Source organism: Saccoglossus kowalevskii, chromosome 10 (genome assembly GCF_978046115.1).
Source record: "Saccoglossus kowalevskii chromosome 10, keSacKowa6.1, whole genome shotgun sequence".
NCBI classification, from domain to species: Eukaryota; Metazoa; Hemichordata; class Enteropneusta; family Harrimaniidae; genus Saccoglossus; species Saccoglossus kowalevskii.
In genome coordinates this window covers 29,857,848-29,981,969 of record NC_140650.1, presented here as the reverse complement: position 1 = coordinate 29,981,969, position 124,122 = coordinate 29,857,848, and the positions used below count along the sequence as shown (strand labels likewise).

The following is a 124,122-nucleotide window of genomic DNA, read 5'->3' as shown; positions in this document are numbered from 1 at the left end:
TGCAGTACACACGTCTCAGTGAGTGCACACAGATTTCATTGATAACTTTACACTACAACTAGATAACAGTTTGCAGTAAACACATCTTGGTGAGTGCACATAGATTTCATTGATAACTCTACACTACAACTTGATAACAGTTTGCAGTACACACATCTCAGTTAGTGCACACAGATTTCATTGATAACTCTACACTACAACTAGATAACAGTTTGCAGTACACACATGTCAGTGATTGCACATAGATTTCATTGATAACTCTACACTACAACTAGATAACCATTTGCAGTACACATATCTTGGTGAGTGCACATAGATTTTATTGATAACTCTACACTACAACTAGATAACAGTTTGCAGTACACACATGTCAGTGATTGCACATAGATTTCATTGATAACTCTACACTACAACTAGATAACAGTTTGCAGTAAACACATCTTGGTGAGTGCACATAGATTTTATTGATAACTCTACACTACAACTAGATAACCAAGAAGTGATAAAAAGTAATCTTAAACATTACTGGAATACTATAGGACAAATGAATAAAGCATTACATGAAGAAGAAAATAAAAAAGATTTCCATAAGGAAATATTAGAGAAATTGAAATTAATTAGGAGAAATGAAATAAACAGCAATAATGATGATAATAATAATATCAGACAAATTCACACAATTACAATAAACCAAGATGATGTCAGAAATGCGATAACATTTTGCAAATCTGGAAAAGCGTGTGGCCCGGATGACATAGTCAATGAATTTATCATGAATGGTGGTGAATCGCTTGTTCAGTCTTTGACAATTCTATTTCAATCATGTTTGAATAATAAGAAAATCCCAGACGAATGGAAACAAGGAGTTGTAAAACCAATCCATAAAAAAGGTGATAAAAAAGATCTAAATAATTATAGAGGCATTACTCTGAACTCAACAGTATCAAAAGTTTATGCTAAAATAATTGAAACTAAATTAAAACAATTTGTGGAAGATAATAACATATTAGGTGAGATTCAGGGTGGATTTAGAAAGGACAGACGCTGTGAAGACAATATCTTTACACTCAAAGGTATTGTGTCTCAGCGAAAATCTCAAAACAATTCTACATATGTTGCTTTCCTAGATTTTTCTAAAGCTTTTGATCGAGTTTGGAGAGATGGACTTCGGGTTTCACTGTGGAATGCAGGAATTAGAGGAACATTGTGGAATATAATTAATGATATGTATGAAAATGTTTTTAACAAAGTTAACTTTAACGACATAGAAACAGATTATTTTGAAACTACAGAAGGGGTCAAACAAGGATGTGTGTTAAGTCCTTTACTATTTTCAATTTACATAAATGAATTTGCAAAAATGCTGCAGGATTCAAAATTAGGGGTAGAAATAGGTAAAAAAATAATTCCTGGACTATTTTGGGCAGATGATGTTGTCCTCATCGCAAATAATGCAGATGAATTACAAAATATGTTAGACATAGCAGCAAAATTTGCAGACAATTGGAAATTAAGTTACAACAGCAACAAATCCCAAGTAATGTATTTTGGCAAAAAATTGCATAGAAAAGGCACACTCTGGAAATTAGGAAATCTGTTACTAGAAGAGACTAACACATATAAATACTTGGGAACAGTTATTTCTAAAACTATAAAGGACCATGCACAATTTACTGAAATTTACAAGAAGGGGATGAAATTAATAGCATATTGTAAAGCCATCATCAATCAACACAATAGTTACAACAGGTTTGAGTATGGTGATGTATTGTGGAAGAGTAAAATTTTACCATCTATTAGCTATGGATGTGGTGTATGGTTTTTAGAAAATAACGATGATAGGAAAAAGTTAAAAAGTCTGCAATATCAGTTTGGCAAATTCCTTTTTAAAGTCAACAGAAATGTTGCTTGCTCTGCTGTATTAGGGGATTTAGGATGGGCTGATTTGAGCTACACCCTTGATACTTTTCGAATTAAATATTTGAACAGATTACAAGAAATGAATAACACCAGATGGACCAAAATTGTTTTCACAGAATTGCACAAGTCGTATGTAAACAACCGTAAGCTTACTTGGAATTGGCCAACATATGTGCACAAAGTACTTGAAACTAACGGATTAGACCATGTCTATGGGTTAAACATACCTAACAATATAAACTGGCTCAAAAGCTTTTATAAAATAAGTGAACAAAATGAAGTAAAAACGTTTGCAGATCAAATATCTAATATGAAATCACTGGAACATTACAGTTGGGTTAAAAGAAATAAGGAAAAAGAAAACTATATAAATGATCCCCTTGATCATCATGGCATATCACTGTATTTTAAAGTCAGATCTAACTCACTGGATTTAGAGGGTAATAAAATAACATGGGACAAATATAAAGGGAATGGAATGTGCAAGCTATGTAATGACGACAAAGAAGATATTTATCATTTTCTATTTTTATGCAAAGCAACTTATCATTTAAGACACAAATTTTATGGAGATTTCATGTACAAAGTTCAAAACCTTGAAGTAGACCCAACACTTATTAATAACTTTCTTTCTGGAGGAATTAATTTTAAGTTTAATGTACTTTTTAGCGACATATTGTGGAAAGTCAACAATAATTTGGGGAATATTGTATCCAAGGAAGTTAGAGTATTTATTACTCAATTGTATAAGTATAGAAAAGAAAGTTTGAATTTAATGTGATTTTTCTTCTTTCCTTTTTCAAATATGTATGATTTGGTTGTTTTCTTCTCTTTGTTTGCCGCTCCAAAGGCTAATAAAATATTATTATTATTATTATTATTATTATAACAGTTTGCAGTACACACATCTTGGTGAGTGCAAACAGATTTCATTGATAACTCTACACTCTATTTGTTTCTCTACTAGGTGTAAGTCATACTCTTGCAGATGGATCCTGGTCCTACACACTAGCAGCTGAAGTAGGATTATTATCACATAATATTGTGATAGAAGGTGCAGATAACCCAGCTGGTACTCTATCGGATGAGTCATTTGGTTGTCGGGTTTTCATTGGGAGGTTTATACAAGAAGGTGTGAATTATGTGGGTAAGTTGAATAACCATAAAATTATATGCAAGTTGTTTTTAGTTTCTGTCAATCCAAAAGTCCAACATGGGAATTTATGTTGTGGGTTGAGTCCATCAGTCTGTCCATTCGTGCATGCATTCATGGGTTCATTGTCATTTTCCGGAACATGACTGAACTATTTTTGTTCAAAGTTGGTGAAAAGACAAGTCATAGAAACATATGTACATGGATTTGTGACCTTTGAGTGACTGGTGGGTTTTTTTTGCCCTAAAATCACCCAGAATTAATTAACATTTGAATATGTCATCAACAATGTTTTTATTCAAACTTGGTATTAACATATATTTCATGGTGTTTAACAGTTTCATCGCTAGGCGATCATTTAGTTTGTTCTGTTCGCTTATATAAACTTTTACAATTTTATTTAAATTTGGTACCACCACCACACAACACGCATTGAATTCATGTTAATTCAGAAACAATGATTTTTTAATATGCTAAGCATATTTTATTACAATCCTGCCTAAATTGAATCGATTCATTATGGTGTAATAGATTATTATTATTACTATTATCATATGAAACACAACGTGGTCCAGTGGCTTCTAGATGAAACAATATTTTTCTGATTTGAACGAAATCACTCACATTCTCAGACTGACTATACCTGTTTAAATATCTGATTTAATAGTGCTGATAGTGTCTTATCATTATCATCTTTGTAGGGAATGGCAGAATTGAAAATGTGGAATTTAAGAATTGTGGTCAAGAAGGTTGGCCTGATTACTCTGATCCAAGGTATGCCTTGGCATTCCGAGATGTTGGTGATATAATCCAGAATTCATCCTACATTCGAGGCAATAGTTTCCATCATGGTTTCAATACTGGTATTGGTGTGTATACAACGAATGGACTGAATATAGAAAACAATGTCATACACCATACTGTTGGTGCAGGTAGATATGCTGTTTTGTTTTGCCTCAGTTTACACCAGTTTTCTTTTTCTTCTTCATCCCATCAACAAGCTAATAGCTATGAATATATGACTGTTATTGTAGGTATCATCGTTGCTGGCAGTGAGAATCGCTTAGAACATAATTTGGTAACTTTAACAATATTTCCTGGTACATATCAAGATAGATTTGAGCCTGTGAATCTTATATGGATGGGTGGTATTGAAGTAAACAAGGCAATGAGGGTAGTCATGAAAAACAACGCTGTTGGTGGCTCAGAGCGAATTGGATTCAAAATTTCTGGTGAGCCATGCTACTCTGAACCAGATCCTGAAAACAAATGGGAAGGCAATGTAGCGCATACAACTCTACATGGTATCCATATGTACTACAGTGATGGCCTGACGGGATGTTCCAAGATCTCCAACTTCCTTGTCTATCGAAGCTATGACTTTGGAGTTTGGTTTCATCCTCAGTGCAGTGTTATGATGTCTAATTTAGTGCTTGTTGATAACTACGCAAGTGTCATGCCAATGGTCTATGCACCACATGCACTCAGTCACCAGACTTCTGATAAATTTGTCAGTATTGATAATTCTTTGTTTGTTGGTACAAGTCCAAGCTTTGATTGCAGTACTGCTCAGGTATGTAACTGTGGACCTTCGATTTCCAGTCATCTGTATGGGGAAACAAGAATTCTCTTATTCATATCTCAATAACAAAATGTCATTCTTTCTTTTTGCCTTGACATACCAATACTGTCTGTCTGAAGATATTTCACATTCTTTGGAGGATCGCATTTACAACTCAAAAACCATGTGTGAAGACCTACATTATACGTCTTGATCTTCATTACCATTTGACAAAATATGGCTGACTATCAGCCATTTTGATCTTAAAATTTGTTAAATTCTGACTCCTTACACGTATCTGGAACTGTTTCTCAAGTCATATTTATAATCATTGAGCACACAAGGTATATATGAGGACCAAAATCTGTACTTTACACCACATTAATGTGTCGGCGCATATCCCAAAATAAACATTGTGCGCCCCCTAGTTGCACCATATCCTACCCCCTTCACTTATGCCCCATTCAGGGGCCATCCAGCAACAAACTATAAACAATATTTCATTTTTACAGCCCACTAGTTGGGTTATCATTCTGCTTGGTCAACCATTATGTGGTTGGAACAATGTTTCGTGATCTCTTCTTTTGTAACTCATCATGCGAGTTCATGAAGTTCAGATAGCGACTCAATCTGATTCCACAGATGCACATCTTTGCACTTGTCTAGTATTTTACACTGAATCCACTGTTTTAATTTCATTCAAACGATTCAAAAATGTTCAGCGAAAATAAAAACACACACACACAATTGGAATTCGCACGGCTTCATACCCATTACTATTTAGTAATTGGGACTAATGGATTGACCTATGTGCATCTGTGCATGCATCCGTGCATGCATCCAGACCTAAATCTAAGACATGCCTGGACTGATTACAATCAAACTTCACACATACAGCATACATAATATTATGCATATGCACATCTATTTGTTTCACGATCTCATTGGCCATTTTTTGCTGAAAAATCATTAAAATCAAGCATTTCTGGCATTCCAGAACCGTATCTCGGACGTTTACATAGCAGCATGAAAACAGTAATACATATATTTAAATTACATTCATCATTTCTTTTCTATATTGCCATAAATCAGTAACATATTTCCTAATTAAAGCTGATGAGGTATTTCCCACATTTTCATTTATGTTCCATAGTGTATCACCAAAAAGGAAATTGAATCTATAATTCAACCCCCCTGAAAGAAAACTATTCATTAGTGATGAAGATTCAACATTGTTTCTCAGTGAGGTTTCTAATGCTAAATAAAATTCCTTTCTAAAATGATTTGATGACGTACAAAGATAAAGAAAGTGGTAAATGTCTTCTTTGCCCTGATTGCAGACTCCACAAATTCCATTACCCCTGTAATTTTTCCATCCCATTTTGTTACCTTCAAGATCTAAAGAGTTTGACCTAGTTTTAAAGACAAGGGAGATACCATGATGATCATAAGGATCCATTATGTAATTTTCTTTTTTAATGTTTCTTTTAATCCAACAGTAGTGTTTTAATGATTTCATCTTTTCTAAATTTTGTGTAAACATGTTTATTTCATTTTCTTTACTGATTTTGATAAAACTTCTTATCCATTTTGGATTTGGGGGTACCGGTATTTCATTTCCATAGATATGATCCATGTCACTAGAATGTTTTCTACATATTTAGGCCAATTCCAAGCCAGTTTAACTTTGTTTTTATACTGAGTATTCATTTCTTTAAAAACTATTTTAGTCCATCTATTGTTTTTCATTTTCTGAAGTCTATCCAGGTATTGAATCCGCACTTTATCTTGGATGTAATTCAAGTCTTCCCATCCTAAGTCCCCCAACACTGCAGGTCCTGCCACATTTCTGTTTACTTTGAATAAAAATTTCCCAAATTGGTACTGAATACTTTGTAATTTCTTTTTAAACTCTCTGCTATCCTGAAACCATATTCCACACCCATAATTCATTGATGGCATGATTATGCTATGCCATAACACATCACCATACTCAAATCGATTAAAACTGTTGTGTTGGTTATTTATTGATTTGCCATATGCTAAGACTGTCATTCCTTTTTTATAAACTTCAGTAAATTGTGTATGATCATTCAATGTTTTTGATATGGTTATGCCTAAATATTTGTACGTTTTACTTTCTTTTAATGTCAAGTTTCCTAGTTTCAAAATTGTGTCCTTTTTGTGGAGTTTCTTGCCAAAATACATTATCTGTGACTTGGATTGGTTATAACTGAGTTTCCATTTACTAGCGAACTGAGCTGCTATATCAAGCATACTTTGAAGTTCACTTGCATCATTTGCTATTAAAGCTACATCATCTGCCCAAAAAAGTCCTGGAATTATTTGTGTTCCTTTCCTCACCCCTAGTTTTGATTCAAATAACATTTTTGCAAATTCATTTATATAAATTGAGAAGAGTAGGGGGCTTAAAACGCATCCTTGTTTTACACCTTCACTGGTTTCAAAGTATTCAGTCTCAATATCATTAAAATTGACCTTATTAAAAACATTCTCATACATGTCATCTATAATATTCCATAATTGTCCTTGTATTCCTGCTTTCCACAAGGATACTCGCAAACCATCCCTCCAAACTCTATCAAACGCTTTTGAGAAATCAAGAAATGCTACATAAGTAGATTTCTTACTCGATTTCCTTAAGGACGCTATACCTTTGAGTGTAAACACATGATTCTCACATCTCCTATCTTCCCTAAAACCTCCTTGAATTTCTCCCAGAATGTTATTTTCTTCAACAAATTTTCTTAACTTTGTTTCAATAATCTTACTGTAAATTTTTGAAACACAGGAATTTAGAGTGATACCTCTGTAGTTGTTGAGGTCTTTTGTATCACCCTTTTTGTGGATTGGTTTTACAACACCCTCTTTCCAGGCATCAGGAATTTTGCTTTCTCTTAGAAAGGACTTAAAAAGTAACGTTAATGTCTGGGTTATTGTATCGCCACCATTCCTAATAAATTCATTGACGATGTCATCAGGACCACAAGCTTTTCCAGATTTGGTCGATTGTATTGCTTTTAGAACATCGTCTTTTGTTATATCTATAGTATTAATTACTGGAGAGTTTGTATCAATCTCCTTTTTAAAAATATTATTTCTTATTAAATATAGTTCCTCACATATTTGATCATGAAAGTTTGTCACATTATTAATTTCCCTATTCATCTTCCCTAAAGTATTCCAGTAATGTTTCAAGTTCTTCTTAATGCAGCACTCGGATACAACTGTTGAGACGCATTCAATTTAAAAGACTACTGAACTACTAGTCTAAGAGTAAACATGAAAAAAACAGCTCCTTAGCGCAAGCATAATTGTGAAATTTATTTGTTTTTACAAATATGAAAAAAAAATATTTTGAAAAAGCTTGAACCCAGAATGGGGCGCAGTATGAATTTTTTTGATGGTGCAGAATGAGGCGCACAGAATGATGGCACAACTAGGGAGCACACAATGCTTATTTTGAAAAATATGGCAGCGCAAAGAATCGATTTCGTTCTCCTAACACACCTCCTGTCATGTACGTTGTGATTTCTGCCCAGTGCTCTGAATGTCAAAGTGAAGAAATTTGATGAATGCCTTGATGAATGCCATCTTCGGTACATATATTGGTCATTATGGGACCTTGAATAATGTCATTTTGTTTATCTGATCAGATTCAAAATGGGGGACTAGAGACTATTTTGGTTTAACAAGTGCTATTTAGTAGCTACCTCTTTGACATGCCCTGACCAATCATGTTCAAACTTTATATTTATATACACATATGCACATGGGTTCATTTGACAATTTGAATCAAGATGGTCTAATGCCGGCCATTTTAATATAAAACATGCCCACCATTCTAGAATCAGATCTTAGTCATGTATGGACGGATTTCGCTCAAACTTGTTACATACATAAGACATTATAGAACCTTGATGAATGCCTCTTCTTTTTTAGATAGGATTCAAAATGGCCAACCAATGGCCATTTTGTTCTAATGAATACAGTTCTTGAGCCATATCTCTAACATTTCCTGAGCATTCATTTTCACTTCACATTAAAATTGACATTGAGGTGATGCATTGAGATTGACTACCTGTAATACCAAACGGGAAATGTGCATTGTCAATGCTTGTTTATTTATCGGCTGACAATATGTTATTCACAACATTTTCATCTGTTGAACAGTTGGTATAAGAGTTACTATACCATAATCATGCTTAATCTGCATGTAATATTTTGTTATCACCAGTCAAACTCAGATGCTGTACGACAATCCTCCAAACAACGTGCACCAAGAACTCCCTCTGGTGGCAAATCTGGTTTCACCTGGGCTTCGTTCACCTCAACCACTTCAGGTGCACCATTTTTCCGATTCCATGGTTTCCACGGATATCCTGCAATTAGTGGCAAGACAATAATAACAGGTGTGTGTCGTGTTGTATGTTTTGATAATTATAATCGTTGTAATATTTGTTGTGAAAGTCGTGTGTTTCAAACCTCTTGCAACTTCAGAATATTCTTGCACTCTTTTGTCTTTCAGACGTCACATTCTCCAACTTCGGTAGTGCTTGTGGAACAACAGATGTTGCTATTATCACAAATCCTGCCAATGTTGATGCTATGCATCCAATCTTTATGACAGGAGCAAACTTTGTGGATGTCCTACCCACATCAAAAGTTTTTATACATTGGCCATCTTTAGCGTAAGTTTATTTCTATGAATTATAGTTATATGTGGTGTATTTCCTGGTATTTCATCATTCTGTGGTGCAATTTCAAGGAATGACTGCAACAACACTTTTACCGTACTTGACAGCGTTAGCGCCCATGCCCTGGCAAGCGTCCACCCCCCACTTTTGCGCAATTTTTAGTCCCCGTTCGGACGCAGTCCGAAAACGGGGACTTATGTTTTGCCCTGTGTGCGTCCGTCCGTCCGTGCGTCCGTCCGTGATCACCTGTATCTCGAACATGCATGGACCGATTAAGTTCAAACTTCACTCATACATCACACATTATATGGGACATATGCACATGCATTTTTTTCATGATCCGATTAACGATAGCCGAATAGCGGCCATTTTAAGGCCGAAAATGCATCAAAATCGCACATTTTCACCATTCCGGACCCGGATCTCAGTTATGCATGGACGGATTTTGTTCAAATTTGGTACATACATTAAACATAATAGGACCTTGATGCACGACATTTTTTTTTTTGGATCGGGTTCGAAATGGCCGACTGGCGGCCATTTTGTTTTAAAGAATTCAGTTCTGGATCCGTATCTGAGACATGCTTGGATTGATCGAGTTCAAACTTCACACACACAAGGTACATCATGTCACAAATATGTATGTGCATTTGTTTCATGATCTCATTAACGATAGCCAAATGGCGGCCGCTTTAAGGCCGAAAATGCATTGAAATCGCACATTTTCACCATTCTGGACCCGGATCTCAGTTATGCATGGATGGATTTTGTTCAAATTTGGTACATACATTAAACATAATAGGACCTTGATGCACATCTTTTATTTTTTTTCGGATCAAGTTCGAAATGGCCGACTGGCGGCCATTTTGTTAAAGAATTCAGTTCTGGATCCGTATCCAAGACATGTCTGGATTGATCAAGTTCAAACTTCACACACACATGGTACATCATGTCACAAATAGATATGTGCATTTGTTTCATGATCTGCTTAACAATAGCGGAATGATGGCCATTTTAAGGCCGAAAATGCATCAAAATCACGTATTTTCACAATTCCAGAACCGGATCTCAGTCATGCATGGATGGATTTTGTTCAGATTTAGCACAATGTGTTGTACATATGCAGGTGCATTTCGGTCATGATCTGCTTTGAATGTATATGTCACTCAAATATGAACGGAACGGGGACGTGTCATTGACAATGACTTGTTATATTTGGGGTCACATTCGGCAAAGCGCCCACCCCTTCAAAATGCAACTAATTTAAAACTTGGTCTTGCGTGACGAATCTTGGTAATCGTTTTTATATGATACAGCGTTGATATCGTCCGCTGTGAACATGTTGTGAATGCGTAGAACACGGTAACCGTGCATAAACTACGCTTCGACAACAACCTGTTAATACAAGTGAAATGCGATAAATATTTCATGCCATATTCAGTTTACCTCTCAAAAATGACTACCGTAGTTTTTTTGAAAAACCATGTTGTTTATTCGCTGAAATCAATTCCAACAGATCTTACTTCGACATCGATAATTCACTTGCGCATTGCATTACCAGAAAGTCTTCGGGAATTTCCGAAGAATTGTGTCAGTACAACACAGCATTCTGATTGGTTAATAACCAACTTGACCCATTAGGTTAAAGAACGCTGCTGCAAGTCAAATGTGCAAATGCATCATGGCGGAAAGTGATTTTCATCGAGAGTTTGCGTACAATCCAACACCTTCGTCAGTGGAGATAATATGACAATTTTGACTTTGACTGTGTTCCAACAGACTCAAATGTTTTTAATTTCGTAAATTGTGGTGGTACGTTATTAATATTGTAATAAAATGTGCATATTTTTTGTGATCATTTCTGTTTTTTCTTCATTGTGAAAATCAATGACGACTCAACTAATTTCGTAATTTGATTTTCCCTCAAAGACGTAATCTGTCACTTGATGAATCAAAATTTTCATTTGCACTCTTTTTCGAGGAGGGTGCTCGGGTAAGCGCCCACCCCCATGGTATTTTGGCTTTTTATGTATGTACACGTAGCAAGTAATCATTGCGAAGTAACATGATTATAATTGGGAAAGAACATAATACTCAAGGTATATTCATGCATAGAGATAAGGTTTACCCCATTTTGTCTCTATAATTTCAAATATTGATATTGGTATAGAGAATCGCATCCCCATAATTTCAAACTATGTGGAACAACATAAGAGTCAGGTTTAAATCACGCTAGATTACTAAAGATTTGTGTTGTAAACTGTGATAGTATATGGTGTAGCAAGCTATAATTGGCTTACACAGTATGTTTAAAACTATGTGTAGAGAAAGGTGTTGATCTGGCATAGTGATGTTTAAGCTAAATAGTTCATTGCTAAATAGCACACTTTATTAATATCATGTTTGATCTCTTTGATTTCAGTTTTGTAAATCCAGCAGATTGTGTGGACATGGATTGTGATGGAAAGAAGAAAGCCATTATCAAAGATCTTGATGGTGGATTGTTGGGGACACCAGGAACAGTGATACCAAAGTCTGAATATGAATGGGATGGTGATAGGAGACATGGAGTTGGTGATTACCGTATTCCAGTAACTCTACTGGCAAACCCAGATGGAAGTCGTAAGAACATCAATGATGTAGCACCAAAAAAAGGTTTGTCCATGCAGATAACATAATAAAATGTCAACTAATAACTTATATTAACCAGTAATTTAAAAATTATGCATATATAAACTCAGTATAAAACTGTCTATTTTTGATGAATGAAAGTTTAGAAATCCTTAATTTATGAAATTAACACTAATATGAAACACAGCTGTTGCATACGTGGAATCAAGAATGATTTTTTTTTAGTGCTTATCATATTGAGGATATGCAATTGTCTTTAATTCAGGTATTATAAGGAATGATGAGTGTGTCTTTCATGATGACTGGCACGCCTATGAGTGTCATGATTTAAACTACATTATGATGGTAATTGAGAGTATGGATGAAGATACCAAAACACGACGTGTATCACCAATTGGTCTTGTAGCTGATGGTTACATGGATTTAATTAATGGACCCATGGATAATGGTTGGTGTCTTGGGTATACGTGTCAAGAACGTATTAGCACCTTCTATACTATTGTTTCCAGTGGAAAGATTTATGACATGGCATTCACTGGCACCAATCCTCAAAACCTTCGTTTTCACCTCCTCAATGCTGATGATGATGAAACTGTGCGAATTGATATGTGGGGAGCAAATTCACAACGTTTAGATGTTTACCGCAATGATGCATATATTGCACCAACAAATGCTCAGTTGTCTGGTTCAAGCTTCACCTGGCTCCCTAGGAATCCTTCTCTTCCTGATGACCAGTATCTCCCAACAATAGGTGGTTCAAGTGGACAAAACTTCCATGACAATGAGGTTCAAACTCTGTATATTCTGATTCGTGGATCTGATGTAATTGAAGTTCGCATTAGTCCTGTAATAATTGTTGCATTCGGTGTTGATCCTGTCCATATTGATGACTTCTTCGAGATTAACTTGATTTCAAACCTCGCTAACCTGTTTGGTATTAGCACAGATCAAATCCGGGTAGTTGACATTGTCAGAGAGAGCAAGAGACGTAGAAGAGCTGTAGATCCTGCAACTGTGACAGTGGAAATTGGTGATCCTCCAACACCAACTATTGATTCATTGGCAGTTAATGGCACTGATAATTCTACATTTTATGCCAGTGAGTACTGAATTTCATTGTATTATCGCTCTTTATCATGTGTATATTGTCATCATATCTTCAATTTTGAATGCAGAGGTGGGTGTCTGCTCAACATTATCACTTTAAACACGGACTTGCATGTTGGGGTTTGTTCATATGTGAATGTGTCCAGAAAAGCATAATGTATGTCAATTTGGCTTTGTTGACCTTTGACCAACTAGTGGCAATTTTTGTTCTAAAAAGCAACATTGGAACATGTCATCAGCCTTCCTTGGGACGATTTCATTTTCAAACTAGCCTTGGTACATTAATAAATAATTTTGTGTTCTCAAATTTTTTTTTTAGCCAATACAAACTGTAGATGACATACAAACAGAGCTGTGAGCTAAATTCATTTCTCTACGATGTGTATTACCAACATTAAAGCACATTGGCTGACTGTATCAACTTTTTTGTACAACAAATTTTGGTGATTCAGCAATTATAATTGCATACAAGTTTTTAACAATAGCTAAAAAGCATCGCTGAATCATCAACAGCAAAATTTAGCATCTTCCATTTCCATATTTTAGGTAACTTGTTGCTATGGTAATCATCTAGTTATTTATGATATTAAAGGTCATATAGATACTGTGCGATTTGTATTATGTACATCACATAAAATTATTTTATTGAACTCTAGAACAATTCTGTGGAGAAAAAAAATACTTGATCGGCCACAAAATGTCCCTGCATATTTGACATTTATGTACGATAGTATTTAACATCTATGTATGATAGTATTTAACATCTATGTATGATAGTATTTAACATCCGTGTATGATAGTATTTAACATCCGTGTACGATAGTATTTAACATCCGTGTACGATAGTATTTAACATCCGTGTACGATAGTATTTGACATCCGTGTACGATAGTATTTGACATCTATGTATAATAGTATTTAACATCCGTGTATGATAGTATTTAACATCCGTGTACGATAGTATTTAACATCCGTGTACGATAGTATTTAACATCCGTGTACGATAGTATTTAACATCCGTGTACGATAGTATTTAACATCCGTGTACGATAGTATTTAACATCCGTGTACGATAGTATTTAACATCCGTGTACGATAGTATTTAACATCCGTGTACGATAGTATTTGACATCCGTGTACGATAGTATTTGACATCTATGTATGATAGTATTTGACATCTGTTTATGATAGTATTTGACATCTTTGTATAATAGTATTTGACATCTATGTATGATAGTATTTGACATCCGTGTATGATAGTATTTGACATCTATGTATAATAGTATTTAACATCCGTGTACGATAGTATTTGACATCCGTGTACGATAGTATTTGACATCTATGTATGATAGTATTTGACATCTGTTTATGATAGTATTTGACATCTTTGTATAATAGTATTTGACATCTATGTATGATAGTATTTAACATCCGTGTATGATAGTATTTGACATCTATGTATAATAGTATTTAACATCCGAGTACAATAGTATTTGACATCTATGTATAATAGTATTTAACATCTATGTATAATAGTATTTGACATCTATGTATGATAGTATTTGACATCTGTTTATGATAGTATTTGACATCTGTTTATGATAGTATTTGACATCTGTTTATGATAGTATTTGACATCTGTTTATGATAGCATTTGACATCTGTTTATAATAGCATTTGACATCTGTTTATGATAGTATTTGACATCTGTTTATGATAGCATTTGACATCTGTGTATGATAGCATTTGACATTTATGTATGATAGTAGCCTGTAGAGTTGTACATTAATAGTTATTGACTGGCCAACAACATTTGAGCCTTATTGCCCTTAATGTCAGTAAAATCAGCTATCTACGATACGATCAATATTGTTAGTAACATTTATGTTTGTTCCCTTGTCAACAGAATTGGCTGTCTATGATACAATGTAGCTTCTTGCCAAATAATTACAATTATGCTGAGTCTCGTGCCAGACATCACAATCAGTATATGCTGGTGGTCTGTTACAGTATGAGTAGGGGATAGAATCTCTGATTTGTATTTGGTCCAACTATAAATTCACATATTTTCTATTTATCAGATTCCAATTATACTGGTCTCAATGATAGTTTATCATTTGAGGAATTAGAAGAGATAGCATCTTACCTTGTAAATGAAGGTCAGAGTGGTGGATTGGATGATGCATTGGGTGTAGAAGTATTAACATTATCAGTCACTGATCCAGTAGCACCCGCAGTAGATTCAACTGGTGGTGTGAGAGCAACAAATGAAACTGGTGGGCCAGCTGATGGAGATGTCAGGTATTTTTCTTATTGTTCAGTCTGCAACAAAACACTTGGAAAATTAATCTGCGTAATGATAGGCACACAATTCAAGCTGATAGAAATAACTTATCTATTGTTTGTAGGTATGATGAATTGGTTGAAGAAACTGATGATGAGCTAGCTCTGATATATCAAATTCCTAAACGATTAAATATTTACCATGAAATCTCAGGAGCATATGAAGGAGCGATATTTCAACAGCAACCAGTCATTGATGCTCTTGATGCTCTGGTAACTACAGATTTTTTTCTCAAAATATTTGATATCATTTATTGATGTATTTTAAAAGATAAATAAAGACAGTGAATATTACTATATTATTGTTTTGTTAAAAGAATGAATTCTAAAGTTGGACAAATTATTGTGACAGGGCTCAGATTGTGTACTAGTATGTATGAAATGCATTTATCTTTCGCTTTTCTGTTCATTCAGGGTGACCATGTAAACAACCTTGGTCATAGTTCATCACCATGGCAACTGAGTGTATCACTTACACCTAACACAGGCAATGCCAGAGCACAGTTGCTAGGTAACACCAGTGTGGTATTCGTTAATGGATATGCTAATTTCACCAATTTAGCCATCACACATGCTGGAGATTACATCCTAGACTTCGTCATCACTGTCCCAGAAAACACAACATTAGGTGTTGTTTCCATTTCATTCACTGTATCCAATCGTCCATACTCTCTGGGTGTTGTAGCTGTTCCTGATTCTGCTTATGAAGGCGAGTTATTCACACCACAGCCTATCATTGAAATTGTTGATACCATTCTAGGTGAAACTGCAGAAAATATCTCATGGAAGGTATGTGCTCAACTGGAATCTTATATTATATATAAAATATTTTAATATTTAGTTTCATGACGAGTCCATTCTTGTTTAAGCAAATATGTAAACCATCGTTCAGTCTGGTATACCAATTGATATTTCACATGCACATAACATGTAATAGTGTATTCATATATAAGTGCTAGTTTAGAATAAAAGTATGTTTTCTCTTCTGATTTTGATCAATGTTCAGTGGTTTCATTAAGAATCAGCCGCCGGCCATATGGCCAGCTACAAGCCCAAATTGGCCATCTACTTTCTGGCCCCGACCGCCTATGACGAAATTTACTTAAAGCCTACACAAAAATTCTGCACTCATTACATAAATCCATGTTTTTAAAAAAAAATTATGGAAATGTGTGTGAGTGAAATATGACATCACTTTGTTTTATGTTCATTTTAGGGTCACACATGGACATCACACATCGAGTTGTTTATGCCTTCATTGTATCTGGGTAACCTTCAAGGCAACCAGACTGCCCCTGTCCAAGCAGACACCTCACAGACTGCATACTCTGATTTATACATTGATACATATGGCAAGGACTATCTCCTTGAAGTGACAGTTACATCCAGTCCAGCTGACTATGAACTAACAGTGGTATTGTCAAACTTTGATGTGATTGATCCTAATGCATCTATCCCGTCTGGCTCCACAAAGAGTGTGACGTTGACATTTGATGAGGATTACAACAGTGTAGTTTCTGGTTTAGAAACTTACTTTGCTATAATGTTTGTCAACCATATGAATGCAAGATATACCCATTTGACAGTGAGCAATGTCCAGCTTTCAGAAGGTATGTACATTTTGTATGCTTGATATGAATGCAAGATATACAAATGTGACTGTTAGCAATGTCCAGCTGTCTGAAGGTATGTATGCTTGATATGAATGCAAGATATACAAATATGACTGTCGGCAATGTCCAGCTTTCTGAAGGTACAGTACAGTTCTCGCGAAAGCTTTGGCTTTTGTGGCATCATTGTCGCATACGCATGGCTTCATTGTCGCCTCAGCATCGCATCAGCTTCGCGTCATTAAAAATTGAAGCTGTGTTCGCCTCTCTTATTTTGTGGCATCATCGTGGCCTCAGCTTCGCAGTCTCATGGCATCAACATGGCATCAGCTTCAAAGTATTGTGACATGATTATGACCTCATTATTTTCACATGGAAAGGCAGTAGAGAAAAACACGTGTACAGAAGTTCGATATGTAATCGATTTGAAATTGAAAGCGGAATAAAATAATATGACCAAGAGTAAAATGACATTTTAAAAAGATATCTTGTTTAATTATTTAATGTTGTGAGTATTGGGTATTAAAAACTATGTGAAGTACATTGCGATCTGCAAGGTGACGAGTGTCATATTGACTGCAAGGAAAAACGTGATAAATTTAAATCACACGATGCAATTGTCGTTCGGAAACAACACAATTTGCTATACGAAATGAAACTGTTCTTGTTATAAAATTACCTTATTTTCATTCATTATATTTGCTGGTAAGAGAACAGATTCAGATTCCTCATTTTGGTGGTATTTTTCTGTGTTTCGTTTAGTTTTAGCCGAGTCCGATTCCATGCCCGGACTACTAATACATGCAAAATACGCGAACACCACCTGGTGCGTCGGCGTTGTCGCCTGCCATCTTGATACAAAGTTCCAAAACAAGTGCATACATTTCCAACTATGATTGGATGGTTGTGGTGGCGTCGGTCTGGTAAAATTTTACATCCAATTTTCAAAATTAAGTCACGATCAGTGACCTGAGCCTGATCTATACGTACTTTAAAAGTATTCTCACAAAAAAATATTTTCGAATAAAAACGAGCCACAGGCCTGGTAAAAAATCGAATAGCACTTGACATGCAGAAATAATTTATTGGGCTCCAGAAAAAAAGTGTTCATTTAGTTGTAGCCGTAAATATTTGGTGACCAGTCGATGAACAATTTGAAACTCATTATACACACAGAAGTCCTTCGATACTGAATATCATCGACCCCAATCTGGTTTACCTTATTTCCCAACTTGCAAAACTGATTTGTATCTCAGCCCAGTTTTTCTTTTTTTTTTGAACTGAGGTCAAATCCCAGTCGTTTGTCAAAATATACCGATGTTTTTCAGTGAATGACTGTGAAGCCTGTCACAGCACAGTGAATCGACGCCGGGGATTGGACAGTACGACGACCCTTCAATTAGCGTCAAATATGCTTTGTTACAACATCATTGATTTGCTGAAAGTCACCTGATCGGAGCACGACCTGGGTCACAGAACCATATTTGTCCGTATTATCAACGGGACTTTGCGAGAGAACCACACCCACATTTTCAACCATTTTTAGCGCGAAAGTTGCCAACAAATGTCGAAAAACTTTTTATGGATTTGAATAAAATAAAGCTAGCGATTGGTAAGGCTGGTTAATAATATATCCCCCGATGCTCTTCAAATTTTTTTAATTTTATTTCAAGGCGAGAAATGGATAATTGAAGTTCCATCGATTTCAAGGCGACTGTTTCACCGCGACAACTCTACGCTGTGTTGTAGTTTCACGAGGTAAAAAAATATATATAATAAATAGTACTTGTTTAATTATTTGGTTTTACAGCCCGCAAATTACGGGACATGATCCCCATGAATTACGATAAATAAATGCTGATTGTGTTGAATAATGGACGTCGGGACCGTTTGGAGAAGCCAACGGGCATCGACATTCCAAACAAATTATTGGGACACGGTCGGTAGACATTTCAGACAAATGAAATTATTAACGAAAGACAAGATTTTTCCATATATTTACGAACATACTGTCACACCAAATATATGCAAAATTGACAAATACACAAAGAGATATTAGGTTTTATTTTAGCCTTAGAAATATTTTCTTTTACTCAGTCCATGCGTGGGTGTTCTATTTAGCTTCATGGTCCTTCGGCTTGTGTTCTCCTTGGGGGAAATAACAATAATTATACAAATCGTAAACTCAACACAGTCAGGAAAAGAAACCTGGACAACCATGTCGTACTTCTGTTGAAATACATTTTGTAGCAGTGCGTCAGAATATTGTTTAAAATAGAATAGTCAATCCCAGCCAAATCTAGGTCAAAGGGTCAGATTGCGTGCATATAATTATAGATAGTTAAAACAAAAAGTATTTGCACTTTTGACGGTTGTTCAACATCTATGCACGGTTACTAAACTAGTAATCGTGATCTATGAAAACCAGAAAATTGTTAGTAGTCCGAATTTTTGCACAGTCGAAAATAAAGCAGAAATTCAACAAGCGGTCGCAAAAGCGAGCGATTGAAAAGCGAAAGCGGGCGAGAGGTTGGGCGAAATGAGTTCTGTACTTCTTTGTTTGATGAAGCGATGCTGATGCCACATTGTCGCCATAATGAGACCACAATGAAGCGAAGCGATAACCGCCTAACTTTTTAATGTCGCGACATTGATGCAATGCTGAAGCCATAACAATGCGATGCTGAAGCGAAGGTGAAGCTGAAGTGAAGCCAAAGCTTCATGTGACTGTTAGCAATGTCCAGCTGTCTGAGAATATGTATGCTTGATATACAAATGTGACTGTGAGCAATGTCCAGCTGTCTGAAAATATGTATGCTTGATATGAATACAAGGTATACAAATGTGACTGTTAGCAATGCCCAGCTGTCTGAAAATATGTATGCTTGATATGAATACAAGATATACAAATGTGACTGTTAGCAATGTCCAGCTGTCTGAAAATATGTATGCTCGATATGAATACAAGATATACAAATGTGACTGTTAGCAATGTCCAGCTGTCTGAAGGTATTTATGCTTGATATGAATACAAGATATACAAATGTGACTGTTAGCAATGTCCAGCTGTCTGAAGGTATTTATGCTCGATATGAATACAAGATATACAAATGTGACTGTTAGCAATGCCCAGCTGTCTGAAAATATGTATGCTTGATATGAATACAAGATATACAAATGTGACTGTTAGCAATGCCCAGCTGTCTGAAAATATGTATGCTCGATATGAATACAAGATATACAAATGTGACTGTCAGCAATGTCCAGCTGTCTGAAGGTATGTATCTTGATATGAATGCAAGATATACAAATGTGACTGTTAGCAATGCCCAGCTGTCTGAAAATATGTATGCTTGATATGAATACAAGATATACAAATGTGACTGTTAGCAATGTCCAGCTGTCTGAAGGTATGTATCTTGATATGAATGCAAGATATACAAATGTGACTGTTAGCAATGCCCAGCTGTCTGAAAATATGTATGCTTGATATGAATACAAGATATACAAATGTGACTGTTAGCAATGCCCAGCTGTCTGAAAATATGTATGCTTGATATGAATACAAGGTATACAAATGTGACTGTTAGCAATGCCCAGCTGTCTGAAAATATGTATGCTTGATATGAATACAAGATATACAAATGTGACTGTTAGCAATGCCCAGCTGTCTGAAAATATGTATGCTTGATATGAATACAAGATATACAAATGTGACTGTTAGCAATGCCCAGCTGTCTGAAAATATGTATGCTTGATATGAATACAAGATATACAAATGTGACTGTTAGCAATGCCCAGCTGTCTGAAAATATGTATGCTTGATATGAATGCAAGGTATACAAATGTGACTGTTAGCAATGCCCAGCTGTCTGAAGGTATGTATCTTGATATGAATGCAAGATATACAAATGTGACTGTGAGCAATGTCCAGCTGTCTGAAGGTATGTATGCTTGATATGAATACAAGATATACAAATGTGACTGTTAGCAATGTCCAGCTGTCTGAAGGTATGTATCTTGATATGAATGCAAGATATACAAAGGTGACTCAGTATATGTGTGTCTCATTAACAATTGGCCCCTTCAACAATCTTCTTGTGGGACGTGGTAAATTCATTAAAGACCATATCACTGAGTTACAAAGTTAGATCAATACAAAGCCCTCAAATCTGCTGTTTTTACATCCTGCAGGAAGTATAGTGGTTACATTTGATGCAACAGGCTCAACAGATGACTTGGATAATACTCTTATTGTAATGTGGGAGGATGTGAAAAATGGACTGATATTAAAGTTCAATGGGACTGAATTGGTGTCTACGGAAAGCATGTTAGTCGATGGAGAGGATTTCTATGGCAATGATTCAGAGGTAAATATTACCATCAATGCTTGTGTTATATTTCAGATTGAAAAGTATTTGGTGGTATAATTTTGAACCAATGTCTGTGCGAAGACACTTTTCAACAAACATTAAACCAGTATTAAGATCCAGCAGAAATGCAGTAATGTGCGAAGCCATTTAGAAAAATCTTTTACCACAGCAACTGTCAGTTGAAAAAAACATTTCTCAATAACTTTATAGTTTTTCTTTTGCTATTATTATGTTTATTGACAAATTATATGGTAACCAAAAACAATACCATACATATTAAATTATTGGAATTTTGACAAATATAATTTGTTTAGCACTTGCTGTAGACTCTGACTTGTGTTCTAATTGAAGTTTTTTCTCTTCCTTTCTAGACTTTATCAGAATCTTATGTATTGGTCATTATTTTATCTAGTGTGTTTGGTTTTATAGCCGTTTGTGTTATTGGTGTTTGTATCTATCTTATCTACAAGAAACAACACTCAGGTATGTTTAACATTTCACTGAAAGGCATAGAAATGATAAATTAACGCAGAATAGTGGGACCATTTATTGTAGGTGTTGTCTGTTGGCACACTTGCATGAATGACCAACGTGTGTTACTTGTATGGATGAAAATTAGTTTTATTATCTCCTGGCAGGCTGTCGGCAAGGGATATAATACAAGTCTCAGCATATGAGTTAGAGCGGGTATGGGACTAGAGTAATAGATGAATAGCATATATACATTACACGTCAAAAGTATTGTCGAGATGCCCAAGATTTGAAAAACCTGTAATTTTCTTACCAAAATGACAATCAATTGTATGTAGATGCACAATATAATAAATCTAACCATTGCCATTATTTTGCACCATCACTCGATCGTACGAACACGAAAATCTTGATTTTTTTTCCACCATTGTTTTGCTATGCCGTGTCATCTCATTAGCATGAAATTTAATGATAGTGTTTAATGTTGTAATTTTCCCGCCCATTTTATAAATATTCTTGATATGGTGAATCAATATCTTGATTCTAGCACGATCCAATCAAGGTCAAAGGGCAGGAATTTCTTTGTAAGCAACTAGCTGTCACTCTGTTTTACATAACTTGGCTTTGATAGCTCTGCCTATTTTGTAAATTTACGTTTTGAATATGCTTCACGAGCCTTACAGATTTCTAATTTTTCGAAGGGTCACTTGTTAGCACAGCATACTTCGGGAAGTAATAATTGTTCAATAGTTCGTTCTTTGGAGATTTCTGAACATTGTGTTCGTTACAACCTGGGAAAAATGGAATATATGGAAATATGGCGAATTTACCAAGATCTGGCTGACCAAGAAGGACAATTTTGCAGATCAGTATGCATGAACGGTTCAAAACAGCATGAAGAATACGCAATGAATAGGAAAAATATTAGTGTTTCCACTGTGCACCAACGTTTATGTGAAGTGAATATGAACGCATACACACACAAAAACAATGTATGTGGCGAAGAAAAAACCTCTACTGGTCTGTGGACTTACGAGGATTGAAGTTGAGTCCTGATTTCCCGATAGAAAACCTGTGGGAGTGCTGTACACAGGTGTCATGTGACAAAGTTATCCAAGCTGTACACAGCAGTAAATTTGAAAATGTACCATTAGTAAAACGACAGAAACTTGTCAGATCGATGCCATCAAGGATGCCATCATTCGAAACATCGGTGGAGCTACTCCATACTGAATTTGTAATAGGCGAGCAACGCACACATGTTTTGGTGTTCATTTACTTGATTCATTGATCTCTTATGTCACTTTACATGGGAAACCCCATAAATGCATAGGTGTGTGTTGGAAGCAATACTATTTCTTATATATTGTTTGCAAAAATTAGTATAAAATTTGTGTCTTGACAATACTTTTGACATGTAGTGTATGAGGACTATTATATATACATGGGACTTAGGTAATAACATATTTTTTAATTAAAGATGTCACTAGAAGTGCAAAGCAAATTTTTGCAAAACATGTTAAATCTGCATTTCTATTTTTGTGGCTATGTTGAATGAATGTAATTCAATTAATGTAAATATGTAATTTGATTACGAAATGCATTTTGTGCAGTACTTTTTCAACTTCTTTTTGAAAACTACAAGCATGAATGCTTGGGTATGCCTCTCTTAAATTTGTTCATTTCATGATGATATCTTCAATGCTCTAATTTTGGGGAATATTTCTGTAATTTTTGGTAAAAAGTGATATTTTCGACTTCTTATTATAAAAAACCACACGTGCAATTGCTTTGATATTACATATATAGGGACTACATGTGGACCTCTCTCAGATATCTTTAATTCTATAATTTAAGTGAATATTTTGTAATTTTTGGTAAAAAGTGATATTTTCGACTTCTTGTTGAAAATAGCAAGTCCAATCGCTTTGATACTATACATATTGTTCATTTTCTAATGCTGAATGATGGCCATTTTAAGGCCGAAAATGCATCAAAATCACGTATTTTCACAATTCCGGAATTTGGATTTTGGATGGATTTTATTAAGATTTAGTACAATGTGTTGTACATATGCAGGTGCATTTCGGTCATGATCTGCTTTGAATGTATATGTCACTCAAATATGAACGGAACGGGGACGTGTCATTGACAATGACTTGTATTTGTTTATCTTGTGTGAACAGGCAAAGATGTGGTGCAGGCTGAATCAATCCCAATAACAGATAAATTCCCAGAAAAAAGAACAATTTCCGAAAGATTACTAGGGGATAATACCAGTGATTGTAGTAGTGAGTCTGGTATAGCATCAAGTACGCCTGGAACACCACATGTTAAAATCAATGGACAGAAGTTTACGTTTGAGTAAGTAAACGACTCTTTCTCGAGCATTGCTCTCAACACTAATTAAAACCTTGAACAACGAACAAATTTTTTTAGATGGTTCTTGATTTCTGTTCATTTTATCTCATACTGATTTTTTAGAAGAAGCAAAGAAATCAATTTTATTCCATATTCTACCAACAGAAATGTGATGACTTTATTATGGAACAAAAATAAACCACATCGCTCACCAAATTTGCACCTGAAATAGAAGATGACCACTTTAAAATGAGTGGGTGTGATAAGAACATGTCAGTGCTGAAGCTTTTCATACCCTAAAACACTAACTGACATCTGAAACTGATTGTGATTATGTTACAGATTTACCCAAGAAGATTTGGACAATATGAACATATCAAGCAGACCAGTCAGTGCCATGTCAGCACGAACTGGTTTCAACACACCAATCAGATCTCCAACTATCATAATGGTCTCACTACCACCTGGTTCCGCCACGCCCTCTTGTAATCAAGAAACTGGTAAGTTTCAATACATGCAGATGTGTCTGTTGGTTCATACTGATCTTGTTCTACAAAGACTGTTATAGTTGTCTCTGATTCCATATAAATTCTGTTTTATTTGGATTATAACCAATTTATGTCCCAGTCACCTATCTCAGCAAAAAATATACGCCTGTCTAGGTCAAGTGGACAGACAGTAATTTTTCTTCTAATCACCTGTCTCAGTTTAAATCTGCCTGTCTGAATCGGGGGGACATTGTCAATGGCTTTGTTTTTGTTAGGTGAAAAAATTTGGTCTGGTCCCAATTACTGTTGTTGAGAAATATTAAATTTACTTTTCTCGATGAAAGGTATTCATACTAGTAAAGTTGACAGCATTGTGTATTAATATTTTCTTCATTTTCCAGAACTGAATGTGGAAGAAAGCATGACTGTTATTGCAATGAATGGTGATCGCTCCTTCAGTGGACTTGGCAATGTGGTGGTGAATTTGTCTGGCAGTATGGACAGATTGAGGAAGGAACTTGTCAAAGCATTGCCCAGCAAACTGAAAGGAAAGCCGTTTGTGTTTCTGCAAGAAACTTTGAATATTCTGGAAACTGTGAAAGAGAGGAAAGTTGTTGTATCAGAGATCTACAGAGGTGACTGTATTATGCTGAAGATACTACCTGATTCTGGTGAGTCCTTGTAATGGCATAAAACTTAGCACTACTTACATGGTTAATTACATTGGGTGCTTTATAGTGGCACAAACCTTACCACTTCTTATTCTGTTTCTCGATATGGAAATAATTTTTCCAAATAAGGTAGTATGCTTTATAGTTGCACAAGCTTTACCACTCCTTATATAAAATTACATATTATTAATTTAAAAGCAATGTCGGGTGCTTTGTAGTTGCACAAACTTTACCACTCGATATATGGAAATTACATTTTTAAGTAAGGTAGGGTGCTCCATCTATTAATCAATCAAAATTCCCCTGTAATAATAATATGGCTGTAGGGATAATAATTCCACTGTGTGGGTAGGGTTGCGTAATTTTTCCTGAGTTCAATCAATTATGTACTATGCACTTACACAATGAAAATAAAACTTGTTGCTGTTTGAATTTATGATGTAATTTGTTCTCACAATTTGTTTTTCAGCTGCTGAACGTTTCTTCTGCCGTTGTGGTGCTGTATCTCATTTAGAATGCACATTGTGTGGAAAGCAGTCATATTGCAGTGCACAATGCCAGAGTGCTGATTGGTCTCAACACATGCTAGTATGCCTGAAGGCTGATAATAAACTTCTCTTACCATGATACATATGGCGCAAATGATGTTCAGTTCTTGTACTTAGACACCTATCACATAATGCTGTATACTTAATATATGTCTAACCCGAGCCCTGTAAACAAGAAACTTGTTTAAACTGAACTCTCCTTGAATATGACTTTAAACGAATCCTGCAACAAAAAACACTGAATCATATTTAAATGAAGCCATGAAATTATAACTAGAAAAATGTCAAAAGCAAACCTCTTTTCTTATGCCATAGTCTGCTTTTATAGAAACCTTCTGTATTAGAACAAAACCATGTGCCTTCTATTCAAATAATATTATTTGAATGATCTACATTTGTATATCTTTCCACCTTTCATCATGAATTTCTTTTTCTGGGAAGTATGGTCTGTAAAACATAGTTGCAAATTCTTGAATACATCACCAATTTGAATATTAGGCCGTTGAACATTTATTATTTTTTAATATGTTTAAACCCCAAGCCATTTTTAACCAAAACCCTTGGAATATATACAGACTGCTATTCCTAAATTATATCCTAAAACTATAATCCTGAAATATTGCATATATCCAATATTATAGTTATCACCATAGTATTACATAGTATTAGGTAAACTGCTAGCTAAATTGCTGTATTGGTATTGATTGTTTATAAACACGTAATCCCATTGCAACAAAGTCAGTTCCTCCAGACATTGTTGCACCTCATATGTTACCACAATAAATCCAAACTTGTAGACATGTTGACTCAAGGTCAATTGTGAGACTTGAATATAAAATCTCTACCTATATAAAATATTCAAGAGATAATTAAGGTATTCAATTACTGGAGTAACTTTGTCAGATGTGTGTTACAGGATCAATAAACTTAAGATGTGTATATATTTGGAGTGTGTAATTTTTTGGTTTTTATACAATTATAGATTGTTATTTGCATAATAAAGATTGATTCATCAGAACACGTGATTGAATTAGTATGTGTAGGGTGGGGAAAAAGTCTCATTTTCACAACTTTATTTTGTATGTGCCACTGCAAAGTCATCCCACTTTAAAGAAAGTGAAAGTCAAAGAAGGCCCTTGGGGAGTAAATTTTGTTTATATCATTACTAGACAATTACTACCATTATTTGGTTGTGGTGTGTGTTAATTAAATGTTGCATTGAATATACAAATGTTCACCCTAAATAGCTCATTGTCAACCGAGGTGAAGCCAAGGTTGATAATGGGCTCTGAGGTTCTCTAAAACTATGTCCACCACTGCTGGGGTGAACATTTGTATTATTATACCAAATAAATCTTAAAACAAGACATTGTGGCACTCAATCATGGCAATTTTCCAGGTCGCACTCGTAGAGCTGAATTCATGTATGCATACAAATATACAAGTTGAAAGAGTTAAAGAGCAGTAAATTTATCAATGATGCCTTTTTACTTCTATGGTTGTGTTGATAAACCTAATTTTAGCAGCTTCTGCCTGCCAAAGTATTTTTACAAACACACCCTGTGCATAGCTATATGCCACGCTGTGTTCCAGTTGGCATTATAACACTGAAATGAGCTGCAAACCATTTCAACAAATGCACTATACATAATATGTCGATATACTGACAAAATTAAGTGGTGGTATCACATGAAATTTTGTCTTTGTGCCCCTGAACTGGCACGAATTGCTAATGAAACGGTATGTATGGTTGGAACATTAAATGAAAAATAGAACTGTACACCACTGCCAAAATCAGTCTAGTTTGACAAGAAAGAGCAACCAATACCTCGCCTGACTCTTAGACCATGCAATATCTTCGCATCAGATTAAACACATGTTTAGCTCATGACTAGAGAGATTATTCCGAAACCGCTAAAAGAAAATAGTAGTATGTGGATTATCTGCAATGAAGAAATTGTTTGATGAAAGAATATGTGGGAAAGCTAATCCCTGGGACAGAATGACAAAATTTAATACTCTTATGAAATTCTTCAACAAGGAAATTACACTTTAGATTATAACTTAAAGCTACAAATGTTATGTCCAGGCAACTCATTGTTGCCAGTACATCCCGTAAAATAGACTTGGAGGATAATTGGAAAGTACGAGTTTTCACTTATCAATCATTAATGGAACCAAATGGGTCAGTTCTTCCATACTTAAATAAAACAAAAACTAGAGGACCCACCAATACAAAATCTAAAGTCAACAGACTCTACAAATGATCATTCAGATATGTGGATCAAAGTCGATGGTATGGCAGTTGTGCAAGAACTTATAAAGCCTGCAAATCACCATAGAAAATGTCTATATATCACTTATAGAGACTCGTGTTTGACGATTATTCTATAAAGGGTTCCTTAATAGAATAAACACAGGTACAACAAGAATATGTCAAAATACTTGTCAGAAGATGCTACTAGCAAGTACTACAACAAAAGATTCAACACTTTATCTGACACAGAAATTATTAGACAACTCTAAAGTAAGTGTCATAACCACCACACGTAACAATTATCAGTTCTCAGGGGATAGATGCAACTCCTCGGCTCACAGAAAGAAGCTACAATAATGACCTTACATGCATGGGTATACAGTACACATTCACAAAGAGAACACTGATGTGTTATTCGTTCTGAGACGCACACCTTTTATAATAATACTTGGTGTAAAAGCAGCCAATGATGAGCACAGGTAGAGCCTGGTCATACCAAGGGTGAATCAAAGAATTCTAGTCATGAAAGATTCCCACAGGCAAAGCCCAGTGTAATCAGTGCCATTTCTGCTCTAGGAACTGGATTGAAATCTTCCACTGACAATATTAAAGCATGTATATCGTACTTGTGTGGTCGTTTTGAGTAAGAAGAGTCTCAACATTACATAACCACACATACTCATGTGAACTTTAAGCAATAGGGTACTAATGAAGACATTTATCAACTACCTCTAACACGTGGGACATGTATAGAGCGCATTCAAAGATCTCAGTACCAATGTGCTTTAAGGAGCAAGATCATGTTCTTCATCAAATTCTTCCAAACCCACTGAAACTAGGCTGGATGAAAGAGGTAGGTATGAATAGGTAAACAAGCAGGTTTGTACAACCCTATTAGTTTGCGGTATTCTCGCAATAACCTCAATATACTTTTTTGTCATAATTTAGAAATATACTTGACAGGTATAAACTAATAATGTGTCCACTGCCCATAGAATGTGGGTTGTAGCTGATGGCACAAAAACGAAAATCAATAGATCAATTTACCTCAAATCACGGTTTTCCTTCACTTGTTGCCTCACAATAAATGCTCGTTATGTACATGCAACATGTGCGTGGTTATTCAATCGAATTTAGTTCTAAACTAATTGCATATACAATGGGGGGTAAAAGACAGAAGGAGTTACAACTGGTTTAAGATCAAAGTTACATCATTTCCGCCGTTTACTCAGTAATTATAATGTTTGCTTGCTAATCTAGCAGCAAACAACAAAATATCTACGAAATGAAATTATTTCAACTTTATTATTCAATGTCTGTTTAATACTAATTCACACATTAAAAACGAGTGTTACACTTCCACTAGCCATCACACGCTCGAAGATCATTGCAACCATTTCGCCAAGTGAAAAATACGGAAAACAATGTATCGGTATTTAGGCTCCGGCAACATTAGATATATACAGAGCACATCAATGTGAAGATTTTTTGAAAAAAACTCGCTGAAATCTAACTTTCAATCATGGTACACTGACCATATTTTCAAGGGGCTGCAGACGAGAGCTGATACTTCGGATGTTAGTATTACGGACGTACTTCGGGAGACCACTGGAATATTCAGAAACTGTCTGGCCAATTAGTCGATGGTCAAAAACAATTCAAACTAAGAAACGCCTGTTGTTGGTTCCACTGCCAATGGTCCCAAACCATCCTCTCTGTCCCGTGGCTATTGGTCCTCTTCAGTACCCCTGAGAACCCAGCTTTCTGCTACCTCCCTCCCCACCTAGTCACTGCCCCTCTTTTTATCAAGCGCCTTGTCTCCTTGTTGACACCTTTAGTGTCTGACATTTTTGCAATTTCCCACCCACAGCTTTCATCGGGGAGGGGCCTCATGGGCATTACAGTCTGGTATCCTATCTGAGCTCATAAAATTGTCAGGTGATTGGAAAAGTGATGCTTTCTGTATAAACATCTCCACCACTCTTTTCCACTCCGTCTTGAGACATCACAGCGCTTTAATTTGCATCCAACCTTCCTACTGACTAATGGTGTTTGGGTATTTTGGGGAATTTTATTCGTAGTGTTTTTCGGTTTGTAGTACATACAGCAGTAACCAGTTGTCTTCCCATGGCTCAGCTATGCCAGTGATTTGAATATCACCTTTGAACTGTCGCCTTTGACATGTCCACCACTAGTTGTCAAAAGGGCAGACCACTGATCTCATCAGTAGTAGTTAATTGTAAGTTTTAGATTAGTAATAAATACCTCCCTACTGTACCCAAACACCGTCTCTGTTTGAGTGCTATTGTGCTGTCCGCCTTCCTCGACAAACCCAGATTTAAGGCTTGGTTATTATATAACCAGTTTTAAATTAGGGTTTGGCCTATTGCCTGTAGGTCATGGGTCACATGCAAATAGATATTGATCAACGAATCGAAGATCCACTTTGTGATCTTTAATCGAGGATTAGCATAAGTAAATAAACTAACTCACAAGTCATGGCATTTTCAAACTAATATCGTTGCGATCGCTGCAGCCGCCAAGTTTACAGTGCCTTCTCTGCTTACCCACCCTTTTCCCACCCTGGCTTGTAAGGGATTCTTGTTACTGCTATTTACAGCATTTAATATTTACTTTAATATGCCTTGACATTGTATAACATTTGTGATTTGTTTTTGTTTTTTTTGCATTTCCTAATTATGTACAGCTTTGAGATATCTTTATATTATCAACTATGTAACAATAATTCCTATTGTCTTTTATCATTTACAAGTCTGCTGAATTCTGGTTTCCCTGTGAACATTTTATGTAGAAAGTTGTTGCTATTATCTTTGCAATTTGACAGTACTTTTACATTTTGTTTTCTTGTCAGTTATGAGATTGTTTTTCCCCTTTAGGGGGAATTTCATTCGTAGTGTTTTGAGGTTTGTAGTACATGCAACAGTTACCAGTGTTCTCCCCCTGGCTCAGCCTTGCCAATGATTCGAATATCACCTTTGAACTGTCACCTTTGACATTTCCACCGCTAGTTGTCAAAGGGGCAGACCACTGATCTCATCAGTAGTAGTTAATTGTGAGTTTTAGATTAGTAATAAATACCCCTACTGTACCCAAACACCGTCTCTGTTTGAGTGCTATTGTGCTGTCCGCCCTCCTCAACAAACCCAGATTTAAGTGAACGCGTACACAGTGACGCCATTTTAAACAATGACCTTTGGCCAGACAGTTTTCAAATATTCCCGTGGGCTCCCTAAGTACGTCCGTAATACTAACATTGGAAATATCAGCTCCCGTCTGCAGCCCCTTCAAAATATGGTCAGTGTACCATGATTGAAAGTTAGATTTCGGCGAGTTTTTTTCAAAAAATCTTCTGTATATATCAAATATTGCCAGGGCTTTTTGTTTTTTGGGTAACTGCAGCTTCTGGCGTGTCGATGTCACATATGTAATGATAACAGTGTCTAAATACCAATACATTGTTTTCCTTATTTTCAGTAACAATAGCAATAATCTTTGAGCGTGTGATGGCTAGTGGAAGTGTAACACTTGTTTTTAATGTATGAATTAGTAACAGACATTGAATAATAAAGTTGAAATAATTTCATTGCGTAGATATTTTGTTGTTTGCTGCTAGATTAGCAAGCAAACATTATAATTACGAAGTATACGGCGGAAATGATGTAACCTTTGATCTTAAATCAGTTGTAACTCCTTCTGTCTTTTACCACCACTGTATATGCAATTAGTTTAGAACTAAATTTGGTTGAATAACCACGCACATGTTGCATGTACATAACGAGCACTTATTGTGGGGCAACAAGTGAAGGAATACCATGATTTGAGGTAAATTGATCTATTGATTTTGTTTTTGTGCAATCAGCTACAACCCACATTCTATGGGCAGTGGACACATTATTGGTTTATACCTGTCAAGTATATTTCCAAATTATGACAAAAAAGTATATTGAGGTTATTGCGAGAATACTGCAAACTAATAGGGTTGTACAAACCTGTTTGTTTACCTATTCATACCTACCAGAATGTCTGTGGCTTAATTACAGATTACAGCCCCGAACGGAAACTATTAGGGAATATACATGGGTCCACAAAAAACACCCTAGGGCAGCATTCCCCATAGAAAAAGGCCTCGTAATTGAGGCCTGACCATTTCATTCTCACAAACGTGACAGAAATCTAAAACTACTTACCCACAAGGAGTCTTGTCCTGGGATACAACCACTCAGGCGACTCTTCAGGGACCAGGTGCCTCAAGAGTAGACCCCCCAAATTTAGGGAGGCCTACTAAAGTCTGAACAATAAAATAGGGCCCCAACAATTTTAATGCGTAAAAACAGTGTATTGCTGGGGTTCGATAGTGCAGATCAAAACCAGCAGCATCAAGCAAAGGAGGCTGGTTTCGACTGAAGACACTATCGTGTTAACACTTTCGCGCTTGGTGGTTTGGGCTTGGTCAACGAACAATGTCTGACCCGTCACCGCTGGTCCCAAGCTGTGGAGACCCTCCTCCAGCGCTTGGAGGTCTCTCAGGTAATACTTAATGAAGACATTATGAGATCTCTAGAACCCTGCTCAGAGCACCTGCTTGAGCGAGGCACCAGACATCAAAGCCAACGCGTTGGCCACCCCCAGCACTTGGTGTGTCTTCACCTGGTGACGTTCCAAATGAGTCGATGAAGTAGCCATTAAATTATAGGCTTCCACGATCGTATCAACAATCAAGTGGCTCTGTATGTTCCGCCTATAACAGACAAACATGTGCTTCTCACTGCCCCTAGACACCTTGGTGCGATCGAAGTACCAGCTCAGAGCTTGCACAGGACATAAATCCGTTCCTGACGGTCTTCCATGCCCACTAAGATAGTGAGGCGTGGAACGATGATTGGTTCAGGGTCACGCCCTGAGATTTGATTCTTGGCAAGGAAGCCCATCCAAGTCTTCAAAATAAAGGAGGCACATCTGTCACTAAAGGACAGTACCCCATCTCGGAGCTCCGCCTACCTGACACCAGAGCAAAACGAAAAACTGTTTTCATAGTGACATACTTCATGTCCGCCTTTTCCATAGGCACGTAGGGGTGGTGTTGTAATGCCGCTAGCACCAACAACAAGTCCCAGTCAGGAGGATTCGTTAGCCCCTTGGTGCGTGACTTCTTCGAGCTGAAAGACTTAAACAGTTGTATCATAATAGAACTCAAAGCCAGTTTCAGTCCAGCAGATTCTGATAGAACTAAGAATAAAACTGACCGATATCCAAGAATTGTCGATATAGATTTTCCTTGATCAAATAAATATAGGAAAAAATCAGCTACCTCGCTAATATATTGGTCACACCAATCAATGTACAGTCTCCATCTGGGTTCGTACAAATGTCTGGTGCAGTCTGACTGTACCGAAACAACGAACTTGGACAACTTTGCAGAAAGCCTTGCGCTTACATGAGTTTATTGACAGCCTCCATGCATTAAGATGGAATAGTGCAGGGCTCATCAGTAGAGTGCCGTCCGGCTGGGACAACATATCCAGAAGATTCGGCAACTCTACTGATGACTCTGGTTGGGAACCAGACCTTCACTGGCAAATTGGGCGCCACCAAATTCAGAATGCAGGTGGGCTTGATTCCAACACTTGGTGCACCAGTTGGATGGGTGGAAAGGCGTAAGCGTCCATGACTCCAAGAGATCAATAGAGTGTCCATGGCAAAAGCGCTCGTCTCCAGGAGGAAAGGCACGTACGTAGGGTGATTGGCAAACAGATCTTACCGAGGCCCATCCCAGAGATGAAAAAGACGATCCGCCACTCAGTGTTCTGGAACCGAATACGTCTCGAGAGGGCGTTTGTAGCGCTGTTGCATATCCCCAGTCCCTTGGACCTGAAGATCCATCCCTGGAGCGACGCATCTGTAATGAGAGTCAGTGAGTCGTCAGAACTAGGGGTATTCCCATTCCCAAGTTCCGAGCATCCTTCCACCAAAGGATTCATTTCTTGGTCTGATAATTGAACCCTGAACGTCAGGTTCCACATGTGGACCCTGTAGTCCAGTAAGCACCTGTGAATGGGACAAGACCAGAGAGCTGCTAACATAACCAGATGACGAACTGAAGTAATTTTGCATACAAGACGTATCAGTTGGCACATCAACGTCAATCCCATCGACAGGAGTTGGTTGAGAGGGGCGAACAAGCCCTCGCTCTGTGTCGAACTGCATACCCAGAAAAACCAGGATGTGGGACGGTATTGGGTTGAACTTGGCAATATTTTTTTAAAAAGCCCAACTCGTGGAGGAGCATTTGCATCAACCGCACATGCTCCACTAACACCTCCCTGTCTCGACTGTGTAATAACCAGTCTTCAAGTTGCTGGGTCACCTGTCTTAGCACCCTGGTAAACTCATAAACATTGCCCTCTAATGGGAATCTGAGATACCGGCTGCATGAATGGTGAATGAGGATGTAGAAATAAGTGTCGCTCAAATCAAGCAACGCCAGCCAATCACCCAAGTGCACTGACAGAAGTACCAAAGCCGACTAAGGTCTAGGACTGGATGCCACCTCCAAACTCTTGGGAATGAGGAAGATGTGGGAATAGAACCTTGGTAATGAATGGGGTTCTCCACTATGCATATCGCCCTTTTCTCCAGAAGGCTAACTACTCCCTGTCAGATCATCTCCGCCTTGACCTCGTCCCTCGGCAAAAGACCTGATGGAGGATGAGGAGTCATAGGAGGAGGAGACCGAAGAGGAATCAGATACCCACACTACACTACTACGAGCATTCAGGGATTATAAATTCTCCTGCGCCAAGCTGGTATGTGCTGCATAGGACGCGATCCGATCCGAGGAGTAGACGGAGGTTTGGAGCTAGTATGGGAGGACAAAGACGGGGAGACTGAGCCAGAGGACTCCGGGGAGGGAGTCATACCACCGTCCATGTCCAGGCAGCCAATGAAACTTCGCTGCCCCCTGGTCCCCAGAAGTGCCAGAATGCCTACCGCCAAAGCCACGTTTCTTGGGCTTTTCCTGACACTTCCCGCTACTAGTCTTTTTCTGCCCTTTTCAAGGAGACCATGAGCACTTTGATCCTCACTGGTTTTGGTCCTGAGCAGAGGACTTACTACCTGAGCCGCCTTTCGTTTTTTATTTGAACTGTTGACCAGCCACCTTGGCCAACAGGGACAATAGCTTCAATTGGATATGCTGATCTTCAGCAATGGCCAAACAGTTCACCGCATCAGTTAACCGGCCATCAAATAGCCGGTTACGCCCCAAGGCCTTCTCCACAGGTGATCAAACTCATCTCCTGCTGGGGTAGGATAGGCGCACTGACTCTCGCTCAACTGAAACAGCTTCTGCCAAGAGGGCAATATGGAGTTGCATGATATCGCACATAGCGACTCTCTGCACAGCCAGCAACTGGCCCATCTGCCCGAGGATCAAGGTTCGTTGCTGAGCACTCAGAGGCTCAGAACTTAGCAAAGTGAGCTGATGCTCTAATGCCAAAGGAACCCAAGTTCTGCCTGTAAAGCCTGATGCACTTGTAGGCACTGGTGCCGGTCAAATGTCCACGCAATGTGGCCTTCCCGATATGCATTACCCTCCTTAACAAATGTATGGGTACCGGGATCGGGATGGGAAACCCATAAAGCTGTGGTACTACATGAGTGTCCCACACCAGGGACCTATCAATGGTTCACATAGCTCCAATGGGTATCGATTCACCCTACGGGAGATTGGGACAGGACCGCTCCAAAACCAGGATCAAGATGTTTGTCTTTTTCTCTCAAAGGGTACCAATCGCCCCCTCCATCGCCCTCTGGGCTCCCTCCATAGCCTGGAGCAAACAAGGTGCCCAGGGGAGTTGGCCAGCAGGCATGGTCTCCACGACGGCAGTGGGAGAGGAAAGCGCTGATGAAAATGGTTTCAAAGGCAACTCCCTTGCTGGCCCTGTACAAAACAATAGTCTTGTGCCAATCACTGCCCAGTTCACAAACTGCGACTTTAACTGCATATTAGTAAGGGTCAGCTGGGCTCCGGTTGGTTGGTAGCCTATGACTGTCCCGACAAAGTGGCTATGAGAGATGACAAAGCACTCCCCTCCCTGCTGGGGAAGTGGTAGCTGCACCCTGCAAAAGGGTTGTGTTCCACCCTGTACAGAGGTACCAACACTGGACTCCCCTCACAGAGCCACAAGTCGGGTCAGCCTGAGCCTGAGGGGGTTTGTGGGGAATTCGGAAGAGGACACGTAAGGCAATCCGTTCCAGGGAGAGGGTCCCCTTCTATAAAAAAAAGTGGATGGTCCCTTTCCCACTAATTTGAGTTGCCCCTCCCTAAAGGAGAGATCACCGGGGATGGGAAACATCTGACCCTAGTCCTGGCAGAGGAGGGACAGACAGTATCTCAGCCTGTGCCTGCCCACCTGACTGGCCCCAGGTACTCCTGCGTCGTGCCCTGCAACTGCAGAAGGGAGTTGACTTTCGAGGCTAGATTAAACATCCAGGCCTTCCAAGCCATCTCTTCACCATGGGAGAGCTAGTCACCTTGACCAATATCGGAAAGGGAAGGCAACAAGGCCTGTCGCTTTGTTCACGCAAGCAGCTGAAGTCTTGGTGGATTGAACCGGTTCAGTCCCTAAGGGCCATACCGATTCCACCTCGCTACTTGGTGTTGATGTCAGCGCCCCATTAGGAATACTCCGTTTACCGACATTGGTAATCGTGGTGACTGGCAACTCCGATCCGCTGGAAAAAGCGGTGGAACGGTGCCTGTCTCATTAACATCGAACAGGGAAACTAACTCCACATTGAGAGAATTTAGTTTAAGCAGGGAGTCAGATCGTGACACCTCTCGATCACTCTCAGTTCTCGATCGAAGGCGAGCCTCGTCTCGATTACCAAGTGGAGGGAGAGATTTTTCACTCATTGAATCAGACATTTCATCGACAGCTGTGGCTTTTACCAGCTTTCCACCTCGCCTGGCAATGCGACCACGTTTTAGGATCCCATTTATCGCAGAGACCCTCCAGGCAATAACCAGAGTCCCTAACGCAACCCAAACATGAATGGCAACATATGTGCGGATTCCAACTCAGCATTTTTTGATGGCAAGAGGAGCATGTTTTATGTCCTGACTTTTGCGTCGTAACATTCTTTGTCTATTTTAGAGACTTAGGGAATCACCAGTTAATTTGACCGAGGGGGTGCCGGTGAATTTCACATGTTATTGTTAAATAATCACAAGTCCCCCCTAGGTGTATATTAAAAATTGGGCTGTCCCCCCTTAGAAAAAGACAAAATATGGTAGCCCCCCCCCCCTCCCCCATGATTTTTTTTTAAACAATAAAGATTTACATTAATGAATCGTTGCATGCTTCCAGGTTCCAGCTCTTCTCAATGACCTCGTCACTACAGTTTAAGGAACTATTAAGTCATCAGTCTCTATTTCCTCTGCACTGTCAACAAGATCATCACCATCAGAGTCCTCTGAGTCAGTTTCGTCAGTGTTGTACATTCTGGTGTTTACAGTTTGTAAATGTTCAGTGATTTTATGTGTTTTTGCTTGATCTTTATATGATTTTCTGATTACATCACTGGTAATTGTTTTCATTTTGTCTTGTTTGTTCCCTTTTTTTGGTAGCTTATTATGGTCCAAGTACTTTTCCAACTCAGCTACTGTCAATGTTTTTAGTGTCCCATTCAACACCAAAGAAATGCAGTCATATTCACTATGACTTTTTTCCTGTTTCTTTTGTTGTTGTTTCTTTCTACCCTTTTCCGTAATGGTTTTCATTTGCTTTAGTGTGGTAAGGTGTTGTAAATAGTCTATGACATATTGCTCTTCCACTGCATACTTAGAGGAAAATTATTTGATGCTCTCAGTATTCTCCAAAGATAAAAGCCCATTTTTGAAATTCTGCGTGATGTTGAAACGCGGCTGCCAATCATCTGGCTGTCTTCTTTCAGTATTACTATTCACACATTGGGTCTCATGCACGCTTAAGAAGTGGTACGGCCTCTCACTGTTTGGCACTGGTTGTGGAAAGTTACTCTGACTTATTTACCAGTTATGGAAGACACCTAAAACAGTGGGCTACTGAACAGACGGCTTACATTGACAGCATGGTGAGTGAACTGCAGTCAATCTACTGAGTTCATGGCAGATCTTGATAAAACACTGACTTGGTTAAGAAATGTATTTCATGGACTGTCAGATGTAAGTGAAAGAAGAATAAGCAGAGAAAAGAAAACAGGAGAAAAGTGAAGAAGCGAAAACGAGATCGTTTTGCAAGAGGTGTTACAGCTTTGTTACAAAGGATAACATCCACTGAGGTAGTACAAAGATGTTTCCCTGATGGTATACATGGTTCAGTAGATTTTGAAATCTCAGATCAAACTGAAGCCAATTTGAAGTTGTCAAAGATGGATGCAGTATATTTGCAATACCTCATTCATCGCAATGTCTTCTGTGCTGCAGCTAAGCAGCAGATGATAAAGCTGTATGAAGAACTGAAGTTAAAATATGAGTGCCTGTCTGATAGTTCCAGCGGAGAGAGTTATGAGGATGGTGAAAGTGGTTCTAATGATCCTGGTGATAGTGCCGATACTGACATTCTTTGCGATGAGGATAGAGATTTATTTATTTACATACAAAATATTACACTATATAAATATATTTTATCTTTATATTTTGTGTTATATTAGTGTGTTTGCTTTTCACAAACTTGTTTAAAAGGTTTGTTTTTCTTCATACAGTGGAAAGTGCAGCAAGTTTTTTTATGCCATTCACAGAGGTTTATACTGTTTACAAATGAAGTTTCATATTTAATGTTTTATACTAATTTGATTAAGTTATTGTTGTGCAATAAAACTAAAAACAATAACTCTTTCTCATTGCAGTATGTTCATCACAGTAGCCGTCGTCTATACAATATATGTGAATAAACCCAGAAAATTATAAACCCCCCTCCTTCACTCTTGGAAAAATTGTTAGCCCCCTTTTTTCATATACAGAAAATGGAAAGGCCCCCCCTTAGAATTGCCCGGCACCCCCCAGGCCAGATTAACTGGTGATTCCCTTAGTCATCATGCAGTCTAGAAAAAAAAAGAAATGAGATCGTGAAAAAACGAGTAAAATTCACTTCGCCAATCAAGGCGAATATAAACTGAGCTGGCGATTCAACTAAAACAGGTAAAAAATATGCCCCCTAATAATGCAACGCTTTTACCGTAATGATGTTGTTGTCGAAGTCGATCACCACCACTAGAATTTCTTGATATGCTCAGTCAGAAAACTGTCATCTGTCTTCTTATTCAGAAACACTGGAGCTGAAAAATTATGCAACCGTTGGCTAGCGGGAACAGAAGAGAAGAGAATGGAACGGTCACGCCTCGATTGCGTAATCGCCCTGTGGGTGACCCCTTAGGCGAGGATTTTTTCTATAGGGAATGCTACCCTAGGGTGTTCTTTGTGGACCCGGGTATATTCCCCAATAGTTTCCGTTCGGGGCTGTAATCTGTAATTAAACCTAACGTGTAATAAATTAATTTATTATTTCCACGGACTTTCTGATAGGTGATGTAGTAAACTCTGCAAGAAGGCAGGCATTCCCGTATTGACCGACGCGTTTTTTTTGTTTTGTTTTTACATATTATCTATGCTTGTAGTAACAATTTAATGAGAGCAAGTCTAAAATGGCAATGAAAAACGTTTACGCTCAATGACGGATAATATTTCCATCTAATGCTGATGGCACTTCTGCGTCTGAAGTAAACAAAATGTTAACCACGTCGAATATTTGTTATTGTAATTTATTGGTAATATAAAAATTCAATGTGTGGTTGGAGTCAGCATTTTATAATTGCCTCAAATCAGCATCCTGGTCATCTTCAATTATTTTGTTGTCATTGCCATTACATTGAAGTATGAGGCGGCGGCCATATACACACAACATTAGTGTTAGAATCACACACTTTTACATACTATTTCTACGTATTTATTAACATAATATATTTCTTCCACACAAAATGAGCTATACTACAAACAAAATAGCTTGCTTGATAACAGGTTTAGCAACTACTTATGTCCGTTTAGCTATGCTCTTGGCGTCACGGATTAAATGCTAATCACAGTGTCCACACAAAATACGTGATGGGGTCGTAGTGATTTTGGAATTTTGCGGTGAAAACAATTGTTCATACAAATTAGTGAATGACCTTCAACTTGCTAATTTAAAAAAAAAACTTCACTCAGATTATCAATACATGAACACAATGTTTCGAGAACAATTTTATAATGGCGAAAAAATAAATACTACATAAGCGCAAACAAACTAAAACATAATTGCGTCAGTTCGAACAAACTGTGATGCTGTGTTATTGTTTGGCCAATTATGTATTGCGTGTGCTAGTTCCAGGTGCGGGGAACGATATAGAATAAACTATATGATACACTGCTCATACCTCATACCTCCCCCATCCGTAATTTACTAATTTGCAATATGCGTTACGCATTAAATAAAGTATACGATTTTGAAGTTAATTATACACCCGCTATTTTACATCTATTCTATGTTATCCCACATTTGACAAAAATAATTCCATACAAGGGTACCAACTATGATTACATATAAACTTTTGACCATTGACTATAATTTCATCCCGAAAACAAAACATGGAAAACACATTACATTACGAAATGAATGATAAAGTACTATATTTAAAGGTCACGGATGTAATGACAATAAACATTCAAATTCAACCAAAGAAAGTGTTTTGGGACCGCAGCGTGAATAAATGAGAAAATAACATGATTAATTTATATAACATTTTAGTTAATATTTTGAATAGTACCAAAACATTCGTATACATTACTGGGGGAAAAGATAGTGATGAGATTCCATAATATATTACAACTGAATACCAATATATAGTTTTAGATATTAAAGGTATTGTAATAGTAAAGTAAAACACAAAATTATACGAACTTTATTATACAAATGCAACACTTTCGTTTAAGACAAATCACATTAAATCAACAACATGTAGTTTTGAACAACAATATCGGAAAACTATAACATTAAATGTTCACCTTTACACATTTTCCCGATTTTTATTATTCACACAGGTACAAATGCTTGGAAATATTCTATTCTTAATTATTTGCAACGTTCCATGAATAGCAATTTACTGTTTACTAATATGAATCATTTCCAAAAACACCTAAAAAAATAATTGATTGGACGTGCACTAAATGGTGCAACGTTTTCTCATCGATAATTCAGCCATTAATAAAAAATAATTATATTATAGATCCCAAGAAAGTAACATGAGAATGCAACTGCAACAGAAGGATATTATCATTACTGACTCACATAAGTGTATGGACTTAAGCCTTCTCAGGTGTCGTAATTTTACCTTAGCTCGATAGATGTAGCTATTAGAAAATTATTTTTTTAGTTTATATGCGGGTACTCTTACCAGGATGGGTTCTTTTTGATTTAACGCAAACAACTTCAGCTTTTACCATTACACCTTTTCTCACTGATTGTGAAAGAGTTGGCCACAAGTACATCAGGGAAGTACCCGCATCAGGTGAATGTTGTCCATTTGGACACTTATGTTTATTACTATCAAATGTCGTTTGACTGTAGTCAACATGTAGTGGGGGAGTTTGAACTTCGAGTTGCCAACACAACCGGGCGCATTTGTCAACGTATCCCCGCAAAGCTTTTTCCTCGCATTGGCCGTAAATCAGTTGAACCATTTCATTGCTGTGCCCCTCACGAATCTCATAAATAAGCCTTCTGGTTGATTTCTGAAAAAAATACACCATTTGTAACAAGTTGTTTAACAGCAAATAACAATAACAAGCATTAACTATCACAATGCAAAATCTCAATCGTAACATCCATTTTGACAGACTAACTGCTTTCTTGTTTAGTATCACATATTAATATCTAATCAAATTAATTTATTGTATGTATTCAGATAGACTACAGTGGATTGTTTGACATTTCTCATCTCTATGCAGTAAATTTTGAGTTTTATGAAATTACATCTTCTGTTACATATTTGGGTTCATGGTTATCTAACCAATGATCTAAGGTTGAATCTGCATACATTTGTTTAATGTATTTTTTTAATTTCACCCACTGACGTCAGTGTATTGTTGTTATATACTATATGACATATGTCTACGATCAGATAGTTGTTCAACTGATTTCGGAATTACTCCCAGTACATGTATCAATATTAGGCTGTGCAACTGTTCATGAGTAGACGTTTGTTTGTAAACAATTACACGCTATAGCCATTAGACGCATGCGCAGGTGACGAATCCCCCCGCTTTAAGTGTGATAACCAAACTTAAGTCATACAACCTTGATATACTAATAGTTTATTTATAGATAATTATTTGTAATTACCAAACATTGAACAGTGTCCCACTTAAACAACGATGCAACCCAATTTACTCTAGTAACAAGTTTTAATAATTACTTATCTATTACGTGCATATCGTAATAAAAATGTTTCACACGCCCACAAAACAATTATGTCAGAATATGCTCTTAATTAAAAATTATTGATCAAAGCTAAACTTGTAACAGTGGCATTTACCTCAATGATACCTGTAATGTCAACTTTAGTTGCAGTTTTCTTCAGATAGTTTTTTAAAGAATTATTCAGTTCTCTTTGCATATTCAACATCTCACCATCTTTAATGGGTCCTGTTTCACAACACAGAATTGCTGTAAACTAAGCGGGAAAAACAGTGATTTGTTTTATCACACCTACAATCCACCAATCCAAACAGACTTGGTGATGTGCGCAAATTATCATATATATGAAAATCCGTGCTCGAGCCAGTTTATAAACAATAATGGTCAGTGTTGAGTCTTTTTCAATTTTACTGCAAGTCTCAGAAGTATTGGGCAGCCAATTTGCCAACTCGCTAGCGAATTGGCTAACTGCTTCGGTTTTGACGAAACGGTTGGCTTTCGAATCTCGCTGGTGCCGTCTTGTGGTCACGCCCTCTCTGGGTGAATCTATATAACAGTATGGGGACGGTCGTCATACTTTAGGAGCTAATCAGCGACGGTCTTACAGTTGAATGGCGATTTCGCTTTCAATATACCAGGGGAAGTGTTCCATGTTCTTTGTGTAATGAGGTATAAAATCGCAAAAACGACGAATGAAGTCGAATTTTATTAGCGATTGGCTTAATGTTACCCCAATCGTCTGGATGCGAAGGTTTATTTTCTTCCTGACTTGTAAGAAACTGTTTCCCAACTTCCTGTTTCTCTTCGTTCAGTTTCAAGCAGTGTTCAAGGTGGCTACCACCATATAGTAAATATCGGCGGTTTAATCGCATTTATCATATTATCACTTGTACGCCAGCTGACTGTGGCCATTCTCAGGCTGGCCGGGGAAACTACTTTATAACGCCTTGCAAGGCAAATCATTCAGGGGAATCCAGACATGTACCAGGCTACGTAAAAGCATTCTATGTCCCCTAATGCAATATAGACCAGAGTGGACGAGACCACGAATACTAACTGGTAATTTCCCAGATAAAAGGACCTGCATTTCTTAAAATGAATGAATTTATTTAATTTTATTTTAATAATATTTAATACTTACTATCTTGAGCAACTGTTTGTGATGAAGTCTCTATTTAGTGAATATTTATATTTCTTAACTCACCTTGCCTCTATTTTCCCCTTTGTCGATGCCACAGGGATTAACCATCATAGCGTTAAATCCGGATTTCAGTGTACTGGCAGTTTTATTTGTTTCTTCATAAACTACCTGATGAAAAAATATAAAACTCATAATAATGAACGCACTGGTATAAACCAGATACAAGTGGTGGTATTAATATTCACCGGAAGATGCGTGAATGCCTAAAATATATACGTCAATTGGAAAATGCATAGCCCTGGTGTGATGTGATCGTCACAATTCCTTGAACTCTGGGAACTAAGGCAGATACAACGTATTAAGTTAATTGATATCCCTAAGGTTCTGGGTCAATGCCACTGACTAACAAACTGGGTGTAATAAAAAATGAGTAGAGGTCCAGAAGTAAGAAAGCCCATGAGCATGATGATATACTGATCTTTTAAGTGAACTATATAAAAAAAAGCTGTGAAAGTTTGTGTTAGTGAGAATACCTGAAAACACTGGAATACGCGAGGCGTAGGGACATTGACAGGTTATGAGTAAAATGCGTTAGAAGACAGATAGTTACACACATTCGATCGATATTTGGGTCAACAGTTTATGTTGAAGTTTATGTTGGATTTATTGGAATTCATAGCTAACTTCGTGTAGTTGCAACAAAACACAACACATGTCCCCGTGTGTCCTCAAGTTTAAAAAATATATAAATTTTGAACATGAAAAGTCAGAGAATATGGCTCTAACACTGCATTAAATAAAACATAATTGCAACCAGTCGGCCATTTTTAATTTTTGACAAAGTGGTGTGCATTAAGTACCTATACAATTCAATTTGTATACCAAGACTGAACAAGATTAGTCAATGAAGGACGGAGATCCAAACCGGAATTGCTGAAATGCTTGATTTTGATACTTGTTTAAACATTAAAATTTTGCCATTTTGATACCCAAATAAATATGCACATGTGCGACATACTGATGATGTATATGTAATGTTTGAACATGATCGGTCAAGACATGTCGGAGGTATAGCTTCAGAATTGTTATCGTTAAAACAATATCAATCCCTCCAAATACCAATACATGTTCTTTGGAACAAGAAAACAACTCCTGGTCGCACCAATACATCGCATCAATAATCTCTCACAATTAAAGATAAAATCATACATTCAACCTCAACTCCAACCTGTCTTGACTTAAGATTAGATCTTGAGCTGAAGTGGTCCAATCAAGTGCCCTATTTTCGGCGGGTTTGTTTGTGTTTGTTCCGCCTCTTTTCCCCAGAGAAAGTTTGCAAGAATATTACTTCTTCAAAATTCTTGATTACTATGACACTGTCTACTCAAACTGTAATATTGCACTGCAAAGTAAGCCCCAATCCATCATTAACCATTCGTATTCTATGTGAACTGAACAAAGCATGAGCATAATTTGGTTGCCAGATCTGGGCTTGAATGGAAAACAATAGAACAAGGACATCTCAATAAATGAGTCACCAAATATGCTAGCAGAATTCAGTTTCTCGTCGTAATTACTGACTACCATGCATTCTTCCAAAGCTAGAAATAAATATTACATTTTCAAAGCTCATACGCGGTCATTCAAATACCGTGTAGCCACCACTACAAATAACAAGTAACCTGTAGAATGCTGTGTGGGTAATATTTTTATATTGAATTTTGTTGCATTTGCGCAAATAGTTACCAAACAATGAGAAATCTATAGGATTGGATATACCTCTCAGCTGGCTTCACATGCATAGTTCAAGACTGCCTAACCGGTGCTTATACCAGGGTTTAGTTGCAGCACTGTGGTCTGTGGTTACAGCTTCATTTTCCGAGTACTAGTAATCACAAGAAATTGACATTACAATAGAAAATAAAAGACTGGCACTCCCATACAATTAATAGCAAGTGGCATTCCTGGAATTGAAACATAGATTTTGAAGTCACTGGTGTAGGCATTGAATAACTTGAAGTTGGCATAAAGACGAGGTAGTTTATTTAATCAGTGCTGAACTAGAGGTTGAAATTATAATTAAGTTCGTTGTCATATAATTTGTTTATTTAAATTTCTCCTGAATTCAAATAGAATACACTGGTGAAAGGATGTTTTTGAGGTGTGGTTACATTGTGTATGGAGTGGTAGGGTTGGGTGTCATATAATTTTTTCATTTTCAACTCTCATGAAATCACACAGAATTTCACTTAATTTATTTTCGATGAAAAGTTTTCAAGCATACGATGTGAATCAAATTTTCACTGTGCTGTGTCAAGTCTCAATAGAGTATGAGGGAAATGGCATTTTCACTGGAATTTATTTTAGCGGAAAAATGTTCACAGTGAAAGGAAGTATTCCACATTATTACATATATACTGCAGTGTATTTTGATTCGTCCCTGAAATCAAAATCGGTACTTCCACACCCCATATGTAAATGAGGTCTGAGAGCGAATAAAGTAGTCCGTTCAAGAGTAGCGTTTTTCGAAACATAGCAGAAATAAACAATATTTAGAAGTACGATACTTTACATTTGGGTACATGAATATATTTGCCGAGTGAAATGAAATTTGAACAACAGTAATGGTACTTCTAAGCAGTAACTTATTTTGACTAAAACTAATTTGCATATCACCCATGCAATGATGTTTTTGGTATTTTCACGGTCAATATGCAAATGAACATGGTATTGGCGATTCGCTCCACTTGGATTGCCCTTAAAATCACTTTAATTTTGTGTATCTGTGTGTGTGTGATTTCTAGTGTTTTCACGTATTAATTCTTCTGTGATTTGTTTGGCTTGGCCGATTTCGCTCAAACTTAGCAGGTAGGTCACACCTTCACCCTAGTTATCAGGAAATGTATCTCCTACAAATTTTGGATACAACACCTCAGACATAGCTCACTTTGCTCAGCTTGAGTGTGGGCACAAAGTTACTATTGGTAAAATCTGAAAACAAATTCTGACCACCGTTTCCATGGAAACAGCCAACAACTGAATTTTTTAATACCTTCACGCCAAATGTATCACACCCTACATTTCTATGATTAAAAAGCATGGACGTAGCTCATTCTAATCCGCTTGAGTGTGGGCAACAATTTACTGAGATTTTTTTTGGCTTGGCTAATTTTGTTTATAATTGACAGGCAGGTCGTACCGTCACTAATTGGCAAAACAATCCTGGTCAACAGCTACCATGGCAACAGCCATAAACTGTTTTTTGAATACTTTCGACCCCAAATTTATTACCTCCCACTAGTCTTGTATTCATGCCTTTTAATTTGGCTACGTTGCACACCGGTAAGAGATCACCGGTGCCGACATTGTTACACTGTATCAACGTAATCCCGACGCAACTTTGAACTTTGAATGAACTGTAAATGCTGCCTGCAATCTAGAAAATTTAAGGGATTGTTCAGTTACTCTGGCCTGGGGGGGGGGGTCGGCAGATTCCATTTTGTCAGCTGTAAATCTCAGTTGACCCACCCCTATCAACAAAAAAAGTGGGCGACCCCCTAACATTATATTTTAAAACATGCTGACCCCCCCCCCCCCCACGAAAAACAAAGAAACATTAACAGTTTTGGCTCTGACATGATTACAAAATGTATGATGTGCATTGTAAATATCGTGGTTTGCCGTAATTTTTAGTGTTTGCATTTAATAGACCAGTCACCTTAGGAGGGGAGGGGAAGCATAAAGCCAAAAAAACGACTACAGAAAAGGCTGCAGGAAGTAGGGAAATCTATGCTGCTAAAGATAGTAAATAAAAACAAAGCTGTGGAGTACTCACTTGATAAACGCCCTCATAAGATAGGAAAAGAGGATTTGAATCTAGGCGGTTTGAAAACTAATTTGGATTTAATATATCTTTCATATCTTATAGACCAGGAAAGCTTTACACCTGAAGCACAGTCTGTGCTTATGAAAACAAAGGACACTTTGATTTTTGTATAAATTTGTGTTGGATTTTGGTATTTTACAGAGCAAAATATGCATATTTAAAAGTTAAAAAAACAAAAAAACTATTTATTTATATACATGAATCCATTTAACTTTTTTGATTTGCTGAACAAAAACTGTCACTGCTCTTTGTACTAATTGCTGTGTTTTTCCGTCTCCAGCTACAATTGGATAAATCCAGTAAATATCTTATACAATGGTGACTTCAGACTTTAAATAAAATAATCTGATATCACATGGACTTGGGATGTGTTCAAAACTTAACTGTATAATTGCATGGGGCTCTGCTGCATTGCATAATCTGTTAGTTATTTGTCAACTTCAACCCCAAAATATTTAGCCAATAACTTTTGCATCAACAAATTTATAGGCAATATGGGTAATAGTTATTATTAAGAACACATTTGTACGATTAACTTTTTAATCTATTGTTCTGAAATAAAATTTAAAAAAATATATGCATAAGCGCGTGTGTGAATTGTGGAAAACAGGGTGACCCCCCCATTCGCAAAATCAAAAACAGGGTAACCCCCCTACTGATCCACCCCCAGGCCGAAGTAACTGACCAATCCCTAACAACAGCATACGTCCTAGCAATAAAATAAAATGACTTCTAAGGACTGAATGTTTTTTTGCGAACTTTGTATACGGTGCCCGGTTTTAGTTATAAACCGACGTTAGCTTCACGTTCATGTCCTACCATGGCAACAGCCGAAAACATATTGTCTTTATTGTTTTTGACTTGTTTTATTTCTTTTTAAAAAGTTTTTATTTTTTGTTTTATTTTTAGATTGTAGTTTTTTTTAAATTTCTTTCTGTAAGACCCTTTTTATCCTTTCCTAAGGATTTTATGCGTCTAATAAAAAATAAATAAATAAATATATTGCTAGTTTTTTTTTAGTGGAGTGGATCGCCAACCGGCTTGTTTTCATTGGCAAAATCGTTCAGCAACATGTTTGGCATAATAGGTGTACATCACATGGACTACTACGATTGAGAGAACTTTATGTATGTTGAATGAGTTTTATAAACCCCGAAGGGCTCTTGGAAGATCCACCCGCAGTAAAATTAGCGATTGCCATGGAGGCCAACCATCAACATCAAAATCCCAGGAGGTTTCTGCTGGCGACGTTACCCAGTTCCAAATAAACATCACCAACGCCAAATAAGCAACATTTTAACCGGTAATCAAGATTAATTCAATCCACGGCTAACAAGCAACATCACAAGTGAAGTTGTAGCGTGAAGCTCAGCGACTACTGCTGACAAGGTAAGTCATGCTTGCGTGCCTTCACCATTGTATTCAAACGAATCACGTGGTGTGCCGTTCTCTTTCAAACCCGGGATTCGATCAATAGGGGAGTTTCAGTAAAAAAAACACATTGCAAATCATGCAAATTCAACATTTTCAAACCAGTATACTAAAACAGAAATGCTCAGCGATGCAAAAGAAGGATAGATGTTACTTTTCATTATACACATCTCTGTTGATACAATCCCTCACATATTCTATTCCCAGTTATACCTGCGTAAATGGATTAGCCTCTTTTGATGTTGACATTCAGACTAAAATCACGTGACAGGCTGATAAAATTGGCTGTTGCATACACTTTCGCCGGTCTGGAAAATGTGTTTAGTTAGCTCTCATTCAAGTAACAATGCAGATTTCCCAGTGGGAGTGAAACTATCGACTCTGCCATTAAAAAATAGGGGTGTTTTGAGCAAAAAACGAATAACCCTGGAGTGCACACAACACACTGAATTTCGGAACAAATCTTGCATTATTTACAGCAGCAGAATACCACAGAAATATCAGACGAAACATGGAAACACTATATATATGTATTTCGGCCTGAACCCTCTCTATTGCAATTCCAGGAATTACCCCCCATATGTGCAACCATTTTCCACCTTGGTACCACCCAAGCCTGAAAACAAAATCTTAATACCACGCTGAAGCGTTTGGTAATAAATTGCCACTCAGGTTATTTTGAACCTCCCTCCCTTCCAAAAAAAACACAGATGTGCCAGAGGATTCTATGTTTGTACAACGTATTAACAAAACATCCATATATGACCGAAATCTGATTTAGGAATGGCAAACATGTTTAATTTAGATGATTTTGTAACATTAAAATGGCCGCCATTTGTGGCCATCTTGAATTGTTAAATGAATACATGTACATGTGTGCGAAATAATGCATGTTGTATATCCAAAGTTTGAAAATATTCATGAAATGTACGAGATACGGCTTTGGAACCAAATTTGTTAAAACAGAATGGCCACAAGGTAACTATTTTCCATGTTGCATCTCTATACTGAACTACTTCAGACAGCAGAACAATTATTCAGATCAGTCACACGATTTGGTCGCAATCTTGGTTTTCCGTCAAAAGTGGCAAACACTGTGAGCATTTGTTAGTGAGTGCCTAAATCAATCGACTACGAAATTGTGCACATAGTATCTATGGCCAAAGCTTCCTAAGAGGAAAATAAAATAATTTTGATCTGTTACAAGGTTTGGTTGTCATCGTGGAGTTTGCGTACGATTGTGAACGCCCTTAGCATAAGAGTAGTGTTAAAGAGTACTGAAGAAGACCGTGTGACGAGTTGGAGTTTATTAATTCTGTTTCATTTATTTATCACAGTTCATAACTAACTTGCTGTGGTTTCGACATAAGAGATGACGTAGTTGTGATGACCATATGAGAACTGGTAAATTCACGACTGATGAAGACGTAGTGCAAGGAGAAGTACTCATAACATACTCCTGAGAGTATCGGCATTATAAACGCGTCGCAGAAACTGGAAATTGTAATACGTACTATTATCTAGATGAGATGAAACACTGCAGGAAACACTGTAACTTTGAATGTTCATTGAAGTATGACGTTCTCCCATAGTAATTCAGCATACCAGTCTTAAATAATCTAATCTACCGACCGAATATTACGCCATATTTCGGAATGATAGGGTACGTATTATTGTCCTAAATTATTCCAAAAGTGTCAAAAAAAATCATTTTTTTCTTTAAAATTGTGCTCTTAGGAATTGCTCAAAAAATAGCGATTTAAACAAAATAATTGCTCAAAAAATAGCGATTTAAAAAAAAATATCACAGTGGGGACCGGAAGGCCAATTGACTGCTGCAAAACTTCAAAATACCGGAACCGTCGATCAATCTGAAACCAAGTTGTAGTTGGCATGGATATTTCACTTTCAATTCATAACTATACATACACTGACATAATTCATTATTTGTTTTTTTATTATTTCAAGTTGGTGCGAAACACTCAGTGGGAGTATTTGCGGTTATTGCGTCTGTGTGTACGTCTGTTCCACTGATATGTCAAGAAGAATCAATTATCAGAATTCAATTCAATGGTACGTAGATACTCAGACGTGATTAGTTTTTGATTGAAATCCGTTAATATTAATTACCTAATTTGTATATCAATTAGCAAATTTTGCGCATTTTCTCTATTTTCCCATGTACCATTCAACAAATTTTAATGATACTTAGATGATCTGGTATAATGCGCAGACCTGGTTAGTTTTTGGTGGTTTACATGAAATTGGAACACAAGCTGAATGACCACCGCCCTTAAATTTATTTTAGTTGGAAAAAAAACCATTAGACCAAAGGGACTGTCGAGAGCACGCTCTGATTTAGGGGCAGGCGCCCTCCTTCAGCCCGCAAAATGAATTGACAAACCCAGCCCACCGGGACCTACTTCGGCCACGTCAACGTCAATAGGATCGCCCCCCTTTACCGACTTTCTGGATCCGCCAGTGGACAGTATAATTTTACTACGGAACGGAAACCCAGACATGCCGATTTACTTTGCAACACGCACTAATTCTCCCGATGTTGTGCCAGTGTACCCACAATTTTATCAAAAGTTTTCCGACTACTAAATGATTGAAACTAGACGATAATGAATTCAAATAATAACACAGAGGCGCAGATATGCTTTAAGCAGTGTCAATAGGGTCCGTAATATTTCATGAATTCCTCTTCTCAAAAAGTTAGGCAACATTATTCAAGCACTACTCATGTTATAGAATATGGCTTAGGCCTAAAAAAAAAAGGGTGTGTTTCCGGTAACCCGACCCTACCTAAAAATACGTCCTGATCCTAATTTTTTTTAAACATATATAAGATTTTAATTTATTACACAGTTTAAATTTAAAAAAAAAAATTGCTATTTGATGATGACGTTTTGTCTCTCGTCCCGACTTCCGATGGTGTTTGGAAACGTGTGGTCGATGATGCGTCTTTTAGCCAATCAGCGATCGCATACCACATCACGTGCCACCATTTTACCTATTTTTAGATTCCAAAATGGCCGCCTCCAGTGCAAGTGCGGTCGTCGTTTGTGCGATAAAAAATGTATGTTCAAAGCACAATGTTCGGACATCGAAGTCGTTTATTTCTCTAACAACTGAAACTTTTGAGGATTTCGAAGATTTCTACGCATGTACGGGACAATCGTTCTGTGAGTTTGCGTTAGCAGAGAACGAACATGGGCCGTGAACAAAAATCGGAAACACGGACTCGATGTTCAAATCGCCCGTGTCGAGCGTTGTCAATTCTTTTGGAACTAAATTCATAAAGTTCACTTGTGTCCCTGAGCCGGACAGCACGATGTGTTCGAAACTTGATAAATGCACAGAACCCGCATCGCCATAGACGAAAAATCAATTCGAAGTACTGATGTCTGCTTCGACTAAGAAAAAGTCTCTACCATTGATCAAAATCTCAAAGTACGTGCATAAACTATGGCGCTCTTAGAAATAACGTTCGGTATTTGTTTTTTACTTGTATTCAGGAAATATAAATGAGTTACTTTTAATTTGTAACTGAATTTGACAATCCATTAAATTTTAATATAAAGTGCCTACAAATTATTTTGTCCAATTATAAGATTAAGTAGGCTTCGTTATTCTGGGAATTTGACGTATTTATGTGTACCTATATATATTTGCAAACTTTATTTTAATGTAAAAACTGTGTGTTTTATAGCAATAAATGTTATAAATAGTCTTTTTTAATTGATTTTATACAACTGTAAAAAATTAGAATAGCATAATTATATATTTTTTATTTCTTAAAAACAACACACTTGCAAGTTGTAGGTAAATTTAATATTTGTTTACAGTTCGGACGTAAAGAATGCAGCAGGTATACATTTTGTATCAAGGAAAGATAAGCTGCATGCACCAGTGAAGGGTATCTCCCATGCTGCACGAGACCCTATGAAAAATAAATGAACATTGAACATGGAAACATGAATAAAACTTGAACATCTTTGAAACTTGTCTTTTTTCACATTCTATTTAGTTGGCGCCTCAGTTGAACTAGGTATCAACAATTGTCCTCAATGGCTGTTTTTGAATTCTGAGATCAACAAGATCCATTGAGTATGATACCCCGGTACTTGATATCTTGGTGGTGTCAGTATTTTGAAACTAACTAATATCAGTTGCCAATGTGAGCAATTTCGACCAATATAAAGATTTATCATCTCAAAATATAAATTCAAATAATATTTGGGTATTGAATAAAGACCCAAATATATTCATGCTAATTATATTTTTTCAGCAAATTGTATTTCAACTTGTCGAAATTGTTTGAATGCAAAAAAAAAGATTAATAAAAAAAAAGTAATCCGACCTACCCTACCTATTTTTTTCTAGCTCGTTACCCGAAACACACCTTTTTTTTAGGCCTTAATATACCGATATATCTTGTATTTGGATCAAAACTGACATTCTCAGCCCCATTAAACCGAACAAGGGTATGTCGAAAGAGCAACACACTTACTTCAAACACTCGGCATGCAAGTCTTTCTGTTGCTTTTGAATTATTTGGCTGGAGTTTATCCAGTTTCTCAATCGCATCCATTCGTTCGTTAGCATAGAACTCTTTGTACTGTTTTTCCAACAAGGTAGAGCTATCTATTTCGCAGATGTTTACAACATTCTCTGTATCACCAAAATTCATATTCGCACCAGCTACATTAGCTGTGCTGTGGAAAAAAAGCAGAATGGATTTCAATTAATATGAAATAATAAGTGTTATGATTGGTTGTGTTATATACACTAGTCAGTGTTTAGTTTGGTTTCTTCTGTAAACGCCGAAACAATAAGTAATTTCTACAGAGTCAAATATAAATAATCAATTTTTAATGAGATTATCTTGTAAGGTTATCAATACCAGTGAATTTGATGCCACTATAAAACAGAAAACGCGGAGAAATGTCCACAGTGAACGAAACAGTTTCACAATCACTGATACACCGTCTCAGGTACCCGCCTGCGACCCAGAACCACGCTACGCTAGAGTACACATAGTCTCCAGATCGCTATTGCGTAGCGAGGGTTCAGATCGAACATGGCTGGAAAGCCTTCGAGTGTAAGCTATTCTAGAAAACCGTCAACCGTGACTTTTAAAGGGCGTGGTTGTCGCGCCACGCATGTGCGAGATATGGGTCTCATATAAACAAAGCCGGCAGCTTTGACTGTTGTGCACACCAACAAATACAAACCGAGAGGTTAGCAAGCTTTAATTAGGTAATTCCTTTGGTGATTGGAAGAAGGTATCAAGGATTCACCGGCGATAATTAGTGCAAGTCGCGCGCAGGTCAAAACTCGTACTCGTGTTAATTATAAGAGCGCATTGGATTGTGGGAAAATCAATGTTCATCAACACAAATGTCAAATATATGCCTCTCCAAATAAAGGGACATATACAACCGAGTTTACAAATACCCAAAATAATGAAACTCAGCCCACTCTCCCATTTGTAAACAAATTCTGACCTTATACTGAAAACACATGAATTATTCACTGGTTTTCTATTTCGCTGATAAGTTATATTCGCTGAATTTAATTCACTTAATCATGTATAATAACGATATAACTCTAGTGTTTTCCAGTGAAATTGCTCAAATCACCAGAATAGTAAATTTAAATGCAAGATATTTCTGTCTTGTAGGTGTACAAGTGAACCTTGTTATTGTTGTAGATTAGTTTACCAGGGAATGTCAAAAAACATACTGTTTTATTTGCCCAATTACAGAATCCAAATATTGCTCTTAAACTGTAATTTCAAATATTGTAGCATTTTCCAAAGTACTGAGCAAATCAGAATATGCATGTTAGATTTTGAGAAATATAATGACTACATGCTTTGTTACAAAGTGACCAGTACTAATTATAGGTAACAATAGTCCGATTGGTAGTAAGTGCAGTGAGTCAGTCCAGGGCTAAGAGATTAATAATACCCAGTCCTAGTTATGAGTAACAAATGTCTATTTGGTTGTTAGTGCAGAGAGTCAGGTCAGGGTCTCAGGGATTAATAATATCCAGTTCTAGATATAGGTAACAAATGACGCATTGGTAGTTAGTATAGTGAGTCAGGTCAGGTTTTGGATTAATAATACCTAGTTCTAGGTAACAAACCCCATTGGTGCATGTAGTTAGTGCAGTGATTCAGATCAGGTCCTCAGGGATTAATAAAACCCAGTCTTAGTTATAGGTAACAAGTGTCCAATCGGTCATCAGTTCAATGAGCCTGGCCAAGACCTCAGGATTAATAAAACCCAGTCCCCAATAACAAATATCAGGTCAGAGCTTCAGGGATTAATAATTAATAATACCCATCAGTGCACCGAGTCAGGTCAGGGAATAATAATACCCAGTTCTAGTTATAGGTAACAAAGCCCATTGGTGCATGTAATTAGTGCAGTGATTTAGGTTAGGTCCTCTGGGATGAATAACACCCAGTCCTAATTGTGAGCAAAACAAATGTCTTATTGGTTGTTAGTGCAGTGATTCAGGCCAGGGCCTCATGATTAATAATACACAGTTCTAGTTATGAATGTATAGAAAATAATTGTCCCATTGGTTGTTAGTGCAGTGAGTCAGGCCAGGGTAATTAGATACCAATAGATTGAATGATAACTTTTGATTTATAAAGGTAATGATTGTTAATATTATTTATTCACTCTTGGTACATGAATAAATGATCTATCACAGCAAGTATCTGGGAATAAATTTAATTGAATTCATGGCCTCCCAATATTTAGTAGGAATGACAAGTTGTTACTCACATTCACATACTATATCCGCAATGCAGCAATAATAAACGTCGTCTTTGTATTGTAGAACGTAATGTTCGTGGCATATTTTTGAACATTTTTTTTGCATATTTTCAAATGTTGCGAAGTTGTCTTAACACTAGTAAAACAAAATAGTTAATTTTGTACTTAGAAAAATGCTGAATATTAATAAAAATACGACGATAAACAGCTACGCGTGTCATTGTTTTTCTACGGGCTTAACGACGAGACTAATTAAAATAGATTGACAGAGGACTATGCAAATCACTGCCCCCTTCTCGTTGATAGACCTGCGCATGCTCCAATCAGTCATAACATCAACAACATGGCTGCCGCCGGATAGTAAAAAGTTCGTCGTAAAAAGAGAAAACCTGGTCCGCCAAAACACAAAAATAAACAAAAACAAAAAACGCATGAATGCGGAGGTACAGTTCGACCTAAAATTATCTGATGCTGGTTCATATTACGACCAAGATGTTTTCTTGAGTTCTGACTCCGATTCGGGCTCCGAGTTTGATCACTGACACGATCACGCTTTGGACCACAGTCCCTCTTTTTTGAGGGACTGTGTTTTGACGAAGCAGCAATGCCGTCCAAGAAAATTAATATTACACGAATCGACGTCTTTTTTGAATACAGATCATTTTGTGTAATATATTCGTAGTTTAGACAGTTTACGTGGCTGGGGCAACAACTGTTTGTACTTTCAACGGAAGCGACCAACTGGACGCGACAGGACTGAGGACTAGATAGAACTTCTGGATTAAGCTCTGTTAGGATTTATTTATCACACTAATAAGACTAACATGGCTTATGACCTAATCCCACGTATTCATTACACTTTGCGTTTATTGTTGTGATAAGATTAAATCGTTGTCCTCCCTTGTTTACTCAGTGAACAAGTGACGCCATTTTACCGGGTGGTTTCCAAAACTTCGTTGCATTTTCCCGAAAAATATCCGTTCCGGTATGATTATTTTCGTCGATTGGGACGTCAAAGATACGAGTATTATCCAAGCGAATAACATTGAATCAAATAGGTTTCCAGTCGATTAGAAAGACTTTTTTGAAATTACTTTTTTGCAAATTTGCCGTTTTCGAGTCTTTCCGCCTGGCACTACGCGTAATACGTTAATATACGTCGAACAAACACAGGATCAGTGGAACAGTTACATTTTTTCACAGAAGATTCTCATCTAATATACCAATAACCGTACGTATCGCATTATTCGATGAACTTATTAAAGCGACAGAAATCTTGAGTAGAATAAAAACAAAAGTTTTCACTTTTGGCTCCCATTTGAAGAAAACAAAGGCTTGCATTGAACTGTCCGGACACGGTCCGATTTGCTCAGTTTATAACAATATAAAGGATTTCTGCAACTTCAGTATGTTTTCCGTACGTCTGTTTTGAGTGAAAAACTCAAAACAGTCTATTTTCGAGAGAAACACACATACACTTTACTAGTTTGAGACAAAAAATATTTGTACACAATTTAAACACATAGCTAACTACAAATATAGAATATGTATGTAGTCAAATTCCATCTTCACTGTGGAATACAGGTTTGAATATAGGCGAACCTGGGTTTCATCCTTAAAACAAATTAAAACGTAATACAAAGATTGAAATACACATGTCATGGTTGTTATTCATGAGATTAATAACAAGTGGAACCAACCAATAATTTATCACGTTTTCTTTACAATTTAATTTTATGTCTCATATTATAGCATTTCGAACTGACTATAATATTGCCTAGACCAGTCAGTTTTAAATGAAATGTGACTATTGACACACCTTTGTCATTTACGCAAGTGAAATAGCAAATACGTGGTTATATAATATACAAATTGTCATAAAGTTATAAAGGGAATAAATATGATTGCTTGATCAACCATCGAACATTACACTGTGGTGTGTGTTTACATTACTTCCACTGATTGGTTAATTAGGATTCATAGAACACCGATGCAAGATCAATCATCAACATACACACAGTTTTGCCATCAAGTTCACATTACATTCACCGATTGGTTAATTAGGATTCATAGAACACAATGTTCAATAATCAACATGAACACTGTTGTTCATCAGGCGTGCCGAAAAAAAAGTTGATGACATGTTCAAATTTTGCAATTTTATTTGTTTTACACAAAAAGAACGCAATTTCACTAAATTGCATTGAAATCCAAAAATAATTAAAAACAACTTTCAACCCATTATATCTTTGTACCAAATTTAAACTGTAAAATCATCTGTAAAATGGGCAGAACACTCATAAAAAACAAAATGACCACCAGTCGGCTATTTTGAATTGATTCACGAAAAAGTGTGCATTAGTAACCAACTATGATTGATGTAAATGCCAAGTTTGAAGGTAATTGGTCAAGATATGTCCAAGAAACAGTTTTGAACATAAAAAATATTCAAAATACTGAAAAATATAACAATACATTCTTAATAAACAATCTGGAAAACTGAAATAATTATATTCATTGCATACATTGCTAACATTACAACATCTCAAGCCAAAATTAATATTTAATTGCTATCATTAAATTAAAAAGCAAAGGTTACAGAAAATTTGATATCGCACAATTTTGTTTCATAAACTTGAAGACTTGATAAATCGGTAGACTTGAACACTTTTTAGGTTACAACAAATTAGTAAAAACTTATATGACATGGTAGGGCCATAATTTATGTCAATTTCTAATATATCTATTTTTCTAATTTTTCATTTGAACCTTTTTAAAGTGCAAAATTAAAGAACAAATATTGAAAAGAACATATATATTCAGACAAACTCGTAAGAAATATTGTGTAACAGAAGAAAGAATGTCTGAGCAATAACAAAAGGGCTCAAAACCCTGTTGGCATGACACCTAAAAATATGCACGATAACAAAAGGGGCCAAATCCATGACGGTCGATGCATTGGCAAATTCTGAACAAGCACTAGATGTAGTAACTAGGTTTCTATGTAACCTAACATAACCAACACACAGAGAGAAGTATATATAATAGTTGTATAGATTACCGTTGTTTTAGACTGGACAATTCTCTTTCCTTTTCTTTCAGTGCATTATCCAATGCCACAGAGTCTTCATACAACTCACAAACTGGGAGAAGCAGCGATTGTAAGTATGGTATGTCGGCGTACGTTTTTAAACGTGAGCAGTTGTGACTGTCTTGGTTTTGCTTGTCCATCGTGTGTGTGTGTGATAATTATTCTAGAATAAAGAAACATTGTGATGTTAATACATTTCCCTTTGAGAAAACAGAACGCAATGCTATACACGTTTCACATCATGGAATATGCTTAGTAATACAAGGTAAATTGTACGTTTCCTTTTTGGTACGACGACCAATAAATTTTGAAACACTACATTAAATTGCTTGTTCTTTGAGTTCAAGATACGTAATAATTTATTATAATAAGTCATAAGCGACCATAAGTAAAAAGTGATATTTTGACTTATTGATGAAAACTGCAAGTCTGATTGCTTTGATACTATATATATATAGGTACTACAGGTAGATCTCTCAGATTTGTTCATTTCGTGATGATATCTTCAATTATCTAATTTTGATGAATATTTTTGGTAAAAAGTTACAGTTTTTCGAATTCTTGTTGCGAACAGCAAGTCCAATCACTTTGATACTATACATATTGTTCATTTTCTAATGATATCTTCAGTTCTTTAATTGAAATGTGAAATTGCTAACAGCGGAGCTATCTCAGCCGACAGGCTGCTTGTGTATACAAATTGTCAGACAACACAATTATGACAAAGGTTGCATGTCCCTATCTGCAACAGTACTTAGTACATTTCAGTTATGCATATTAAAACATGTATGAAACTAATAACAGGAAATTAATATGCATGTTTTTCAACCCTGAAGTAATCAGATCTGTGAAATATTAAAAAAATGTATCTAGTTTCATTAAAATTCGATCAGTGCTACTCAAGATATCTGTGGAGCACCTATATATTGGTTAATTTATGCAAATTACGTACGCACACAATTTATTCATAAACTGAACATGTATATGCCTTATCTTGAGAAAAAGTGAAAATGGTGAAAAATTGCTAATTAATACGCAAATTAGGTAATTAGTATGCACACAATTTAAATCAAAACTAATCAGTATTGCGCATTATCCCAGAGCATCTATGTAACAAACAAGTTAAAATGCTTGAATTATATTTAGGTAACTAATATGTAAATTCTATAATTAATATGCACAGATTTCAACCAAAACCTGATCAGGTCTGCACATTATCCCAGAGTATCTATGTACTACGTTTCATTGAAATCTGTTTAATAGTACATGAGAAACAAGTGAAAATGCTTAAAATCAGGTAATTATTATGCAAATTTGGTAATTAATATGTACAGAATTTCAACCAAAAACTAATCAGGTCTGGGCATTGTCCCGGAGCATCTATATACCACATTTCATTGAAATCTGTATAATAGTAAAATGCTCGATATCGGTTAATTAATATTCAAATTGGTAATTAATGTGCACGGATTTAAACCAAAAACTAATCAGGTCTGAGCCTTACCCCAGAGCACATACGTATCAAGTTTCAATAAAATATTATTATTGGTTTTTGATATATCAGTGGAACAGACACACATGCAGACACAGACGCACACTAACCGCAAAGACTCCCATTATGTGTTTCGCACACGGGAGTCAATAATAAACTGACATTTAGTAATATAACGTACTTTATCTCACAATACATTATCGCCATTTACATAAAAAATTACATTGTAATATAACTGGGATCGACTACGAAAATACTAGTTGTACACTCGTGTAATTAAAAAGAAAATCTTGATATTTCGTACTATATTGTCATTTAATTTCCTTTTCAAACAACGTTATTCTGAAACACAAAGAAAGAAAGAAATGTTACAAAAATAAGTTTAGTTGCATACGATTTTCCTCAAACCAAAACACGCGGGAGAAAAAAATCAAGTCTGCCTGCAAGGTCAAAATGGCCGGTCTCTGCCTCCCGTAGCAACCATCGTTCTGATTGATAAGCTTTGATAATCATTGATAATTGATTTATAATCATCGTTTTTCGGAGTAAAATCTTTGTCTGACTCGTGTATATTAATGTTAGAGAACAATCTTTATAGAATATACAACTATTTGACCACTTACCATGAGAAGAATGAAGAAAACGCCGGCAACAGTATCCACACACAACACTGTTGCGAGTTAGCCAGAGGACTGAGCATGATCAGTACAGATCATATGGTCTATATCATTTTTGGATAGGGGTGCAACGATAAAACAGTATTTATTTGCAATTAAATTACGCTATAATAACGTTTTCATTAGAAATATAATAATAACACTTAACAATTACATCTTAAACATGTAATAGATTGACTTAACTTAGTGTTCTTAAAAAAGTATGAGTCTACACTACTAAGTAAACAGTGAATAGCTGCTAATAAATTACGTTATTTTAACGGCTTAGGATATTATAACTATGAAATAAAATATTATTTCAATGTACTTTAATTTTGAAAATGGCAAGTCGTTACAAAAAGCTAATATAACAGTTTTGCAAAAATTTGAGCGTAATAAAATTAAGCTATATTAACGTCTCTGTCACGGTTAGAGACCAGTATAATCGTATATAAAATTATCAATGTTTTTAAAAAGTTCATATGAAGCGTCATTTTATCAAAACGTTTGAAATAAAAACGTTATAAATATGTTATATAAAACAGTGATGTGAAATTATTTAATGTTAGTCCAATACTGACATTTAATAACATAATACATTGTAGAAAATTACGTTATAATGATGTAGTTCAAAAATGTTTTTTCAAATCGTTTTTATGACGTTACAAAAATACGTTGCATAATTATATTTGTAAACGTCATAATGTCGTTTTCAGAAAACGTATTTTCACCATAAGAAAAAATAACGTAATTAATTATATCATAATAACGTTTCATTTGACAACGCTATAATTACGCTTTCAATCAGCACCTGTGTAAATCCACGGAGTTATCAGAGTAGGGGGTTATTTATATTTGATCGACTGCTACCTCAGCTCGAACACCGTCATTTTCGAAGTGGGCGACTCAGCGATGGAAAACTCAGTTCAGTGGCCTATTTAGTAATAAACGAGCAAATTGGCTGATAGAACGTCGACATAACATTCCCTTGTTTATCACAAAAGTTTTAATTCACCTTGGGAAGGTCATTTGGTCATTTGGGTCATTGTGTCTCAAAGCGTTAGGACAAAATGGCTGCGATCACGAATTGTTCATCATTGAATGCTATAAGAAGTTTCGGACCTCAATTACTATATCTGGTACCTCATAATTTAACTAACATAAAACTACCAACCATACAGTAAAAAATAATATACTCACCGTTTTCTAACGCTAGTGGCTAATGTTGTATTCGGATGTACGGTGCACGCCAAATTTTGTCGATTACAGACCCTAGTAACAATGACCCTTGTGTCTTCAATATTGATACGTTATGACGTGGCCTCTGTAATACCTGCGAACAGTTGACGGCACAGACAAGTATGACCGTTGTTCAGGGTTGTAATGGTTTATTGGAACCTATTATCATAATCCTTATATGGAGTTGTTTATCAGGTAGTAGACTGCGTACTTTCCCGTAATGTATTTATAAACCTAATGACATGAATGTATGGTGATCCAAAGCACTGCGAGTATTTTGTAGTAAGACAGCACTACAAGATTTTTACCGATCCACACAAAACAGAGGTAAGTAGAAATATGTGAGATATATATGTGTAGCTACAGAGATGCAAGTTGCAACGATCGTATCACCGAATTCAGAGTCCCTCAACAACGAACTGTGCCACATTGAGTGTTTAGGTGATCATACTGCTTATACTGAAACAAATAGTTTAAGGACGTGTGTATATGACATATATGACTTTTTTGTAGTTTTTAACACACCAACGACACATCTTATTGTAAAATCCGGGAGTAAAATAACTAAAGCGGGAGTCATTGCGAAAAGTCTCTTGTAATATTTGTCAGGCGCATACAATCATATTTAACAAAGCAGGTAGACGCCTAGACAAATATAATTTTTTTATAAACCAGGATGTATTGGAAAGAGTGACATCATACACTTACCTTGGCATAAATTTAAATACAACAGGGAAATTAGACAGAGCCCAGGTAGACCTAAAAAACAAATCTCTTAAGGCCTGCTTCAAAATGAATCATCTGTTATTTTCGGCAACTTGGTCTATATATGGCAATATGGTCTAGTGGTATTATTACCCACACAAAACAGCTTTGGAATTTGACAACAACCAAGACAAACTCCATACCAAATTCTGAACGTTGTTATTAAAAGTGCACAGCAGAGCCTCAAACTTGCCATGTTTAATTGAATTAGGGAGGTACCCTCTTACAGTACAGGATACAAAACAATTGTTAAAATATTGCATGAGGGTTCAGGAAATGCCTGAAAATATATTAGTATGTGAAGCATACAAGCTTGGTATAAAGATGCATGATTTTGGTACTAAAAACTGGGTATCTGGTGTGAAAAAGATTTTGAAAAAACAGTATCTGGAAAGATGGGCAAATTAAATACAGCAATGCTACTATTGAAGACATTACAGAAAAACTTAAAATGCAATTCCAGAAAAAGTAAAGAATGCATGTTTGATGATGATAAGGGCGTGCATCACAACAACAAATTGAGAACATACAGAAAAATAAAAACTTATTTTTCTTTTGAGAAATACCTCCAAATGACTAAACTTAGAATAAGTGTCCACCGTTTAGAGATTGAATCGGGCAGATACAAAAATATTTCCCTCTCTGATAGAAAATGCCCTGTCTGTGATCTTGGAGAAATTAAAGATGAAACATTCCCTTTTCACGTGCCAGTTATATGATAAAGAAAAAAACAGCCTTTTTACTAAACATAAAATGTATGGAGAGAAATTAATAAACATAATAAATAATAAAAACGGTCACATAATTAAAGACATTTCAAAACACAATTATACTTGTTTTATGCTTAGCGAGCAAAAAATCAAACAATAACTTCAATACCAGCTGCCTCAAAAAATAATGCAAAACACAGATTTACATTTATTTACGTTATATTACAATTATTCATTTATCTCTTATTGTGAGATGTGTATTTATTTCATTCATTTACAGTATTTCTATTATTATTTTTTATTATTACGTGTATTTGACTTTATTGTATTTTATGTCAAGATCTCAAATGGAATACGATAGCAATACAGATTCACTTACTTACAAAGGAGCTTGTGTATCTGTTTACCGTGGGTATGGACAACGATTGTCCTGTTGGTTGGTAGTTGCCGCTTATCATATTAATTTTAGTAACTACATAGATTTGTTTTCAAATATCAATTATGGCTCACGGGCCACATTGGTCAGCAGCGAATCAGCACACATGACACCAAACCACCTATTCATAAAACAGTCAGCTGGCGTAGACGTGATATAATGAAACTAAATAAAGAGACAAGTTGAGGAACCAAATACCAAACCTTCACAGCCAAACGATCCGTTTAGGCAACATTAAGCCAACCGCTAACAAAATTCGACCGAATTCGTCATTTTTTGTATGTAAAAATCCATTGCATACGAACACCTAACGAAAAACATAGAACACTTTATTTTATTATCACGTGTTCACCAGCAGCTGACTGTGGTTCATATGAACGTTGTGCAACTCTATACTTGAGATATTTACCGGATTCAGAATTACCGGGTAATTTTTATTTCGAAATATGTACGCAGCCAAGCTATAGTTTTCTCTTTTCAACCCATCAACTTTGCACGCAATATTTTATACAGTACAGAAAAACACAAAACTGAGTAAAGTGAGACATATTTTGTACAATATTTCTGCCATCGCTCCACCCAAAGTTTATAATGATCCTAACCCCTTTTACATCTTACCTAATCTTAACCACCATCGCTAAAACAATCCGATCACCCACAGATCACGTGTCTTAAGTCCCGTCGCTAAGTAACCTCAACCTCGCATGCATCACAAATACCTGGAATTCGCTTGCGGTTCCTGGTATAGCCACGCAGCTGACATAGCAGCGTTTAGTCACTTGCTTGATCTAAGTAATGGGTCTTACTTCAAGTAGAATCGCATGGACGTAAAACTACCCCAATTAGAATCACCGGGTATCTCTTATTTTGAACTAAGTACGCAGCGAAGCTATAGCTTTTTACGCTTCTCGACCGTTAACTTCAAATAATAACTACTGAATAAATTATACAAGTAAACTTTATCTAAATACGTAGTCAAGTCTTGTTTTTTATGTAGTTAAATTCCTGTATTTTTTGGCTTGCGACAGCGCGCCAGGTCACATGAAACTAATAACAGGTACAGGTAACTAATATTGGTCGATTTCAACCCTGAAGTAATCATAAAATTTGATGAGTGCTACTCAAGTTATATGTGAAGCATCAATAAATTGGTTAATTTATAAAAATTAGGTAATTATTACGCACAGTATTAACCCTAAAGTAACCTGTATATGACTATGCCTAAGCATCTACATACCAGGATTCAATGAATCTGACGAGTGGTTGGGATATTGGTGGAAAAGTACAATATTTGCTAATTAGTATGCAAATTAGGACATTAATAAACCAAAAACTAATCAGATATGCGCATCTATGTACCATGTTTCATAAAATCTGTTGAATGGTAGTTGAGAATCAAGTGAAAAAACTTAAAAATGTTATTACTGCTAATATGCGTGAGTTTCTGCTGGTCCAAGATTGAATTATTTATAACATTAATATTCCACTCACTAAACAATATGTAATTAAAAACAACTTAACTATAAAAGGAAGTATCAAGTTCCGTGTATAAACACAAGTGTAAAAAGGCGGCGGAGCGCTATATTGGCCAAAATTGGCTAGTAAGGCGTCACAGGTCTGTGCTGATACACCACTTCCTGTGACGACACAGCGCTCTACCACCACATACCGACATTTACGGCGTGTCTTTGTTATTACAGAGATTTAGTGTTGATTTCTTTTTATTAGTAAACATGCTATTGATTTCTGATAATGCTCTGAAATTAACTGAAAATGGTGAAATAGTTATAATTTACTAAGAAAATAATTCCATCGCGAAATAAAGATTACTAAAGGTGCTACCCGGTTCATCGAGCCGACCGTCTTATCCATTGCCAGGTAAAATATAAACAAACACAAGCAAGCCGTGAGCTTTTAACATTGAAAACAGCCAGAACTCAATTACTAATTCGATGTTTTTTCATCATGCCGTTATGTGTTGGTTCTTGGGTATTTCAGCTTCGTCGTCCTGTACTTCGTTTACTTGCAGCACATGAATTTAAAAGTGTTATGCAAGGCACTGGACAGAAAGTACAGGAGGGTAGGTCGGTGTTTTTGTTTTGGGGGGGGGGGGGTCACTGATTGTTGTGGGGAGAGTTACAGTAATGTGTGCAGGCATAAGGGGGAGGGTCGCAATTGTTTGTGCAATGCAATAACTTATATTTAGATTCTAATAATGAATCATCAGACAGTGGAAATAAAAGTTACTTGCCGGTACTATACACCAGATCTGGAGAAAAAACAAGTTACTAGAACAGAAAATTCTTTGGCGACTAGCAATTCACCACTGGTGAAAATAATACTTATGTACGAGTACTAGTGGATTAAAGTACACAGATTTATTGTAGTGTTATATTATGATATGTTTTTACAATACCAATAGCCACTGTTGTTAACGGTTTAGGATATTATAACTATGAAATAAAATATTATTTCAATGTACTTTAATTTTGAAAAGAGCAAATCGTTACAAAAAGCTAATATAACAGTTTTGCAAAAATTTGAGCGTAATAAAATTAAGCTATAATAACGTCTCTGTCACGGTTAGAGACCAGTATAATCGTATATAAAATTATCAATGTTTTTAAAAAGTTCATATGAAGCGTCATTTTATCAAAACGTTTGAAATAAAAACGTTATAAATATGTTATATAAAATAGTGATGTGAAATTATTTAATGTTAGTCCAATACTGACATTTAATAACATAATACATTGTAGAAAATTACGTTATAATGATGTAGTTCAAAAATGTTTTTTCAAATCGTTTTTATGACGTTACAAAAATACGTTGCATAATTATATTTGTAAACGTCATAATGTCGTGTTCAGAAAACGTATTTTCACCATAAGAAAAAATAACGTAATTAATTATATCATAATAACGTTTCATTTGACAACGCTATAATTACGCTTTCAATCAGCACCTGTGTAAATCCACGGGGTTATCAGAGTAGGGGGTTATTTATATTTGATCGACTGCTACCTCAGCTCGAACACCGTCATTTTCGAAGTGGGCGACTCAGCGATGGAAAACTCAGTTCAGTGGCCTATTTAGTAATAAACGAGCAAATTGGCTGATAGAACGTCGACATAACATTCTCTTGTTTATCACAAAAGTTTTAATTCACCTTGGGAAGGTCATTTGGGTCATTGTGTCTCAAAGCGTTAGGACAAAATGGCTGCGATCACGAATTGTTCATCATTGAATGCTATAAGAAGTTTCGGACCTCAATTACTATATCTGGTACCTCATAATTTAACTAACATAAAACTACCAACCATACATTAAAAAATAATATAAACACCGTTTTCTAACGCTAGTGGCTAATGTTGTATTCGGATGTACGGTGCACGCCAAATTTTGTCGATTACAGACCCTAGTAACAATGACCCTTGTGTCTTCAATATTGATACGTTATGACGTGGCCTCTGTAATACCTGCGAACAGTTGACGGCACAAACAAGTATGACCGTTGTTCACGGTTGTAATGGTTTATTGGAACCTATTATCATAATCCTTATATGGAGTTGTTTATCAGGTAGTAGACTGCGTACTTTCCCGTAATGTATTTATAAACCTAATGACATGAATGTATGGTGATCCAAAGCACTGCGAGTATTTTGTAGTAAGACAGCACTACAAGATTTTTACCGATCCACACAAAACAGAGGTAAGTAGAAATATGTGAGATATATATGTGTAGCTACAGAGATGCAAGTTGCAACGATCGTATCACCGAATTCAGAGTCCCTCAACAACGAACTGTGCCACATTGAGTGTTTAGGTGATCATACTGCTTATACTGAAACAAATAGTTTAAGGACGTGTGTATATGACATATATGACTTTTTTGTAGTTTTTAACACACCAACGACACATCTTATTGTAAAATCCGGGAGTAAAATAACTAAAGCGGGAGTCATTGCGAAAAGTCTCTTGTAATATTTGTCAGGCGCATACAATCATATTTAACAAAGCAGGTAGACGCCTAGACAAATATAATTTTTTTATAAACCAGGATGTATTGGAAAGAGTGACATCATACACTTACCTTGGCATAAATTTAAATACAACAGGGAAATTAGACAGAGCCCAGGTAGACCTAAAAAACAAATCTCTTAAGGCCTGCTTCAAAATGAATCATCTGTTATTTTCGGCAACTTGGTCTATATATGGCAATATGGTCTAGTGGTATTATTACCCACACAAAACAGCTTTGGAATTTGACAACAACCAAGACAAACTCCATACCAAATTCTGAACGTTGTTATTAAAAGTGCACAGCAGAGCCTCAAACTTGCCATGTTTAATTGAATTAGGGAGGTACCCTCTTACAGTACAGGATACAAAACAATTGTTAAAATATTGCATGAGGGTTCAGGAAATGCCTGAAAATATATTAGTATGTGAAGCATACAAGCTTGGTATAAAGATGCATGATTTTGGTACTAAAAACTGGGTATCTGGTGTGAAAAAGATTTTGAAAAAACAGTATCTGGAAAGATGGGCAAATTAAATACAGCAATGCTACTATTGAAGACATTACAGAAAAACTTAAAATGCAATTCCAGAAAAAGTAAAGAATGCATGTTTGATGATGATAAGGGCGTGCATCACAACAACAAATTGAGAACATACAGAAAAATAAAAACTTATTTTTCTTTTGAGAAATACCTCCAAATGACTAAACTTAGAATAAGTGTCCACCGTTTAGAGATTGAATCGGGCAGATACAAAAATATTTCCCTCTCTGATAGAAAATGCCCTGTCTGTGATCTTGGAGAAATTAAAGATGAAACATTCCCTTTTCACGTGCCAGTTATATGATAAAGAAAAAAACAGCCTTTTTACTAAACATAAAATGTATGGAGAGAAATTAATAAACATAATAAATAATAAAAACGGTCACATAATTAAAGACATTTCAAAACACAATTATACTTGTTTTATGCTTAGCGAGCAAAAAATCAAACAATAACTTCAATACCAGCTGCCTCAAAAAATAATGCAAAACACAGATTTACATTTATTTACGTTATATTACAATTATTCATTTATCTCTTATTGTGAGATGTGTATTTATTTCATTCATTTACAGTATTTCTATTATTATTTTTTATTATTACGTGTATTTGACTTTATTGTATTTTATGTCAAGATCTCAAATGGAATACGATAGCAATACAGATTCACTTACTTACAAAGGAGCTTGTGTATCTGTTTACCGTGGGTATGGACAACGATTGTCCTGTTGGTTGGTAGTTGCCGCTTATCATATTAATTTTAGTAACTACATAGATTTGTTTTCAAATATCAATTATGGCTCACGGGCCACATTGGTCAGCAGCGAATCAGCACACATGACACCAAACCACCTATTCATAAAACAGTCAGCTGGCGTAGACGTGATATAATGAAACTAAATAAAGAGACAAGTTGAGGAACCAAATACCAAACCTTCACAGCCAAACGATCCGTTTAGGCAACATTAAGCCAACCGCTAACAAAATTCGACCGAATTCGTCATTTTTTGTATGTAAAAATCCATTGCATACGAACACCTAACGAAAAACATAGAACACTTTATTTTATTATCACGTGTTCACCAGCAGCTGACTGTGGTTCATATGAACGTTGTGCAACTCTATACTTGAGATATTTACCGGATTCAGAATTACCGGGTAATTTTTATTTCGAAATATGTACGCAGCCAAGCTATAGTTTTCTCTTTTCAACCCATCAACTTTGCACGCAATATTTTATACAGTACAGAAAAACACAAAACTGAGTAAAGTGAGACATATTTTGTACAATATTTCTGCCATCGCTCCACCCAAAGTTTATAATGATCCTAACCCCTTTTACATCTTACCTAATCTTAACCACCATCGCTAAAACAATCCGATCACCCACAGATCACGTGTCTTAAGTCCCGTCGCTAAGTAACCTCAACCTCGCATGCATCACAAATACCTGGAATTCGCTTGCGGTTCCTGGTATAGCCACGCAGCTGACATAGCAGCGTTTAGTCACTTGCTTGATCTAAGTAATGGGTCTTACTTCAAGTAGAATCGCATGGACGTAAAACTACCCCAATTAGAATCACCGGGTATCTCTTATTTTGAACTAAGTACGCAGCGAAGCTATAGCTTTTTACGCTTCTCGACCGTTAACTTCAAATAATAACTACTGAATAAATTATACAAGTAAACTTTATCTAAATACGTAGTCAAGTCTTGTTTTTTATGTAGTTAAATTCCTGTATTTTTTGGCTTGCGACAGCGCGCCAGGTCACATGAAACTAATAACAGGTACAGGTAACTAATATTGGTCGATTTCAACCCTGAAGTAATCATAAAATTTGATGAGTGCTACTCAAGTTATATGTGAAGCATCAATAAATTGGTTAATTTATAAAAATTAGGTAATTATTACGCACAGTATTAACCCTAAAGTAACCTGTATATGACTATGCCTAAGCATCTACATACCAGGATTCAATGAATCTGACGAGTGGTTGGGATATTGGTGGAAAAGTACAATATTTGCTAATTAGTATGCAAATTAGGACATTAATAAACCAAAAACTAATCAGATATGCGCATCTATGTACCATGTTTCATAAAATCTGTTGAATGGTAGTTGAGAATCAAGTGAAAAAACTTAAAAATGTTATTACTGCTAATATGCGTGAGTTTCTGCTGGTCCAAGATTGAATTATTTATAACATTAATATTCCACTCACTAAACAATATGTAATTAAAAACAACTTAACTATAAAAGGAAGTATCAAGTTCCGTGTATAAACACAAGTGTAAAAAGGCGGCGGAGCGCTATATTGGCCAAAATTGGCTAGTAAGGCGTCACAGGTCTGTGCTGATACACCACTTCCTGTGACGACACAGCGCTCTACCACCACATACCGACATTTACGGCGTGTCTTTGTTATTACAGAGATTTAGTGTTGATTTCTTTTTATTAGTAAACATGCTATTGATTTCTGATAATGCTCTGAAATTAACTGAAAATGGTGAAATAGTTATAATTTACTAAGAAAATAATTCCATCGCGAAATAAAGATTACTAAAGGTGCTACCCGGTTCATCGAGCCGACCGTCTTATCCATTGCCAGGTAAAATATAAACAAACACAAGCAAGCCGTGAGCTTTTAACATTGAAAACAGCCAGAACTCAATTACTAATTCGATGTTTTTTCATCATGCCGTTATGTGTTGGTTCTTGGGTATTTCAGCTTCGTCGTCCTGTACTTCGTTTACTTGCAGCACATGAATTTAAAAGTGTTATGCAAGGCACTGGACAGAAAGTACAGGAGGGTAGGTCGGTGTTTTTGTTTTGGGGGGGGGGGTCACTGATTGTTGTGGGGAGAGTTACAGTAATGTGTGCAGGCATAAGGGGGAGGGTCGCAATTGTTTGTGCAATGCAATAACTTATATTTAGATTCTAATAATGAATCATCAGACAGTGGAAATAAAAGTTACTTGCCGGTACTATACACCAGATCTGGAGAAAAAACAAGTTACTAGAACAGAAAATTCTTTGGCGACTAGCAATTCACCACTGGTGAAAATAATACTTATGTACGAGTACTAGTGGATTAAAGTACACAGATTTATTGTAGTGTTATATTATGATATGTTTTTACAATACCAATAGCCACTGTTGTTAACGGTTTAGGATATTATAACTATGAAATAAAATATTATTTCAATGTACTTTAATTTTGAAAAGAGCAAATCGTTACAAAAAGCTAATATAACAGTTTTGCAAAAATTTGAGCGTAATAAAATTAAGCTATAATAACGTCTCTGTCACGGTTAGAGACCAGTATAATCGTATATAAAATTATCAATGTTTTTAAAAAGTTCATATGAAGCGTCATTTTATCAAAACGTTTGAAATAAAAACGTTATAAATATGTTATATAAAATAGTGATGTGAAATTATTTAATGTTAGTCCAATACTGACATTTAATAACATAATACATTGTAGAAAATTACGTTATAATGATGTAGTTCAAAAATGTTTTTTCAAATCGTTTTTATGACGTTACAAAAATACGTTGCATAATTATATTTGTAAACGTCATAATGTCGTGTTCAGAAAACGTATTTTCACCATAAGAAAAAATAACGTAATTAATTATATCATAATAACGTTTCATTTGACAACGCTATAATTACGCTTTCAATCAGCACCTGTGTAAATCCACGGGGTTATCAGAGTAGGGGGTTATTTATATTTGATCGACTGCTACCTCAGCTCGAACACCGTCATTTTCGAAGTGGGCGACTCAGCGATGGAAAACTCAGTTCAGTGGCCTATTTAGTAATAAACGAGCAAATTGGCTGATAGAACGTCGACATAACATTCTCTTGTTTATCACAAAAGTTTTAATTCACCTTGGGAAGGTCATTTGGGTCATTGTGTCTCAAAGCGTTAGGACAAAATGGCTGCGATCACGAATTGTTCATCATTGAATGCTATAAGAAGTTTCGGACCTCAATTACTATATCTGGTACCTCATAATTTAACTAACATAAAACTACCAACCATACATTAAAAAATAATATAAACACCGTTTTCTAACGCTAGTGGCTAATGTTGTATTCGGATGTACGGTGCACGCCAAATTTTGTCGATTACAGACCCTAGTAACAATGACCCTTGTGTCTTCAATATTGATACGTTATGACGTGGCCTCTGTAATACCTGCGAACAGTTGACGGCACAAACAAGTATGACCGTTGTTCACGGTTGTAATGGTTTATTGGAACCTATTATCATAATCCTTATATGGAGTTGTTTATCAGGTAGTAGACTGCGTACTTTCCCGTAATGTATTTATAAACCTAATGACATGAATGTATGGTGATCCAAAGCACTGCGAGTGTTTTGTAGTAAGACAGCACTACAAGATTTTTACCGATCCACACAAAACAGAGGTAAGTAGAAATATGTGACATATATATGTGTAGCTACAGAGATGCAAGTTGCAACGATCGTATCACCGAATTCAGAGTCCCTCAACAACGAACTGTGCCACATTGAGTGTTTAGGTGATCATACTGCTTATACTGAAACAAATACTTTAAGGACGTGTGTATATGACATATATGACTTTTTTGTAGTTTTTAACACACCAACGACACATCTTATTGTAAAATCCGGGAGTAAAATAACTAAAGCGGGAGTCATTGCGAAAAATCTCTTGTAATATTTGTCAGGCGCATACAATCATATTTAACAAAGCAGGTAGACGCCTAGACAAATATAATTTTTTTATAAACCAGGATGTATTGGAAAGAGTGACATCATACACTTACCTTGGCATAAATTTAAATACAACAGGGAAATTAGACAGAGCCCAGGTAGACCTAAAAAACAAATCTCTTAAGGCCTGCTTCAAAATGAATCAGCTGTTATTTTCGGCAACTTGGTCTATATATGGCAATATGGTCTAGTGGTATTATTACCCACACAAAACAGCTTTGGAATTTGACAACAACCAAGACAAACTCCATACCAAATTCTGAACGTTGTTATTAAAAGTGCACAGCAGAGCCTCAAACTTGCCATGTTTAATTGAATTAGGGAGGTACACTCTTACAGTACAGGATACAAAACAATTGTTAAAATATTGCATGAGGGTTCAGGAAATGCCTGAAAATATATTAGTATGTGAAGCATACAAGCTTGGTATAAAGATGCATGATTTTGGTACTAAAAACTGGGTATCTGGTGTGAAAAAGATTTTGAAAAAACAGTAATATCTGGAAAGATGGGCAAATTAAATACAGCAATGCTACTATTGAAGACATTACAGAAAAACTTAAAATGCAATTCCAGAAAAAGTAAAGAATGCATGTTTGATGATGATAAGGGCGTGCATAACAACAAATTGAGAACATACAGAAAAATAAAAACTTATTTTTCTTTTGAGAAATACCTCCAAATGACTAAACTTAGAATAAGTGTCCACCGTTTACAGATTGAATCGGGCAGATACAAAAATATTTCCCTCTCTGATAGAAAATGCCCTGTCTGTGATCTTGGAGAAATTAAAGATGAAACATTCCCTTTTCACGTGCCAGTTATATGATAAAGAAAAAAACAGCCTTTTTACTAAACATAAAATGTATGGAGAGAAATTAATAAACATAATAAATAATAAAAACGGTCACATAATTAAAGACATTTCAAAACACATTTATACTTGTTTTATGCTTAGCGAGCAAAAAATCAAACAATAACTTCAATACCAGCTGCCTCAAAAAAAAAAACAAAAAAAAAACGCAAAATACAGATTTACATTTATTTACGTTATATTACAATTATTCATTTATCTCTTATTGTGAGATGTGTATTTATTTCATTCATTTACAGTATTTTTATTATTATTTTTTATTATTACGTGTATTTGACTTTATTGTATTTTATGTCAAGATCTCAAATGGAATACGATAGCAATACAGATTCACTTACTTACAAAGGAGCTTGTGTATCTGTTTACCGTGGGTATGGACAACGATTGTCCTGTTGGTTGGTAGTTGCCGCTTATCATATTAATTTTAGTAACTACATAGATTTGTTTTCAAATATCAATTATGGCTCACGGGCCACATTGGTCAGCAGCGGATCAGCACACATGACACCAAACCACCTATTCATAAAACAGTCAGCTGGCGTAGACGTGATATAATGAAACTAAATAAAGAGACAAGTTGAGGAACCAAATACCAAACCTTCACAGCCAAACGATCCGTTTAGGCAACATTAAGCCAACCGCTAACAAAATTCGACCGAATTCGTCATTTTTTGTATGTAAAAATCCATTGCATACGAACACCTAACGAAAAACATAGAACACTTTATTTTATTATCACGTGTTCACCAGCAGCTGACTGTGGTTCATATGAACGTTGTGCAACTCTATACTTGAGATATTTACCGGATTCATAATTACCGGGTAATTTTTATTTCGAAATATGTACGCAGCCAAGCTATAGTTTTCTCTTTTCAACCCATCAACTTTGCACGCAATATTTTATACAGTACAGAAAAACACAAAACTGAGTAAAGTGAGACATATTTTGTACAATATGTCTGCCATCGCTCCACCCAAAGTTTATAATGTTCCTAACCCCTTTTACATCTTACCTAATCTTAACCACCATCGCTAAAACAATCCGATCACCCACAGATCACGTGTCTTAAGTCCCGTCGCTAAGTAACCTCAACCTCGCATGCATCACAAATACCTGGAATTCGCTTGCGGTTCCTGGTATAGCCACGCAGCTGACATAGCAGCGTTTAGTCACTTGCTTGATCTAAGTAATGGGTCTTACTTCAAGTAGAATCGCATGGACGTAAAACTACCCCAATTAGAATCACCGGGTATCTCTTATTTTGAACTAAGTACGCAGCGAAGCTATAGCTTTTTACGCTTCTCGACCGTTAACTTCAAATAATAACTACTGAATAAATTATACAAGTAAACTTTATCTAAATACGTAGTCAAGTCTTGTTTTTTATGTAGTTAAATTCCTGTATTTTTTGGCTTGCGACAGCGCGCCAGGTCACATGAAACTAATAACAGGTACAGGTAACTAATATTGGTCGATTTCAACCCTGAAGTAATCATAAAATTTGATGAGTGCTACTCAAGTTATATGTGAAGCATCAATAAATTGGTTAATTTATAAAAATTAGGTAATTATTACGCACAGTATTAACCCTAAAGTAACCTGTATATGACTATGCCTAAGCATCTACATACCAGGATTCAATGAATCTGACGAGTGGTTGGGATATTGGTGGAAAAGTACAATATTTGCTAATTAGTATGCAAATTAGGACATTAATAAACCAAAAACTAATCAGATATGCGCATCTATGTACCATGTTTCATAAAATCTGTTGAATGGTAGTTGAGAATCAAGTGAAAAAACTTAAAAATGTTATTACTGCTAATATGCGTGAGTTTCTGCTGGTCCAAGATTGAATTATTTATAACATTAATATTCCACTCACTAAACAATATGTAATTAAAAACAACTTAACTATAAAAGGAAGTATCAAGTTCCGTGTATAAACACAAGTGTAAAAAGGCGGCGGAGCGCTATATTGGCCAAAATTGGCTAGTAAGGCGTCACAGGTCTGTGCTGATAAACCACTTCCTGTGACGACACAGCGCTCTACCACCACATACCGACATTTACGGCGTGTCTTTGTTATTACAGAGATTTAATGTTGATTTCTTTTTATTAGTAAACATGCTATTGATTTCTGATAATGCTCTGAAATTAACTGAAAATGGTGAAATAGTTATAATTTACTAAGAAAATAATTCCATCGCGAAATAAAGATTACTAAAGGTGCTACCCGGTTCATCGAGCCGACCGTCTTATCCATTGCCAGGTAAAATATAAACAAACACAAGCAAGCCGTGAGCTTTTAACATTGAAAACAGCCAGAACTCAATTACTAATTCGATATTTTTTCATCATGCCGTTATTCACCAAAAGAAATGAACAAAATCGAACATCTGTGGCTGGAAAATAAAAAATGCATGCAAGGTGTTATAGGGATAAAATGTTGGCACATTCAAGACAAATGAAAATGTACAGAAAAAACTGATAAGATGCAGTTAAAAATTTATTTCAAATAAATGACACCTAAGTCCCAACACCAAGCAGCTTGACCTATCAGGGTATATAAATGATACCCTGATATACTGTTTGTTGTTCATTTAGTGTACCATTTTATCCCATATACTAGTATCAGTTCCATGTTAGCCATGTGTTAAATAATGTGCGCCGAATCATTCGTGATTACTGTCAACCTGAGGCGTAATTTGCACATATACATATTCATAACTAACTAGTATGATGTACTCACACTCAAATTCTTGTACATACTTCATTACTACCTTATACTAAAATATGTTTGTTTAGAGCAGTGCCAAATTCCCAAATTCCGGTTAGACTTAAAATACACCACGAAAATTCATTTTTTCGTATGTGTTTGGTATTTTTTGGTATGTGTTGGTTCTTGGGTATTTCAGCTTCGTCGTCCTGTACTTCGTTTACTTGCAGCACATGAATTTATGCAAGGCACTGGAAGAAAGTACAGGAGGGTAGGTCGGTGTTTTTGTTTGGGGGGGTCACTGATTGTTGTGGGGAGAGTTACAGTAATTTGTGCAGGCATAAGGGGGAGGGTCGCAATTGTTTGTGCAATGCAATAACTTATATTTAGATTCTAATAATGAATCATCAGACAGTGGAAATAAAAGTTACTTGCCGGTACTATACACCAGATCTGGAGAAAAAACAAGTTACTAGAACAGAAAATTCTTTGGCGACTAGCAATTCACCACTGGTGAAAATAATATTTATGTACGAGTACTATTGGATTAAAAAACACAGATTTATTGTAGTGTTATATTATGATATGTGTTTACAATACCAATAGCCACTGTTGTTTCCATTTTAATTTATTGTAATTAAAATGCAACTTCTACACTACATTACTTAATATCCTGATTATTAAAGTGTGATATTTAAAATGTAATTATCTTAAGCCATGATTACGATTACGAATATTTTATCTAGCAGTGGTGTGACTAGCACCTTTCCACTATAAAGGTACAACCAGTTACCTATGGTTCTCCTTTCTCATTCCACTGCAATGTTTAGCTACAAGGCAGATCTCGCCAACCCCCCACCTTCCCAGAGTATATTTGGCTTTTTTGTTATAATTTTTATCTTTTTAGTGTAGGTTTTATATGGGGAAATTTGTGTTGGTATAGTGGCTGTGCTGGCATGCAGCCACAAACCTACCTATTTAAAAAGTCATTGTGAATGAAATAGTCTCCTTTGGTATTAGGGGAAATGTTATTCATGACAAACATAAAATTGCGAACCAAAAATATAGTTCGTAATTTAGAGTGAATAAATGGCTGGACTAGTATCAACAGAAATTAGATGTATTAAACTACTCTTCCAAAATCGAAATATATGGTCAGAAATTAAACAGGATAAGCTATTCATGCATTTTGTGTATTCAAACTGAATTCCCTTGGTCTGGGCTCATGTACAGAGATATAGTACTATGATCAAAAAGCAAAATTACAGGCAGTCAACCATCTTTGATCCGATTGTGAAACTAATTCCCATGGACGTGTATCATAACATGTAATGTATTGGATTGGATTGGAAGGGAAAAAACATGTCAACAACAATTTTGAAAAAACAAGATGGCTGCCAGTTGGTCATTTTGGTTTTGAACCCAAAACAAATCATCAAGAACATGTATCTCAACATATTAAATAAAACAACTTTGTATAAAATGTGAACAAGAAGACAAATCTTGTTGAAGAAACCAAATTTTTTTCAAAAAACAAGATGGATGCCAGTCGGCCATTTTTTGTCTGATTATGGAACAAAATGATATAAACACGTATTCATATATTTGTGATGTATGTGTCAAACATGAATGAAATTGGTCTAAAAGCCTTGGTGGTATAGTTGTATGGTCAAAAAACAAGATGGCCACCAGTCGGCTTTTATCCGATTGTAAAACAAATTTTCGTTGACATGTAATCTAAAACGTACAATGCATGTACCAAATACTGATAAAGCATGCATAAGATACCACATTTTCAAAAAACAAAGTGGCTGCCAGTTGGCCATCTTTGATCCAATCCTGAAACGAATCAACATGGACATGTATCCTAACATGTATAATGTATGTACCAAATTTGAAAAAAACACTGACAAAGCATGCATAAGATACCACATTTTCAAAAAACAAAGTAGCTGCCAGTCGACTATCTTTGATCCGATCATAAAACGAATGGTCATAGACATGTATCCTAACATGTATAATGTACCTAATTTGAACAAAAACTGACAAAGCATGCATAAAATACCACTTTTTCAAAAAAATGGCTGCCAGTCAGACATATTGGATTGAATCAGTAAACCACTGAATGCGCGTATATCCAGGGTAAAGTACTAGGCACAAGAATGAACACATTTGGTCCACAGGGTTCTAAAATATGACTCTAGTCGGACGGAACGACGAACGGAAACCGAATTATAAGTCCTCGTTTCGAACTTCGTTCGATCTGGACTAATAAAGCTGGCAGTCCCTGATTGTCCAAACTTATATCTTGGTATCGTGTGCTTATTTGTAGGTTTATTGTTTAAGCTAGTGTCGAATCATATATCTTATTTCATTCAACATCACACTGATTCAAGAGAGAAATACACGGAATATGATTTGGTGAATAAGATTCCTTTTTCATTAACATATTTGGGCATATTTTCCCACAAGCTTTGGTTAAAAGGCTTCCTGATACCTTTGCAATTATTACTAGAATTCGTTAGACTAGCAATATTTTGCTGAGTCTCAGTGTTGTTATAAAGTGTATATCTAGAGTATGTAAATAAGAATATAGAATGGTGGTATTGAACTTGTGTATTTCGTATTTTAAAGAATGCACACGATTCAACAAACAACACTAATAAAAGTGCCAAGAAAATTGTGTGTGTATCACCTTAATATTGTACATACACAGTATCATACATGGTTCTCTTCTTAATGAGAGCTAGGCTTAATGATTGAAGTAGAAAAGTTCTGAGTTGTTTAGTGGAATATCAATATACTATGTATATATAGTTTTAATACATGTACTATCTTTACACTTAGAAGGAGAGGGTCAGAACTTTTCAGACTCGATTTTCAAGGACAAATGTCGTTTGGATCGAACGATTTCTTTTGTTTTCAATTCGTTGTATGCCTAGAAACACGGCAACATTGTTTTTTGTTGAATATATAACATGTTCTGTCCCAATAAAGAATTGTGTTATGCATAACAATTCCTTACTGAAACATCATCTGTAAAATTTGACAATGGCATTAGCCCAAGATTGACTTCCTGTTCAACGCTTTCTTGATTGTTCACGGCACTGTACGTAAAAACACACTCTCAAACTTGACAACATTCACTTTCAAACCACTAATTTAAGCAAATAAATGAAAATACCAGTTGCATAAATCATGAAGATTGATGATTCGACTGCTGGACGGGATAGCTGTATTTCTATGCAATGTAAAATCATATCGCTGCTGTAGACAGCGACGGCTGACATATTGTTTTGGTTCCGCTGCTCTCCTGGCGTGTTCTGGGTTGTATATAACAGTCAGACACTGATAAGTAAACAGTCCGGGACATAGTCAATATGGGAGTCTGAATCAGTTATGCCCTGAAGATAGCGTCGTAATACAGTATTCCATTAATGAACGAAATTCACATTACAATCCTATGCTTACAAATAATCCGATAACTATGCAGGAGAATACAGTACTGGATGTAGTCAAATTGGGAGGAAAGTATACTATGGACCCTATGGTTAAAATGTAACTACAGAATAAATGTTAGTGAATACAATATTTTTTTTAGTCCTGTAGCAAACATGGACAACAGAAGTAGCGGCACAAAATTTTTCATGGGGAGGGCGAGAGGATGTTTCCCCTTTAGCAATTTTGAAATCTAGACCCTCCGAAACGCTATTTCTTGCATTTTGAGGGACAAATTTTGCTGACACAAAGGGCTTCAGTTTAATTTTAGAGGGAATTATTATTAAGCAGTTTAAGAAACATACAAATTCTCAACAACGATAAAAGGACCAGTTACTGAGACAAAGCCCTACTCCCCGTGAAAGCCACCCGATACAAAACCCACATACTGCGAAAGTCACTTATCGCGAGGCTACTAGTGTTATCAGAATATCATACTCTTTTTTTATATCCCTGCACTTAAACTGAATCACCTCTGGCCATTTTGCTCTGTTTGTGGGAGATAGACGACAAAAACACAAATGAGATGGAATGAAAGGCCAAGTATTCTTGACATTTATTGAAAAATGAGAGGCTTGTAAACCATAAAAAATCCCTCGCCAGTTTCCTCAAACTGAAAGATTACAACAGAAAAACCTCCAAGGAGGTCACAGGTCAAAGGTCAAAGGTCAACTGGCGAGGAAACCTTTCAAAACAATAAATCAGTGAAAATTAAGCACAAATTAATCTCCCACAAAGGTGTGGGCCCCAGAAACACCACAAGCCACACTATTGTGTGGCCGCCCCACCCAAAATGACCAGAAGCAGAGGTAACTCCTTATGAAAGTATATTACTTAAGTGAACACTAACTAAATTGCTTGAATCCGATTACAGCGGCCCCTGCCTGACTGATATCGAATAGAAGGAAAAACAGAACAATGTAAGGTACCCATATATAGCGGCCCCTGCCTGACCTATATTCAAGTGCAAAACATGTTTCGCCTATTCCTGTAAACATGTTACCATACTGCTGGTTGCCTAATATATCCCTTGAATGCATCTGACTTCTATCTACCTAAAACACGAATCTGAGCATCAGACAACCCATCTGAAGCAGCTTGTGAGGCTGCTCCTATACAAAAACTATGTCCCTTAAACCTATCAACATTAAAGCCACAAAACTCAAGAGAACGCCTAAGCTGAGCTGTGAAATCACCCCCTCCAATGCCCACTTCCATTTCCAATTGACTGGTAGCGAATGTGATGGAATTGGGGTTGGATTGGTATCCATGCCATAAACCATTGATCTGAACTGATCCACCTGCAAACGAGAAAGACAGTGGAATATGTTTTGCTCTAAAAAGAATGTTAAACTGAAGGCCAATGAGCACGATCCGATGAACTAAAACCATCAGGTCCTTATCCTTTGCCGACTGCTTATTCAAGACTGACACCAGGGCCTCATTGTCAGTGAAGAACAACACCTGCTTGTTACTGAGATAATGCCCCCACACTTCAAGAGCCAGCATAACTCCAAGACTGCAATATTAAGGACTTTCCAGTCAACTGGCCATTCCCCCAAAAAACAATGAGAACTAAAAATGCCACCGTACCCCATTGACCCAGCTGCATCTGTGAACAAACAAAGAGATTCGGACGAATGCCAGATAGCATCCATAAAAATTGTCTTCCCATTATAACTATCCAAAAACTGCTTCCACACAAGCAGGTCTGCTTTAACCTCTTTGGTCAACCGGATATACAAATTTGGTTTGTTTATCCCTTTTGTCAAATCAATTAACCTACGCAAAAATGCCAGGCCTGGAACCACCACAATACATGAAAAATTTAAGGTCCCCACCAAAGACTGAATTTTCTTGAGCATCACCTTTTTCCTTACTAAGTAAGTATCAATCAAGCTGCGGCAACGCAACAGTTTATCCTGTGGCAGTCAACACTCGCCTTGAACTGTGTCTAACTCAATACCTGCAAACACCATGGAAGTGTTGGGTTCCACAGTCTTTTCCTGTGCAATTGGAACACCAAAGTCAGCACACAAATCCAAAAAAGCCTGCAAATCTGAAAAAACAGTGCTCTCTAGTTCGTGCCAGAAATAAGAAATCATCCAAAATGTGGATAGTTGCTTCAACACCCACAACTTTAAGCAAAAATCCACTCTAAAGCTGAACTAAAATTTTCAAAAATGCGGCATGATGTTGTGCACCCCATTGGAAGACATCTATCGAAAAAGAAATGATCATCCCACCTGAAACCCAATAAACAATGGTCATGTGGAGCTACTGGAATAATTCTAAATGCTGATTTGATGTCAGTTTTAGCCAAGAAACAGCCTAGACCCAGATCCCTAATAATCTTCACTGCATCATCAATATTGGCATACTGAACAGTTGCCAACTCGGCTGGAATACCATCATTTATTGATGAGCCTAATGTACAATATAAGTGGTGTATTAAGCGAAACTTGTTATGTTGTTTTTTGGGCACCAGTCCTAAAGGAGAAATATACGCAAATTGTTAAATGTTGGAGGTTGAAAGGGACCAGCAACCTTGCCTGCCTGCACCTCAGTTTGAAGCATATTCCAAACAATGTCTGGATTATTCAATGCAGATTTCAAATTAGGGGATGACCTCCAACTCTCGGTCCTACATATTTTAAAGAAAACCCTTTTGAAAAACCATCCAACAAATACAACGCCTTCCCCACATCAAAACCCGTCAGTAATCTACTCATAATGGGCACTTTTACTGGGGTACCACTAAAGGCAGCAGTTTGGGGTTTGGAGCCAACAGGACCCCGGGGAGTATAAAGGGGCTCTTTCTTTTTCTGGTGTTAGCTTGTTGTGGCAATCCCCCATTGATTTTACTAGTGGGACTGCAGGAACCACATTTGAAAATTGTATGAGTTGCCCCACTCTTGACGCACTTGTGTGGTCGAAACGGCACCCAGCACAGAACTTTCCCCCATGAAAACGCCAACAGAACCCGTTCGGAAAGGACTGAAATGAATTAGCAAACTCCGATTTTTTAGAAGTCGAAAAGCTTCGACCAGCATTGATATTTTTCCCCACCATAATTCCCAGTGTGTCTGGTCCCAGGGTAGTGGGGTTGACTGCTTCAGAAAGCGAAATTTCTCATCATAAAACATCCAGCCAGACATTTTTGCTGCCAGGTCATGCACCACCTCTCCATATTTCATAAGACCTGAAATATCCTCAGGCTTCTTTAGAGTATACACTGCTACAAAGATGTTAAATGCAGAAATCCACTGCTCAATTGACGCAATTTTCTTAGTACTAGCAGCGGGCTCAAGACAAAGCTGAGGCCTACCCACACCATCAGATAATGCAACGGTGTACCTACCATCCCGCAGAGAGGGATTACTAAGCAGAGTAGCGAAATCAATATAATCACCTGCGCAGATTTTAGATTTAACCTTATCTGACACCCTTGCTACCAAAGGTACAGACTGGCTAGTGAACAGTGTGGTTGGCTGTAGCTCTCTCTCTCTGAACCCTGAATTATAGGTTGCTGTGTAACCTGAATTACAGACAAATCACTAATTTAATCCAGTGGCTATCTAGCAGCCTGAACCCCCTGTCCATTACCAATAATGTCATTGACAACTTGTTGGACGACTTGAGATGCAGTAGCTGCTGCTGGGCTTGCAACGTTGCAAAGACCAGCATCCTTCAGACCTTGAACGACTGCACGTGAGATAGAGGCTGCTAACCCTTCTGGATTCAAGTGTTGCGCTGCAGCATTATTACGTGTTGTGACTGCAGCAGCTCGCTGTTCACCTTGTTGATCGGTAGTGGGGACTTGCATTACCGCAGAAGGATTACTTGATGTTTCTACTGGATCAGAACATGTGGTTGCCTTACGCTTTGCTGTAGCGGCCCTGGTGACTGGTGCTGTACGCTTTGGTGGCACACTGTTGACAAAATAAATTATTGACAGAAAATAAACTGTACTAAATATTCTATCGCATGATAATAACCATGGTAATAGCAACAACAGAAGTGAAAAGGATACCGTTAAAAATTACATGCACGTAATTATGAATAAACAGAATTAATTTTGTACAGACAATTAAATAATAATAAATGTTTAACAAAACACCTCTAAGATATTGTTTAACTGTGCCACACGTTCGTTAAAGTTACTTCGAGCTGCTGTGATGCGAGGGAAAACTTGACACACGATAATGACCTTGACGTTTATGCGATCATGCAAATGACGCACCAAGTTAATTAAACGTGACCCTACATTAGATGCAGACAGTGATGCTAAATCATTTGTACCCAACTGTAAAATGACCACGTCTGGGTTGAAATCCTGAACGACGTGTAAATCGAAACGCTGTATCTTTTCCACTGTACGCCCACCGACACCATGTAGTTTTATTTCTGCCGAATTACTCAAATTGAACGAAAGCGGCAAAGCGCGTGCGTTGCGTCCACTTGACATGGACGTACTCAATCGTGCCACAAAAGAATGACCAAAAATTAAAACTTTAGGCTTCATGATGACTTAAACAAATGTGTGAAAGAATGCCTGAAACCTCAACAGCGGAACGATAACCCCAGGTAAACCAGAACTTGCCTTAACAATGTCGAAAATACGACTAAAATTGTAGAAGAAACAAACTGCAAGCCGGCAAGTCGACGGTGTAGTTCAGAAGAGGTGGATCAATGTTGCTGCCCCCCCCCTAAGGCACAATTAAATAAGAATGCGCCAGCCATAGAGGGCGCTCTCCAACTGGTATTAAAATACAATTGCATGTATATAAATCTGATTATCTGTCTATAATCTATGCTTTATAAATAACTGATCATAAGTAATTTTGTCTTGTAGCAGTTGCTTGACGGAATGGCATCCCCGGTCAAATTCAGGCCACTGAGTGCACGACGCGCTCAAGAATACATTGCTGTGGTAGCAATTGATTTTGGAACCACATACAGTGGATTCGCATTCTCGTTCATTAAATCCGCGTACACAGACAGAGATATTTACATGAATAAAGAATGGGGCCATGACCACGGTCTCAGTACACTCAAAGCTCCGACTTGTATCCTCCTTACACCGGAACGAGAATTCGACTCTTTTGGGTACCAAGCACAGGAAAAATATGCAAGTCTTGAAGATGCACAAGATACCACGTTCCTGTTTTTTGACAGATTTAAGATGGAACTTCATAGTGAGAAAAACGAGGTTAGTATCTGACTCAATAAACTAATAATCAAACCATATGACTGAATAATAACTTGGTAGTTTCTACAGTCAGCATGGGGCAATTTCTTATAAACCAGTAGGTGTAAATGTTATATACGTGATTGCGAAAGCGTAACCTTGACATAAGAGACAGCATCCAAGTTTTGCAGATGGCATTATTTTTGGCAAACAAAGTGAACGAGAGATGCCTATCGCCTTTACAGATTTGTGACTGCTAACCCTTGAAGAATGAGCACTGTTAAAAGGCGGTGGTCGTCGCATGTGCAACATTTGTGTTGATAAAAATTGATTTTCTACAATCAAAATGTGTTCTAATGGAAATCAGTGTACGAGGTTTGTCCTTCGTGCGACGAGCACTATTTACCGCCGATGACCTCTTCCATAATTAAAGCTTAGATATGTCTCATCTAGTACTCATTGGTCTGTACAACAGTCGCCATTTTTGTTCACATGATACCCATATCACGCAAATGCTTGACGCGACGGCCACCGCCCTTTAATTTAAATCTTAAAATCCTTATGCGCGTTATAGAAAAATAAGAAAAACAGACGGCGCCACGCCCCCAAAATATAGACACAGTTCGTTTTATATAGTTCGAAGATTGACGAATCAATATATGTTTACACCGGAAATGTTTACATGAAGATTACCCATCGCTAAGACAATATATATTTTTATGCAGATACACGCTGTCGTTGTAGTTGCAGTGTTAATAGTCTAACCCAGTCGCGATGGTGAGAAGTTAAGTCTTTGTTGGTTGAGCAGTACCTCTATAGAGATAGAGAGACTTTATTGGGTGCAGCAACACAGACTATGCTGCCAATAACACATACTCTTTAAGAACACACTGCGGTGTTTTCCATCATGTTCGCATTCATGTGGCCGTCGCACTTACAGAATCTGTATACTGAAACAATGTATAAGTCAAAATATTATTAAACTTGCATAACACGAAATGAATAAAACGATTAACAAATATTTTTCAATTACAATAATTTGATCCGTGGTACATCGTGGCCATTTCACAACGTAATCCCATCCTCACAATTAATTAAATAAAAAAAATAGTATAATAGTTTAATTATGACTCGCTGTTAAGTATTGGTGAAATATGAATTGGGTGCCATAGGATGGTACTTGATGTCCAACCAACCTAATCAAATATGTATTTTGCATTGTACGAGTGCACAATAGGTTATTAGGAAATTAGAAATTTAGGATATTAGTACCAGCTGTTTTATACGCATGCGCATTGGCCGATCCTGTTAAATCCCGTAATGTGTTTTGGGGCTTCAGCCATTGGGTAACGAAATTAAATGGTGTCTGTGTGAAAACTGCAGTAAAGTGGCGGTAAAATGAATTTGCGGGTTTTTGGGCTCCCATTTTCAGAATGATTTGGAGTAGCAATGGAAGCCGATCATTTAATTGATAAAAAATTTGTCCAGAATATGATTTTAAATGGCCGAATTTATAGAAAAATCAGGCTTGTATTGGAAAGCATGTTTCCGGGAAGGAGAGGTATCGAGGTGGCGTGGCGTCACGGTGGTGAATAGTCATTCCTCCACAGGACGCCGAGTTGGGCGTCGGTACCGAGAGGGAGGCGGTGAATATGGTGTCGAGCGACCAACATAGCAAACCAAACTTAGAACTCGCGATACTGATGCAGACTACTATGGTCGAACAACCATGAAAAATAAATGGCGGGACTTTGGTGTTGCACATTTAGCACAGAAATAATAGACACGCCCACAGTTGGACAACCAATCATTTTATTAGACACGCCCACAGTTGGACAACCAATCATTTTATTATTGGTCACGATGTACCACGGATCATTTCCATGTCCTTTGTAAACACCACATACACGATGTGCCACCATTCAATGGCGGGATGAGCGGCTTCCTTTGTGCACAATCAGCGTCAACTTCACGAGAGAAACACGACGCATTTGCTAAACCTGACCGTCTGGTGGCGCCCTAATATTTCATCAATAACCAAATATACTATTATCCTGTTCCCGAATTGGACATTTGTTTATCTGGAGTAATTTCCAATTCTACGCCAGGTCCTTAGTAATTAATGATTCCACGTATTTATTTGGCCGTTATTTGACAGACGTAAAATGCCATAATGTTAATTCGCACTGATACTGATAATGATTTAAAAATTTGCCAAAAATGACTAAATTTGCTATCCCATGGAAATAATTGAAATCAAATTATTTGGCAATGTATTATGTTTTGCGTCGCATTCACACGATTGAAATATCATATAAAATGGGCCTAATATACTAATGTTGTATTTATTTAATTGTAAGAACGAGTTTACATCCTGGAATGGCCACGATGTACCACGGATCTAATTTGCAGATAAATGAAATTACTCCAACATATGTTTTATCGGTACCATTCAGCTAAAATATTATTCAATTTGAATCCAAAGCAGCAATCACGTGAGCAATCAAAGGACCATAACAATTCAATCTTCGTCACCGATTTCTTTCAGTTTGTCTTCTTTATCAATAAATACTCTAGATACGCACTCTTAACTTCCATTGTGTTTCTGGTGATTTAAAACCATTTTGATGAAGCTCAAACTGATCATGATATAAGGTGTCATTTTTAATGGTTTTGAATGAATCGTACGGGTTAGTGAAATCATTGGGAAATTGTACACCTATGTTTCTTGTGATACAAACATACCAATGAGCCTGTAGAATGCTACCAAGCCAAATTCTGTGTCAATGTCAATTTGCGAGTGAACAACTTATGTTCAATTAATTTCTACCATTACAATTTGTTAAATTGAGAGAATAAATGTTTCAACAAACATTTGAGACTCATTTTGGTGTAAACAACTTGCATTTAATTAATTTCCACCATTACAAGTTAAATTTAAGAGAATAAATATTTCTACAAATATTGACCATGTATAACTCTCATTTAATTATTTTCCACCATTGCAAATTTTTATAATGATGAAATAAGTATACTGATATATTTGGATATTTGATTTATTTGTGAAAATTTAAAAAAAAAATCAATCGACAATTCTACGGACTACACCACTACATCACAGACGGTATTCATTTGAATTGTTATTGCAATTTAGGGCACACACTCCTGACACTTTAAAACCTAGCAAAACTTTCATTGGGTCTTCTGTTTCTCTCTTGTATCGATCTGGTAACTGTTGAACTAATTGCGCAACCATCAGTTTAATTAGAAAACAGGTACAAACAATCTCTCTTTTGAATGTTTAGCAAAATTTAGCAAGGCTAAATAATCATAAATAATCAAAAAGAAACATGGTGAAAACAAGTAATGATGGGATCTCCATATTATGCACTATATTTAACTTTTTACAAAACGATAATAGGTTTAAATTTGAGACTTTTAAAGCCATTTTAATTATGAGCATTAGCAAACTTCTTAATGACTGAATGGTTATGCAAATTAGCCATTATCTTCACTTGTGTTTTTCAGTTTACCAGGGAAGTTAAAATCTAAATAGCTCTCACAATTCGTGTTTATTTCAAGTGAGACTTTCACACAACGTTTATCAGTTGTTTATTAACATATGGGCGCGTATATATATATATATATATATATATATATTGTTTTCATATTACAAAGTTGTCAAGCAAGATGTATGCCGTATATTCAAAGCTTTAAAAATAAGCCCAGACGTCCTTTTGTTCGTAGAGACGTCGTCAAAATAGACAAACTGACAAAAACTGTGGGAGCTAATTAATTTCAATCTTTTCGACCAACCAGAAAACACAAACGGAGATGATGCCCGTTTTATGAAAGTGACGTTAATCGTCCTCAAAAATAGCTATTGCATCACGACGACATGCCAAAATTTATCATGCGCCGACGCTTGTTGATGTTCAATCGTCAGATAAAAAAATAAAATAAAAACATTTACAATTCGGGGGAAACGGCCTTAAAATCGTCCACAGACTCAAAACGTTGCATGAAAACTGTAATGGCGTTCATTTCTACGGAGGAAGGGATTACGTAATAACGATGAGATATTCATACAGTTATATAAACATAGCGATTACCATTGGGTGGGTTCAGTCTAAATTTACCTTTCTTCAAACCTTTAAAAAAATACTATGTATGACGCAGTTTTTCATCATCTAAGGTGAAATGGACCGCGCGAAGTTAGACGACCAAGTTGAAATGAAGATAATATTTGGTAATCGTAATCAATTTGATTAATTAATTTGATTAATCGAAACGTCTAGCTATTTTTAATAGTTATTTAGGACTACGATTACCAAATATTATCTTCTATATATCATATTTATCAGTCCGAGCAGCGTTTATTTATTTATAAACTACTATTACAAGTTGAAATGAGCCGTATTATTTTGCTACACAACGGCTTTTCGCAGTTTTTACTACCCAATCGTTCAAACGCCAGTGAGAAAAATCGAAATGGAAGGGAAACTATTGTAAATCGAGACAAGTTTTATTCAACTACAGACGAGACGGATCGATAAAAAATAAACCCTTACCTCTGGAAATACCTCATTCATAGAGTTAGTACCAGAGGTCGCTGAGCACGGCCCAATCTGATTAAAATCCGATGTAGGTATGAGGCTCCAATTTTTTTTTTTTTTATATTTTTTTTTATATATAACCCTTTATATTATATTTATTTGTATTTTAGTTTGAATATGTCAATTTTTTTGGTTTTTCTTGCCGTTAATCAGTTCTTAGAAAATTGTGTCCCAGTCACCCTAACTACATCTGACTCAATGCCTATACAAATCTTGTACAAATCTCGCACAAGGACCAGCCAATCAGATCACAGGTTACAAACGCGCCTGAGCATGACTCAAAACATGGCGGCGTACTGCTGCTACTTTTGCGTGAGCTGGACCTCATACAACTTATTAACAACGCAGTTTTTTCGATGATGGATCGTTGTCTAAAATAACAAGTAAGTAGCATTCATTAACTCTTTTGGCCTTGATTGTATTTTATTTCTGTTTGGTTGCAGATGAATTACATGTGCCAGTAATGTTGTTTGTTTGCTTCTGGATCGGCGTCGGTGATCCGGTATCAACTACAAGTCGTTTTATCCCAATCACGAACTTGAAAATTCATTTTAGTCGATCGTTTCTAAACTAAAAATTCACGAAAAATGGATGTTTTTTCTACTGCTCCCGGTTGACAGATTGGTCACCGTCAACACGCATGTTTACGATCGGGGGGAACAACGCTCGCTATCAATTCACCGTTTTTCCATGTTTGTTTTTTTCAGAAAGAACGTGACACCCCAGAAACAATTATCCTCCAGGGCTGATGAATGTGTTGTTTGTGGATTAAGTTTTAGAAACAAACTACTAGTATTCGCGTGTCAATAGTATATATTTATATAATTTACATAATATTTATGTTAATCACCTATATTGTATTTATTGATGTGCATTGCTAACAGCACAGATATCTCAGCTGAGAGGCTGCAAACTCAGTGTACTTTTTTTCGCGAACTGTTGTAATGCAAATTTCATACAACTTACGTTACGAGATTAATGCAGCACATGGATTAATTTAACATTTTAATTAGTATTTTCTATAGACATGATGCTGTACTATAATTTTTTCCATACCAGTTTTTTTTTTTTTTTTGTAATTGTTGATGACTTCGTTGTTCTTGTCTGTCTGATCAGAATTGATTCCATCTATTTTTTAGTCAGCGTTTTTGATGCAAAATGTCTTAGTTTATATCTTTGGTCACACAAAGAAAAGATCCACCAGGTATCTTTAGTGTCCATCAATTTGTTATTTAACTTAGATTCTCAACAGGCATTTTGGAATGGTTGTGCTATTTTGATAAACAGTACCATCACAATTATCTAATAGTAGGTAGCCACATATCCCTGTTGAATTCTAAAACTGTGATGAATAGTTGCCAAATACTTTTGTTATTTTTATAAGAGTATTTTCAGTAAATTAGTGATTGACAAACATATTTTCTTTGAGATAAATATTTATTGATACTTAAATAAACCTTGTTCTGACAATTTTTTGTTAAGCAGATGAACATGTTATGCTTAAAAAAACAGTTGGAAAATAAATTAATGGCTGAAGGATGTAAACATATGCTATTTTTCATGAAATAAACCAAGATGTCACTTATTTAGGTGACGTGGTTTATTGCTCTTCGTGTCACTGATGTCTTCCATTTGATGCAAAATCTTCAAATAAGTTATATACTGTTATATACTATATACTGTTACATTTATTATATAATTTATTAATTTACATGATAAAATAAGATTGCTGAGATGGTTCATCATCTCTACCAACTCAATCTGACCTCTGTATTATAACTTTCAATATCGAAAGAGGGATCTAAATGGAGTACATTTTTGATAAAATTGCTCATACCAAAGGCTGTGTGGCAGAATATTAATCTCAAACTTTAGTTGGACGCTTCAGCTATTTCTTTTGGATGCAATTCTTGTACAATACTGTCAGTTTCCCTATAGTACAGGTACATTCGCATATAAAAAAACTGACTGGGAATACTCGATAACGATATTTTAGAGCTAATGAAAAATAAATAATTGTCTGTGGGAAAGTATCTTTTTTCTTCTCTTAGTTTGTCAACCATCCAATAAAATATAGATACACTGTCCCTAGGAGTCTGGAATAATCTAATGAGGCTGTCTTTCAACTGGGACTGTAGAGATTTTGAGGCAGTTGTGGTCAGTGCAAGGACTGTAACATCAGGCAAAACGGCGTAGTTCCCCAACATGCTAGAAAAATTCCTTGAATGCACTTTATGGCGTCTTACGCATGCTTTTTTGGCTGTCATCTGGTTTTCCACCCGTACAAAAAAAAACACACAAATTATCAATCATTTGAAGCTAAACATGTACAAGTTAGGACTCCAAATCTGATCATTTCCTGATTTTTAAGAAAACAATTTTAAACCGCATTTCATCGACCATTCAACTTCTACAATTTATAACACACACAATGCAAACTAAGATTTTAATGCTGAGTGGAAATCTTACCTGAACTTTAATTAATGAAACTATGATAACAGCACCAGGTTCCTGAGTCATACTTGGGTAGATTAGTGATTTAACCAAATCCAGTTGGCAGGATGGCTTGGACATTGTTTTTGATAACAGATGTGTTAATGCCTCTTTCTTGCACACCTTAAAGAAAGGGGAAATGTGCACATTTAATATATCGCAATAACAAAATTGACTCGACAAATTAATTTATTCACGTTACTGGTTCATGCATATAGGTCACAGTCACGGCGTCACGTGAAGACAAAACTATTGCTGTTACTCACAGGCGCTCGGACTGTTTAAACGGGAGTAGGGGATGTCGTTGAAAGGCAAATGCAAATACGAAAATTACTGACATGAAAGCCATAGGTTTATCAGAGACTCGCAAAAACATTGCCTGGCCGTAATATATTAACTCATAATGCAATAGTTAGATCGTGATGACTGTATAAAGTTGAAACAACATGCACGTAACTGATGGTTTATATTGCGTCGAATGCGACTCGTTAACATGATCGGTGACTGTCGCCTCACCTGCGGTAATACAAGGTCAACAAAGTTGAAATCCAAATTATCTCAAATGAATTACATACATCAATCGTGATTGCTCACAAATAATAATTAAGTTTTTGTAAAAGTGACTAAAACTCACCTCAAATTCGGAATCCTCGATTGATTTCACATCCGTTCTAACATCACTTGCAGCCATCTTGAAATAGCCTGGAACGATGAGTCTGGCGCATGTGCAAAGTCAGACAGCTATTTTTGTAAGCCGCACTATGATTGGTCGACAAAACTCGTCGAAAACTGATCTCGCTGTACGAGATTTGTATAGGCATTGAGTCAGATGTAGTTAGAGGTGACTGGGACACAATTTTCTAAGAACTGATTAACGGCAAGAAAAACCATAGACCCTCTTTTAGAGGGTCTATGGAAAAACCAAAAAAATCGACATATTCAAACTAAAATACAAATAAATATAATATAAAGGGTTATATAAAAAAAAAATTGGAGCCTCATACCTACATCGGATTTTAATCAGATTGAGCACGGCCGTACAACCAGGGGCGTCGATCCATTCTGAAAAGTGGGGGGGGGGGCACTTTTGTGTAAGCGTAAGCGGCCAATGTTCGCGCTTTCGCGGACAGGGGGGTGTCTGAGAAGGGATGTGCCCCCTCAGAAGGTAGAAATTTTTGAAAAATGCAACCAAAATGAAGTCATTTGGTGCATATTTTTCAAATAACCTTCGATGGATTTGATTCCACATTGACCAATCACATGGTCTATCCATCCATCGATGACTTGCATTTTGGGGATTTCCATATTCGTTTACAACAACATGTTCAATAGAATGTTCTGGAATGCTCTGTTTTCTCCTTTTTGCTTTCTCATTGTTTTAGGTAATTCCACACATAACACGGCCTACACACACCAGATTGATCATTGTTCATCATTTTTATTATATATATATGGACCCATTTAGTTATAAACTGACGTTAGCTTCACGTTTATGTCACACTATGGAAACAACCAAAAACATGTTGCTTGTTTTTGAGCGGAGCGGATCGCCAACCAGCCTACCGGCTTGTCTAAATACTACTCAACATTGTTGTCATTTGGTGCATATTTTTCAAATAACCTTCGATGGATTTGATTCCACATTGACCAATCACATGGTCTATCCATCCATCGATGACTTGCATTTTGGGGATTTCCATATTCGTTTACAACAACATGTTCAATAGAATGTTCTGGAATGCTCTGTTTTCTCCTTTTTGCTTTCTCATTGTTTTAGGTAATTCCACACATAACACGGCCTACACACACCAGATTGATCATTGTTCATCATTTTTATTATATTATCATATTTATTCAGTTAACTGCTTTAACTTTAATATGAAATGATTATACATAATCAAATAAGATATAATTTTTTCGGGGCACATGTTGCTCGAGAAATTAGACTTTATAATGAACTTGCGCTGAATGTTTGCGATCCGCTCCGCTAGGACTGCCCTTATAATCACTTTTGTCGTTTTCTGTGTGTGTCTGTGTGCCTAATCGCAAGTTTTTCGAAAAACATCGAAAAAACACAAGAATTAGTAGAAATGTTTTTGGGCGGATTATTGATAGAGAATAATGTTTTTATTACAAAAATGCTGAAAAACCGTGAGTTTTTGCCTTAGTTATTTTTTTATCGGCGAAAAACTGCGAACTCGACAAATTTGGTTGCACAACTTCCCTCTATCATATACACCCAGCGACACCGATGCCAGCTGACTGGTTTTGTAATAGCAGTGTTCAAAACGGAAATAATAAATGATGTAACAGAAGAATATGTCCTAGTAATAAACTGAGTGACTTCTAAAGACTGAATGTTTTTTGCAAACTTCGTATATGGACCCATTTAGTTATAAACTGACGTTAGCTTCACGTTTATGTCACACTATGGAAACAACCAAAAACATGTTGCTTGTTTTTGAGCGGAGCGGATCGCCAACCAGCCTACCGGCTTGTCTAAATACTACTCAACATTGTTGACGTTGAGCACATGCATTATAGTCAATTTAACTCATTTTACTAATCAAACCTTCCAAAATTAACACATATCTCGTGACGATTTTGTGAAACAAGCGTCATAGCTAGAAATACTAGGAATACTGTATGCCATTATATCTAAATATTTACAGGCATATTGAAACTATAAACAGCATTTGCAGGAAAGCATTAGCCCTATTATATGAAGAGCACCCGTCCACCCCCAAATGAAGCTAGTTAGAGTTTAGACCTATAGCTTTTTTGGCTCAGCCTAATATAATGTATTTACCTCAGAACTAACTCAATTTAGGCCCTATGTATACCGGTAGTCACAGTCAGCTGGTGCACACGAAAGTATAAAATAAATATGATATTTACTATATGGGGACCGCTATTTTGATTGCTACATAAAACTAAATAAGAGACAAGTTGTGAAATGCGTTTTTCAGATTCCTACAAATATGAGAAAAAATACAAATCTTTCACAGCCAAACGACCCGTTGGGGGTTATATTAGGCCAACCGCCACAAAATTCGATCAAATTCATAGTTTTTGTGTGGAAAAATCACGAACACCTGATTACACGAAAAACATAGTAGAACACTTTCCCGGGGTATTTGAAATTTCAAATAACTGTAAGGCGGTTGCTGATTGGCCGCTGAGTTGAAATAACAATTTTTGGTTTCAAATACCCCATGAAAGTGTTCTATGTTCTTCGTGTGTTTGTATGCTAGGGATTTTTCCGTACAAAAACGCCTATTTTACGTTAGCAGAAAGTACTGAAATGAAGTTATATACTTACTGTGATTTGTCAACGTAGGTAGATATAATTAAAGGCTTGTGTAAATTCCCGGGGTAAATTCAGATTGAACGGGCGACTGAATTTACCCGGGGGTCCAACTTGAGGAAATACCTGGAACCCATGTCTGTGAAAGGGGTTTTCAAAATGACCCTAAACACATTTTAAAAGGTCAAAATTTCGTACCCTTTTCACCGATAGAAAGCTAAAAGTTCACGCACCTTAAACTCATATTCCGTGCACAGTCACTTGGGGGCTGAAAATCAATAAATACGAAAATGGCCAGCAGCCAGAATCAAGGGGGAGTTCTGGGTATATCAAGTGTGCATACTCATTTTCAGCCGTTCCGTAACAGCGAGTATTTTCTCGATTTACCCAGAACTCTGTGCGAATCCCCCTTGATTCTGGCTGCTGGCCATTTTCGTTCATGAAACCATCGGATATCATCAGAAAACGCAGGACTTGTGCAGTTTTGAATAAAACCAAGTTAGCAATTATTAACGTAACACCTGATCCCCTCTAAAATGTTTGTTTCGCATTTTAAGGTAAGAAATCAAAATTTGAAACCGACAGGGTGTCGATTTAATAGGTGCCATGTTTCACAACTTGTTTATTCTTTATTCATATACGTATAGCGGATGGGTTTTTTTAAATTAGTATTTATTGATTTTCAGCCCCCAAGTGACTGTGTATGCCGTGATCGCTCGTGATCGAGGGTCGTTAACAGGGGGCGGACGTTTTCCTCGTTTTGCGATCATTGAATTCTTTAAAGCAATAAAAAAACGATAGTTTCATTTAAAAAATAACCACCCTTATCACGTTGGCAGTACCGGAAAAGACACCCTTTTTGTCTATTTTGACTGAAATGGTAACCCTAAACGCGTAACGCGCGTTAACGTGCTTTTCTTTAAAAAACAACACCTTTTTAACGCGTTTTCTTTCACAGACATGCGTCCAGATCATTCGTTAAGTCGGACCCCGAGGAATTTACCGTTCGCGGGGTTAACGTAGACAGCTCGTATCCATAACTTGCTACAATTCGGCTATTCGGTCTTGCGACTCCCGCATTACACTGTCATTTACTCAGGATGAACCTCGATGTTGCAATGCTGAAGTAATCCATATTTCTTTGAGTAGTAGCTTTCGAAGAGCCCAAAATGTGATCGTCAAGTCGTGTACCTGGTTATTTGACATGGTTTTCCTTACTTTGAGACTATCAAAAGATGTGCACGATGTGACCTGTTGGCGACCGTGAAAGGTTTTAAATACTTCCTCCACGCTCAGTTTACCTACGGTAACTGTGGTTTACCTTTCGGAAATTGCGAATCACCAGTTTTTAGGGCAAAATCACCATCGTGAATAATCGGAAAAGTTCGTCATTACGACACAGCATTTTGATTGGTTAATGAAAGACCTGACCTATTAGGTCAAAGGAACTTGTTTCAGGTCAAATCGTGCTGAAAAACTTCATGGTGAAAATTGTTTTGCGTCGACAGTTTGCTTACGATTAACAACATACCAAAACGAAGATAATAATAAAGATCTTGCCATCGACTGTTTCCCCACAGACCCTACCCATAATTACACCGTAAATTCAGGCGGTATGTAAATCGTATTGTAATAAAATGTGTGTGTTTTTTATGAACATGTTTGTTTCTTCATTGTAAAAGTGTCGTGAAATTCAATAATATTTTTTTCTTCAAAAAGCAGTATTATTTTTCCCGAGCCCGGCGTGGTGAACGAAAGATGTAATTTGGATAGTCTTTTGTTGTTGGCAAGATGGTTACAATGTTTAACCCCAAAACAAAATCATCTTTTCTTTCGAGTATAAGCCCATCTTTTCCCGATTTTACGTGTTCATGCCTCCGGGCTTATGATCAGGGAAGTATGATAGACTGTGAACTTAGCGAAGATTCGGATCAGTCCAGTGTAAGTGACGAGAGTCTATCTGTCGTCGACGATACCCCTTGTTTCGGATGATAGTTTTATTTCAAATTCAGCAGTACTGGAAACAGCATTTATTAGACAGTTGGACAGAAAAAGAAAACAAAATGCCTGTCTCGATCATTCACACATTCATAGTGTTTGCATGTTTATACGCTTGCTGGAACTTAATTCATCAATCTAGGCAACTATGGCTTCCTAAGTTGTTTATAATAATAATAATAATTTGCATCCAAATAAAAAAATCGTAAAGAATCCAGGGAAATTACATTTTAGAAACTGTAAAACGACTAGATGACACAATTCACTACAAAATTGAATGTCAAGACGTAAAAGGCCCTCTAACCGAATGAAGAGCATTACGAGAGTAATATGCGCATGCGTCTCAACACACGGCGCAGCAATGGCGGAGATTTGAGTTGGAGAGCTCTTGGGACCATTCAACTGTAAAAACGTCTTTTTTTCCTTGTAAATTGTAAAAAAGCCTTTTTTATTTTCCGTAAATCTGTACCAGCTACCCCCTCCCCCTCTTTATTGATAAATGTATCCTTAATTGAGATATTGTTCGTGATACAATAAAGTTAAAAATAAAACAAAAAATAATGAAATAGAGAAAAACACAAAACAAAGCAAAAACATTTTTTTTTTTATGAGAAAGCTGGTAATTTAGATTTAATGTAGATTTCTCTCATTATGAAGCCTTGGTATACAAATTTGGCTAGATTAATTAACATGTTTTTGTCTATTTTTTCTTTTCATTTTTGATTGGTCGGTGTTGCAAAAAATTTGTTTAGGCTGTCTTTTCTCAATGCATCAAAGTGTGAACACGTTAGGAGGAAATGTTTTTCATCCTCAATCTCTCCTTTCTGGCAAATTTGACATTTTCTATCTTGTAAGGCATGGTTTGTGTATCTGCCCTTCTCAAATTGTAGAGTATGTGCACTTATCCTTAATTTTGTCAATGCTGACCTATGGAATGGATTTTTGACTATTTCAAGATAACTTTCGAGTTCAATTTTCTCTTTAATGCATCTGTAAGTACGTAGTTTGTTTTATGGCTGCCTCTCTTTTTTGTCATCGAATAGAGATTTATCACAGTGATTCTGAAATGCCTGTTTTGTGTTCTCTTTGACTGTGGTAATAAGTTTGTTATTAGTTTCAGGAGTGTGGTTTTTCCAGATGTCATCCTTGTTTACCAAATTTAAAGTTTGTTTGATGCTTGACACCCAGTTTGGTGTGCGAGTTATATATAATCAGATACTACTAGTATGTCGTCATCATGCCTTGTTGTTGCCTTTCTTGTTTATACCTCATGCGGGTGTTTTTTTATGGCAAGATGGCGCAAACGGAAGTCCTTCGCAGGTTTATGGTTTCTCATATTTAAATCATCATAACTCTGAAGATAATCATTTTTTTCAAATTTATAATCTATATACATAACTTAATAAATACACACACCAAATTAGGCTCTATTTAGTTCCCCTTTGAAGACTGAGGAAAGACTAGCAGTAATATTGTGGGATGCGGGCTATTTTTATCTGATGAAGTGCAGAGAAGTTTTGCAAACCATCGTGCGATGTTGGGAAGAAACTACCATTATCGCAAAGGAAGACTTTAATAGGCCTTTTGTTAATCAATGGATTTTTACCTGGGGATTTTCATTCTTGACCATTAAGAATACAGTACATGTACATAGAACCAAAGGCCTTACACAAACGCAGGCTATGATATAAGCCTATTATTTATACTTGGGTAAGTCTGGAAAGTGGCGGGGGTGGGTGCGCAATGCTATCAGCACGGTGATCGTTACAGCGAAACGAAAAATCTACACTTCAATTTTAAATTGCCTTTGGAGAAAAAAAATGCGTGAAAAAAAATTATAACAGTATACCACTGGAAGCTGTCAGGCTAAAAATTGTCGACATATTGTGAGATAAGGGTAACAAAGTTTACTTATCATTTACAACTGTATGTTTTTTGTATTCCTCTTGCATGCTGGAAGCGTCTACGTCTTGTCTGTTTGTTTGTTTTTTTGTAGTTTTCAAAGGCTAGTTTTATGGCGCTTGGGGTGAGTAAACAGGGTCCTGGACAAGAAGTCATACATCACCGCACCGTAACTGAGGCCAGCAACATTTGCATATAACATCAACAGTGACTTGTCAATCAAAGAGCAACGCAAACAAACTTTCGGGACTTTTAATCACATACGCATGCCTCAGTTCCCTATATTTTAACATCGAATTTTGAGTATGTTCCATTATTGACAATGCTCCGAAATGTTAACATTATCTGGCCAAGACTGTCTGGGTAAGAAAAAGCAAAAAAAAATTCACTCAGAGTGCCCACGAACCTGCATCTATACCTTAAGCTACTTATTAATATTCTACATAAGGCCAACAAAATTGTTTTGTTGCCCTCAGGGACCGAAAAATATGAAATATCGGGTCGCGTTTTTTTCCCATATACTTCGGCTATTTACAATACCCTTAGTTTTCACGAGTTTAAAAAAAATCAGACTGACCGACCCAATTTTTCAATTTTCCGACTTGAGGGCAACAAAAGTTGTTGTTTTTTTGGCCTAATGTATCGACAAAATTCAAGAAAACAATGACTGAGGATGTGATGTGGGTGTTAATTATGTCTGGGTTGTATTATTGTGGTTTTTTTACCGCATTAGTGATATTTAGACTAGCTATTCACAAAAATAAATAATTAACAGAATATGTGATTTTGCACCCGGCTTTGCATCATCGCATATGTTCAATAATATTTGATATTTGCTATTTGATACCCCCTGGACATAAATAAATATTTTTCATATCTACATTTTAGATTTTTGCAGTTTTTATACCCAATTTATACCCACAAATTCGTACATACATAACATTGTATTACATTGTTTAATATTTGCTGAATAAATCTATATATTGTGATTAATGGTATAAACAAAGATGATGGTTATTATCAATAAACTGCTGGGTTAAAGTTAATTGGCCCATGGTGTGATGACGATATACCTTAGTTGTGAGGCCACTTATTTGCAGCTTCATCTTTTATAATGCAGACGGCTTTTGACCATACAATTGGTGTATATTTTTGTTAGTTTAAATGTACATTTCATGAAATGCAATATTTTGTTTCAAGCATATGAAATGTGACAAACAGCATAAAAATATAATCTATTGTTAATTTTATATTTTTGCATATCCGAAGAATTACGAAGTGATGATTTTCAAGGATGCGATTTACAGAAGCTACTATTTTATTTGTTGATTTATTTATTCTCTTTTGTGTTCTTGCCACGAATTTGTCAAACATTTTATTATTCAAAACAAAGTTTTGTTTTCAACCTTCTGATGGGAAGTCGTTTTTATGAGGTAGTGCGGTTTTTTTCTGGTGTCTTGGAGCTTTGGACAAGGGAACATCGACCTTGAATGGATGTTACCCTGACATGTTCATTATCTACAGTGCAAACAAAACTTCATTGCAAAGAATCCAAAAAAATCATGGTGAATTGCTCAAAGCAGTCGATTCGCTACAAATAGCCTCCGCTAACCGAGCTACAATCCCTGCTTTGCATGTTGCAAGCATACAGAGACCTTTTGGAGACCTTTGACATCATGGCCAACGTTGGCCATCATTACCATTAAAAAACGGTGAAGGTTCCGTCTGACAAGATCAGTATGTGAAGCTAGCTAATGAAATTACAGTTAGTAATTGCCTTTAACAGCACTACCCTTTGGCAAATACCTGTGCATCTCTTTAGCTGCAGAGGGGTTCTGATCGAACAATTGTCGTCATATTAAAATTTAAAAAAACAGCAGTTGGTGTCAAGAATCAACTAGCGTGGGTTGCGAATTGGTGGGAAAGTCGTAGTCTGGCCATGAAGAGGAATCTAGTAGCCGTAGATTACATTAGAATTTTCACGATACAAGAAATGTAAATCTCTGGCAGTAATGATTGCTGATCAGTTCCCCTGGATGTTGATGGAGTCGAGAAACAGCCATGCTTTTGACATGCAGTGATGATAGGTCTGATATTTTCACAAGTTACCACTACTTTCTATGAAACTAAACTTTGCAGGCACCATTTGTCATTCTGTTTTCATCTCAACAACCTCTGCCGCATGCAATACAGACGCATGTTCTATGCATCTCACATACCTTGCACCAGTGAGGTCCAGGGTATGGATGAGCGGCCATGTTGTCTGGCTCCGTAGTTTCCGGAGATCCAGTGAAAACGTTCTCTGGATTTTTTTCCTTCCCTTTGAACTATTTGGTTCGGCGACATACATCAAAGTGTTCAAACTAAAGATCTTCTCACAGAATACTAGCCTTCTTTAAGCAGCAAATGTAGCAGTATTATTTCAGTAAAATACTGTTAAACTTTAATGCACATGCGTCCAGATAATACGTACAGTAGATTAAAAACTATAGTGTTTTTTAGCTCCGCTGTCGACAAAGTCGACACAGCGGGGCTGTTCATATTACTGAATTTCCGTTGTTGTCGTCAACTTTACAATTTAAACTTCTTCTTCGAAACCGCAAGTCAGAATGTTTTCAAATTTAATATGCAAGTACCTTGGATGGTTCTTTCTCAGATTTGTTCATTTCATGTCGAAATCTCAAATTCTCTATTTTTGGTGAATATTTTTGTAATGTTTGGTAAAAAGTGATATTTTCGATTGCTTTGATATTACATATATAGATGTAATATGTGAACCTCTCTCAGATTTGTTTATTTCGCGATGATATCTTTAATTCTCTAATGTTGGTGAATATTTTTGTAATTTTTGGTAAAAAGTGATATTTTCGACTTCTTGTTAAGAACCGCAAGTCCGATTGCTTTGATATTACATATATAGGTACTACATGTGGATCTCTCCCAGATTTGTTCATTTTGTGATGATATCTTTAATTCTCTAATTTTGATGAATATTTTTGTTATTTTTGGTAAAAAGTGATATTTTCAACTTCTTGTGAAATACCGCAAGTCCGATTACTTTGATATTACATATATAGGTGTAATATGTGAACCTCTCTCAGATTTGTTTATTTCGCGGTGATATCTTTAATTCTCTAATTTTGTGGAATATTTTTGTAATTTTTGGTAAAAAGTGATATTTTCAACTTCTTGTTAAAAATCGCAAGTCCGATTGCTTTGATATCTTCAGTTTTTAATTGAAATGTGCATTGCTAACAGCGGAGCTTGTTTTCCGTATTCCATAAAAATAATCCGATCACAAGATTTTGATTGGGTAAGGTGCCAATCAGTTGCTTACTTCACCTGATGAAATGGGCCATACATGTATATAGTGATTTGAGCTTGCAGTGTTATGGTGATATTTGTTTTATTTTACAAGCTTTGTGACGGCTTTGGACATTGATTCTCTCGACATATTGTCATTCTGTAAATGCACAATTACAGTGTTTGTGATTACAATTTATCCGAGCTATAATATATATGCTATATCTGATACTATGTATCAAGGTTTCGACTTGTTTAACCTCCCCAAACAATATGAACAGCATTGGAAAGTTGTTTAACCGACTGTGATACAACCCACTGTGTGAATGTTATGTAGTATGTCGTAAAATGTAATAATTTAGTTATGTCGTTATGACATAATTGCATGACTTTACAAAATATTCTTATAACATGTTAGATTGCTTCATATTGGTAATTCTTATTATAATCTCAGCTTACAATACATCATTTTTAATAAAATTGTGTTACAGTTAGAGGTATATGCTCCTTTTAGGCTATGCATATTAAATGAGTTGATACGTAATTACGAAATAACGGCATTTGTGATTGTCATGTTTTGACTGGTTGACTATACAACATAATTGGTTTAATTATTTAAGTTTTAATTAAAAAGTGTCTAGTCGGTACACTTTGCCTTACAGTAAACTATCCCACTACAAGAACATTTTTGTGGTAGTTGAAAACACAATAATCATTTTAATCTGAGACATCCAACTGAGATATGTTTTATTCACAGGAAGTTGGAGGAAGTTTGAAACTAAAAGCAAGAAATGGACAATTGATGGATGCTATAGACATATTTGCTTTTGCTATAAATTTTTTGAAAGAAAAAGCACTCGACGTTATCAAAGACAGAGCTGGAATTGAAATAACGTCTGCGGATATTAGATGGGTCTTGACAGTACCAGCAATATGGAGACATGTATCAAAGCAGTTCATGAGAGAAGCAGCATATAAGGTACTGATAAATTAATATTACATCCTCTGTCTGCCTCTTTCTACAAGCATATGCATTTATTTATAGTAAATAATTAGGTAATGCGTGTATGTGCGTGATTATCACTGGCTGAATTGGAGTGCAAGCAAATACACATATGATTTATATAATCAACTGTAGAAATAATTAGATTTCGGAACAACATCTGTGTATATTAATTAAGTAATTTGCATGTTCCGTTGTTTGCGAAGATGAATGTCTGATACATCCAAACGGAACTGCTATGAACTATTTGGCAAGGCTTAAGGATATTGGTACATTGTATAGTTTTAATACTAGCATTTTTTGAGGAATTTCAAATATTTGCTATATCTATTTCATACATTCAATATCATCAGGACATAGACAATCTATCTATACCTTCTATTATATGTGTATCAAAGTAAGATGACAAGACTATGCACTTACATTAAATATTCTTAAAATGCAAATCACTGGTAATGTTCAAAATGTCCCCCAAAAAATAAAACAAATTCTTCATTTGTAAATTTTATATTTTAAAAAAAGGTCAATGAATTCACCACTTCAAAAATTAAACTATATTACAGCAATGGCTTTCCCAAACCTAATCTGGACGCTGTTTAATGTATTTGATTTACACAGAGTTTGATTTGGGTATACATTATATTCATTATTTTAATTCTATTATATCAACTTCAGGCTGACCTAGTTCCTGAAAGCAAGGAAAATCAGCTTATTATTGCCTTAGAACCAGAAGCGGCATCTTTACATTGCCGCCAACGCAAGATGCGAGAGTTTGTTGAGGAGGAAAAGAATGAGGCATGTTGTGCAGATGTTATTGCAAAACCGAAAACAAGTTATATGGTTGTTGACTGCGGGGGTAAGCACAATTTAAATGCCCATTCGTGTGTGTTTTGAATACTGCCGCGACTCCATTAACAGTACTATGTTTGAATGAATTTCACTATCAATAAATCATACATATTTTACACTCACAGGTGGAACTGTTGATGTTACTGTTCATCGCATCAATGATGATGATTCTGTGGAAGAAATACACAAAGCAACTGGTGGGGCTTGGGGTGGGACACAAGTTGATAAACAGTTTGAAAGTTTGCTCGTTAAGGTGTTTGGTGGTGAATTTATTGAAGATTTTAAATCAAAACATCCTTCTGACTGGTTAGAAATTAATATTGACTTGGAGGGGAAGAAAAGATCTGATAGACCATTGCAAAAGGAAAATAATACAACTAGGATTCGTCTCCCAAGTAATTTTATATATTTCTATTGCACTCATCATAGACAAAAAACTAAGAGCATACAAGATTTAATCAAGGAACAATACACTAAATCAGATGTTAAAATTAATAGAGACTTCCTTTGTATTGGGGCCGAAGTAATGAAAAACATGTTTAAAGAGGCAATATATTCAATCGTCAGTCATATAAGCATGTTACTTGAGATGCCTACTATTAAGTGTGTACAATATATATTTTTGGTTGGTGGGTTTTCAGAATCCCCCTTGTTACAGTTAGCGGTTAGAAAGAAATTTGAAAATCGAGCTCGTATTCTTATCCCCGAGAACGCGGGTTTGTCTGTTATGAAAGGAGCTGTAATGTTCGGGCTTAAGCCTGATGTCATTCGGCGTAGAATTTGTAGGGAAACTCATGGATGTGGCACATGTGCAAAATTTAACCCTGCAATACATAACGAAAAATACATGTTCAAAACATCCAATGGTGATATAATGTGCAACAACTTGTTCACCAAATTAGTCACGGTAAACGAAGAAGTAAGATTAGGTGAAATACGAAATTTCACTTTTTGCCCAGTGGAGACTTCACAATCAAAAGTTGCTTTTGAATTCTACACAACCAGTAAATCAAATGTAATGTACGTTAATGACCCGGGTGTGTACAAAGAGGGAACAAAAATAGTAGTGGATAGTCCAAATATTACGAAAGGTCTTGGTCGTGATATTGAAATAAGATTAGAGTTTGGGGGTACAGAGATAAAAGTCGAGGCCAGAGACGTAGAAACAGGTGATGTAAAACCTGCTACCCTTAAATTATCTACTACAAATCGTAGTCCTTGAGGTACACAGTTTGCAATTTGTAAAAACAACACACCTACTCTTTAAAAAAACAAAGCAGTTTAGATAATCATGCAACCAACATCACCTTTGATCATCTTATCTTATAGTTTTGAGCGTACATTGCTCATCGTATTATCAACCACTTCCGTATCTTTCTGCATGTATATTATAACTCGTGACCTGTATACAAACTAACTACAAGTATATGTGCCATATTTCTCTTAGTGAGAGCATCTCATATTAGTCCTGGGATTAGTTTTCTGTAAGGTCCAATAACAAAAGTTATCTGCATTCCCTTGCCAACACAGGTTTGTATATATTTTTATTTGGACTTATAAACATAACAATTAAAACATTAAGCAATAGTGATGGTGTCCAACAAGTGAAAAAAACACTATTTGTCACTTTGAAACAAAAAAAACATGCTTAAACTCAACAAGAGATCCAATAATTGTCAGATACATCTGGAATACACCAGCCTATAATAGGATAGTGATATAATGATTATTCAATTTTATTGTTGAAAAGAAATCAAATAAAATTCTTTTATATTCTTCCTTTTTCTATAGTTTCCACAGATTTGTTTCTATATATAAGTACTATATTACACATCAAAGTGTTGTGCAAAAACAAGAATTTACAAGATATTGAATTTTTTTATTGTTGCATAATTAATTCTACTACAATGTAGTATGGTGTCCTAGAAGTGAAAATGACAAAAACTCGTATAACGATTCTAATAAAATATTATCAAAGTAATGACATTTATTTCACCTTTCAGACACCTACAACTTTTGGTAATGTTATTGTCTATCCGAAAACAAATACATGGCAAGGGAGTGCAGCTCAATTAAAATTTTGAGATTTGCGACTCCATCACTAAAACTGGTCTGAAACAAGGTATTCAACTGCAGCTCAATTCAAAATTTGAGAATCGCGACTCCATCACTAAAACTGGTGTAAAACAAGGTATTCAACTGCAGTGATTGCCTCGTCTCTAACTAGTACTATGACATGCAAGACATTTCTATTAGATTAAAAGTTGTTCAAGATGACAGAAACAAAAACTACATTTAGACACTAATCGAGTCTTTGAGCTTCATTTACTTATTATTTACACTGTATAGCATTCCATGCCAATGATATCACTAGTTCAAAATGCTGTGTTGTAGTAACAGTGATATAGCTAGTTATATGTATATAAGGTTTTGTTGTTTAAAATGTCAATTATTTGTCTTATATCAAAGCATGCCATGTGATTTGATTTTATCATTGATCGTTTTGTTTTACATGATATCCTTCCCTGTATAGTCAGTTCTGATTTCACTAACTTAAATTTCAGCAGTACAAAGTGGAAACCTTTTTATTCATGTACTCATTATCTATTTATATTTTTTCAAGATAAACTTGAATGTATATATAATTTGGAATTTGTTTATAATAACATCACAATTTCGTTATATATAATATATTGAAAGTGTAATTGTATATAAATAAATAATGAGCTATCGTTTATACACAAATAAGTTCAATAATTCACTTCATTATATGCACACAATTTGTACTACATTTTCTTAAATCACAATAACCATGACCACACCGGCAGCAACATTTTAAAAGCATGATTGTTTCTATACTTGTTTAGCTCTGCTGTCTGAAGTGCGTGCTAGACCATAACAGCACTTAATTGCTTTTGCGTCATATGACCTAATTAATATGCATACTATGTAATTTGTAATTCCACGCCAGCTGTCATAGATATTGATATACTATACCAATCAACATTTATGGGTGTTAGGAGGGCATGTCCATAATAACAATTGCCACACCCATAACTAGACTATGCCATTTGTTGCTCCAATATTAGCATGACAGACAATATCTGGCAACATTTAATAAAGCGTTTCCACTGTTATCAAGCATTGATAATTCACATTCACTGTTCTGTATTTTATTCCAAATTTTATTACTAACTGCATTCCAGGAGTATGGATGTGCTGTGATGCAATCAGTCGTTTCTGGCAATGGGATGGGCATGTTTAATTGGATCACAGAAAAAAGTAATGTACAACCAACGTTCAGAATGCAGAATCATTATTTGTGATCCACATAATTGGAGTTTATAAATAAATTTGATTGCATATCCGTGGTTTGGTCTGTTTTATTCCAGAGCACCTGCACCACAATTTCAATTTAAATCTGATATATATATTTATATTAGGTCTGTGCATTATCCTCGGCACCTATGTGCCAACCTTTATTTGAATGTGACTGGATGTGATTAGTACTTAACATATCGATGGAAAAAGTCAAAATTAACTAATTAATATCAAATCAGGCAATTTATATGTCAAAACACGGTAATCCGAGAAATTCACAGTTAGCTGGCGTTCTAGGCCCCACCATGAAACAAGGAGCGGAACTTCTATTCTTGGGTATAACTTTATACTATAATGTCTTAATTCACTACCCATAGAAATACAAATTTAGGTATTTATTTATTTTTATTTAACACTTTATATAAAGAGGGTAGGCCAATATACAATAAAGTAATTTTCATTGGGCCCTCTGTAGAAACAAAATACACAATATATACACTATAGGCTTGAGCCATTTACAACAAATTTTAAGATATATTTTGTAAAGTTTTCTTTAAAATGCCTAATGAGGCTGAATTTCTGATATGGGATAGTAAGTTATAGGGTTGCCCTCTATACTGAAACATCCTCTGGCCCATGGATGTTTTCCATTTAGTAATGCATAAATTATTTCTAAGAGAGGAACGTGTACTATACTTGTGGGTTTGGGAGATAGGACTGAACATTAATTAGCACGTGGTGCCCATTTAAAATCAGCAGGTGAGACGAAAATCACAAAATGGACCAGACAGAAGCTCGCACTGTGATCAATTATCTCTATAAAAAGAGGATGACTCCGAAAGAAATCCACGAAGACATGGTCACGACACTTGGTGAGGACTCCCCCTTCTTATTCCACTGTAAAGAAGTGGGTTGCTAACTTTAAGTGAGGTGAGGAGAGCACGAAAGATGACCCAAAATTTGCCACCACGGACAATCAGGTTGAGGCCATCCGTCGATGGTAATGAATGACAGGCGTGGCACTACCCGACATATCAGGCATTCACTTGACATCAGTTATGGCGCAGTTCAAAATGTTTTGTCAAACATCTTGAGGATGAGCAAGCTGTATGCAAAGTGGATGCCCTGAATGTTGAATCAGAAGTTGAACAGGTTAGAAGTTTCAAAGACGCTTTTGGCCGGTTTCCAGTCAAATCCTGGCAACTTCTTCAAGAGATTTGTGACCCAAGATGAGACATGGGTTCAACACTTTGACCCAGAATTAAAAAAGCAGCGCAAACAATGGACACACAAGGGTTCACAGCCGCCCAAGATGGCCTCTGTGTTCTGGGACAGCAAGGGAGTCATCATGATTGACTACTTGGCAAATTGGGTCAAACAATCAATAGAGAGTACTATGCTTCAGAACTGTGACAGTTAAAGCAGCAATCAAAGAGAAATAGAGAGGAAAGCTTCGAGCTTGTGTGCTGTTGCTCCGGGACAATGCGCCAGTCCACACAGCACAGGTGTCCGTGGTGGCAGCAATCGCATGTGGCTTTGAACTCTTACCTCACCTTTTCTACTCACCTGGCCTGGCACCGTCATACTTCTAGCTGTGAGTCCCACTTGCGTGATCATCGTTTTGAGACTGATGAGACGTCATCCAAGCTGTTGAGGCCTATCTAAATGATCAAGATGAAACCTTCTCCCAGCAGGGAATAGGAAAACTCGAACATCGATGGACAAAGTGAATTGAACTTGGAGGAAACTATGTTGAAAAATAGTGTTTTATGAGGAAAGCTGATAACTTATTGATCACCCCTTGTACAAGTGATACTAAAATAAATGTGATTAATTTGTCGATATTTACTATATGGAGGCCATCATCCTGAAAAACTGCATGAAACTAAATAAGAGACTTTTTCAGATTCTTTCAGAGCCAAATGATTCGTTTGGGCAACAGTAGGCGAACCGCTAATAATATTCGCCGAATTCGTCGGTTTTGTGTGGAAAATCCTTTGCATACAAACACCTAATTGCACAAAGAACATAACACTTTCGCTGAGTATTTGAAACCGAAACTGTATCTAACAGTAAGGTTGTCGCTGATTGGCTCCTGAGTTGGAATGACATTGTTTGGTTACAAATTCGGGTGTGCAAGCCCTATTCATACCAGGATTTGTTGTACAATTGAAATTACGGGATCAGAGCCTAGGTTATTCTGCAACTGTTTCGGAACCTTGAAGGAGTCAATATGATGACGCATATACAAGTAAGTGAACAGGAGAGCCATCCAAATCGGCGAGATAATGAAGCAGGCGACCACAAAGAACAGTGTAACACACTTTTTCTTAGGGTAAACAAGAATAAAAACACCCGGGGACAATGTGGTATCATGGGAAAAGAAGAAAGGGGTGCACTGGTTTCTTGAAGAAAATAAAAATCAGTCGTGTTGTTTAGTTTGACATTAACTGGCCGAGTATATCTCCTATGCAAAAGGATGTGGATTGGGACAGTAAAAAGGAAGCTCTACTTTTATATGTTCGTGTGTAACTTGATTCTAATGTTAACTTGACCACATTGATGTAAGAATGCATATCAAACATTCAAACTTTGAATATGAAGATGATGACCTTGACGTATGGACCTGGGAACAGCCACTAGTGGCGCTGTATACAATCAAAACTATTTAGGCTTGCCAACGCTCATGCCGGCAACAGTGTAAAAACACTCGTTAAATTTGGTGACCAGTTTGGTATGATAGAACACGTGTACAGTCTCCAAATAACCACAATAGACAGAGTGGGGGTAAAGATCAAACATACCTGATTCCGGTGCTTCATAATAAATGCTTTCTATTAATAATTGCACTTATTTATGAGATATGTCTATGTCATAACCTTATTAATGTTATTAGCATATTGTGTACGCAGTGTGAATGCTTTTGGCCCTTTTTCCGTATTCCACAACGCAGGCGTCATGGTACACAGGACAAGTGCAACTGACAATACAACTGTGTGTAGAAAATCTAATATTATTTTTGAACTGATATTCCATTCACAAGCTAGACAGCCGAGGATGAATGCACATGCACACTAGTACTGTTATATAAACAGAAGCTAATTAGTAGAGAGAAGGCAATTAAGTCAGGCAGTATTATACACTTAAACTCAAAACCATCTCTGTGTACCTATGAGTGAAGAGTGTAATATTTCTGGGGATCTATTTTCTGAGGAATTACCAGTGTTAATGCTGAAAATTGTGAGCTGACCTCCACTGACCATAGGAATTTAGCCATTTATGTTTCCAAGTACTAGTAAAATTAATTGTGAGTAAAAATTATTTAAATTGAGACTGGACCTTGTCAATTCCGGTAGATTTGCTTGAAACTATCATCAAATCGACAGAGGACTAAAGAGTGGGAAATTCATCAGGTAAATGAGACCCCAGGTATAAACAAATCTGCCACAGAAAGTATTTCAGAGGATCAAAGTTACAAACTGATTACAAGGCAGTTTAAGATTAGTGGACAATTTGGGAAACCTGATTGAAAAAGTAAGCTTGATACATATACATCAAATAGAAAGTGAGATTAGTAGGAGTTACACAGAAAGAGAACTCATTGAAGATGTGATCAGAGTAAGTCGGTAGCCAATCCCTACCTACTTGGAAAAAACTGGCAATTTGACACTTCCCTGCTTAAGGTCACTTCTTAGAGCAAGCTGTGGTGACTAAGTTAATTAATGACTGTTGGATGGTAACATTGACAATGGAATATTGCTTGAACAATTGAATGGTACAGTCGAACTTGAGGACGAGAGGCAATGTAAATCCTGTTATAACATAAGTCAGGGGGGATGAAAGGGGGAAAATTACGACTTGGATAGCAGAAGCAATGGCAGTGATGAAAGAGGTGTAAAGAGGAAGTTCACGCATTGTGGGAAACAAGCTCTCAGATATGTATATTTTATCTCTGAGGCATGGAAAATGCATAACCGCCCAGATAATCCACTAAACCCAATTCAAGAACTTTTGAATTAGGTACAACCCTGAATGTGAAAGCAATGAATGGTACAGATATACCTTATTCAGATTGGGTAGAAGAAGATTTTCATGCAGATACCGAGGAATTAAAAGTACCAATGTTAGTCACTGCAGACTTCTCCGATGAACCAACTAATCCTTTCAGGCAGGTCAAACAGTAAAAGTTAAATGTCCAGTTCGAATTGAACCAATTAAGGGGAAACAACCAATGTTGATAGAACCAAGTATAAGGAACCCCCTACAGCATCGATCGGGAGTGAACGGACATTTAATTGAGATAAGCCAGGTATCTGCACATCAAATAATTATTCCAGTGCATAACAATACATCATTCTTAGAAACCTGAATTCAACTACCACCATCCCTGGCGACAACCAGAAATCATCAAATGAGACTACACATGGTTCATGGAAAGTCAATTGTCCAAACAGCAGGAAATAGTACAACAAATGGTAAAACAAAAATCAGCTGTATTTGCAAAAACAGATATGAACATAGGCTGCATTTGTAATATATTAAGAATGACAATGATGCTAGGGAGTCAGTAGTTCGGTGCAGTACTTAATACATTAAGAATTGTGCTAGGAAGTCTGGAGTTTTGGGGAGTACGGGCAGTATGGAAAGAATTAAAGTAATTGAAAAAGTTGATTATAGTGATTGGGCAGCACTGATTGTTCCTGTACCAAAACCCAATGGTGCCATTAGAATATTCAGTGACTATAAAGTAACAATTAACCCTGTATTGTGTATCGACCAATATTCACTACCTAGCCCAGAGGATATGTTTGCAACCTTGAATGGCGGAAAGAAATTTACTAAATTAGATTTAACCCATGCATATAAACAAATACCACTTGATGATAAATCAAAAAAATATGTAATCGTCAACACTCATAAAAGACTTTATAGCTATACACGTTTGCTGTTTGGAGTTGCTTCTGCCCCAGCGTTGTTTCAGAAAACGATGGAAAAAATACAAGGGTGTGTCGAATTGATGATTTGTTAATAACTGGAAAAGATGACGCGGAACACATAGACAACCTGAAGAAAGTGTTACAACGATTGCAAGATTATGGTTTGCAACTTAACAAAAGTAAGTGTCAATTTATGAAAGATTGGAAAATTCATATTTAGATAAATGGCTGTACAACATAAATACAGATCTCTACCTAGATCTTTGTACATAGAAGAAAAACAATACTTGGACCATCTTATAAACCAAGGGTGTGTAAAAAGGCCAGATGTGATTCATCGCCTATTGTCTTTGTGAGAAAACAGAATTTAGCATTGAGGCTGTGTATTGATTATCGTGAGCTAAATCAGAAAGCGTAACCAGAAAGACAACCAATTCTGCATATTCAAGATATTTTAGATGGGAGGAAGTTCATGGTTTTCAAACATAGATCAAGGCAAGGCTTATAACAAGGTTTCATGGAAATGGGGACAGTATTTAATAGACCCAAATCCCCACCAATTGGCTTATATAATGCACCAAATGGATATAAACGCTATATGCAGGAATGCCTTGACGGGTTGAGTCATGACATACGTGAGCCATACTTAGACGACGTTTTAGTTCACTCTAGAACATTGGGAGATATCAGAAAGGTTCTACAAGACTCTAAAAAAAGGTATCAAACTGAAGCCCAAAATTTCACACTTATTAAACACAAAGTGCGGTATTTCGGTAGATTAGTCTCAGAAAAAAGGTATGAACCAAACCAAGAGGATGCAATAGCTACAGTAGGGGAACCCAGGAAATTTCCTGGGTTACTTCCGTCAATATATCAAGCATACTTCTAAAATTGCTAAACCTCTGTATGCGCTACTGATTGTTAAACAAACCAAGCTAATCAACGTAAAAAAAATAACACCAAATCCTAAAGTAACAAAACGAAAGAACAGGCACCATCACACCATCCAATAAACTTATAACCCCTTGGAAATCACATGCATTCTGGCAAACGAGAAATTCTCATTGAAATGGGCTGTCACAGAGAAATTCAGAGACTATTTGTATTATGCCCCATCATTTGTTGTTTATAAAGACAACAATCCGCTGATATACGTCCTTATGATAGCCAAGCTGAATACAGGACACAGATGGGTAGTTAAGTTCAGACTTCAATTTTACAATCAAATATAGATGAGGCCGATCTAATACTGATGCCGATGTACTATCACACAAGGGACTGGTATGTAACAAACTCCACGAAGAAATGGGATACCTTAGAACAGAGTGATTTGAAAATCAACCAAACAATGATTACATTGGCTACACATGCAGAGAGACATTGAGAAATACACCACCAAACAATGTAAATGCATCAAACAGAAACCACCAAATATTCATGTAAGAGATCAATTAGTAAACATCACCACAACAGCACCCTTTGAAACGGTATATATTGATTTCCTGTACGAGCCTACCCAACATCAAACAACACTGGGAAAACAGTAGCAGATAAAATAACCAATGATTTCATACCATACATTGGATACCCTGCACACATTCATCATGACCTACGAATTCTTATTCAAAAACCAGAAGATTGCAACAGGTGGCTGGAATGAAAACTTCAAGGACCAATTCATTGAATATATGATGTGCTTGAACCAACTGAAGATATTTCTGTGTCTCAACAACCAACCTTTTCTGAAGTTGACCGATTACATCACTTGGTCGACTTACATACCAGCACATCAATCCAATAGTCAACAGTGCAATGGATCTCCCATTGTATTGGTACGGGATACACATAATATTTCATTTTAGCTGGGTTATCAAGCAATGGTATGGTGCCATGGATGTTGCCCAGCAACACATATACATCACCACCGATATCATTGGATCAAACTATTCACTGGATGTAATGAAAACCTGTCAGCAGAGTTAAACTGATTACAACACGGGAAGAACAACAACGGAAATGCAGTTGAACTGATGGCAATTGAATATGGGAAAACCAGATTGTGAATTTAACCACATTTTGTGTCAAGAGTAATGCATAATCACTGGAAATAATTAGGAATTATTCACTCTAATAATGCAGATAGATTAACTCCAGGAATACAAGGAGTGCACAGAAATGTTCCTGCTAAATAGTCAGAACTCATGTGTCACACATTACAGATATAATTAAATCTGTGCAGTGTTGATAGGATTACATTGAAAATGAACTGTTAAAATGAAATATCCCAGCAAAGACAGTTTATTAACATGTGCTATATGCAAGATGGAACTTTTGAATAATGAACTTGAGTTATACGAAACCAAAATAATTGTCTTTTCTTAGGGTTAATTGACTGTCATCCATTATACATCCTGGGACTGTGAGTGATCACCAATGCACACTTCCCTAGGCAATCCTCTATTTTGATGAAATTATTAATTGTAATTTTCTGTGATTTGTTTCTTGTACCTATTTTGAGAGGTATTAAAGCCAGGGGCTTTAACTTGATATTTAGTGTATGTGTATTCCATTTCCAGTACTATTGTCTTGTCTACCCCATTCTAGCAGTGAAAGAACCCTCTGTTCTATGTGAGTTCTGTGGGTGGCCCTCTCTTTAGCAATAAGCAGGCATTACACTGCGACAACGTGTTTGAGAATAAAATCCTTTATTGGCTTGATTGTTATATTAGACATGCACTTGCTACTGGAGTGCACTATAGAGTTCTATACTGCACTGACACAAATAAACATGCCAAGTTCGAACACGTCTGTGGCTCGCACTTGAAACCCAAGCCAGTAACGATTATTCAAGTGTGAATGATAGTGGTTTTGAAACATATTTAAGATCTAAATCTTAATTGGTGGATTGCTGATTAGTACCAGATTTCAGGGCAATACCTCAGCCCATCACATCATATGCATTATTATTATTTGGCTTATTTATTTGCTTGACGCGATTCCAAGTATGAGATGTAGACATATATTTACTGTTTCTGTTTTCTATGTGCATACAGCTACAACTGACCCAGTCTCGTCTCTATCGCCAGACAATTCAATATGAATTGTATCAAATACGTCAGCCCTTCTCAAACCGACCACATTCTCAGACGTTTTTGCCTTATGCTCATCTATTTCGATATCTGTGGTGTGTAAAGGATTGTCACCTTCACTTACTACACTTGACTCATTAGCATCACAATCACCAGTTAAGCGTTGTCACCATTTGAATTTCCGTTGTAACACAACCAACTGGTGCTTCAAAAACAGCTGATTTTCTTTGTTTAGAGTCAATTAATGTGGCGTCTTCCATATTATCTAAGTGTATATTGCTTACATCGTGTCTACATCTAATATGGGCTTTAAAACATGGCACAACATCAGTTCGGATCAGGTTCCTGCTTTTATTGACTTTCGTAATATGAATCGCCGATTTCATACTGCTGAGGTGAGGTGATTCTCAGCAGTGACCTATTTCCCTATCCACACGTCATTTAATAATTTAATAAACTGTTAAAAAGTGGAGTTAATCTCCGGCACTTAATACAAATATAGGCAATGTTATCTTGCTCAATACAAAAAAAGACAAGCGTTAGCAGACGTTTGGAATCCAGACTTAAAAGAGTATCATTGGATTAAAAAAGAGTGGTTCTTGGCAGACACTCGGGCAGAAAGCAAGCTGGCAGTGATTACAGCCAGAATACAAAAGACGTTAAATAAACTGGAAAAATTAAATTCTCGTAAACATCACCTGTCAAAAACATTGCCGACCATTCGTTCTCCTGCTGAGACAATGCTCCATTATCACGTGCTCTGACCAAAGGTAAGCCTGATAGAAGTGATGATATCTTATGCACTGCCATTTTGACTTGACCTGATTTGCCGAGCGTGTTAACTTTGTATCATGGTAATTTATCTTATTTTTCTAAATATTAGTGATTAGTATGATTGGGTTTTGTAAGATTGCACTGGTGAAGTAATTAGTGTGGTGGTCATCTGTTAGTTTGGCGAGATGCTGAATTGTTCGAGTTACGGACATCGAGTTACGAGCATCTAAGATACAAAACATCGAGGTACAAAAATGACCACGTCCATATTTCAGAAACCACACCCGCTTTTTAGAAACCATATCTAAATTGTAACTCGATGTTAAATTAACAATTAACCAAACTTCGAGTTACGAGCAACATAAATTGTTACTGTTGTTTAACGTCCACATTTAGTAAATCGAACTGTTGACTAAAATTCGAGTTACGGGCAACATGCATTTTTGTTTGCACGTCCATATTTAGGAGATGTTAAATTGTTCGAGTTACGGACATCGAGTGACGAACTTCGAGTTATAGATGTTTCACGTGCATATTTTTGAAACCAAGCCCATTTGGGAAACCAAGCCAAAATTGAAACTCGGTGTTAAATTAACAGTTAACAGGGCTTCGAGTTATGGGCAACATACATTTCGTTTTTTGTTGAACGTCAACATTCAGTAACTCGAACTTCAATTCATAGTTAAACAAACTTCGAGTAACAGCCAACTATGACTTTTTGTTTTGTTTAAATTTCAAATTGTGCAAGTGGAGCTTTAATTAACAGTTATTCAAACTTCGAGTTAGTAACTCGAAATTTAATTAACAGATATCCGAACTTCGAGTTACGGACAACATAGAATGTGTTGTTGTTTAACGTCCATATTCAGTAATTCGAACTCGGCTTATTTTGGCATCGATCACCTGGTTAGATCATTTTGGAAAACGTGTACTTCACATTAGTATACATGTAATATATGTATATATTGTACATGATTGATTTCTATCAAAACCTAGTTTTAAGGTAAAATTCTACTTGCGAGTAGCAATAGTTTGTGTCAAAATATTAGGGTTGTACAAACCCGTTTGTTTACCTAATCATACCTAGCGGAAAATCCGTGGAAATAATAAATTTCATTTATTACTCGTTAGGCTCAATTACAGATTACAGCCCCAAACGGAAACGGAGAATATACCCGGGTCCAAAGGAAACACCTTAGGGTAGCATTCTCTAAGAAAAAGGCGCTCGGGCCGGCCAGTTTCCAATTCTCGCAAATGTTACCGGTGCGCCACAACGTGAAAGCTCTGACGGGTGAAATGTAATTTTTTCGACACAAAAAGGCAGGAATGGTAAAAAAAAAACTGAGAAAAATATAAAACTACTCACCAACAAGGTGTCTTGTCCTGGGATACAACCAATCAGGTGACGCTTCAGGGACCGGGTGCCCAAGAGCAGACCCCGGGGGGATCACTCTATATGTCGTTACTACCCCATGTGCGTTCCAAATTTAGCGGGAAAGGGGGTGTTTTTCACCTTCTAAAGCGGGCCCGCGCGGGAGGCTAATACATGCCCCCTTTAAAATTCTAATGTCTGCAATAGGCCTCCTGGAATAAACTCACAGGGTTGCTGTGCCCGCTGTAGGCCCCCTCTTGCAACAACCACACCCATACACCACCTTAGACCATAGCTTGTTTGAGTTGATCACACCCCACTTAAGTGAAAAAAACGGCAGAGAATGCTCGCAATAGGAGTATGATGTTCTCAATATATGTCTGCAATAGGGGGTGTTTTTCTTTTCTTCAATATGCCAGCTCTAGGGGGTACTACATTTACAGTGCGCCCGCAATAGGGGGTATGGTTTGACAATGTGCTGCCAGCCCTAGGGGCCTATTGTTATTTTTTTTAGCAAGAACGCACATTGTGTAAGATTTTAATATAGAGTGACCCCCACGGGGGTAGACCCCCTCAATTTAGGGAGGCTTACTGAAGCCGGCTGCCTGAAGAATAAAATGGGGCCCAAACAACTTTAATGCATTAAAACAGTGTATTGGTTGGGTTCGATATCGCAGATTGAAGCCAGCAGCGTCAAGCAAACGAAGGCTGGTTTCGGCTGAAGACACCATCGCGCTAATGCTTTCCCGTACGGGCCCCTTGGTGGTGCGGGCTGGGCCCACGAACACTGTCTGACCCGTCACTACTGGTCCCAACCTGTAGAGACCCTCTTCCAACGCTTGGAGGTCTCTCAGGTAATAGTTAATGAAGACATTCTGAGCACCTGCTCAAGCAAGGTACCAGACATCGAAGCCAAAGAGTTGGCTACTCCGCTCACTTCATGTGCCCTCACCTGACGACGTTCCAAACTGGTCGTAGAAGAAGCCGTTAAATTATACGCTTCCACGACCGTATCAACAATCCCCCGTGAAATGGTGATATTCGAGGCAGGGTGGCTTTGCTTGCCTCGCCCATAACAGACAAACATGCGCATTTCGCTGCCCCAAGACACCTTGGTGCGGGACATATCCATTCCTGACGGTCTTCCTTGCCCAGTATGTTAGCGAGGCATGGGATGACGAACGGTTCAGAAACCTTCAAAGAGACTTTGCAGCTCCCTGGTTTCCAGAAGCGCCAGAACGCCCACCACCAAAGCCACGTTTCTTGGTCTTTTTCTGACGTTTCCCGCTACTTCTTCTTCTGCCCTTTAAAACTAAGCTGACGATTCAACAAAAACAGGCAAGACTTGGGCATTAATAATGAAAAGGCCTTACCGTGATGCCGGGAGTCAGAGTCGATCGCCAAACACTAGATTTCTAGGAAGGCCCAATGAAGGAACTGTAATCTGCCTCTTTTGTCCAGTACACGCTTGCAGAGGAAAAATAATTCGCTCGACAAGCATTGGGGGAAAACAATTGGAATATGGCAGGCCTCGGCGTTATCGCCCTGGTGTGACCCCTTAGGCGAGGCCCTTTTTTTAGAGAATGCTACCCTAACGTATTTCCTTTGGACCTGGGTATATTCTATAGTAGTTACCGTTTGGAGCTATAATCTTTAATTAAGCCTAACAAGTAATACATGAAATTTATTATTTTCACGGATTTTCTGGTAGGTGGTGTAGTAAACTCTGTCTGCATAAATGCCATTTTAGCAGCGATTTCCATAGACCACAATGAAAACACATTGCCTCGAAAAAATCCACTAAAAATATTGTAAATTTGTTAATACTTCTCGGCATCAACAAGTGCATTGTGGGACACTTTACATCTTTGTACTGTATCAATGATAAAATGTCCTTAAACAGACAAAACATGCTATTTTCACTACATTTTCTACATAGATTTTCTCAGAACCGAGTAGAGTGAACCGTTATTTTTATTTCATTTTCTTCATCTTCGTGACAAATAAATATCAAATATGTAAAAATAAAGAAAATAGAAATATGTTTACTTATGTGTAGCATTCTACCTTAAAAATATTACTCATTTAGTGGTAAAAAGTGCGCTCTTATTGAAATGGGCTTAAAACAAGCAGATTTTCCCAATCAATAACAGTTTTGCTCACAGTACAGAAAATTTGCGTTTCATTTGACAATTGTTTGCTTCATTTCTAACGTACCAATTTCAGTACATCAATAATAAACCAAACTTAATTGACAACAAAGATTGTGTTCAATGATTGTTTAATGATTGTGTTTAATTATTGGCTTCCAGAGAACTATTACATTTTCAACAATCATGAATAAAAGTAACTATCTTTCAATTATTAACAAGTCAAACTGAAATATCACAAGTTCTGCATAATATTAAATACGTAATATAGGCGAGTAAGAGAATCGAGCACATTTAACTCAAACTGCGTCGTGTTTCCTTAAACCACAATTGCGTCTAAATCATATCAAAATTAGCTGTATTTGGTAACAATCATTGAACACAAACGATATTATAATTTCTGATAATAAAAAGAAACCATTTCATTATGTATTTCATTAAGTATAAATCTTAAATACTCCATAATTCGGTGACGTTGACTATCAAATACCATTGACGTATCATTGTATTTGTATCATGTTATTTGTAATCAAATAATCCGAATGTTGGCTTTAAAATTTCAATTTGCTTGCAAAATAAATTAGCAAAATGCTTGAAGGCTGACTCAAATTTCTCTTAAATATGCCTCTAAAATGGTATATGTAGTAATTATATCCGCCCTCTTGAAGATTTGTATTATCTCACTAGCCTCCAGAGAACACTTAAGTTATATAATATGAATCATTTGATGTACTTGCATATACGTTTCTATTGTAGACTCTTCAGGAAATATGGAAAATCACATTCATGGTCAAGTCAAATGACAACATTGTAGTTAGATTCATAAATTTCTCTTACAACAAAACGTCTTGTGGTTTTAGAAGTAATAGTAATAGACAAAATTGTAATTTCTGTTGACTGCCGTTTTGTCATTTGATGGCTGGAATTACTAGTGTTTGTGACCGTTTGCATTCTTTTCGATTTGAGGATGGTATCAGCTCATCTGAGGAACTTCATTTTCATTTCAAGGTGATTCTTCTTGCCAGCTTTATGCCGCTTGTGAATGCCAGGTGGATGAGAGGATTAAGGGTCGATAAATTCCTTGTTTCTAAATGCACTTTACTGGAACCTCGCCCCCACACTTTACACCTTCTGAACACAAGGCTAGAGTTATTTCTAACAGCAATACTATGATACACTGCAATAACGCGGTATACCGCATCTACAAACCTCAAACTTGACCCTGTCTTTTGAAGTTTGAGTGGTACTAGTACGCTTCAAATAAATTGGTAGAAAGGACAGATATACTCTTGAATGCCTAAAAAAGCATGTTCTCTTCTGTCATGCCACCATTCGGCCAAGTACACAATAAGTCACGTTTAAAAGTTTTCTCTTTGATGAAAGTTTCCATTTCAAAGGATGTTTTATTATAAGATGAGTAAGTGACGGCTTGTAGCATATTATGTGCAATTGCGTCAAAACGCTGCAGAGATTGGCAACTTATTTATATGTCCGCGAACACTTCGTTCAAAATGAAACTCGCAGCTCACCATAGTCTGGATCACCTTGTGTGTTTTGGAAAACTTCATTGAACAAAGTTCAAAAATAGTATGATGCATTCTGTGTCCTCGCTTTTTACTTCTACAGTGGTTAATTTCACCGTTCTTCTTAGTAGAAAATGATACATATGAGCACCAGGGGCAGTGAAACCAGGACGTTGCTTCCATCAAGTTCCATCAAAATAACAATGTGCTACGCGCAAGAATCCGTGACACCTGGCGGCCATTCATTTTTCCTTGTGTGTATCAAATGAACAAGATGGAATTATGGCAAAACGTCATTTTTCATCTTTGAAATTTACACTTAGACTATGAAAAATATCCATATTTAATGCTTTAAGTAATAAAGCCACAGCGGTTGTATTCCATTTTAAATTACCCCTACATCTGCCCTACATACTGTGGCCATTCATTAATTTATTCTCATTATCACAGTTAAACTGTCAAAATACGAGCTTAATGTATTAAATTGGACTGAGGGCGTACTACGACAAATTGAAAATTTGAATATTGGAGTCAAATTTCATTATTTCATCTGGGTCTTGACCTGTTTTCAAGATAAACAAAAACCCCAACATGCGAGATTTAATACAAGGTAGCATTGCCATATCCGGTCCTTTGACACGAAAACATTCTTGGCAGGAGAACCAGACAGAGATCCAAGCCAGCTGAAAACTGAAAAAGTCTAATTGGTTAAACGATTGATTTGGAGTCATCTACACTGGGTGAACAGTTAGTAGAATGTCATTTAAACCACACCTCGAATATTACGGTGTTTTCTATTGGCTGGAAGTTGAAATATGTCGACATGACTTGCACTGACCATGGAGGTAAAAAGAGATCTCCATGCACTGACACAGGACGAAACAGCGCATAGAACAGTACGACAATTTCTTTAATGATTTCTTTGGGGAATAATATACTGGAAATAAAATCATTTCTATCTGTTTCATATCGTGGGCAAACTAAAAGAAAGTGTAATTCGTCTTCAACTTCCTGTAATGGGCATTGTTTACAAATCCTATTTTCTAATGGGGTTTTCGGATTGGTATGTCTGCCTTTTTCAATGGCTAGATTGTGACTACTTGTCCTGAATCAAGTCATTGATATTCTTTGATTATTATCGAAAACATTATGTAATTTTCCAGATTGTAATTCATTTTAAATTTAATGTATGTTCTCAGTTTTGTTTTTTCATTTCTCATATACTCTCTCAAGTATGTTATGTATTGTTGTTTAATAGTGCTGCTAATTTCCTTAATATTTTGATGTGATAGTTGTGATGTTTTAGAGAGATCTGCATCTTTCAAGATATTTTTGACTGATGTTTCCCATTGTGCTTTTGATAAAGTCTGATCGCTTAACGCTATCTTTGTATAATTATTTTGTGACTTGTCTGTGACACGGGACCAGAACTTAATCATATTCATTTTCACTTCAGTCATCAATGGAAATGCTCCAACATGCCCGACATGCACTATTCGCTG

The 124,122-nt window shown here is 36.5% G+C and overlaps 3 protein-coding genes and 1 long non-coding RNA gene across 8 annotated transcripts; 2 read left to right on the top strand and 2 right to left on the bottom strand.

Annotated features, from left to right (window-relative positions):
* The first annotated feature begins 8,487 nt into the window (after positions 1-8,487).
* On the top strand, positions 8,488-26,052 carry LOC100374799 (fibrocystin-L-like). The gene is made up of 15 exons (XM_002740293.4): positions 8,488-8,520; positions 8,893-9,067; positions 9,184-9,346; positions 11,775-12,007; positions 12,249-13,082; positions 15,172-15,391; positions 15,499-15,646; positions 15,848-16,222; positions 16,650-17,043; positions 21,238-21,413; positions 21,788-21,899; positions 24,074-24,251; positions 24,591-24,748; positions 25,138-25,407; positions 25,877-26,052. Exons 1-15 carry the CDS (start codon positions 8,488-8,490, stop codon positions 26,032-26,034), a joined length of 3,627 nt encoding a protein of 1,208 aa, XP_002740339.2. The 3' UTR covers positions 26,035-26,052.
* A 14,142-nt stretch (positions 26,053-40,194) lies between these two features.
* LOC102805872 (uncharacterized) lies at positions 40,195-62,602 on the bottom strand. Its single transcript, XM_006823520.3, has 6 exons — positions 62,417-62,602; positions 59,039-59,231; positions 53,697-53,901; positions 43,927-44,031; positions 42,841-42,978; positions 40,195-42,037 (listed from the first exon to the last, which is right to left on the bottom strand). The coding sequence occupies exons 2-6, from the start codon at positions 59,206-59,208 to the stop codon at positions 41,681-41,683; spliced, it is 975 nt and encodes a 324-aa protein (XP_006823583.2). The 5' UTR covers positions 59,209-59,231; positions 62,417-62,602; the 3' UTR covers positions 40,195-41,680.
* A 5,112-nt stretch (positions 62,603-67,714) lies between these two features.
* LOC146738007 (uncharacterized) lies at positions 67,715-70,380 on the bottom strand. 2 transcript variants are annotated; one of them, XR_014930727.1, is made up of 2 exons: positions 70,281-70,380; positions 67,715-67,845 (listed from the first exon to the last, which is right to left on the bottom strand). It is a non-coding gene; the product is annotated as an uncharacterized LOC146738007 (long non-coding RNA). The 2 variants fall into 2 exon arrangements; XR_014930728.1 differs by lacking the exon at positions 70,281-70,380 and adding an exon at positions 68,460-68,564.
* LOC100374651 (heat shock 70 kDa protein 12A-like) lies at positions 67,983-108,825 on the top strand. Of its 4 annotated transcripts, none has more exons than XM_078013994.2 (5): positions 67,983-68,078; positions 85,648-86,004; positions 104,360-104,581; positions 105,281-105,461; positions 105,580-108,825. In XM_078013994.2, exons 1-5 carry the CDS (start codon positions 67,998-68,000, stop codon positions 106,674-106,676), a joined length of 1,938 nt encoding a protein of 645 aa, XP_077870120.1. In that variant the 5' UTR covers positions 67,983-67,997; the 3' UTR covers positions 106,677-108,825. The 4 variants fall into 4 exon arrangements, with proteins under 4 accessions (XP_077870120.1, XP_085360605.1, XP_085360606.1 ...); XM_085504479.1 differs by lacking the exon at positions 67,983-68,078 and adding an exon at positions 73,221-73,372; XM_085504480.1 differs by lacking the exon at positions 67,983-68,078 and adding an exon at positions 73,265-73,372 and having other exon boundaries at positions 85,651-86,004.
* The last annotated feature ends 15,297 nt before the right edge of the window (positions 108,826-124,122 follow it).

Bases quoted from the DNA above. Each gene is read 5' to 3' on its own strand.
- LOC100374651 (XM_078013994.2), top strand. From the start codon at position 67,998: ATGTATGGTGATCCAAAGCACTGCGAGTATTTTGTAGTAAGACAGCAC. The intron at 86,005-104,359 runs GTTAGTATCTGA...TTTTATTCACAG, and splicing joins TTCATAGTGAGAAAAACGAG to GAAGTTGGAGGAAGTTTGAA. The intron at 105,462-105,579 runs GTAAGCACAATT...TTACACTCACAG, and splicing joins TATGGTTGTTGACTGCGGGG to GTGGAACTGTTGATGTTACT.
- LOC102805872 (XM_006823520.3), bottom strand. From the start codon at position 59,208: ATGGACAAGCAAAACCAAGACAGTCACAACTGCTCACGTTTAAAAACG. The intron at 44,032-53,696 runs GTAAGTGTGTTG...TTTTTTCATCAG, and splicing joins TTGCATGCCGAGTGTTTGAA to GTAGTTTATGAAGAAACAAA. The intron at 42,979-43,926 runs GTGAGTTAAGAA...TTTCCCGCTTAG, and splicing joins AAGGGGAAAATAGAGGCAAG to TTTACAGCAATTCTGTGTTG.
- LOC100374799 (XM_002740293.4), top strand. From the start codon at position 8,488: ATGCCCACCATTCTAGAATCAGATCTTAGTCAT. The intron at 12,008-12,248 runs GTTTGTCCATGC...TCTTTAATTCAG, and splicing joins TGATGTAGCACCAAAAAAAG to GTATTATAAGGAATGATGAG. The intron at 24,749-25,137 runs GTAAGTTTCAAT...TTCATTTTCCAG, and splicing joins CTCTTGTAATCAAGAAACTG to AACTGAATGTGGAAGAAAGC.